This window comes from Abrus precatorius, unplaced genomic scaffold (assembly GCF_003935025.1).
Source record: "Abrus precatorius isolate BTA unplaced genomic scaffold, Abrus_2018 Scaffold8, whole genome shotgun sequence".
Taxonomy (NCBI): Eukaryota; Viridiplantae; Streptophyta; class Magnoliopsida; order Fabales; family Fabaceae; genus Abrus; species Abrus precatorius.
This window is the reverse complement of record NW_020874428.1, coordinates 23,231,649-23,372,510: the sequence shown is the minus strand read 5'-3', so window position 1 is coordinate 23,372,510 and position 140,862 is coordinate 23,231,649. Positions and strand designations below refer to the sequence as shown.

The 140,862-nt window shown below is 30.3% G+C and overlaps 15 protein-coding genes, 2 non-coding genes and 1 pseudogene across 36 annotated transcripts; 11 read left to right on the top strand and 7 right to left on the bottom strand.

The window, feature by feature from the left end:
• Nucleotides 1-3,712: 3,712 nt before the first annotated feature.
• Nucleotides 3,713-9,765, bottom strand: LOC113845992 (cucumisin-like). Its single transcript, XM_027473779.1, has 10 exons — nucleotides 9,644-9,765; nucleotides 9,075-9,163; nucleotides 8,200-8,294; nucleotides 7,874-8,108; nucleotides 7,113-7,632; nucleotides 5,657-5,754; nucleotides 5,330-5,551; nucleotides 5,129-5,240; nucleotides 4,836-5,049; nucleotides 3,713-4,356 (listed from the first exon to the last, which is right to left on the bottom strand). Exons 1-10 carry the CDS (start codon nucleotides 9,728-9,730, stop codon nucleotides 3,830-3,832), a joined length of 2,199 nt encoding a protein of 732 aa, XP_027329580.1. The 5' UTR covers nucleotides 9,731-9,765; the 3' UTR covers nucleotides 3,713-3,829.
• Nucleotides 9,766-20,011: 10,246 nt separating this feature from the next.
• Nucleotides 20,012-23,862, bottom strand: LOC113874476 (cucumisin-like). The gene is made up of 10 exons (XM_027512698.1): nucleotides 23,740-23,862; nucleotides 23,458-23,546; nucleotides 23,037-23,131; nucleotides 22,725-22,965; nucleotides 22,115-22,634; nucleotides 21,818-21,921; nucleotides 21,464-21,682; nucleotides 21,108-21,219; nucleotides 20,815-21,028; nucleotides 20,012-20,544 (listed from the first exon to the last, which is right to left on the bottom strand). Exons 1-10 carry the CDS (start codon nucleotides 23,830-23,832, stop codon nucleotides 20,012-20,014), a joined length of 2,220 nt encoding a protein of 739 aa, XP_027368499.1. The 5' UTR covers nucleotides 23,833-23,862.
• An 11,852-nt stretch (nucleotides 23,863-35,714) lies between these two features.
• LOC113845995 (ras-related protein Rab2BV-like) lies at nucleotides 35,715-37,958 on the top strand. Its single transcript, XM_027473786.1, has 2 exons — nucleotides 35,715-35,879; nucleotides 37,473-37,958. Exons 1-2 carry the CDS (start codon nucleotides 35,715-35,717, stop codon nucleotides 37,956-37,958), a joined length of 651 nt encoding a protein of 216 aa, XP_027329587.1.
• Nucleotides 37,959-42,649: 4,691 nt separating this feature from the next.
• Nucleotides 42,650-46,923, top strand: LOC113845994 (mitochondrial substrate carrier family protein B-like). Of its 5 annotated transcripts, none has more exons than XR_003501607.1 (9): nucleotides 42,874-43,300; nucleotides 43,505-43,681; nucleotides 43,814-43,966; nucleotides 44,269-44,370; nucleotides 44,453-44,523; nucleotides 44,643-44,710; nucleotides 45,054-45,122; nucleotides 45,276-45,366; nucleotides 46,338-46,465. XR_003501607.1 is itself a non-coding variant. In XM_027473785.1 (8 exons), exons 1-7 carry the CDS (start codon nucleotides 43,130-43,132, stop codon nucleotides 45,107-45,109), a joined length of 798 nt encoding a protein of 265 aa, XP_027329586.1. In that variant the 5' UTR covers nucleotides 42,874-43,129; the 3' UTR covers nucleotides 45,110-45,122; nucleotides 46,338-46,419. The 5 variants fall into 5 exon arrangements, 2 of the variants coding, with proteins under 2 accessions (XP_027329586.1, XP_027329585.1); XR_003501606.1 differs by having other exon boundaries at nucleotides 45,054-45,159; XR_003501605.1 differs by having other exon boundaries at nucleotides 42,650-43,300; nucleotides 45,054-45,366; nucleotides 46,338-46,923.
• Nucleotides 46,924-47,666: 743 nt separating this feature from the next.
• On the bottom strand, nucleotides 47,667-53,134 carry LOC113845993 (protein DA1-related 2). 3 transcript variants are annotated; one of them, XM_027473782.1, is made up of 12 exons: nucleotides 52,643-53,131; nucleotides 52,201-52,355; nucleotides 51,064-51,151; nucleotides 50,858-50,981; nucleotides 50,260-50,383; nucleotides 50,065-50,148; nucleotides 49,623-49,742; nucleotides 49,286-49,498; nucleotides 49,149-49,211; nucleotides 48,911-49,026; nucleotides 48,458-48,516; nucleotides 47,667-48,150 (listed from the first exon to the last, which is right to left on the bottom strand). In XM_027473782.1, exons 1-12 carry the CDS (start codon nucleotides 52,689-52,691, stop codon nucleotides 47,834-47,836), a joined length of 1,512 nt encoding a protein of 503 aa, XP_027329583.1. In that variant the 5' UTR covers nucleotides 52,692-53,131; the 3' UTR covers nucleotides 47,667-47,833. The 3 variants fall into 3 exon arrangements, with proteins under 3 accessions (XP_027329583.1, XP_027329581.1, XP_027329582.1); XM_027473780.1 differs by having other exon boundaries at nucleotides 47,724-48,150; nucleotides 48,458-48,543; nucleotides 52,643-53,134; XM_027473781.1 differs by having other exon boundaries at nucleotides 47,724-48,150; nucleotides 48,458-48,540; nucleotides 52,643-53,134.
• Nucleotides 53,135-62,106: 8,972 nt separating this feature from the next.
• On the top strand, nucleotides 62,107-62,180 carry TRNAV-CAC. Its single transcript has one exon. It is a non-coding gene; the product is annotated as a tRNA-Val (tRNA).
• A 3,455-nt stretch (nucleotides 62,181-65,635) lies between these two features.
• On the top strand, nucleotides 65,636-69,982 carry LOC113846116 (serine/threonine-protein phosphatase PP1 isozyme 4). Its single transcript, XM_027474035.1, has 4 exons — nucleotides 65,636-66,028; nucleotides 66,246-66,805; nucleotides 66,900-67,119; nucleotides 69,510-69,982. Exons 1-3 carry the CDS (start codon nucleotides 65,830-65,832, stop codon nucleotides 67,086-67,088), a joined length of 948 nt encoding a protein of 315 aa, XP_027329836.1. The 5' UTR covers nucleotides 65,636-65,829; the 3' UTR covers nucleotides 67,089-67,119; nucleotides 69,510-69,982.
• Nucleotides 69,983-74,092: 4,110 nt separating this feature from the next.
• Nucleotides 74,093-80,661, top strand: LOC113846836 (protein NEDD1). Of its 3 annotated transcripts, none has more exons than XM_027475519.1 (11): nucleotides 74,093-74,154; nucleotides 74,335-74,478; nucleotides 74,611-74,723; nucleotides 75,378-75,638; nucleotides 75,739-75,843; nucleotides 76,174-76,239; nucleotides 76,370-76,591; nucleotides 77,948-78,508; nucleotides 79,158-79,781; nucleotides 80,068-80,241; nucleotides 80,314-80,661. In XM_027475519.1, the coding sequence occupies exons 2-11, from the start codon at nucleotides 74,343-74,345 to the stop codon at nucleotides 80,419-80,421; spliced, it is 2,370 nt and encodes a 789-aa protein (XP_027331320.1). In that variant the 5' UTR covers nucleotides 74,093-74,154; nucleotides 74,335-74,342; the 3' UTR covers nucleotides 80,422-80,661. The 3 variants fall into 3 exon arrangements, with proteins under 3 accessions (XP_027331320.1, XP_027331321.1, XP_027331322.1); XM_027475520.1 differs by lacking the exon at nucleotides 74,093-74,154 and having other exon boundaries at nucleotides 74,195-74,478; nucleotides 80,314-80,435; nucleotides 80,550-80,626; XM_027475521.1 differs by lacking the exons at nucleotides 74,093-74,154; nucleotides 74,335-74,478 and having other exon boundaries at nucleotides 74,687-74,723; nucleotides 75,378-75,422; nucleotides 75,520-75,638; nucleotides 80,314-80,620.
• A 1,418-nt stretch (nucleotides 80,662-82,079) lies between these two features.
• Nucleotides 82,080-89,141, top strand: LOC113845835 (folylpolyglutamate synthase-like). 4 transcript variants are annotated; one of them, XM_027473470.1, is made up of 16 exons: nucleotides 82,080-82,168; nucleotides 82,335-82,480; nucleotides 82,561-82,626; nucleotides 82,854-82,963; nucleotides 83,415-83,475; nucleotides 84,157-84,240; nucleotides 84,348-84,404; nucleotides 84,553-84,613; nucleotides 84,795-84,841; nucleotides 84,935-85,012; nucleotides 85,380-85,544; nucleotides 85,629-85,925; nucleotides 86,754-86,832; nucleotides 87,086-87,238; nucleotides 88,141-88,292; nucleotides 88,666-89,141. In XM_027473470.1, exons 1-16 carry the CDS (start codon nucleotides 82,156-82,158, stop codon nucleotides 88,723-88,725), a joined length of 1,629 nt encoding a protein of 542 aa, XP_027329271.1. In that variant the 5' UTR covers nucleotides 82,080-82,155; the 3' UTR covers nucleotides 88,726-89,141. The 4 variants fall into 4 exon arrangements, with proteins under 4 accessions (XP_027329271.1, XP_027329270.1, XP_027329269.1 ...); XM_027473469.1 differs by having other exon boundaries at nucleotides 84,935-85,033; nucleotides 85,647-85,925; nucleotides 88,666-89,036; XM_027473468.1 differs by having other exon boundaries at nucleotides 84,935-85,033; nucleotides 88,666-89,036.
• Nucleotides 89,142-89,334: 193 nt separating this feature from the next.
• On the bottom strand, nucleotides 89,335-90,267 carry LOC113848535 (probable glycosyltransferase At5g03795). The gene has a single exon (XM_027478112.1). The coding sequence runs from the start codon at nucleotides 90,154-90,156 to the stop codon at nucleotides 89,335-89,337; it is 822 nt and encodes a 273-aa protein (XP_027333913.1). The 5' UTR covers nucleotides 90,157-90,267.
• A 226-nt stretch (nucleotides 90,268-90,493) lies between these two features.
• On the top strand, nucleotides 90,494-90,567 carry TRNAV-CAC. The gene has a single exon. It is a non-coding gene; the product is annotated as a tRNA-Val (tRNA).
• Nucleotides 90,568-90,840: 273 nt separating this feature from the next.
• Nucleotides 90,841-95,232, top strand: LOC113847493 (protein YIPF1 homolog). 4 transcript variants are annotated; one of them, XM_027476643.1, is made up of 7 exons: nucleotides 90,906-91,077; nucleotides 91,558-91,597; nucleotides 91,722-91,805; nucleotides 93,407-93,572; nucleotides 93,865-94,138; nucleotides 94,239-94,409; nucleotides 94,666-94,804. In XM_027476643.1, the coding sequence occupies exons 1-6, from the start codon at nucleotides 91,021-91,023 to the stop codon at nucleotides 94,362-94,364; spliced, it is 747 nt and encodes a 248-aa protein (XP_027332444.1). In that variant the 5' UTR covers nucleotides 90,906-91,020; the 3' UTR covers nucleotides 94,365-94,409; nucleotides 94,666-94,804. The 4 variants fall into 4 exon arrangements, with proteins under 4 accessions (XP_027332441.1, XP_027332444.1, XP_027332442.1 ...); XM_027476640.1 differs by lacking the exon at nucleotides 94,239-94,409 and having other exon boundaries at nucleotides 90,841-91,077; nucleotides 94,666-95,232; XM_027476641.1 differs by lacking the exon at nucleotides 94,239-94,409 and having other exon boundaries at nucleotides 91,704-91,805; nucleotides 94,666-95,186.
• On the top strand, nucleotides 94,938-99,786 carry LOC113874475 (annotated as a pseudogene).
• Nucleotides 99,787-100,114: 328 nt separating this feature from the next.
• Nucleotides 100,115-101,545, bottom strand: LOC113847838 (uncharacterized protein At2g39795, mitochondrial-like). Its single transcript, XM_027477135.1, has 3 exons — nucleotides 101,241-101,545; nucleotides 100,762-101,102; nucleotides 100,115-100,654 (listed from the first exon to the last, which is right to left on the bottom strand). Exons 1-3 carry the CDS (start codon nucleotides 101,496-101,498, stop codon nucleotides 100,495-100,497), a joined length of 759 nt encoding a protein of 252 aa, XP_027332936.1. The 5' UTR covers nucleotides 101,499-101,545; the 3' UTR covers nucleotides 100,115-100,494.
• A 160-nt stretch (nucleotides 101,546-101,705) lies between these two features.
• Nucleotides 101,706-105,981, top strand: LOC113846969 (histone acetyltransferase type B catalytic subunit). Its single transcript, XM_027475766.1, has 10 exons — nucleotides 101,706-101,835; nucleotides 101,932-101,973; nucleotides 102,739-102,848; nucleotides 102,952-103,020; nucleotides 103,167-103,205; nucleotides 103,289-103,365; nucleotides 103,507-103,609; nucleotides 104,471-104,552; nucleotides 104,656-104,816; nucleotides 104,951-105,981. The coding sequence occupies exons 1-10, from the start codon at nucleotides 101,757-101,759 to the stop codon at nucleotides 105,611-105,613; spliced, it is 1,425 nt and encodes a 474-aa protein (XP_027331567.1). The 5' UTR covers nucleotides 101,706-101,756; the 3' UTR covers nucleotides 105,614-105,981.
• Nucleotides 105,982-107,934: 1,953 nt separating this feature from the next.
• On the bottom strand, nucleotides 107,935-111,214 carry LOC113846993 (mannose-1-phosphate guanylyltransferase 1-like). 2 transcript variants are annotated; one of them, XM_027475802.1, is made up of 5 exons: nucleotides 111,057-111,214; nucleotides 109,700-109,832; nucleotides 109,422-109,484; nucleotides 109,077-109,316; nucleotides 107,940-108,975 (listed from the first exon to the last, which is right to left on the bottom strand). In XM_027475802.1, the coding sequence occupies exons 2-5, from the start codon at nucleotides 109,808-109,810 to the stop codon at nucleotides 108,304-108,306; spliced, it is 1,086 nt and encodes a 361-aa protein (XP_027331603.1). In that variant the 5' UTR covers nucleotides 109,811-109,832; nucleotides 111,057-111,214; the 3' UTR covers nucleotides 107,940-108,303. The 2 variants fall into 2 exon arrangements, with proteins under 2 accessions (XP_027331605.1, XP_027331603.1); XM_027475804.1 differs by lacking the exon at nucleotides 111,057-111,214 and having other exon boundaries at nucleotides 107,935-108,975; nucleotides 109,700-110,948.
• A 5,065-nt stretch (nucleotides 111,215-116,279) lies between these two features.
• LOC113846338 (ultraviolet-B receptor UVR8-like) lies at nucleotides 116,280-123,274 on the bottom strand. 5 transcript variants are annotated; one of them, XR_003501669.1, is made up of 12 exons: nucleotides 122,953-123,274; nucleotides 122,183-122,256; nucleotides 122,018-122,102; nucleotides 121,617-121,748; nucleotides 121,093-121,317; nucleotides 120,701-120,940; nucleotides 120,226-120,269; nucleotides 118,531-118,713; nucleotides 117,792-117,882; nucleotides 117,282-117,533; nucleotides 117,040-117,083; nucleotides 116,282-116,863 (listed from the first exon to the last, which is right to left on the bottom strand). XR_003501669.1 is itself a non-coding variant. In XM_027474469.1 (11 exons), exons 1-11 carry the CDS (start codon nucleotides 123,143-123,145, stop codon nucleotides 116,741-116,743), a joined length of 1,434 nt encoding a protein of 477 aa, XP_027330270.1. In that variant the 5' UTR covers nucleotides 123,146-123,274; the 3' UTR covers nucleotides 116,287-116,740. The 5 variants fall into 5 exon arrangements, 1 of the variants encoding a protein (XP_027330270.1); XR_003501668.1 differs by having other exon boundaries at nucleotides 116,280-116,863; nucleotides 117,040-117,533; XM_027474469.1 differs by lacking the exon at nucleotides 117,282-117,533 and having other exon boundaries at nucleotides 116,287-116,863.
• An 11,811-nt stretch (nucleotides 123,275-135,085) lies between these two features.
• LOC113846411 (probable methyltransferase PMT11) lies at nucleotides 135,086-139,793 on the top strand. Its single transcript, XM_027474644.1, has 9 exons — nucleotides 135,086-135,770; nucleotides 136,032-136,181; nucleotides 136,279-136,549; nucleotides 137,089-137,199; nucleotides 137,755-137,914; nucleotides 138,349-138,606; nucleotides 138,694-138,816; nucleotides 138,925-139,002; nucleotides 139,263-139,793. The coding sequence occupies exons 1-9, from the start codon at nucleotides 135,132-135,134 to the stop codon at nucleotides 139,465-139,467; spliced, it is 1,995 nt and encodes a 664-aa protein (XP_027330445.1). The 5' UTR covers nucleotides 135,086-135,131; the 3' UTR covers nucleotides 139,468-139,793.
• Nucleotides 139,794-140,862: the final 1,069 nt, after the last annotated feature.

Genomic DNA, 140,862 nt, shown 5'->3' with positions numbered 1-140,862 from the left:
AGCAACACAAAGACCTTTCAATCACTCGAAACAACGTGTGAAATCAAACTAAAGAGAAGACCAAGAGCATACACAAACAAAACTATGTGCGTAAATTTAATAAAAGTACGTTAAATAATATTTCAACAGTTGTAATTTATAAATGTTATAATTTATAGGATTAAAATCAATACACGTTGGAGTGAAATTAACATAAATTATTTAAATAGCCATAAACTGTTGGACAAACTTATATAGTGATAAACGGTCTAAATCTATAGTTGTTAAAGGTAATGAGCGGGTAGATTGAATATAATTGCGTAAAATGGTAATGAGTCCACACATGCATAGATGAGACTTGGCGTTGTTTTTAAGGGGATGTTCTGCATACAAATATTTTTTATTTCTAAGTGTCGACGAAAGAGTCTTGTGACAATGATTGTGTTTAATTAACAAATGTAACTAAAGAAACTTTACAGCAATAAAAATAAATAAATAAAATAATTTTTCATAAAATGTAAGATTAATCAATTTAATTGTTAGGTTATTTTATATCATAACAATTTTAATATAATTTAGACATTTGTATGCATATTATTTGATTATATTTATTTATATTTTAAAAATATATTTATGTTTAAGATTGTTCATGGGTTAGATTGGATATATTTTGATATAAAAAATGATATGATTCCATTAAAATTTTATAATTTAGATTGAGTTGGTTTTGATAATTTATTTTTCCTTCATTTGATCTGACTATGATGGGTTGGATTGAGTTAGATAGTTAGATTGACACTTATAACAATATATAAAAATAAAATAAAATTGTGTATAATTGATAATCTAATGGCAACATTTAAACTAACAAATTTATTAAAATAAAATAAAAATATTCATTAAAAAAATAATATAGTACTGATAGTTTAATATTCATAAAAATAAATAGTTAAGCAATACAAATTAAAAAAAAAACTTCAACAACATCTTATAAATTATAAAGTTTAATATTAATATTCATCTCACAATACACATAACATTGAAAAATTGAAAGATTAAATTATTTATCAATATTTAATTTTTCACTTTAACCAAACTAAAAAAAAATTAAAACAGTGTAAAATTAATATAAAAAAAAAACCCATGTGTAATGGGTTATTAGATTTATTATGTTAAGTTTTAACATTACAAAGTTGTATCTAATCTGTATTTCATTGAGTTCTAATATTTTTAGTTGAACTGACTTGTTTATCCAAATTAACCTACTAATTTTTAATTGAGTTGAGTTTAATTGATTGAATTCATTGATCAACAAAACTTGTAAACATCTTTTATTTATGTTGAAACAAAATAATTTAATAAAATATTTATACTATTATTTTAATAAAATTATACAAACTTAACTTATTTTATGAAAATCTTAAATTAATTTAAGAATTGATTAATTTTCTATTTTATGAAAAGTTGCAAAAAAAAGTGTAGGTCCAACTGAGAAGACTAAGTTAAAATTTTTATTATTTACTTACCTCCACCTTTTGCGTAAAAAGCAAATTGGGAGTGGGAATAATATTTTATAGGTATTTCATTAAAATTTAATTTTGACTACTTTCAATTTATTTTCCTTTTTGATTCATTTAATCATCCTGTTCTCCGTTCATAAACAACCAGATCTAATTAACCCAGTTCATAATCTGAATCATGAAATCTACCCGTCGTTAATTATAATTTTTTGTTATATTTACGTTTTTAACGTGTTTTGAAATATCGGACACCAAATCTTACTGTCAAATTTAACTGTACTCTCACTGTAAAACCAAGAAACGTGGTTCACGCCGTCCCATCATTGCTAGAGCAGAGGACAACGCTCCTTCACGGGTTGATTGCCCTCGCTCAAGATAAGGTGACATGACGACAAACATAAAAAGTAAGCTCCTGTTTAGTTTTAATTTATTTTTATTTTTGTTTTTAAATAAATTTTAAAAATAAAAAATAGAATAAAATAAAGTAATATTTTTATAATTAAAAAAAAAACAGTTTTAAGGAAAAGTTGATTGGAGTGAGAGTACACAAAAAAAAAAAAAACATTTGAGTTGTGAAGAGACAGGGTGGGAGTTGGGACCCAATAAAATTTGTCAATATTATTCTTGATTTTAAACTCTTTTGAAAAAAAGAAAAAAGATAGGTTGTGTTCATCGAACTTGGTTTCTTTAAAATTATTGTAAATTTCGCAATCGTATTTTAATAATATAAGTAATTCTTTTAAAAAGTAAACTATGTAATATTATGACAAAGTAGCTTAAGACATCTTTGTCACAATTTTATAAATTTTTAAAAGTGCATACTTTAAAATATGACAAAGAATTATATTGTTATCATTATCTATTTTCTTTACAAAAGTTATGATATAGAAATACATTATAAAATGAATATTCTTAATTACAATAATTTTATCTTTATTAATTAACACGGAAAGATTTTTAATGACATAAAATTTTCCTTCTTTTAATATATTATTAAATTTATGAGTAAAATCATGTATGAAATTGCTCTAAATAAAAGTTAATGAACTCTTAAAAGAATGACTATTTTCTTTTGTTCCACATTTATTGTACCAACTTCAACTTAAGTTTCTACGGACTACGGGCCAAGGGCACTTCAAAACGGTTGCCCAATCGGACCTATGTATTTTTCCACAAAAATTAAATAAAATGTATTTATTATTGTTATTGTTATTATTATTTAAATTTATTGATTTAATATTATTTTAATAATTTTTTATAAATTTTACGATTTTGTTCAGTTTTCCCTCCCATCTATATAAAAGGAGAAGGAATTTATGTATCCAGTAGACCAAAATAAATAAATCTTTGTGTTTGTATAACCCCGAGTTTTTTTTGTTTTTTTTCAAAAATTTTATGTTTATAAACTAAATTTAAACTAGAAGTAAGTATAGATTTGAGGTTTGCACAATCCTTATATTGTAAGGATATTATCACATAAGATACTGTGACGATGAGAAAAATTTGCAATTGACCAACTCGTTGAACCACCAACTATTTGTAACTTTTTTTTTTTAATCTTTAGTGGAGCTAGTTCGATAATTCATTCTTAAATGGACTTGTCTAATACTTCAAGCTCAATGGCAAAAAAGAAAAAAAAAGGGGATGGACCATTGCATTTTTTAACGGATTACAGATCAAATTCTTATCTAAAGAGAGTGATGTGTTAGGTAGGATAATTTTTATTCATATTTTAATATTTTATAAAAATCAATTCTTTAAAAAACAATTTCAGTATTTTTAATACAAATTATATGAATATTTTTAATATATAATTTTAAAAGATTATATTTTAAAAATATTTATAGAAAATATATTAATCATTTTATAAAATTTTAAACTAATCAGTTTTAATTATAAAAAAATTGAATAAATTTATTATAATTCAATATCAAATTTTAATATTATATGCACATAAAAATATTTTATATATATATATATATATATATATATATATTAAAAAGTAATAGTTTAAAGATATATTTTTTAAATTATATCAATTTTAATAAAAAGTATTAAATAATATTATCTATTTTAGTATCCTTACGAATATTAAACTTACCGATGATCGTCCACGTTGTGGAATTAGTCAAGAAGAATAATGAATGAAAAAATCTTTAGTTAAAAGTAAACTATTAGTAAACTTGATCATTATTTATCACATACAAAGCACCCAAAATATTTATTCAGTAAAAATTGATTAGGAAGGACAAAAAGAAAGCTAAGAAATAGCATAATCATTGCCAATCATGTGGCTTATTTATGCATTGGCAAAGTTAATAGTAGAGAACTTATGGGGGAACATAGACCACAACGGGACTCCTTACTTGATAAGTGTGGTCATCCCAAATCAAAGAAGAAGAAACAATATTTGTAGTAATGCTCCCTTCGATCTGAAGTTTGAATGACTTTTTCTCACCCAAAGATGAGAACTGCAAAACATCTGGTGTAACTGTGATTTTTAATGATGCTGGATATGCTGTTATTGTAGCTTTATATGTAGATGTTGCCGATCCAACATTTGTGACAGTTCTGTAGAAAACGACACTAGTACTCTTTGAGCGAACCACGGAATGAGCAAAAGAAGGAAGATTAAGCTCCCAAACAGTTCCATTATTTGCTTGCGTACAAGTGCTATTATCTCCGGTAACAAGTTGTAGCTTTCTTGTGTCATAACCTTGGCCACACAAAAACTTAACATAATCAATTTCAGTAGCATCATAGACTAATCCGGGACTTGTTGCCTTGATGAGATTGATTTGCCCCGCACCATAAGCAAACTCGGCATCTTCATTACGTGTAGAACTCATAGCGGTGGCTGTAAATAAGAGAACAAACAAAATTGGTTGTAGAACATATGCATCCTACTAAATTGAACCATGAAAAATTGAAATAACTATGTATATTTTTTGGACTTGAATCCAATCAAGTCAATGAATTAAGTTACTCTTTTATTTCTTTTTGCAACAAAAATTGTGCGAAGTGTTTATTATAGAAGTTTACTAGCTTCTTGATTAAAATTTTCCATTTATGTTTATAAGTAATGACAGTTGGAATAAAGTGTGAATAGTCTGTGATAGAACATGAGCAATTTAAGAATTTATATATAAAGAGAAGGACCATGTACCCACTGCTTTGAGGTTCTCACTTTATGTTTTTTTTTTTTTCTCAAATAATAAAAAAGAAAAAAAGAGAGAGTAAGCTACTTTTCAAGCATGTGTATCATTATTTTCAAGCGAAAGACAGGATATAGACATAGATAGTTACAATCTACATTGGTGCCAAGGAGACTATTACCAGTTGTCATTAGTGCGGATTTAATCATTGCAGGAGTCCAATCAGGATGAAAGGATTTGACATAGGCAGCTGCTCCAGTAACATGAGGGCATGCCATTGAAGTGCCAGACAAGAAGTTGTAATTTGCTACTCTACTATCTCCTGGAACACCAGAAACAGGAGCAATTGGAGGCCATGCAGCTAGAATGTTAACTCCTGGGGCAGCTATATCAGGCTACAAAATCATAAAACAATTTGGAATAAGCAAACAACTTTGAAAAGGATAATTAAGTATAATTGTACTTTGAAGTTACCTTAAGAATATCTGGAGTGACTTTATTTGGACCTCTAGATGAGAAGTAAGGTATGTATGGGGCCGATGAATCTTTGCCTTCGGTACTCTTAAATATAGAAGCTGTTGGATTTCTATAACAATCAATAACATATAAATCAATATCTTCAAAATATTAAAAAAATGTACATCATATATATGATTTTGTTGAAAATTTTTGTACCCCGTTGACTTTAGATAAGAATATACGAGTCTCCCATCGTTTAGGTCAAGGTGAACTGCTGGCACCGTAAATACATTTGCCACATCTTTTGGGCTGCTAGTTCCAAATATAAAACCAGCAGCCCCAGAAGCATGATCCACATTTTTAGGATTTCGATAGGTTTCACACAAAACGATTTTTCCCTTCACCAAAGCTTTGTTCAAAGAATTTTGCGAGCAAGACCTAAGTAATGATGATGTTAGAATCAGAAAAATATAATACAAAAAAAGACTAGAACTAATTAACATAATAATAAAAAGGATAGACTAACAAGTGTATAGTTGGTACCTGGATGTGGTGTTACTATATCCAACGTTGGGTGCATCTCCTCCGTATATTAATGGATATTTTGTATTTCCGACATCAAATGTATTTATTGAAACTCCCTGCATGTGGAGTGAATTCTTCCTTAATAATTTTTTTATATATATTTTTAACAAAATAGTTTTAATAGCCTAATTTTTGTTATTCAAGGAAAAAGCTTGCATAAGGCCTATTGGAAGGAAAAATTATTGCATAGTCTTGATCTCAATCAGTAACGACATGATACATATGTACTTTTTTAAAAGTTAAACATGTGACGTGAGATATGAGTGATCGATACCACGTGACGTGGAGTAGCCACCTAAAAATTTTTCCATCGGAAGAGAAAGGAAAACAAAATTGTGTCACTCGTACTTTACTCTTCTTAACTCTCTTTACATACTTTAGAAAATATTAAAACATACACACAGAAAAAAGTACTCTTTTCAATGGATATAAACGTGGACATTAAATAACGATGTGAAGTAATTAGAAAAATCAAATTAAATAAATTGCGTGATTAGTATTCATGCTCTGGCTGTATGTCCCAAAGCTCTACTGATGAGTTGTACTATGAGCTTAATATTCTTTGGTTGGGATAATGCTTGAATGATGCAAGAGAAAAATATTTGAATAGTTAGTGCGTAGAATAAATAATTAAAAATGTATTTATTATTGGTTTAATTTTGAGTTCATCGTATGCTCTGAAAAGGTGAATAAATTAATGTATCATATATTTTCTTATATGATTTAAATTATTATATCATATTTCAATAGAAGTTATATAATAATGTAAAAATCTTCATCTGTATACTGCAGACAATTAACAGACATTATATATGGTCTTACCTAAGTTATAATAAGTTTCACTAGCTGATATATTTTTTAATTAGTGTGTGTTAAATTGGTGATATAGATATATTTTTAGTTTGGTTTCTTCAAATTTTAGGAATTTTTTTGTTATAGTATTTTTTTTTATTTCTTGCATTTTTGTTATATTTTGTTTTTAGTCATTATGGTTGATGTGATCTAAAAAGTTGTTACATATCAAATTTTTATTGAACTATATAAACGAGAATAACTAAAAATAAAATTATCCAAAAATATAGAGACTAAAATAAAAATATATATAATTCAAAATAACTAAAATAAAAATTACTAAAATGTAAGGATAAAAAAATCAAGCTTCTATTTTTTAAGCACTCACATTAATATGTGAATAGTTAAAAAAAATTAAAAATGTTTATTTTAAAATGAGTGGATTATATACTTACTCAAAGAAGAAAAATAAGAAGAAAAGAAAAAAAATGTAATAAGTAATATAATTAAAAAAAGGATAAAATAAATGAAAATAGAACAGGAGAAAGAAGTAAAATAAAATAAAATAAAACAAATTATTATCTGGTTATCGTATATCCATGATTTTTCTAATGAATATTACCTCATAGATTGCGCCATTGCCTAACTGGACCTTGGTCAAAAACTTTCTATCAATAGTGCTGGCTCCTACAGAAATGAACCAGGGTGCAGTATTTGAGATTGTGTATGCATTTGGACCCAAATTGCCAGCAGTTTTAGACACTAATATGCCCTTCTTCATTGCATGGAAAGCTCCTATTGCAAATGTGTCCTCAAAATAGTTTGGGTATATCACACTTGAAGGTCCCAATGAAAGGGAAAGTATGTCAACACCATCTGCAATTGCTTCATCATATGCGGCAAGGATATCAGCATCTCTACAACCCACTTGCCAACATACTTTATATACAGCAATACGTGCTGACGGAACTCCTCCTCTTGCTGTTCCTGACCCTATTCCAAATAAACTTGCAGAGCTAACTGCGTTTCCAGCAGCAGTTGATGCGCAATGAGATCCATGCCCATTTGTATCCTTTGGAGATATAATATCATCGTTTCCAAAATATCCGTTTATGCGAAAATATTTTGCTCCAATTATTTTGCTGCAAACATATACGGAACCATAAAAACATTATTACATGTAATAATCTTTCTACTGATGCTTCTTAATACAAACTTCTCTATATTTATAAAAATATTTATAATTCATAAATTTATACTTCATCATGAAAATGCTTATTATATTAAATAGTCAAATGAATGTCTTATATATTAAAAAAAATTAAATAACCCCATTAGTTTCTTAATTTTTATTCAGTGTAAGACTTCTTTAGCATTACATACTTGTTGCAAGTAAAGTTCTTGCAAGTGCCCTTCCATTTTGATGGCAGGGGACCGAATCCTCCTCCACTAAAGCTATAAGAATCAGGCCAAATTCCAGAATCAATTACTCCAACGATTATGTCTCCTTCTGCATTTGTTCTATTAACTTGTAGGGGAAAGGCTAGGAAGTCCCAAGACCTTGTTGTTTCGAGCTTGTTGTTTCTGTTAGGTAAAACTGAGACTACACCATCCATTTCTGGCCAAATATTGAGATTGGTCACACAATGTGTACATTACATTATAAAGAAGTGCATACAGAATTAATGGCAAGCATATTCATATTTTACCTTTCATTCTCTCCGCTTCTTCTTTTGTTAGCCTCGCAACAAATCCATTAAAACTCTTTTTGTAGCTATAAAGAAGAGCATCTGGTGCAAAGTTGCTGGATGGATATATGTCATTTGAAGTGGTAAGTATATTTTGTATAAAGAATACTCTTCTTCTCCGGAAATAAACAAAAAATTATATATCCAAAACACCTTTTAATTAAAACATTTTCACAGGAATGCCTTTATTACAGTGCTTTCACTGTTCTGTTGTTCAAATCAAATTGTTAATTGACGTCTGACTTGACTACTTTTGCTAGCATTCTTATGATAGTTTTATGCAATTTTTTTTTAGGCTTATGAATTTTTCATATTTTTATTAAGATATTAAAAATAAATAATATTATTTTTTGAATAATTTGAACCAAACTAAATTAATTTCAATTAATTCATATTACTCTCCTCTAAAATTGAATCAAACTAATCTATTACACCTCTGCTTTTAAGATTAGTAGTTTCAAATATAAATCATTCATTTAATATTCACTTGTAACTAAAATTGATTCAACAAAGTTAGAATAATCTTAAAAAAATTATAAATGGTCATCTGAACATACATTAAATTAATTTACATCGTATGAGTATTATTATTAGTCATTCAATAAGTACGCATTTGATATTTTTTAATTTTAAATTAAAAAATTATATATTATTTATGATAATAAATATAAGATTAATATATTAAATTTATGTTAATATATCAATTTATATATTTTATTTAAAAAATAATTTAAATATATTTATTTAAGATAGAAAAATATCTTTTCCTTTTCTCTAAAAATTTTCTTCACCCCAAAGAAAATGTGTAGCTATTATTAGGTATTAGTATATAAGACCTGCCGAGGACGTCTTGAACCATACTAGTGTGAAGAGATTCTATAGATTCCACGTCCTTCGGCTTATCACCCATGTAGACGATGTAAGTCTGCATATAGAACATGATTAGAGTGAGCAAGTTATAATATAAAATAATAAAAAGGGCATTCAAACGCAAGTTATATTAATTAAAAGTTTGAGAAAATAAAATTCTTTTTAATGGTTAATTTTATATTCATTTTGAAAATAATCCAAACTCTTCTAAAACCTTAAAAAAATTTGAAAACAGTTCAAACTTTTAAACTTTAAAATTTAATGTATAAAACAGATTTAAAAATTTTAAAAAGATAAGTAATTAAGAGTAAAATTTTAAAAGATATTTACATAAGTTCTCAAGACGAAAAAGAATGATAAAATTAGGAAAGAGAAAAAATGAAACACAAAAGTGTGCATGGTTGTGTTTTTGTAATTTGATTTTTACAAATATTTTGTAAAACAATTGAAAAAAGGGGTGAAAGAAAGTAAGCGAAGGAAGAAGATGGTGCAACACAAAGAACTATAAAACAGTTTAAAGATAAATACAATTTACCTTTGGATCATTCTCAGCAAATGATGGAGTCAGAAGCAGAATGCATATAAGAATTTGGAGCAGATGCCACAACCCTAAAGAGATCATCTTTTGGTCAGAGAAATCTTGATAAATTGATCGCCTGAGCTCTGATGAATACCCTGTGAATACATAAATAAATAAAGTGAAATGCTAAAGAGATCATCGCGTTTGTACATTTTCATTGATGATAACACATTCACAATATAACATTCTTTGATATCCTTAATAACTTTATTTTTACTTTTTCATATTCCAACTGCAACTTAGAGTTCTATCTGAAGGCGAAGGCGTTCGTGCTTAAACCTTTTCTCAGTTAATATAAATTATATAACTGATATCAGTTCGAGTGTCATTCTCCTAAAAAGTTCACCTCAAATATTGTTATAGAATGATTGCTTCGAGTATATATATCAGTTATTCATATTAAATTTGTCAACACAATCGATTTTTCTTTCGTTTCATTTTCTTTTTCTTTCTCTCTACACATACACACGCATAAATGTCTACAAGTATGTATTAGTGTATAAAGAAATCTTAAATTAATATAAATCATATCAATTATTATTTACTTTTATAATTTTTTAAAACAATATTTTGTGACAAATTATATATATAGGACAGTAAATAATTTTGAATCAATATATAATTTTATAAACATAATTTATATGATATAAATTTTTAATTTCACAACAAATTTTGAAATAAAATTATTTAATAAAAATTAAATAACATAAAAGTAAATATAACAGTATAAGTTTATTTGTCGATGATTAATTGATGTTGATAAATAATTATACCATTTACAATAAGAATTAAAGCTGTTCGATAAATTTATTTATATCAATCATTTTTAATTATTGCAACAATATATATATATATATATATATATATATTATATCAATAATTCTATTATATGTGCATTTATCTCAATAACAAATAAAATCTTTAATATATGCCTTTATATATATATATATATATATACTAATCATTATCTGACGTTGATAGCAAATTGTTGTATTAATTGTAAATAACAATAAAAGTTATTAAGATAAGTCGATTCTTTTATCACTTGCTATTAAACAAAGAATTTATAATAATGACTTATAAATATTACTACAATTTAAATATCTATACTAAAAATTTATATGTTTTTTCTCTTAATTTTTGTCGTGAAAAAGTATTAAAATTCTTCTAATCATAAGAGTACTATGAATAAATACTAATTGACGATAAAGTTAATATGAATAAATGATATCTATTACTAAAATTAATAAGAGTAATGATGTGGTAACAATTTATAATTAATGTAAAATAATAAAATTAATTGGATAAAAATAATAATTTACAAATGAATAAAGTTAGAAAAACAGGAAAGGTAATTTATAAATTAAAAAATAGTAAATATATATTAAATAATAATTAATTACATACTCAAGATATTATAAAAATAAAAAATAAAATAAAATTTTCTATCACCTTTTTTTACAATTCTTCTTCACTTTCTTCTCTTCTTTGTTTCGTACGCACACTCAAATTCTCAGACCATTCGTATTACTCTCTCTCGACTCAGTCCATTTGGAGACCTGAAAGGACCTTTGATTCGTCCATTTTATAGCCAATAAATGAGATAGTGTCGTGCTGAATGTTTTGTACACGTGTTGCTTTTTTAAACCAAGAAGATAAATAAAATAAAAAAGTGAAAATTTATTTATTTTAATTTAGATTAAAATATTTTATAAATATTATTTATTTATTTATTTGCACATGTCCTTTTCAATCTATATTTATACTATATTATTTCATTATATATTAATTTGATGATAATTAGTGTCTAATTTTTTATACTGTCAGTATATATTAATTATTTTTTTTATCATAATGTTTAGCTCAAGTGCTTCAAACAAATATTATAAAAAAAATTAATTCATACAAATAAGATTAATATAATCAGTGCTATAGTAAAGATTTATGATTTGCCATGAGTAAATAAGATAAGTATAATGGAAGCTTATAACAAATATAAAATCGAAACAGCGAATCATCTTCAAAGAATTATTAACTTGTACAAATAAATAATTTAAATGGTGTATTTATATATTTTTTAATTTATTTATAATAAAAATATTTATATTATAATATATTAGAATTAAGGATTTAATTTAAATATATTGAGAATAAAAAATCATCTAATCATAAATTGTTATATTAATAAAATTCATTAATTTATATAATAATTAATTTAAAAATATTATTTATGATGTATTCTAATAAGTTGATATGCAGTATAAAAAATTGAATACTGATACAATAAAATTAAACTTCATAATAAAATTTTAATTATAAATAAACAAAGTTAAGAGAAATATAATCAAGGTAGCAACTTATAAACTAACTGGAAGATAAAAGTAAATGATAAATAATACCTTATCAGTTATTTAAAATATTTGAAAAAATTTAAAAATGATTTTTTTTCTTGTCTTTTTTGTTTTCTTTCTTTGGTATCTCATTCAATCTTTAAAACAAATTATGTGCACTTAATTATAAATAAATATTATTTTTTATCTTTAAAATTTTCATTTCAATCCCTAATTTTCTAAATTTATTTTAAATATATTTCATTACTATTTTTAAAAATAAAATAATTATACGAGACAATATTGATATTAATTTTTTTATATTTTTAAAAATTATTTTTTAAGTCTATGAACTATCTTATAAATTTTGGCTACGGCCCAATCATAATTGTTCTAAAACTAATGGGTAAAATTACTGTGTTAAAATAATAAAATATTTTAAAAATAGATAAAGTTATTGAAAATAAACAATAAATTATTTAGTTAAATTTATTAAAGGGATATCGCAATTAAAGGTCTTTATGCTTTACGAGGAACAACCATTCTTACGTTAAAATAAAATTCAATTAAGAAACACAAAGCATTACATGAAAACAAATTATATACATACAGTATAAAAGTATGTTAATATCTTACTAATGTAAGTAAATGGTCATATAATAAATATAATTCTTTAATATTATTACATGAATCAACTTGTAAGTATTATTCTAAATTAATTTATGGTTTAAAATTTAATTTTTAGTTAATTTAATTATAATATAATAAATAATAATACTAATACTAATAAAAATATTAATGACAATATTGAATTTCAATGTTTATTAACATTTATTTCCTTCTGTAACAAAGTAGAAAATGCCTAAATCAATTATTTATTCACATAAATTTAAAAGAGGGCAAAAATTTAAATAAATTTAACTAAAATTAAAATAACTAGTTTAAAAATATGTGAAATATAAAACTATTTTATTTTTTTTAATAACTATATATAATTTTATCAAAATAATAAATATTTAATAAAATTAAATAATTTTAAAATATACTTTATTTAAAATATTTCTTTTATATCATAATGTCTAAAAAATATTGAAATAAATATCAACAATCAACAATATTAATAACCATAAATTTAAGAGATGAGACAATTAAAAATAAATTCTAAACTTAAAAATATGTATTTTTAAAAATATTTTAAAATTATATAAATTAATATTAAAATTTTAAAATAAAATTAACAAAAGTGTGATAAAAAATTATTATAGTAAGAGAATATAAATTACTTATCATTTTCAATCAATTTTAATTGTAAGATATACATATTACAAATTATAAAGAAAAATAATTTTATTAATATTTTACTTCTTAAACAATAGACTTTTAAGTTGATTAAAAAATCATTATATTATTTTTTTCTTACTCTTAATTATTTATTTTTTACTTTAATGTTTTAAAGGAACTATATTTAGACACACTGATGCCAATTTGCGGGTTCCATTCCAGTTGTCATTTCGTGTTTGAACATGCAAAATGGGGCATCACAAGAAATAAAAACAATCCATCCTTTACATGAAAACACACCCAAACCGCAAGATAATGTTCTCACCATAGCTTTTCTATCATGTTAAAATCCCTCGGTCCAAAACCAGCGGAAACAAACAAAATTAAATTAAATTGAATTAAAATGACACTAAAGATAAGAGTTGTTTGAGAAAATTAATTACACTTTTAGTTTTCATATTTTAATTTTAAATTTTAATTTGTTATATTTAATTATTTTTAAAATTATTTAAATATTTTTTTATCTTAAAAAATTATTTATAATTAATAAAAACATAATAAATATATAATATATCATTAATTTATATAAACTTGTAAAGAAAAAAAGTATGTAAAATAATTATGTTTTACAATTTTTTTGAACTTTTTTATTTAACTTGTTTAAAATTTGAAAAAAGTATATTATTTTTAACTTGCAAAAGAAGTTTTACCTGATCTTCATATTATTTTTTTAAAGTATTGTCCTAGAACTTATCCAAATTAAGTCTTAATTTAATATATTAAAGTGAAAAGCATAATTAGCGTGATAAATTAGGAGTAAAGTATGACTTATTTAAAAACAAATAGAAAAGAGGGTGAAAAATTTTCAATAAGATAAAAAAAATAATTTCTTCTTACATTTAAAGGGCTATTTTAATAAACAATTCATTATCCATTGTCTTAGGATGCTTGTAGTTCGGGTTAAAGTGATTTTAAGTAAAAGGTAATAAAATATGTTTTGGTTTAAATATAATATTAACTTCCATCTCCATTAAAAGTAATTTAGATGGTATTAAATGATTCAACTTCAATATATAATACAATTTAACAAAAAATTTACATAAATCGTATTTATTATTTATTTTACACTTTTAAATTAAAAACTCATTTTATATAAACTACAAAATTTATATAAAAAATTGTAAATTTAATGACATTTTTAATTTTTTTTATCGATTATACAATCACAATTTTAACTTAAATCAAAACTAATATATATATATATATATATATATATATATATATGAAACATTTTAAGTGAAAAAAATTGTTATTATAAAAGGTGAGAGACATTAATAATGATTATTGGATAAAATAAAGAACTTATTACTATCTCATTATTCACTTTCTTCTTTTTTAACAATTATTAATATCTCTCACCTCTCATTTGAAATATAAATTATTTTAAAATTAAATATAAATTTGATTCAATTTAATAATAGAAATAAATTTTACTATTTTAATTTTTTGTTCGATTTAATTAATTAATCCATTTTCATATATTTTACAGCTATCATTAAATTTTTGAAATATTTAGTGAATATTTTAAAATTAATATTTATATAAATTTAAAATGAATAAAAGTTATAATTAGTTTTAATAAATATCTTATTATGTTAAAAAGATAAAATTTATAAATTAAAATAAATTTAAATTTTAAAATATAAATTAAAATGTAATTTTAAAATAGAAAAAAACTAAAATCTAACAATAATTTTGCTTAAAATTATTTGTAAAAATTATTTCTTTTAAAAATTAGAACTTACAAATAATATATACAAATGGATATTTTTTATTCGCATTCATCAACAGCCTGATCTAACCCAATCCATATCCTGACCAAAGAAACCTAAGCAGCTTGGAAAACCATACTCCACATAGTCAATTCCAATCTGTGACTCGTCTCCAATGTTGTCTCATGCGAACTGCTTGTGCCGTACATCACGAAAAAACAACGCCACTTCACGTGTTGAAGACTTGAAAACAGCCTATGCAACTAATCTCACTCTATTATAAGAACAAAAACGAAGCCTAACCACAGGTTGGGAGGAGGAGAGAGCTCAGAGGACAAAGAACATGTGAAGAAAGTTGTTGGGACCCCAAGAAATTTCTTCATCTGGTACTGTGTTCATTGTTCATTTTGGAAATCATTCGAAGAGGTCTATTTTGTATTGTCGTTTTGATTGGGTGGATGCTTAATCCATGGGCCACTGTGGGGAACATTTTTTTTTCTTTTCACTCTTGCAATTATAATAGCATTGAAGGAATTTGAAGACTTGAAGATCAATGTTTACAGTTTTATAATGGATATTCTTGATGTTCCGTGGTTTAAAATGAGAGGGTCTTTAGTTTTTGTTTTACTTTTAAATTAGCTTGTTTTGTTTTCATATCATGTTTGATAGTTTGTCATTGCCACCCTTCCTTCTTCTTTTACTGGAACCTCCATTGAAGGTACTACCAAAATCCGCATTAAAGGTTCTGAGAAGTTGAGCATGTTTGGAGATTTTATTTGACTATAGTTTTTGCATCAACGTGGAGGTCCTGGGAATTTAGGTCCTGAAACTTATACTTAAAATTTTAACTATACTTTTTGGATGAGGAGAGAAGTGAAAAAAATGAGAAAAGGTGATGTGAAAAGATATTGTGAAAGTTTAAGTTTAACGTTATTATATAGAATTGAATTTGAAGCAACGTGATCTTTAATTAATTTTGAGTAGAATGCATTTAAAGCAACATAATTTTTATTTAAATAGCATGTAAACGAACTCGGGTAAAAAATTGTTTTTTGGATATTTTACTTAAAATTACTTTTAAAGTGAGTAGCTCACTAATGCTTGACTATAAATCAATGATAGACGAATGTTTAAGAAATTAAAACACGAAACCAAACATAAAATTTTAGTGTTTAAAATTTATATTTAATCGGTAATGTATCTATATTTTTTTCAATATTATTAGTTATAAATTTTGTATTAAATTTATATTTATAAAAATTTTAACTCAAATTCAAACATATATTCAGTGTGTACGCACTTGCTGCCAATGCCTTAAGTTTTTGCTTAACAGTATAATACCATGTTTGATTCTAGGAGTTCAGAGATGGGTTCAAATTCAATAGGCTAAAAACACTATCTTCATTTTATTTTCCTTATTGATTAATGAACTTCCGATTCACTTGAATATGAGTGATTAGAATTTGAACGAATGAAATTGATATAGTTTAATAGTTTAGTTGAGTTAAAAGAAGGTGGGGAAATTGATTGATTTTAGAGGGTCCACAACTGTTGATTTCCTTACGATGTAAAGTGGGATAAGTAAATTGAGGATAAGTTTTATAATATAAAAAATAATAAAAAATTTACATAAATTAAAATTAAATTTTTTTTATTTTTTTAAAAGTTACTCTCATATAAATTTTCTAAAATTTGAAGAAATTATTATTTTTATTTTATAAGAGAATTTTTATTTATTTTTATATTATTTTTTATTCTTTTACAATGACTTATTCATAGGTTCACTCAAACTAAGGCTAAAATCATTATTGTTATTTCTATTTTACTCTTGTAAAAAAAACTTTAAATACAAATTTATAAGGATGTTATAGTTTTTTTAATTTTAAGTGCATTATTTTGTTTCATATTTCACTCTTTTTTTTTTATCAATTCAAACACATTTTATTCAACTTAAAATTCACTTTTGCTTTATTCTTTTTTATTTAATTTTTCTCTATTTCTTTCTTTTTTATTTTATTCTAGTTATCTAAACAAAGCATATTATTACAATCTGGTTTGAATCAATAATCACTGTGGAAAAGTCGAAGCGATTGCAGTGTGTAATAGGATTTTTAATGGCACAAAGTGAAAATATAATAATTATTATATTTTTATACATAATTTTGCACATTCATTTTTTTATTTTTTTAATATTTTTTTTTTCAATTTTATCACATCATTAACACATCTCTCTCTTTATCTATGGCTTCTCTCCAACTATTTCATGTGTGTCAAATAATATTCTTGCAAAAAATAAAAATAAAAATGGAAAGGGCTACAGGAAACAAGTTGTCTATGTGATTAAGCCCTGTATATACATATCCTCCTTTCAGCAATAGTTTTATGTCTATGTATTTTATATTGATAATTTAAATCTAATCTTAAAATAAGAAATGGCAACGATAATAACAACTAAATCTTATGTTTAAACATAGTCAATCAATCATACAAATTTACTAAACTCGGTCACTAATCTTAAAACAAGAAGGGGGAAAAAGCCATAAATAATAGAACTGCTTTTACTATTTGTCAGAAATGGACAAAAAATGGTTCTCTTTTTTATTTAATAAATAATAAGAATAAGAATGTGGTGTATCTAATTGGTATTTATTTACCTTCAGTGCATGTTCGTGGACTTATGTTTTTCATTTATTTCATTTAATTTTACATTCAAAGACAAGTTTTTTTCCCATAACTAAAAATTAATTTTCCTAGCAATAACTTTTGAAATTCTTGTGACAATGTTAATTGTATAGTTTTCTATCTTTAAACATTATATGCATTTTAAGGACTAATTATGTTATTTTTTTAATTTCAATTGATGTTAACTAATAAAATAATGTCAGCCTTTTCTTTTCTTAGTTAAATTTCGTTCTGGTTTCTTAATTTTTAATAGTCTTATTAAAAAAATCAAATCTTAAAATCTCGCACAAATAATTTGTATGAGTATCTATTTTTTCAAATGTTGTATATATATTATAAAGATCACTTACGATACAATTAAGTCTTTAGTTTTCTCTTCTCTGGTAGAAAACACTAGAATTTGTTTTACTTTAATTTCATAAAATGTGCTTTATAATCCTTACATAGCAAATCTGAACTCATAAACATATTTTCAGTCTGGGGTTGGGGATGACGTGGCAAGAGAATCGTCCAGACCAGGGACAACACATATGATGATGTGGCGAACTGTGAGAGTGTCGTCCCACCAGTAACCGACACTCATGATAGTGTCGTCCCATTATTAGACGATACTCATGAGATGTTAACACGTGTCGCTCAATGATGTCACGTTCTATCTTAATTATCTTTTTCTCTCTTTCAAAAATTATACCCTCATTTCCTTCATATATTCTACTATTTGAATATAATATAACAACAATTTCATTCATCCTGCATTACAAATAAGCCAAATTTATAATATAATAAAATTATATTTAAAAATTTATTTGTAATTACAAATATTTAAATTTTTTTTAATACTTAAAAAATTTATATTACAACATTAACACTTAAAATATTATCCAAATATAAAATAAATATTATTATTCGAAATATAAATTCTTAATAGCCAATAAACAAAATTATATATTTATAATGCTTAAAAAAATCTAACCTTATTATTGCTCTTCTTGCAATTTCTTCTCCAGCCTATCTAATTACAATTTCTTTTCCAGCAGCCTATTCGTTCTTTAGCTTTACGGTTAAAATGTGAAAGTTTCATATTTATACACATTTGAAGTTGGATAAAAGAATGTATCAAAATTTTTATCCACTAGTCACATTAAAATCGGGTATCGTGGGCCGGCACTGGAGTCGTCTTTGTTATAGACGCTACTAAAACCGTTCAAAAATAGACGACACAACTTCATTAAGCGACACATGTCAACATCTCATGAGTGTCGTCTAATAATGGGACGACACTGTCATGAGTGTCGGCTACTGGTGTGACGACACTCTCACAGTTTGCCACGTCATCATATGTGTCGTCCCTGTTATGGACGACTCTCATGCCACGTTATTCGCCTATCTAAGACTGGAAATATATTTATATGAAGCCCTATTTTAGTATTTTGTTTTAAAATTAACCTCAAAAAGGGGGAAAAAAAAACCCGATGCAAACAGGCACTTGGGCACCTCTGTTTTGATTTGACATGCTAATTTGACTGGTTCATTTCGATTTTGATAATTATGCAACATCGACCAATAATTCAAATTAAAATAAATATACATATTATAGAAATTTGACGCTGAATATTCAAAGTAAATAAGTAGTGTAAAAAATAGTAATATATTTTAATTCTATTCTTTTCTTTTATATATTTTTTTTAGTATAATTGATTCATTTCTTGAAAATTTTCTTAAATAACAAACATTTTTCAGAAGTTTAAATTCATCGTTGACCCAATGAAATTAAAGATGGCTTACTGGTCTTTATTAACTCATTACTCCAATACCCCAGAAGTGACTCTTAATGGTTGAGCATCTTTTTTTTAACCAATTATCGGAGTTTTAGCTGCGTCACCATCCAACTTGGGCTTTGGGCTCTATTATCAATTTGAAAGATTTGACACTTTTGACCCAAATATTCCATAGGCCTTTCGTTGGATGTACTGTGTGACAGGGTTTCTAAATCATTACTTTGGAGTGTCAATTATTCAAGTCAGATTGACTTATTTAGATGGTTAGCTACTAGTTGTGCCAAATGCAAAATAGCCAATAGGCAATAGTTGTCCAAGTATAATTCAGATTGACAAATTGTTAGCTTATTCCAAGCATAAGTAGGTTATACATTCATATGAATAAATTTATTTTGTCGTCAACAACACAATAGCTGCTGAGAAATAAGCAACTTTAATATGCCTTTTTCCAACAGAGATCACGGTAGATTCATCTACCCATTATGGTATTGGTAGATCAAACACAACAATGGGACTCCTCACTTGGAAATTACCATCATCCCAAACCAAAGAAGCTGACACAATAGATTTATCTATTGCTCCTTCAACAGTTAGCACAAAAGTTTGTTTTTGGCCAAGAGAAGTGAATGACAAAACACTCGGGTTCACTTGAATTTTTAGTCCTTGAGGAGCATTCACATTAGCTGTATATGTGGATGTTGGTGACCCAACATTTGTAACAGTCCTGTAGAAACTGCCACTCACATTGTGTGTGGAGTGTGAAGCCTCAAGAGCAAAGGAAGGGTAGTTCAATTCCCTTGCGGTTTTATAAGTTGTCTCAGGACAAGTGCTGTTATCTCCTGTGATGAGTTGGAAAATCTTTGAACCATAGCCTTGTCCACATAAAAATCTTATGTAGTCACTTTCACCAACATCATATACCAAACCAGGATCCACAGCTTTAGAAGGATTAATTTGGCCTACTCCATATGCGAATTCAGCATCACGGTTATTCATGGGACTTAGCTGTTTAGCTACAAGGATAAAATAAAATATTTGAATTAGGCTGCCTTTAGGGACAGTATTTAATTAAACGCTTATTTAATATGCTATTTTCAAATAATAGCATATATTATAAATTTAACAATAAGTTAAAAACATCTTGAGAAGAGCATAAGTTCTTAAAAAGGCAACAGTCAGGATCAAGTTCTATGCATGTCATAAGCAACATTTTATTTTAGACAATATTCACTTAGTTTAATTTCTTTTTGCATGTTCATACGTGTGACTCATTTTTCTATTACCTGTTGTCATTAGAGCTGAACGGATGGCAGCAGGAGACCACGTAGGATGAAATGATTTGACATACCCTGCAGCACCTGACACGTGTGGGCAAGCCATTGATGTTCCCGAGATCATATTGAACTGTAATTTTCTTTTGTCACCATCAATTCCTGAAGCAGGGGAAATTGGAGACCAACTAGCTATTATGTTAACTCCGGGAGCAATCAAATCCGGCTACAACATTAAAAAAAGAGAGTCATGAATGTAGTTACCTAATAGAGATATATTTAATTATTCATTCATAGAAATGTACCTTCAGAATTTCAGGTGTAACTATGTTAGGACCCCTTGATGAGAAAGAGGCCACCTCGGGGGCTAAAGTATCTTTTAATTCCTCGCTCTTAAATATGGTTGCAGTTGGATTCCTGCATGGTATTTCAAACAATCCACTTTAAACTTGATATTTTAAGAATGTAATTGAATAAATAATTTAATTAAATACATATTTAATAAGTTTTTATCATAAAAAAATTTATGCTATAAATTTGATCATAAAAGATTTTGTAACAAGTTAAAAAGAACATATTTTGATCAACTATATAAATTTATTAAAATAAATTTAAAAGGGTTTACACGAATTTTAATCTGAAAGTTACAGTTTATAGATACCTTGTAGAGTTTAAGTAGTCATATACACTTGCACCATCCTTTAAATCAAGGTAAGATCCAGGCAAAGGAAAAGAGAATGGAGAATCCCGAAAATTTTGACCTTGTGTGAGGAAACCAACAGCACCAGCTTCGAAGGGGCCTAATCCTTTAGTTTTGCCCTCACACAGAACAATTTTACCCTTCACCAATTTTGGATCCAACGTATTCATATAACAAAACCTGCAATGTGGAAATAACTCCATTAACCAATTATAAACTTTTGGAACGTTTGGTTTATATAATAAAGTCACTTTGGAGGACACATGATTATTTGTACTTTATTGTTCAAGCTGCAAGGACATCAAGGCTTGTTACCTGGATGAAGCTCCATCCATGCCTTCTTTAGTATTTGGTGCATCTCCAGCATAGATTATAGGATATAATTCTCCCTTAAGGTCAAATGTATTTATTGAGATTCCCTAAACATGGAACAAAGAGATTGATTCCTGATGTTACAATTCATATGAAAAGAAATTTTTTAATTAAAGTTTCATATCATGAATAACAAACCAAATTACCTTAGCTTGCATAAAGGAAATTAGGCCATGATGTGACCTTAAATTTTGAACTCACCAATTAGAAGATGAAATAGGATAGGGAAGGGTACTATACCTCAAAAGTTCTGTTGTCTCCTAATTCAACCTTTGTAACAAACTTTCTGTCTAAGGTGCTAGCAGCCACTGAAATTGACCAAGGTGATAAATTCCCTACAGTTGCAGATGTTGGACCTGAGTTTCCTGCTGAAAAAACTGTTAGTATTCCATTTTTCATAGCATGAAATGCTCCAATGGCACCTGGATCTCTAAAATAGTTTTGATCATTGGACCCTCCGAGCGAAACTGACAATATGTCAATCCCATCAGCAATTGCATCATCAAATGCAGCAAGAATATCTGCATCATCACATCCATCGGACCAACAGACTTTATAGACAGCAATGCGTGCTGATGTAACACCACCTCTTGTTGTTCCTTGTCCAAGGCCTAACATGCTTGCCGTGCTAACTGGGTTACCAGCTGCTGTTGATGCTGTATGAGTTCCATGACCTTCGGAGTCTCTTGGAGATTTGAGATCTTCATTCTCCAAGGATCCATCACCAGCAGCTCTATAATACTTAGCTCCAATTATTTTACTGCAAGGACATAGCATTAGCAACAAATGTTAAACGGGTACTTCTTTGCATGTTTTCTCCATGCAGCTTGTAAGAGTATTAGTATAATACTTGTTGCAAGTGAAATTAGAGGTTTGGCAAGTGCCCTTCCATTTGCTAGGTGGTGGACCAAATCCTTTATCATTGAAGCTCTCAGATTCTGGCCAGATTCCAGAGTCAATTACTCCAATGATGATATTACTTTCAGTGTTTGTTCTTTCCACTTGTTGTGGAAAACCAATAAAATCCCAAGACTTTGTTGTATGGAGTTGTTTCTTTTCACTAGGAAAGACAGACACCACTCCATCAAGTCCTGCATTATGAATTTTCTTAGTTAAGAAATCTTCAAGTCCAAATTTTCAAGAGGACATAATAACTTCTCACCAGCCATTCTTTCAGCTTCTTCTTCTGTTAGCTTCACAGAAAAGCCACCAAAACTACGTTTGTAGTGGTGTAGTACTGACTTAGGTGCAGCATTGCTGAAATTGTAAATACAAATTAATAAAAGAAGGTATGACAAACAATTTAAGTACACTTTTATAGTTCAGTTTTTACTTTTTTTAATTTTAGTATGCACGTAACTTCCAACTGCAACTTTAGTGACTCATAACATTACAATCATTTTCTGTTGTGACATTTCTCTGATCAATTTTTGTGGTAAGACTAGTCACATTCAACCCAGATTCTATCACAAGACCAATTTTTGTGGTAAGGCTACTGTCAACTGATTAATATTACTTACTACCTAAGAACAGGGCAACCAACTAGTTCAAAACTTCATTGTCAAATATGACTGAATAATAACCTGTCTGAAACTTCTTGTAGCATGTTTTTGTGAAGGGACAATAAAGAAACTTCATCTTTCATGCTGTTGCCAGTGTAGACTATGTATGTCTGCATTCAAAACACAAGTATCAGAAACAGGAAAAATGCACTTGTTAGCTAAATTGAACCAGAAAAAAAAAAAATAATTAAAAAAAAATATATATATATATATATATATGAACAAAGGCAATTTGAGGAGGTATCATAATAGTAAATGAAATTTATGTAGGTAATACATGAAGAGAGATGGAAGTATATTTGCCTTCAAGTCTTTTGAGGAAGTTGAGTGACATTTCAGCACAAGTGAAGTGAAGCTAAGGAGAAGCAAAAGAAGAGCAAAGGATCTATCATCCATTGTCAGATTAGTAGTAATGACATAGCAGACAAAATGGTTGATGGTGTTTATATACACTCATTGACTATGAAAATGTTACAATTTATGCATGCATATACCTTTGCATGATTCATATATTTTCTTCCTTTTTTATTTTTAATGTGGAAGAAACCCCACCATTCAATTGAAAAAAAATAGACGAGTCTACGAAATGGAAGTCTTGGCCAAGCTTGCCCCGCTACTTCTTGGAAGCTAGCAAACTACGTCAGAACTGACTGAGAATTATTCAGATCCACAATCATGCCATGATTTTTTACCTTGTTGGTTACTTCTTGACAATCTACACTCTTAATACTTCCACACTAAAATAAATTAAGGAGATGATTTCTTGTAAAATCTTAAATTATATCTTGAGATACCTTCAAACATTTTAGTTTTTAAGATTTTTTTAAAAGATATATCTTAATTCAAACTTTGCAAAAGGAACTACAAAGCACATAAATCTAAGAATTTATTAATCTTAACTTATAATTTCAAGTTCTCGTCTCAGTAAATATATTTTGTCTTATATACTCAAAAAAAGAACTTTAACATTTATAATCATAAAATTTTAAAATACTACAAAATTATCTTCACTAAAATTAATTTATTATCTTGAAAATATTAAGATATTATTTAGAAGTTAATTTTAAGAGAAAGAGAAAAAAGAGATACGAAAATTATTTATTTGATATTAACTCTTATTTGAATTAGCCTTCTGTTTTTCTCTTCTTTTTTTTTTTTCTTTTCTTTCTTACTCTTCAACTCTTTTTCTCTCTTTTTCTTTATAAACTCCTAAATAAAATCTAAAAATATTTAAAACTTTTTATTTAATGATTAAGAAAATTTATAAAAATAAAAATAGAAAATTTTAAATTATTCTTATAATAATATACTTTTAAGAGAATTTTTGTTAATATTAATCACATTAACTTTAGATCTACTTTTAAATAAATGTTAATTCTACAAGATTAAATTCTTTAAAACTCAAATTTATAAACATTAGTCCAAATGCATTCTTGATTTTTATTTTTTTGTGTAAAATGAAAGTTAAAATAAATCATGTTTTTATAAAATTAGAGATTAATGATATATTTTTAAAATTGAAAGACTAAAATGTTGAACTTTGAAGATTAATTTAAGAGTTTTGCTGGGAAGATTTCATTTGGATTGTAGCCACGTGACATGTTCAAGTCGTTGCCTAAGTGGGGTTCAGATCAATATGAGACGCACAAAGCCATGCAAATTAATGGATAGAAGAAATGTAAATCTTCCAATTGATCTCTCAAAGATAGGAGCAGTATATTAGGATTCACTCAATTATTCGGCAACTGTCACATTGGAACTTGTAGATTATTTATAGACCTAAAGTTGATGAATGGTGATGACAATGTAGCTATTCAAGATGAGTACTCGAAAATCTAATTTCGTAATTGCTACCCTGTTTGACCAATCATGATTGTAAGGCTCCATACGATATTTTTTTTCCCATTTTTTTCAACACTTTGAACTTTTTATTAATGTATGTTTGATAGAAGATAATAAATAACCGAGATGTTAATTAATATAGTATATAAAGAGTACGACCAAAAATTAAATAATATTTTTTATAAGATTTAGAATATTAATTTTATTTTCTTATACAAAAGCTTAAATATCCAAAAAGAAAACAATTGTTAAAGCAGAGATATTTAAGAATTGAAGTGTGAACATAAAATATGAGAAGTGTGACCATGATGATCTAGATAATAATAATAATAATTAAAGTGTGAGGTTAGATTAATGCAGGTGTGAATGAAGAATTCTTCCATTGAATGTGAATGGACAAAGTCAAGACTATAGAAATTATTAAAGTAGAAGAACATGTCAATTTAAAGTTCAATATTTCATGTTCTGTAATAAAAAATATATATTAACCTCAATTTTTAAAATTTAAATTTATGTAATAAATAATAATAAAAATTTTAACGAAAAATATTTATCATACTTTTATAATTTTAATATAATAAATATTTTAAACACAACATTAAAATTTGAGAGTTAAGAGAATGCGTGACTTATGTATGCAAAGGTACGAGTCATCACAAGTAATAATAACTCTCTCAAAGAAATTGAAATTAATATTGGTAATTGTTATGGTGCCTTTAAAATTAATAAGTTTGAATGCCCTTACGATTACGAAGAAGGCCAATAAGAAAGAAAGTGACCTGTCTAATTTTATCATTCTTGTTACTAAATAGCATATCCCTATCTTGTTTAAAATAATACTTTTTTAAAAGAGCTTATAATCATTTTAAAACCTCCAAAGTCAATTTTCATAAAATTAACTAATTTGGATAATAAATTTGTAATTATTTAACTCTTTTTTTTGTTAATTTTTCAAAGATTGAGAGATTAATCTTAATTTATGCCGAAACCTAATCCCTCACCCAATCATCATTATTCACAAATTTTTTTATGAATGAAGATGAATGACATGTTCATTTTGTTTAACTTTAATTTAGCTTTATTTATCAATAATGATGGTAAAAAATTGTAATAATTAATAAAAAAATAAATTAAAATTAAAATAGGAGACCATTATTTAAGGTTATCATTGAGAAAATACTTACTTTGAGTAAATATTATGAATTCAAACTGATGATGATCTTTGGTAACTTGTTGTGACTCAAGGGCTGTAGCCCATCTCTAGCTCCAAATTCATAGGTAATGGGTCAATTGGTAGAGAGGTTTCAATATTCAAAATTCACCTCACTATCCCTTACCAAATCTTGGATATATGCATAAACGCTGTCAGTAATTTCACAAGCACTAATTACGCTAAAATTAAATCAAGAAACAAATGTACACAATTAATTAATAATAATAAATTTAAGATATGTTGGAAAGAATTTATAAAAAATTATAAAAATAAATTATGACTTTCATAAATTCATTTTAATTAATTTCAAAATTAAATTATAATATAAATTTTGATATGATGATAAAAATATTAAATTATGTATCTACACCATTAATTATTTGTACATCAATCTTAAAGTCTTTGCCATAGTTTTACTTCCAAAAAGAAAAAGGAAAAACTTTTGTATTAGCTATCATCTATCTACTCTTCATAATTGGTGAAATATGTGTGGTCTGTAAAGTGAAAGCCTCCTTTTTATACCACTTTATTATGATTTATCTCTATCGGTTTCCACTACCTAATAATGATATGAATAAAGCTGATGAGGTTAAGGTTGAGCATCTAATTAATCTTATTCATAAGATTTTTTTATGAAATTATCAGTTAGTGGGTTCTAATATATATTCTCTGATATTTTTATTAAAAAAATTATATTAATATGACAATAAAAAAATTGACATATACCACAAAAAATCATTGCATACAAAATTATTAATTGATCATGTCATCACAATTAAAGATGTAATGGTGGACAAGGATAAATATGAAAATATATATTAAATGTTTATAAAATTTTATAACTTGTCATGTAAACAGAATCTGAAAAATAAAGCTTAAAAGAAACCAGAGGAGTGACCTGTTTTTTTTTTATTTCCACTAAAAACAGTGGTTTATTGAAAATAGACAAAGCCAGCTTAAAATAAAAAAGAATATTAAAAAATTACAAAGATATGTATACAACACATCAAATGCATATTTAGTCTAACTTATTCTAAAAATTATTTATTTATTTCACAAAATTTAAAATATTATACCCATTACTCACGCTATATAATATATATATATATATATATATGTATATATATATATAATTTTTAAATAAATAATTTTTTTAAAACTTTATGTATATTATATATTTTAATATAAAAAATTAAATATAAGAATATGAAAATTTTAAAAAATAATGAGAATAAAAAATTAAAATAAAAAATTATTATTAAATATTTTTTATAGTTTAAATTTTGTATTATTTTTTAAAAAACTATTGGAATTTTTTAATATATATACATATATTAAAAAAATTATCAACAATTTTTTATATTTTATAATTTTTAACCATTTCATCTCCAAATTTTTGTATGTATACTAAAACTAGATTTTAACAAATTTTGAGTTTTATATTTTTATAATTTTTAAAAAATCATATTTTAGTATATATTATTTTAAATGTCATATAAAAATTAAAAAATAACAATATACATATAAAAAGTTTAAATATTCAGTCAGTGGGAATAAAAACTAAAATTATTATTTAATAAATATAAAATAGTTATGAGTATTTTTAAAAAAATACGAGTATATGACAAATAATATAATACCCCAAGCATACCTACCCATTTTTTTTCCCCCTACAATCATATATTAAAAAAAAAAACATTATTGGAATTTGATTCTAACATAAAATAGTTGTTGGCGGCTTCGCACTGCACGTTTTGTACTTTTCTGCTCTCTAATTTTCCAAAAGGAAATGGAATCGTTCCCCTTTGCCCTTTTTTATCCTTCGTCGTGCTTTACGTACGGTGACATGATGATTAATACTTAACCATAAATTTGGAAAGAATGCTAAAATAGTTATTGCTGCTTTAAATGCTTTGATATAATGATAGCACGACACATGTTGATTTTGAAATATAATTTTTATACATTGCATAGTAGTTTTATCTTTTTATCACCTTTTTCTTAAATTTTTCTTCTTATTATTTTACATCAGACATGATTCATTAGAAATATTTTGTACATGTTCATCATCTTTTTCGTAGCTTTGACCATTAATGAACCACGTGATGAAAATTATATATTAATTGATAGTTGTGGAGGAAAGAAAAGCATTAATTTCCATTGCAAGAGTGATAAGGATTAAGGAAAAGGGAGATAACAAAGAGATGATAATTATATATGGAAAGAACAGGCTTGTTAGAGTAATGAGAAGAGTTCAATGTTTAAAACTTTATAAAAATAAAATAAAATAGATGGAAAATTAGTTTAATTATAGAATTTAAACTCAAAAGCTTATGTTTTAGTGAATTTATTCAAATTAAATTAGTCTATCTTTGCACCTCTATCAATCACAATCCCTAGCATGGCCTACAAACAAGTTAGAATCCGATTTCAAAAACCAAATGTGAACATAATATCATTTTGTATGATATCCTCTTTAAAGTTAAAGTTACAAAATGAATCAAAATAATATATCACTAATTTTACTATAATATTTAGCCTGCGTGGACTTGGTTATGCTTTCCATAAAGCAAAAGGTTGACGAAGACGAATATAAGAATCTCCCAGTTTATTTTGCAATTAAGTCTATTTTGTTTATTTCAAAGTGTGCCATCGCTTTATTACAAAGTGCTATAAAATCGGATGAAAACAAATGGTGCAATGTTCTTAGGATAAAACCGAGTCCTTCACACAGTCAATAGGGTGCAAAGTATAATAATAGCAATGATTTTATTTTTGACGTAGTGATATGTTCACTATGACTTCATGTCTTCACCTGTTTGTAACCTGAGGAGAGGAATCTTCCATAAAAAAAGATATAGATGATGACATTAGTTGCTAAAAAAATATCATTTTTGTTTCAAAAATTTAACATGGCAGAGGATAAAATGATTTGAAAAAGAATTGAAGTAATCATTTTTTATCTTTTAGGAACAAAAATAGTAATTTTAAAGAACAAAATGATCATTTATTCTACAATTTCTTTGCTCTCGATCTAGACATGACTTCTTTATTAAGTGGATTTTGACAGCAGCTTTACATCCTCGAAAGAAAGAAAGAAAGAAAAACACGATTTTACTTTTATTTTTTGGCTACCAGACAGGAATAGTGGGAAGAGAACAAGTCCAATTCATTATCGCTTGTCGTTCTGCACAGCGAATGAGCCTCATAGCTGTGTAGGAAAAACGATAACATGTTTAATTATGTTTTTAATCCTTTTAATTTTATTACATGTAAATTAAATTTCTTAAAGTTTTTAATAAGTCAAACTTCTTTATTTTTAAAATTAACTAAATTTAATTTTGTTGTCAAATTTATTTTATTAAAAAATCACAAATCATTATTTTATATCCAAACGTTTGAATGTTTATAATGAAATTGGAATATGAAATGGTTTACATAATTTAGACGTAAAAAGTGTAGTAAAAGTTAATAAATTTTAAATGATTTATAAGATGATATTATGATTTGAAAAGGAAAATTTTTTATTATTATTTTGAATAAAATTTGAAGCATGGATTTGTGTGTTCTAAAGAATTTTTTAAAATAATTTAATTGATGTGATTAATAAAAAATTAATTAAAAATTGAGAGAGATAAGACAAAATTGACAAAAATATTAAATTTGTTTGATTTTAATATTAACCAAAAAATTAAAAAATTAAATCAGATGTGATCCAAACTAAAGAAGAAACAAATATATACAGTCAAGTATTACTATTACGTTTTGTTAGTTATTTTATAACCGGTCTAACAATCAAATTACTTTTAAATTTCAAATAATATATATAAAGTAGAATAGCGGTAACACAATTTTTAACATATATTTTTATTTATTAACTAAAATTTATTAAAAATTATAAAAAAATAAGTAAAAATTATTAAAATAAATATTAAATTAAGAGTGTGATTCACATATTTATGTTATTTTTAATAAATTTTAGCTAAAAGTATATTTTTTTTGTAATTTTTAATAAATTTTAGTTAATAATTAAAAGTTTGTTAAAATATATGTTGTTAATAATTTTTTATATAAAGTATGATATTTTTATGTTATGAAAAATATAAGATTAATTAAAAATTAATAATCTTTTCAATTGTTGGCTCTTGAGTGCATATTATTTCTCTTATATAATAAAAAAATTCCTACTTTTAAAAATAGAATAATTAATTTATATTATATTTTTTTCATAACAAATGAATTCATCATTGTTTAGCATATTTTTTATTTTTAAGTTATTAATTCCTTTTAAATTTATTTTTGAAGCTAGCTTTTATCGTAATTTTTTTTTTTGCTATAACTTTTATCTTAAATTTTAGCCACTCATATTATTGGTATACGTATTTTAAAATTTCTTTATTTTTCTTCTCAAGTTAATTATTTTAAATTTATATTTTCATTACTAATCTCAGCTACTCTATTTTTATGGGTCCTTTAATCTTAAATTATTTAATATTTATTTATTTATTTCTAAACCTTAAATGAGTAAAATATTTTCAAAAATTTATTAATATTTATAACCAAAATTCAAAACAATTTTCACGAAATCTTAAAATTGCGTACTTGGCCAACTATGTGACACATACTTTCTCAATTTGATATCCCTTTTGCTACAAAAGCACATGATCTTATCTCTTTGTTAAATAAACAAGAGCTAGTTGTACCACAACAAACAGAATTTGGAGGTTAAAACACATTTTTACATTTTTTTTCCTTTATTTCAAAGCACGTATCACCACGTCAAAAGAAGATAATTATTTTGGATTTTCGCTATTAAACTTACTTGGACACTAATTGATTCTAGGAAGATGATCTTATGTGTGGGAATCGGGCAATGACTTCCCTGGAATTATGAGTACTTCTTTGTAGTTATTCTTAAAAGTATTCCTATGAGGAGCTTAATTGTACAAATATATATCTCCAAAAAGAATCTATGAAGCTGAATAACTAGTAGTAATTCCTAACCTGCAAATAGTACAAACAAAACCTACAGTTGCATTATTAACACAGTAGGCAAATCAATTAACCTGCAGCTACATCCAAACAGCTTAATTTCTAGATCATTTCAGCCCAGAGAATCATATTAGACGTGCAATCACATGCACTTGATATCTGAAGCCAGATATTATTCCAAACTTAATAGGTTAGGATAAATTTGAGGGTGCAGTTTATAGATTGATTGATTTTGATAAGGAAAACATTGTCACCCAAAATGTAGGCGTGGAAAACTCCCTTTAAAATTTGTTCAGAACATGTGCTACGTACGATAATTTCATCACTCTATGGAAACTCTCTTTTGCTGGCAAGTTGCATCAACAACTGTGCTATAGGGCTTCAAATTTATGGGAGCAATTTGTTTGTTCTCCTTAAAGGCTATAAATGACATAGAAAAACTATATAAAATATAATTTTATTAATCTTACCTGTTAATGTTAAGTTTAATTATTTAAAAGTAGTAATATTTTATTAAAGTTAAAATATTTATTATACTTTTGTATCTCTAATAAATAAAAACTAGATTGTTAACGTACTTTAACTTTATGATTAAGTTTAAATAAGTAATAATAGTAAAATTTTATTAAAAAAATATGAATACATTTTTATATTTTTAATCTGATAAATTTATTACTACTTTTAAAGAAAGAAATTCATTAAAGTGAAAGTGACAGCTGCCAAGGGTGAGCTGGGAAGCACTTTCTGGGCTTGATGATTGGGGTTGGGGGGGATTGTTTTTAGGGGTGTAGAAGATTGAAATTAAAATGAAGCAGCGTGATGCATATGTCTGGTCCATTTTGCACAACTTGGTTCCAATTGGGTGGTGTAGGTCGTGGAATAAAGAGAACTAGAATAATTCAATACAATTTATTGATAGATGTTTGGAATGTTCCCTCATGACTCCAAGGTACAGTCTATGGAAGACCTCCGTTTTCTATACTATAAATGCATGGCTATACAAATTCACATGGCTAGTTGGTTGGTGACATTTGCTGTTAAAGTGAAGGAGCATGAGAAGAAAATGTAGAAACAAAATGGGTAGCAGAACAAACAAATTTATTTTATTCATCTTAAGAAATCTATGCAAAAGACAGAAGGTATAGTTCCTGTAATCAAAAGCAAAACGTGATTGATTTAAGTTGCCAAAAGCTTACTCAAAAGCGTGAACCATTTGGCTGTGTACTTAGCCAGCAGTACCTAAATTGACATTACTCACAATTGCATAAAAAAGACAGAAGATAAGCTATGGGTTTCTTAGAAAAATATCTTAGTTGAACCTCACATTATTTAGCAGTATGCGCATAAATAAAGTTGATTCTAACCTCTTCTTTAAATTTAGATTTAGAAAGGTAAGATAAAAATAGTTTTTAAAAAATTTGCAAACATTCTAAATCGTTAATTAAGATCAAATAGTTAAAAATACAGGACAAGAAACATGTGATACAAATTAAATTTATCAAATGACATAATGATAATTTAATTAATGCTTATCTTCTTATTTCCCTTTCTTTTATTTTTTTATTTTTATCTTATTTATACTACATGAGTTTATTTACTCTACATAGCACTATCATTTTTTATTTCTTTCTGTGATTACAAATTATGATTCACAATATTAAAGATTTGCAAAATGCAGAATTCTTTACATAGAATAATATAAAAAAACATTAAAAAATTAGAAAATTTTAAAATTTTAGCAGAAGTGTCTGTCCATACTTATGTTTAGATTGGAAAGATCTCTAAAAATTATATGAAATAAACATATAATTTGTATAAATTTAAATTCTATTTTAAAAATTATATTCTTTCAAAATTTATGATATTAAAAATAATAAATTTAGGATTTTTCAGTATTAGAGAACTTATGAAAAAAGTGAGAACAACATCAACGGATTTGAATCTTACCCAACTAGTTTTAGAGTTCTCACTAAGATAGCGACAACAAATATGAATGGGAATGAAGGTTAAGAGAAAAAAAAAAGATGAAAGGAAAAGAGTTGCTAAAGATTGAGAAGAAAAAAGTGAATGAAGAGAAGAAATAATAATGTTTTTTTATTAATTTACTTTTCATTAACGTATTATTACTCAAAATATTTCTCTTTCAAAACTTGATAAAACCCAAAATAACATGGATTGTTAATGTTAATTTTATCCTTTTTGCACTAAGTCTATTAGTTCTTGTTATAGCAATTCTTAATTTTTTATTAATTAATCTTTGTTATTTATTTTACATATAAAATTATTAACAACTCACGGTTAATTATACTTTGTTAATTGAAAATCATTATTATTATTTTTCAAATTTCACTTAAAAAATAAAAGTATTTGGATAATCTTATTATTATTTTTTGTGTAAGAATCTGGGTATAATTTTAGTTGCACTGAGATTTGAGTGAGCGAAGTTTTTTTTATCCACAATACTTCCACATAAAATTTGAAATTTTCCTTAAGAAGAATGAAGCCTTGTTCCAAAAAGTGCTTATTATTGAGAATAACTCTCTCACTCAACAACGGATTCTAGCAAATACCAAAGCCTTCTCAGTTGCCCTTTTTTTAAAACTTTCATCCTGTTGATAGATTTAAAAATTGAAAAATAAAAAATTTATTAAAAATCTGATGGTAGCATCAACTCTTTGTCTGGTATGAGAAAAGAGAGTGTTAAAAGAAATAATATATAAAAAAGTAAACAAAATAATAAGTTGATTGGTATAAAAAGATAATGTGGAAGAAGGTAAAGAAAAATAATTAAGAGTTATATTTTCTGGAAAGAACATTTATGTAGCTAATTAGAAAATTACTCGTAAATAAAAATAATAATAAAAAGTTTTACAATGGCACGGGGAGGATGGGAATTGATCCCTTCTCTCCCATTTTCGTCTTGACTACCGTTGAAAGATAATTCAATGTAGTTTTCTCATCTATATCTTGAATATTCTAATGCATAAAAAAAAATATTTTCTATTTTTAAACTATTTTTTATCATCACAAATAAAATTAAAATAATATTTTTTTAAAAAAAACCTAAAATTTTATTACCTTTGTTTTATTAACTTTATATTCCTCTCTTTCTTGTTATTCTGAAAATGTGTTGTTCTAAATATCCCTGCTTATCATTGACATATTTTTGGGTCATGACAGGGGTTGACTATAGAAATCATTTTGGGCCTCTCTCTAGGAAGAATTTACCCCTTGGGCTCATATATATGACCATTCATCAATTGGTTGGGGCTCAGATCCCTATCCAACTTTGGAACAAAAATATAACTACGGGTGTTCATCGGTTGGTAAACCTTAACAATTCCACCAACTCGACTCGATCCAAACAAAAACTAATGGGTTAAGTAATCAGGTCTTAAATATGCAATTTTGATTAATTACGGATCAAATATTGAATCTGCCTTTCTGCAACATAACAAATCTCACTCAACCCAATTACATACACAAAAGTTAAAATATTTTATAACATTTATATTTCAATATTTTCATATGTGCTTTCCAATATAATTTGTAATAAATTTAAACATGAAATAATTTTTTTTATATAAATAGATAGATTATTTTAATTTAATAATTATTAAATTTTATACATTATAATTATTTTATTTTTATACATAGACTTAATTACTCAACTTAAACTAACTCGTTTGTGATCGACTTAAGTTGATTATGGTCACATAAAAAAAAATGTAAAATCAACCATCTCAACCCTTATAATATATATCTAATTGTTTTTTGTGTTTTATTTTTTGTGAAACTATCTATTTTCAACCAGCACGCTGTATAATGTAAATTTGTTTATTTAAAGTATTATAACATCATTCTTAAGTGTGGTGAGGTATTTGGAAAGAAAAACATAAGCCTTTAATGTAATAAGAAATGTGGCGGTATTGCACTGAATCAAGTAATTGTAAAAAGGAATATTAATATTAATAATAATAAAAACAAAAACGCAGTTCCGATTATCGCGGGCGTTCGATTCCCACATGAAAGTCCGTTCAAAGTGCCTTCTCGTCCGTTTATTCCGTTTCTGCTCACTCATTGTTGGCCTTGCAATATGCCCTTTCTTCTCTTTCTCTTTCGCTTTCTCTTTCTCTTTCCTTGTTCCTTCACTCCTCTGCAAACACTCATTTTCATTCTTCAATCCCTCTAACCATATTTCCTTCCCCGCCACCCCGTTCTATCATTTTGCATGGCGTACAAGGTAGACCATGAATACGACTATCTCTTCAAGGTCGTTTTGATTGGCGACTCTGGGGTTGGAAAATCCAATATTCTTTCCAGATTTACGCGTAATGAGTTTTGCTTAGAGTCCAAGTCTACCATTGGGGTTGAATTTGCCACCAGAACTTTGCAGGTTTGTTTATATTACTACTTTCATTTTCAGATATTATTATCAATGTAAATATTTCTGTAATGTCAATTAATTAAAAATTACAATAATTTTTATTTTTTAAAAAATATTATAAAAGTCAATAATTTTTAATTAGATGTGTTGCCATTGAAATTTTACACGATCTTTACTTTTATTTGAAATTTCGTGAAATCTCAGCCATGCTTCTGTTAATCTCTATATTGGGGTTGAAGGGTCTGTAATTTTTGTTTTCGATTGGTGGTAATTGCTCTTTTGGTTGGTTTGGACACTAGTTGATTGACTCCGGAAAACTTTTATGAAGGAATGGTTCCTATCTAGAATGGAAAATCATTATGTAATTTTATAGTGATGCACTTAATGGTTTATATTTTATTGAGTTTGTTATGCTTTAATTAGATTGATTCTCACTCTCACCAGAAAGAAAAAAATGGATTGGTATATTCCGAGAGCAGGGATGCTTTATCCGAGCAGAACTAAATACGCTAAAAAAATGGGGGAATTTAGTGTCAGAATGAATATTTTGAAAGTCTATTAGATGAGAAATTCTTATATATTTTCAAGTTACTGCACTAATCCAGTAAAATCATAATACAAAGCACAACATGTCATCAACAAAATCACAATAGACGGAATAATTACACGTCTTTCAAGATGTTAGGAGATCGATTAGTGTAAGTAATAATAGTATGTAAGATTTTCTCCCAAGGAATATGAAGCACCGGTTGAGTCGAGATAGCAAACGCTTCCGGTACAAAGTGCTTTGGGTGTTGATAACAGTGGTTCTTCGTCATGAGATGGCTCAAAAGGGAGGTGTTCTTTTTATGTAGGACGTTAGTGAATTTGTCGTTTAGTATACACGGTACCATATTTGCCAGGTGGAGGAGTTCGTCCCACATCCCACGAAGAGACACGACAAAACTTGATAAAGTTATCATCTGTAAAGAATGTCAGAACATGCTCGTGCATGTGTGACGATCAAATCATCTCAATTTGAGTCGGTGTAAATTGCAGTCCAAGTTGAAGTTTTATCCATAATGAACATGCAACTAGTCGTATGTTTAAAAGTATTCTTTTTGCGACAATAGAAATGAAATTATTCCTACTTGACAAGAGTAATATGCATGCACTTTGAGGGGAGAGAAAAGTTAGATCAGCACAATGTCAAGAGATGAAGCAAGCAACACCTCTTTTAATGATTTCTCTTGCATGTTTGATGATTTGCTAATTGGAAGAGAACGAAATAATTGAATTTTCATTGCTAAATACTACCTTCTTCAGATCAATGAATTTATTTTGTTAAAATTAATTTTTCAGCTTAAATTAATCTATACTTATAAACTTTTGTAGACTTTTAAATTATTCAAATAATATAAATGTTTATACGAATAAAATAATATTAATAGAAAAATAATAATAATTAATATTATCTTAAACTTCTACTTAGACAAATATTTAGGAACAAATTTATTTTTTTTCTTTTTAGAGAGATAAATAAAAACAATTTTGAGCTGGTAGACAAACTTGGTATCTAGTATTTGTATTGTTGTCACCTGAATGAAGGGTTAATTCCTGCAGGTGGAGGGGAAGACTGTGAAGGCACAAATATGGGACACGGCAGGGCAAGAGAGGTATAGAGCTATCACTAGTGCCTACTATAGAGGAGCTGTTGGTGCCTTGTTGGTCTATGACATAACCAAAAGGCAAACATTTGACAATGTGCAAAGGTGGCTGCGTGAACTAAGGGACCATGCAGACTCCAACATTGTTATTATGATGGCTGGAAACAAATCTGACCTTAATCATCTGAGAGCAGTCTCAACTGAAGATGCTCAAAGTTTGGCTGAAAAGGAAGGTCTTTCCTTTCTAGAGACTTCAGCATTGGAAGCATATAATGTTGAAAAGGCATTCCAAACCATTTTGTTTGATATATATCACATTATAAGTAAAAAGGCATTGGCAGCACAAGAAGCTACTTCCACTACTGGCCTTCCTCAAGGAACCACAATAAATGTCTCAAATATGTCAGGTAATGCGGACAATAGAACTTGTTGCTCAAACTAACAGGGTAACTATGTAGAAAAGGAGAGGAAAAAACATGGTTTCTCAGGAAATTTTCATACTTGACTACACATGAATGAGAGATAGTTGTTAGTTAATTGCTACCTTTTACCAGATTTATTTTTATTTTTTCTGTAACATGGCGGAGGCAGATCTCTAGTCTTCAACAATCTCAATTGAAAACGAATGTGATGTGTTAACAATATATGTCCTTCTAACATTAACTAATTCTTGAAATGTTTGTTAATTGAAGTTAATAGCGGTGTTCATGGATTGAATTTTTAAAAAAAATTCAATCTGCATCTATTTAAAATCTAATTATATAGATTAGATTATAAATCAATCCATTTTATTTTTTTTAAAATCGGTTTAAATTTGATTTTAAATTTTAGATTTAATTTAAAACTAATTTTAAACTATTTTTATATAGTAAAAATATACTATAACTTTTTTTTAATTATTATATTAAAAAATATTTAAATTTTATAATAAATAATATAACATTATATTTATTTATTTATTTATTTGTTAAGTATCAATAAATAAGATAAAATATGAATACAAGGAATACTCTAATCTACTACATTAACAATACATATGCAAAGAATATTTACATATATTTTAATTTATTAATAATATTTTTTATTTTTATATTTTATTAAAGTAATAAATATTTAGATATATTCTATTTTTTATCATTTATCCCTAATACAAATTAATTATATAAGTTAAATTTTAAATTATTTTATTTTATTTTTTTAATTGGTTCAAAAATAGTTTTAAAATTTAAATTTAGGTTAAAATTGATTTTAAAATTGATATTTTTTTTAAAATAGTTTTAAATTTAGTTTTATGTTGAATTAGTTTAAAATTTAATTTTTAATACAAAATTGATTTTTAATATATTTGTGAATTATATTTTTAAGGTAAAACTAATTTATTATACAAAATATTGCATTAAATTAATGCATTTCATAAAAATTTTAATAATATTTATTAATATATTATATTTTATAGAAGTATATAAAATATTTATTATTATTTTTAACTTATTTTTAATAAACAGAATTTATAATAAAAATTTAAATTAAAATATATAAAAGTAAAAATTAATAATATAACTAATAATAATTTTTTTGTTATAATATTTTAAAAATTAAAAAAAATAAATATAGAAATAACAATGGTAATTAATTTAAAAATATTTATTATATTTTAATATCTTTAATTATTTTAAATATTTAATTTTAATTATAAGAATTAATATTAATAAAAAATATTAGTGGTAAAATATAGTTACAATAAAATTTTGTAAATTAATATAATGTTGAAATTTAATAAATAAAGATAAAATTTATTTATACATATAGATTTAGATAATTAAAAAAAATAGATTTTAAAAAATAGATTTAGTCACTAAACTAGTTACACAAATATCATTAATAAAAAAATTAATTTATAGATCTAGATTTTTAAAACTAATTTAATATTAATTATAGATTGAGTTTATAAAATTAAATTTTTTAAACATCTCTAGGAGGGAGTCAGGATCTTGTGGGCTATGGCCTGTTTGGAAGGAGGTTCAGTCAAAGGAGAAAATTTTTCCTTCACACATAACTTGCGTTCAAAATCGTGTAATTTGAGTTTCGTTATCAAGTGTGTTTGGAAAACGTCATAAAACGTGTAAACATAAATTCAATATAAAAGTTACAATGTTAAAGTAAGTATGAGTTTATACCCATTTGAATGCTAAATCAAACATACTATGAATCAAATAAGCATGTAGTTGTCTAAATAATGTTTAGTTTTAAATATTGTAACTTTAGTACGTTAATCCGGCCATATTTAGGTGAATTTTTAGAGAAATTATTATAAAGATATTAATATAAATAATAAACAATTTTTTATATAAGTTAAAAATAATTTATTTTTTCACATTTTAGAAAAGCTAAATAAAAAAGCTTCTCAGAAAAGTTATTATTTTTTAAAACTAATTTTTTAAAAACTTTTTAAAAAGTTTATCCAAACAGTAATTTAAACTTTTTCAATTTCTTCCGGTACAATTTTCATTCATTGTAAAGTTTAAGTGTGTATTCTAATATATAATACCATTATGCTATGATAAATACTGTATTTAATATATTGGTTAAATAATTAAAAAAATAACAGATATTATTAGCATATTTTTACCATAACTTTAATAATGTTCTTTATTTATTAATTTCTTAGTATCGATACCTATAGTCTAGAGAATATTTGTTAACAAAACCCCTTCTGTTATAATTGATAAAATGAGACTTAGTATTGTTTATTTTGATTGCTTAGCGTTTATGTATAATTGTATCTAAAATACATGACGAGCGTCTAAATTATAAATTAGTGCTTCAATTACACTAATTTATTTCTTTAATCATGGAGGGAATACGGTAAGAAGACAAAGAATAGTTGTTAGTTAATTTCTCTTTATAGAGCCTTTTTTGACATAGAAAGTGTAGTGTTCTTCAAAATCTCACATTAAATAAAAGTTAAGACTAAAGGTAGTTTACAAATACACGTTTCCTTCAACTTATCCAAACGCATTTTAAAGATGAAACCATAAAGCTTACAAGTGTTAAAGTGGACAATACTTCAAATGTTGTGAGCTCAATAAAAATGTTACAAAACTATGAACTAATTATAATTTGATTTCTTTAAAATAAGAGATATGTTTTTTAATAGTAAAATATAAAATTATAATTATTAATTAATGAATTTAGAACATATTTTAATAATTTTATAATTTGTTAATTATATTTATATTAAATTATTAATTTTGAATGAACAATTATAATTTGACATTCTTCATTTTTCTTTTTGTGGTCAAGCGAGGCCTTTCATGGTTTAGTTTTATAATGTCCCAACACAACGCAGAAAAAACAAACCCTTAGTAATGGTGGACAGTCATTGATTGATCAATGCTAGAGTGAGAATCTAGAAGGCCATTATGGAAGAGATGCACATGTTGGGGAAAAGCATTCTCAACCATTAGAAGTGAACCACAAGGTGAGCAAGCCTACTGTACACCCATTTTCTTGATTATAAAGGCTTTTGGGAAAAAACCTACTCTAATATATAACAACAAATGTTGTTCTCACTCTTTTTAATTTTAAATTAATTTTTTTATATTATTTATTTTTAATAAATTATAGTTAATAATAAAGATTATGTTAAAAAGAATAAAATATTTTAAGGAAAAGCTGCTTGGTACTGAACGAAATACGGTATCAATGGGTGCAATTGCAAAGACAACAAGAGAGAGGGAATATTAAATATTAAAGAGCCACAAATCCTATGGTTTTTCCCACTGACTGCATTAATTAGTGCTTAAAAGCATATCATCACGCAGAATGAGTTAATGTCTCGATCAAGGAATCATCAACAGGGACATTTACCTTCTTTTTTATAAGATTAATTTTTTAAAAATAATAACACCTTCTTTTAAATTCACACTCTATCATTATATATTTTAATAAATTCGAATAAACAATAAAAAGTGTGTTAATATATATATATATATAAGAATATAGTACAACTTTTGTTATAATTAAGTTTTGTTATGTACTCATTAAAAAATTATAATTTTTATTAAGATTTATATAAATAAATATATTAATTCATTGTTGTAGTTTTTTAGAAAAAATATTTTATTTCTTAACTAATATTCTTAATAGTTTTCTTTTATACTTAATAAAAGCTTAAGTTCGATCGTCAAATACTAATTTTAAAAAAATTTAATCTGTTTGTATATTGTTATTATTATTACTATTATTATTATTAGAACTTTGTTAAATTTAATTATAAGATTGACTTTAAAAATGAAAAAATAATAAATTAAAAAATATAATTATTATATTAAAATTATAAAAATGTAATAAGTATTATTTTAACAAATTTATTTATTATTCAATACTTAAATTCGATTCAAAAGATTAAGGATTTAAGATTAACATTTTTTTATTATTATCACAAATCATTTTTTTCCTTAAAAATCAACCCATGTGTTTTTCAGCTTTCACGTGTTTAGCATTTTACGCGTAGTAGATACGTCTGAATTAAGCGCGAGATCACAATTCAATGGCACGTTTCCAAAAAATCAGATGAAAAGGAAAAAAAATGTTCATACTAAAAAATATAAACATTTTACTGATTAAAAATAATATTTTATTATTTTGTTTATTTTTTAAATTTTTATTGTAATCTAACATAAGTTTTGCTAGTTAATAAAATCCTTTAAAGGGTACGTAAATGTCATGTAAAGAGTTAATTTATTATGTATTGATGAACACATGACAGTATTAGTGTATTTTTAAATTTAGTAAATGATTTAAAATAACATTGAATACTTTTTATATTTGAAACATAATAAATGATTTTTTAAAATAATCTTTAACTTGTTATCACATCAATAAACTCACGATAAGAAATCCTAATTTAGAAGTGGCTTTTCTTATTTGGTTACAAATGCAAGGTCACAGGGAAATAGGTGCATGTTTCTTCTAGTAAAAACACAGTAATTAAAGAATGTTTTACAAAAATCCATAACACGTGTCTGCATTTGATAGGAGAATTAGCTTAACCGACGTAGCCCTAACTATGATATCTACAGCTGTCTAATGCGCCATCTCAACTTAATTCACAGGCAACGCATATTCCCCAGAAAAGAACCTCATATTCGCCAACAGAACCAATCCTCTGCACCCGCTTCGACAGTAACACACCTTTAACCCAAAACCACTTGCACACATCGTCGTTCCTCTTAAAATCACCGACGCGGAACACGAAAGGCCCCTGCAACCCACCACACCACATAAATACTGCGTTGCTTTAACTTTCCTCGTGAACCCACCCTCTTAATACGTCACCGTTTCGTTCGAGCCGGATCCCAAAAACGACGTCGCCGACCTTGGACCTGAGAAAAAAAAGTGAAGAACACTTGCTTGTTTGAAATTGCAAAGAGCGAAAACGAAGTGAAAAGAGAAGAGAGAGAGAGAGAGAGAGAGAGAGAGAATGGTGGTGAAGAAATGCGCGATTCTTTGTTGCGAATCTTTCTTCTTCTGATAGTGAAAGTTTGTTGGGGTTCAATTCGTTAGAGAAAGTGGTGAAAGAGAAGAGAGAAGAAAATCGGAAGTTTGAAGATGCAAACGGAGGCTAGGGTTGGTGTGGCCGTGGATGGTGGTGTACGGAAACTGGTGCAGCCGCCGCCGCAGCAGATTGGCACTATTTCGCAGCTTCTCGCTGGAGGAGTTGCTGGCGCTTTAAGCAAAACCTGTACGGCGCCGCTTGCGAGACTCACCATACTCTTTCAGGTTCCTATTTTTCATTATTTTTAATTTTGTCAATTTTATATATATAAAAAAATGTTTTTGTTGTTGGGTTTCTTCTTGTGACTGTTAACTGGCTAAATTGTGATGTTTATTATGTTATCATGAAAGGACTGGGATATGATTTTGGTTATAAAGGTTATGATTCTGTTAAACCTTACTATTGTGGAATTTTGGAAATGTTTTCAGGTTCAGGGAATGCATTCCAATGTTGCAACTTTGAGAAAAGCCAGTATATGGAATGAGGCTTCACGAATTATTCATGAAGAGGGATTTAGAGCTTTCTGGAAAGGGAATTTGGTCACCATTGCTCACCGCTTGCCTTATTCCTCTGTTAACTTTTATTCATATGAGCACTACAAGAAGGTAAGGTTATTGGTGCTGTGATGCAGCTAGTTGCTGTCGTTTGATTGTGTTGCAGAGAAATTTGCAATTATTATTGTGAATACTCTCTTGTTCTTTGATTGGTTTGTGTTTAATAGTGTTTTATATGTGCAGTTGCTAAAGATGGTTCCTGGACTGCAAAGTCATAGGGGGGATAATGTCAGTGCAGACCTTTGCGTACATTTTGTTGGTGGTGGCATGGCGGGAATAACTGCTGCTACATCTACTTATCCCTTGGATCTTGTAAGAACACGGCTTGCTGCACAGGTGAGATATAATGTGTTAGATTTTCGCTTTATGTGGCCCTTTCTTGCCTCTGGTCCCATGCATTTCACTTCCCCTCCCTGTCTGCTGTGCTATAAGTGTGGTCCATGACTCTATGTGGTCTTAGTCTCTTGATGCTTGGAACCTTGCATGACCCTGACCTTGAAATTGTCTTATTTTGAAATCAGATCATCCTTTAGATATATCTGCTTAAATTTAATGAATTGTTCATGCACAACTGGTGGTTAAAGATCCTTGCATTTGTATTATAATTCTTAACAACTAGCATTGTTAACATTTTGCAGACAAATTTTACCTACTATAGAGGTATCTGGCATGCTTTACACACGATTAGCAAGGAAGAGGGAATATTTGGCCTGTATAAGGGACTTGGAACTACACTTTTGGTATGCCGAGATTGTCAATATAAAATTACTCGAAGACTATATTCTTTCGTGTGGAATTAGCTAATCTCTGGTGCTAATGCAGACTGTAGGGCCCAGTATAGCTATCAGCTTCTCTGTGTATGAAACCCTGAGATCTTTTTGGCAGACAAATAGGTAATTAGTTCACAAATTAATACAGCAGTTCGATGTAACCCTTAATTTTCTCTCTATTTCATGTATATCGTAGTCAGTATTATACTAGTATAATAATATTAGTTGTATGTGTACATCAGATCCGATGATTCAACTGTCGTTGTTAGTCTGGCCTGCGGCAGTCTTTCAGGCATTGCATCATCAACAGGTGAGTAGTCAAAAGGCAAAATTATAACTTGCACTTTGGGCATTCCTTCTCGTATGAATAAAATGGATAACTAGAACTTTTGATGTTCATTGTCAATAAGTAGTATTGATAATTTGCTTTTTTGATGTCTTTGATTGGGGTTATGCCCATTCTTTTGGTATTTTATCTTTTTCCTATGTCTATAGGTGTGGCAGCAGAACACTCGACCTAGTGTTGTTGTATCAAATGTTTACTAGATATTCAATTGTAGTTAACAATCCTTTTGTCAAACTTTTGAATTTGCTCAAATCAAGAATATCAAAGAAGTTAATGTCTGTAGTGGTTTACTATGCTTTTGATGCAGAGAAAGAGAGTTTGGTGCAAGAACTGCACCAAGTTTCTAACCAGACTGACCCCTAGAACCAGAGACCAGGTTGGAGGTGTTATTTTATCTGGCATATGAGAATTTAGTAAGGAAGACAACAAAAAGACCCTTTTCTTGTCTTTCTGTAACTTTATTTTTGTCTAAAGATCTTGATCAAATAATCATTTTCCCTAGTCTTATTCTATGGCATGTCTCCCCAAGTTATGCAGTGGATTCCATCATGGGGTGGCATTACTTCGATGAACCTATATCATTCCCTCAGTTACCAAATGTGAGAGCTGTCCTCTTTGAGGTATGCGTCTCACTTAGGCTACCGTCACCAGTTCACCTGATGTTTGGATGGGTACCAGAATCCTTCATGCCTTGTTGATGTGTTTCTGAGGAATCTGTTCTTACTGTTTTAATAGTATTGCTTGTAGCATAATCTAAGAGCATGTTCGGTTCAACTTTAATATGAAGAATTTTTATTCTTTTCAAAAAGCTTTCATAAAGCTAGCAAAAGCAAGCAATTATTCTCCAAAATAAGTTGAACCAAACATGCATTAGATAATGGAAATTATGGTAACAAATTATAATATAATATAATTGCTTATGATAAAGGTAAGTGGATAAATGAAATTGTTAACAAAGAGCTACTAGTCTTTACATATAGAAAAACTATATCTTACTGATTGTGGGATGGATACTTTATGTGCCAAAACTGTATTATATAGACACTAACTACATGCATCCATAATATTCATTCATACAAAACTATAGTAGTGCACTTTTGTCAATAATTGTTCTCTGCTTCTCTGCTACAACAATTGTATGTACAGGTAAGGCTGGCTGTATTTTACTTGGCCTCTTTCCTCTTAATGTCAATTCCACGTGACTGCTTTTTTACATGTTTTGGATTCGTTAAATGCTGCAGCTGCCATGTTAATATAGACTTGCTCATCCTTAAATATCTTGCTGTCCATTGACAACAAATTCAGGAGAGCCGCATGGTTTCAATAATATGTTTTCTGCTGTTATTCTTAAGAATAGCTTCTAATGTTGCAACTTGCAACTTTGTCGTGACACAGGATCACTACAATAAGATACTTCTGTTTTGTCTACATTGCTTATTTCTTTTAAATATAATTGATTTTGATTTCATTTCTTATTTTTGAATTGGTATGCACTTCAGTTGATTTGTTGCTTTACCACCTTTATTGATGCATTGCTATGTAACAGATTAACGATCTGATGTATTTCACTTATCTGTTATTCTATATGCAGCAACGTTTCCCTTGGATCTTGTGAGGCGGCGGAAGCAACTTGAGGGCGCTGGTGGGCGAGCCCGTGTTTATACTACAGGCCTCTATGGTATGTTTGGGCACATAATCCGGACAGAAGGTGTACGTGGCCTATACAGAGGAATTTTGCCTGAATATTACAAGGTGGTGCCAGGTGTTGGTATTTGTTTTATGACTTATGAGACGTTGAAGATGCTTTTAGCAGATATTGCTACCGCATAATTACACCCATCAACTTTGGAGTCTGAAATACAAGAAGTAGATGGATATGAAGTTATTTATTTACCCATGCAAAAGGGTTAGAGTTATAGTTTCGATTTACCAATTGAAGTTCAATTTGTTCTCACGGTAGGCAATTTTGTAATGTTGCCGTGGGGATTGCATTTTTGCATGTACAGAGACTTGCATGACATTTAATATTAGGCTATTATCGATCTTGTATTCTCATGTGCTCTCTCTCTCTCTCTCTCTAAGAAATTAGGGAAGTGAAGTGAGCTATTGATTTGCAACTGGTTGTTGTTGGCCTGAATTATTTTTATCGTATACATTAAAAGTAATACTTTCAAAATTAAAGTTATATTTATTTCGTAATTTTGATGACTTTTTTTTTTTGTGAAAAAATACTTTTAAATTGTAGTGAGAAAGGGTGGCGAGAATGCGTGTTCAAGAAGAAACTGCTTTTGATTAGCTTGTATAGAAGTTTCCTTTATCATTAGAAAACACCCTGTTGTAGGGTTTTTCTAAAATCATCTTTGGTCTTCTCTTTTTAAGAGAAGGCAAAAAAAATTAGGTACAACGTCTCGTGTTATCTGTAAGTTGCAGTGTGTCATGCTGTAACGTTTTGCAATGGTATTATTATCTTTAAGTGACCTATTCTTCCAATAGTAACGGTGATTACATTAACACTTTGGAGCTTTTTTAAAATTTAAGATGATGAAATGGAGGCCATTGTATTATAACTTTTTCCGCGAAGCATACAACAGATTTATCATCAACGACTCTGGAATTGTTATAGGGTCATATTTTGAGTATTATTATTATTATATATATATATATATATATATATATATATATATATATATAGTTGTTTTCTGTAAATATTTCTTCATATAGTTATGTTGATATGAAAAGCCACTTCTGTTGGAATTATTGAAGAAACTCATTTGCTATTAATTTGAAATTTTGGTTAGTGACGGAGTGATGCTGTTCTTTAGAATATTTGTAAAAGCAGCGTTGCTCACCATTCTTAACTTCATCGACTAAAATAAAATATTAACCAAATGAATCAGGAAATAACAGTTCAAATTTTTGGGTCAAGGAAAATAACATTAGTTGAATACGAACTAGTCATGCATTTTTTTAGTAACATTAGACTTGGACATCCTCACAGGACCCAAATAGTTGAAGTTGTCCAAGTTTCTGACTTTACTTTGAACCGATCCAAGCACTTTATCCATTTTTATAGAACTTGCGTTCTTATTACAGTGGGAAAAATCCAGTCAAACGAATGTGCTCAAGGGTACTACGTAAACCATATCTATTAACAGCTTCATTAGCAGCTCTAAAGCCACCACCATAAGCTGGGGAAGAATCATTGGCAATCTGATTCTTGAAAAATTCACCCAATTTATTTTCAACGGGAGATTTTGCACCTTTCTTTGAGGAAAAGGAAGAAGCAGCAGCTGTGGATGTGGATGGCATGCTTTGAAAGCTTGGCATTACTTCTGACTCCAGCCACATATATGAAAGAACCTGACAGATGCCTTCCTCTACTTCAGGATTAAGGTTTCGGTAACCTGCTTGGTTCAACATGAATGAGATGAAAGTCATGAAAAGCTGAGTAAAATAAGAATAAAAATATGGAATAAATTAAGAAATTTACTAGAGACCCTTTGATTTCTTAAAAAATATATTTAATCCCTAAAATTATGAATATGGGACACTCCAGTACTTCCTTCTATTGAATGGAAGGACTATATTGTCCCACATATTTAATCTTAAGGGAATATTTAGTGACTTGTTTTCTTTCAAGAACTAAATTAGGCCAAATAATTTTTCATAAAGAAATTGGGTGCTTAGTTTACTCCAAAAATATACTACTACCTTTAAGGCGTAACCAGGCATGCATCAATTCATGGGCAAGTATAGCACCTGTGAGCAACCTGCATCCCATAAAAACTTGAGAACTCCTATCATGAAATTTACACATAATCAATAGCAAGAATGTAACATCTGCCATTGTTTTAGGGTTTAGGGTCCAAGGAAAAATATTTAAACTCAAAATTATATTCATCACTTCCATTATTTGAATATCATATAACCAACACCATATTTGGTATAGCATACAATTATGTATATCTTTCACTTCCTTTTTTTTTTATCTTTTTCGTATATACATAGTTCAAAATTACTCTCCCAAAATCAAAGAGAAAAATAAAAGTTGTCTCACTTTTGTCTTCTGTTGTAAAAAATACATTTTCCTATATTCAGAAGGGAATCAATCAGCTGTAATGAGAAAGGGGAGAACAGCAAGGTTTCCATTCTCCACTAGTTTACCTCGGAAGACCATATAGAACAAGAATTGCTGTAACTTCACATTTTCTAGACAGCTTTTGAGGTTGAGTTCTCATTCCTATTAGTCGATGGCCTCCAATTCTTGGCCTTCTATGTATCTGAAACAACATCTAATCAGAAAGTAGTGGACTTATCTGACAAACAATTTGTAACTTTGCTCATGAGAGCTTCCACATGCTAATCAAAGAAAACAAAAAAGTAAATAGTTTTAATATCATACACTGGTGACAGTTTGCTCCTCTGAAAGGCATAAGCCCCTTGTTTCTGGTAAGTGATGGAAACCCTGGCAGGAACCATAGAGTGTAAGAAGAAACGGACTAATTATTTAACTAAAACAAAGAATGAAATTTTCATTACATTCTTTTCTCCAACAATAGCTTCATTGAGCGCTTCTCTCTCAACAAGAAGCATGGGAATTTGTTGATCTATTCTCATCTGCATTCCTTCATAATAATCTCTTATAGAATGGTACAGTGGCTGGCAGTCACCAGTATCCATTATAGCAGATTCCATGCACTCTAAGCACAAACTCCTTCCATCTTCTAGTCTATAGTATTTTATGTTCCGAGGCTTCAAGGGAAATATAACAGTAACCAAAAACAAGATTTAGAAAAAAAAAAAAAAGTAAGAAAGAAGGTATTCTTTACCTGTTCTAAAATAAAGATTAAATAGTTTGGAGTGCTTAAATTAGTACCTCTAATCTTTCACAACTACAACAACGAGCTGTGTTATCATATTCATGAGATGGACAATATTTTTGGGACCAAAAGGGGTGGCACCTATACTCAATCAAACCAGCAGCATTTATAGGAATCTGAAATTAAAGTAAAATCTGTGTGTTAAAATAGTTCCTTATTAACTGTGAAGATGATAAGCTAATTGATATACCGGAGATGATCTTTTTTACTAGGTTAGTTTTGATAGCACCTATACTCTTACAATTTGTTTCAAATGTCCTATTATATAAGAAGACTAGAATAACATTTGGTTCCTCCATCATAAAATAACTAATGCCATGGTCCTATTTTAAAACCGTATGAAATGAACTGAAATTCTGGAAATAGGTTTATACAGAGGGAAAAAATATAATGAGAAGGATAGTTTGAATAGAATAAGCAAAAGCAGACTAATCTTACAAATTGGAAGCAAACTTCGCATTTTGGGTGGGTCAACTCTTTAAAACAGGACTTGTGATATGGATGCTTCCCTGACAAGGAAAACTTGGATCAACAGAGAAAAGAAAACAGTAAGAGATGGATATAAAAGAAAAATGTGTAAGACAGACAAATAATTTCAACATTCCCTGAAAGTTTCAAAGAGGATCAAACTACCTCACGCTCTGTGATAGGGTAACCACAAGAGTGGCAGCGAAAGCAGTTTGGATGAAAATAAGTATCCATGCATCCCAAACAGTTTCCATAGATTATCTCTTGGTTGCAGCCACCACATATTCTTCTGTTCAATGGCAAACCACACATTTATCAGCTGTGAATGGTACCAAAATACCCTACCTTTTCCTTTTGCTTAGATATTTACATAGAACTCTACCCCCTCAACCTACATATCTGCACATGCTGCATGTTTCTTTTTCACTTGTTAAATTGTTTTGAAGGAACAGATTCTGATTCCCTTTGCAACTTGATCCATTGAAACAAATAAGAAATGATGCAGCAAAAGGACCATCATTTATTCATATTTTGATGTCAAGACTTTATCTTCATAGAATTGTCGGTAAATGGTAAACATTGAAAGTATTTAGTCAATAACAATAAAACAGTAATTATTTACATAATGTAGAGAGACATCCATCCATACATAATGTCAAAAAACCAATTTCCACTAGCACTGGCCAAAATAACATGCCTCAACAACCTTGCTTTTGACCATATTGGAAACACGTGATGTTTATCATTAGGAGCAAGACTTTACCTATATTCTCTGGGATAAAATGGTGCAGGGGCATATGGAGGGTGTGCAGATGAGTTCAGGGTATCTTCAAGTGCCTTTGAGTAATCATCACCAATGTCTTCCCCCCAACTATATCCTCGATGGGCTAATGGAATAGAAGTTTAATCATTGATCAGGAAGATCACAATTGCTAAAGAACAAGCATCCTTTGAAAATTAAGTATCTACCATTTGGTCTCTTTAAATCTTCGGCTGAAGAAAGTGCCATTGCCTGGCCTAGGTCCTCTTTCTCCTTCTGAGCTCTAGCGCGATCATCCTAATTACATCAGAAGTATTATCAATAATCTTATCCTCAATTATACTTACGTTGTGAAAGTAAATAAATCCAAAATAACTGTTGAATATGCAGTTACAATTTTATTTCCTAGCCATCTTAGTTCAGAAGAATTTATGGGAAAAAGATTGTATAAAACATTGGATGTAAATAAAAATTTTCTGCTTTTACAAGCTACAGAAGCATAATGATGTAGTGTATGCTTCAGAAAATTAGTCAAAAAGCTGCTGTTTGACTTATTAAAGTATACTGCAGCACAATTCTTATGGTGTAATTTGCTGGTGCACAACCAAGATACGAGGTTCTATGACATGAGCAATAAAGTACGATCATATTAAAATTTGCCTGTCCAAGATTTATGTATTTGATTTCCCTTCTCTAGGTATTTCAAATCATTATTTAATTAAAATCATGAAATTAGTGAAAATCTTCTGTTGTTAAACTTGCAACCTCATTGCAATAACCAATAAGAACTTGGATAAACAAAACTTACAGAATACTTATGTATTCAAATTAGCAGAAAGAGAAGTCACTAAATACCAAAGGAATGCAAAATGTGAAATTAAGATGCGAACTTACGATTGTGGAACCAAATATTAAGAAAAAACAAGAAAATATGTAAAATTCAAAAAGTGGTTTGAGATGTAGTCCAAATACAGAGTTTCACTTCACTTGATGAGATCAAGGGGCCATCTAATCAAAACAAGAAAAAAGTAGTAAACTTTCAAATGCTTATGACTAAGTTATGGTTGATGACACATAGGAGCATGTGTTCGGTCCAGAAGAAATATACTGCCCTCACTAACTATTTGCATTTTATAATTCCATTTTTTTTACTTGAAAAAAATTACACGTCATAAGAACATATATATAAAATTTTAGTTATTGAAATTATAGCATTCAATGCAATTTAATGCATTAGAAAATTTGTTTATAAATTATAATTTAAGCAAGGCAATAATGATATATAATATAACAAGGCCAAAAATAGACGTCATTGAAGAACACTAAAAGCCAGTGTTGAACTTTACCAACGCTTTAGATGGAGCACCCCAAACCATGCTTTCCTCTGCTGGCTCATGCAGATGACGACCACCCCTTCCTCTAGTGGACCCACCTCTGAAAAGCTTACTAAGCCATTTCATAAAACCAGACTTTCTCTCTGACCGTGAAGAAACATAATCCCCTGCTAGCCACCATAAAGTTTCATGATGCAATAAGTTAAATTATAACCCCCAGAGCTCTCAAGTTCTGGTACCAAACCAGAAACAACGTGATCTAGAAGTAAATTTAGAAACTTTGAGAATACCCATTTAATAAAATCAACAAAAAAAATTAAAAAGTTCAAATAACAGCTTCATGGGGTCGTTAAAATCAAAATTTTCTTCCAGAACCTGGAGTAAAAATCTATAAAGGGAATTGCTTAGAATAGGCATGTAGGTCAAATTTTGGAAGAGAAAATAGTAATAATACCATATATACAGGGATGAGAAAGATGATTGATATCTGAAGAAGGAGCCATATGTTAAGAGAGAGAGAGAGAGAGAGAGAGAGAAGAAGAATGAAAATGACAGAGAAGGGAGCATTGGGGATGGGGTTAATAGCGGTTGAAAGAGAGAGAGAGGGGGGAATCAGAGAGATTCTTGGCTTGGAAAGCAATGAAGAGAAAGGGAGAAAGAAGGGGTTGTGGGGTGGGCGAGGAGGGAATCTGCTGAAGAGGAGAATATTAAGTAAGGGTGGATTGTTCAGAGAGAATCAAAAGCGATTTAGAGAGAGAAAACAATAGAAAACAAGTGCTGTGTTTGCACGCATGGAGTTCAAGTTCAAGTGTGTTGTTGTGTGTGTTTTTGCAAAATTTTCTCTTTGTTGCCTTTCTTGTTTGAATTCAGAAGGAATTTGCCGGGTAAAAGGACAGACACAGTTTCAAACTTTCCGTTCTTGCAACTGTCAACTGCTACTATTTTCGACGCTATTTTTTCCTTTGTTACTGTCCGTGTTTTTAATTTTTCACTCAACAATTTCTGTCGGTTTAATTAAATTTTAATATATTGCTTGATATTACTTAATTCAATTAATACTATCATAAACCCTGTAAATCTGTTAGCAAGAGACACGAGTTATAACTTCAACAAATCTAAATTCAACTCGTAAAAAGTGTAATTGTTAGATTAATTTTTTTATTATTTCATTTAACACTATTTTTTTATATTATCTTTAAATGAAAAAATTTATGTCATTGTTTGTATATTAAAAAATTACAAATTAGTCCATAAGGTTATTGATATTATAATAGTGTGAAAAAAATATATATATATATATATTGTTAAGCATAGAAATCAAAATATATATAAAAAATTGTCCAACTAAAAATAAAGTATAAGTCCATTTTACAAAAAATTATTATCAAATATAGAGTAAAACTAAAATTAAAAAAAACATAAAAATATAAGAATAAAAGTATATTTAAACTTTTATAATATTATACTTTTCATTTTTATTAAATAAAGTAATCATTCTTCGTGGTTATGAAAGTGATCATAAAAATTAATGCCTTTGCATCCTATTAAGGATGCTTAAAATCTTTCATTAGGTAATAAGAGATCAAAATCTCACCATCATCTAAAATAAGCTAACTCAACTCCTTATAATTAATTATTTTCATATATTTAAATAGTATAAGAACAAACTAACAACTAAAGTAACTAATTCTTTGAAGAAAATATGGAAAACAATTAAATAAGGGAAAATACAAAGATAAAATTTTACAGTTTAAAGAGTGTGTTTACATGTTAAAATAATATTTTCAATGACATTCGTAAAATAAATATACAACAAACAAGAAAAAAAAAAGTTAAACCATCTAATTCAGTCTAAATTATTCTTAATTAAAATTAGATTAAATTAACCCAATTAAATTATATTTGTTTTTATAATTGGATGAAATTATTAGTCTAAAAAACGATGCAACCAAACCACCAACGCTACATGCAATCAAGTTATCCGCTAATGGTTCTTGACAGTTCACTGAAATCGCAACTTCAAATTCCATTCATACGCTGCGAATATAAATCGTTATCCTTTTATTCCTTCTACCAAAAGCAAATACTTTGGTTCTGTTTGTCTTCTATTTGACATGACATGCAATAAGCCAAAAATAAAAAATAAATATAGTTCCCTCATCATACGCACTTCACACTGAGGAATCATCATATTCAGTTACTTGCAAGGCATACATCTCTAAGTTTAACTTGACCCTCGTTCAGAAATTCATTAACAAGGAAAATTTTGTAAAGATAGTAAAAAGGATGTGTAAATTGAGTTTGCTGTGTATTGTCTTATTTTGACGTGTCAATGAGCTGAAGATGTATTAGCATAGTTGTTTTGAGACTTAAAATGCATTTGTGAGTGCATACCACGAATTTACAAAAATAAGTTAAGATCCTCGTAAGTTTCTTTTAGCTTATTATTAATTTTTCATATGATTTATTAAAATAAACTCTTTTTAGCTTAACCAACAAATTTCATGATCAAACTTATAATATAAAACACTAGTGAAATTCAATAAGTACTTAAATTGTTATCCAAACACTTTCAAGCATGAGAAGGAAATTAATTGAGCAATTAATACCAAGGAAAATGCCCACGTAGACCAACCAAAAATCATATTATTCCAAAGTTTGGACGGCCAAGAAATGCACGAGTGATGGAATTCTTGATGCTGTAACTGACTTTTTAGCTTTTAACTTTAAGTACATTACATCTAAGCAAATAATACTACGTGGATAGGAAAAATAATCATAATACTGAGACGTAGTTTTATTTATTCCAAAACAAATTTTAGTTTTTCAGCAAAGACCATGCTATCTATAATCATTTGCCTAAAAATCAAACTTATATGCTAGCTTCATCTGTTTATAGTAACTGCACCACATAAAAAGAAGACAAAAGTAGAAAAGAAAAGGGCCTTCTCAGGTTCCCCCATTAGAAGTGTGATCATCATTGTAAATTTGTAGAAGGGGCACTGAAAATTAGGAACTTCAAAAGCCAAGAGTAAAGAAAAAGCATTTTACAACCACGCCACCTTCCTTTTCAGGTTGTATGTATCATATATGAACTTTGCTTTTATGTAATAATAAACTATAATTGGACAATGGTAACCAACAGTCCTGTGACATTTCTCTTAGCCAGCAATATTGCCATAAAGTTGGAACCAATTATATTGTGCCCATACAATACAGATGATCACTATAATTGAGCTTCAAGAACGTTGGCAATTTTCTCTTTTGAACCTCTGGTTTCAATAGAATAAAGTGGATATTTGTTTTTTATCTCAAAAGTGGATATGTCACTGTTCTTTAATTGGCTCATAAAAATGGTCTATGACCTGAAGTTTTGAAGAATATAAACAGAAACTTATTGGCTTATAATATAGGTACATGACCTAAAGTTTTGAAGCATATAAACAGAAACAACTTATTTGGCAGCCTTAAGCTTTCTTCTATACCTAACCAGAAAAGTGCAGATTAATACTAAAATGAAAGCAAAGGAGAAGAAAAGCCATTTCATTCTCAAATCTCATCTTCAGATTTTCTGTACTAGAAAGACTTAATATCCGACTCAGATCACATGTTGGAGAGCACCTTGAGATACCCCTTTTCCCTTTTTCTACTTAAAATTGTAGCAGCATCTTGAAACTTCAAGGGGAGGTACATAGTTGATAATCAAGGACAAGAAAGTTGATCAAACTATATGCTTCCCAGTCTTTCTCTACTTTTTTTTATTTGCTATGTCAAATCCATCAAAAGTAAAAAATCTCAAAACATTGTTTTCACAAAACATTTTTAATTTTGGCAAGGTTTGTGCCCAAGTAACTAATACTAACTAATTTTCAAATTAGCACCAAGCAATTGGCATATAGTTCCTCTTTCCACAGAATTGTCTACTGTTATGGCGTTAAACAAATCAACATAGAATGAAATTTGGTTGTTAGTTTTTTACAAGTTTTCACTTCTACTCGCAGCATATGTACTATTTCACAGACTATATATAAAAGCTGATACTTATTATTTTTTTTAATTGTAAGTGTAGATTGTTTATACTAAATTTTTGTAATTTTTAAATTTTATTGGACTGTACATAGGAGATTTTCATGACTACCTGACTTTTCCAGAAACAGTCATTAGGAAATTTTGAATAAAACATAATCAATTTTGTAGTAATACTGGAAATCATAAAAAGATATTAAATATAGCATAAACTAAAGTATCACTACAACATAAGAAAAAAAAAATGTGCTCATATTCTTGCAGTTTGACAGGGCAGAAGGGGGAGGGAAGGAGAAAACTTTCATGTGCATGCAACCAGAGTTTAGATTGACAACAACGATGATCTTTTGATCTTCCCGAAGAAAATTTTCATTGATTTATATTATAATCAGTAGTTTGCCTTAACTTTTAGGAACATAACATAGTGAGCTTGTTGAGGATGCAAGCACAATAAAAGCAAATATAAATGATATATTCTTTTTTTAAAAATATTATCCATCTTATGACATCTTTGTTAATTTCTTATTTTATATATCTGCCAGAATTACCTAAGTCAGACGTTGACTTCACTTATCCCTGAGCAGTTACTATGTTGGTTCAGTCAATCTTAGAACCGGGAACGGTTAGAGTAAGTCTCCATATTATGTTTCGAGATTGTGTAGATCATCAATTTTAGTTTCTTAAATTTTATAAACCCTTTTATTAATTATTGAATTTGCAAAATGATATTCACTTTAGTTTTTTTTTTTTTTAAACATAAAAGGACAATAAAAAGAATTGAAATGAATGACTTCTTATAAGTTAGGTATCTAGCAGTTGGAAAGAAACAAACTAAATCTCTATCCTTTATTTTATATTAAAAATTTAACAAAATTAATAAAAGAAAAAAAAAGTTGAGTCATTAGATGGTAAATGCAGGAATGGTTACATGAATTCTGACCATAAACATGCAAGAACTAGCTTGAAAGTTTAGACGTAAAATTTCAATCACCTCTAAAGAAGAAATGGGTAGCTGTATTTGTGCATGATGCAAGTGCAACATACAAATATTTATACTGCGTTGCAAAAACGAATTCAAAGTTAAAATCAATGAAAATGTATCTATAAAGCAAAAGCATCCGAGATAGGATAATTACTGATTAGTGATTAGTTATATTTTGAATTTGACTAGGAAGATAAGCATGTTATGCTCAGTACTACTCATGATGCTAAGTTGAAAGACACATTAGGACACGAATATAATCACTCGTGACATCAATTGTGACATATAAATCATTTAAGTACAGACTAGTAAATCTTGATTTTTGCACTTGAATCATGAACTCCTTGCATGGGCCATTCAACTAAAGCACATAAACAGAAATTAAAAAAACAATCGTTTAAAAAAACCATGCTTGACAATTTAGAAGTGCCAATCAAATACAAATTCACTCTTCAACTTCTTTGCATGAGAAAATAAACTACATACGATTCTGACGTGCCACATACCATTTTATTTTTTCCTGATTCACTTACGACCGACACAAACAGACATCAAAGAATTGAAGTCAAAGCTATATGCCCATGTTAACAGAATTTTGCTTTGTCAATGGAACACACAACTGAAAAGGAACAGATTATAAATTCATTAGAACAACAACAGGGAAAGGGAATAAAAAAGAATGAAAGACGGAAAGCAGCGCATATGGTCCATAGTTGCTGAGCTGGTTTCCTTTGAAGAATCTCAAGGGTTGCAAATTTAAATTTGTTAAAGCAAATCCATTTTGGCAGAATCCCCTTTACAAGTGAGCCTATATATGCCTCCTTTTAGAACCACCTAGTTCAATATCATAATCCAACACTTTTTCTCTTTAGTATTAATTAAAATTCATGATGTTGCCACCTCTAAAGTAAAATATATATATATATATATATATATATATATATATATATACATGAAAAGTAAAAAGATAAAACCTATTCACCACTGGTTTAAAGTTAATTATATTTATAAAAATATTTAAATTCAAATAAGTGGTAAACAATATCTTACTTTAGAAAAACTAAAATCTTAAATAAAGTAAATTTCATTCTATATTTGATTAGTATTATTCCAAATTCATTACACATAAATTTCAATTAATAATACAAAAAATATATACATTTTGTTTATGGAGAATATCTTTTGACATGCTTACATGTCTATTGTCACTCCAATTAATATATATATATATATATATATATATATATATATATATATATTTGATATAGTTATAAGGAGAAAAATAATAGTATTTTAGACAAAAGTCGTTTAAAATATATAATCATTGTTTGTGAGATAAAATACTTTCCATTAATGAAACTTTGGGTTGTGAACGATCCCCTTGAGCTCTCCCATATGTGTTTCATGTTATAGATGAGGAAATATACTAGATGCTGAAAATCATAGTCCTCTGGCTAATACATTGTGAAACTATATATCATCAGGCCCCCACCAAGATACACATGCAGATGTGAGAAGTGCCAAAAGTATACAGATGATAAAGTCGAGCTATGGCATCACTCTTTCAGAACTTTTAGTCCAATGGTTGTGGTTCCATTTCATCCTAACAATATTTTATATTTACTCTCTGTTTATCATATATATTTAATTCACTCAAAATTAAAGTTGGATATACAGGCTTTATTTCGCGGGTTAGTTTATATTTTGAATAGATGTCCACAATATTATAAGCCTAAATCTTAAAATAAGTATTCTGTTTAATTCTGAATCAATGCGAGTTGGCTCATGTAAATCTGCAGATTAAATGAGATAAGCGTATGCATGAATTTGCTAGTCAATTCATTGACTCGCATAAATATATTTTTATATTAAAATGAATTAATAAACATTATTTATTTTAATATGTTTGTAGATGTGAGTGTTGGAACTTTTCTTTCTATTTTTTTTCATTTATAAAGTGTCTCAAATTTTCAAAAAATAAAATAAAATAAATTAGAGGCTGAAAGATATATAGCCTTTAAAATATGGGCTGAAACGGGTTATCCATCTATTCACGGGGCCACGCGGGACAGGACAGGATGAAGTTACTAGTGTAGCCCCCTTTACTCGAGATATACTCAAAACAATTTTTATTTTAAAACATTTAAATAATCTTAATATCTTTTTATTTTCATCTACCTCTCTTCTCATTATATCTCATTATTTGTTATATTTTTTGTTTCTTTTTTTTTTTTCATTTTAAGTGAAGACATCTTTCAGTTTTGTTCTAACATTTAAAACACTTTTTTTTTATCAATCACATCATCTCTTCTATCTAATACGTTTATCTCTCATCTTTCTTTCTTTTTTATTATAAAAAAATGTTATAAAAATAACATGACTCAAATAAAAATACTTAGTAAAGCGTAAGGTCTTTTACAAGGTTGATCTTTCTCAACAGTGTCCACTACAGAATGACCAGTAAAAATAATTCTTAATTACTATTCATGAAGTTAATGGGAAACTAGTTTCTAATGTCACATTGATATCCTACAAGTGGTCTTAGCAAAACTAAGCTAACAACTGGGATCTGCCTAAGAAAGAATGTCCAAACCTTAACAATCGTGGTTCTCTATTTGAGAGAGAGAGATGAGACAGAGAAAAGAGGAATGTTAGGAAATGATGCAACGTGTTGATGTCCAAATATCTCTTACCATTTTTCATCAAGTGTTTGATGACAAGAGTGAAAAAGTTCGTGTATTATTAATGGAATAATAATCATCCGATGATTATGTCGGTTATAGAGATGTTTGGGCTATGATGATAAAGTTGGCAAAAAATGAGGAACCCGTTAAGATTACACAAAACAAACTTTTATTATTTGTAGTGCTTATATGATCTAATTGATGTGGTAGAGACACATGGGATTATTCGGTTTAGATTTTGTTTTGTAGCAAAGTGGTGTCCCAATAGTTGAAGCTTGTGGGGATAATTTAGGGAGTACGTGATGATGGAGGATTGAAAGAGCAGTATCAGCCACTAACTCAAAAGTTAGAATTACAATAAAAACAACAACATTGCCCCACCTATAGAGCTAGAAGATTAAAGCCCCTATCAACCAATATGCTAATTTTATGATAGAATCTTAGACTACAAGATTAGTGATATCCTTGTACTTATAGAAAGTAAGGATTTGTGGTTTACAATCTCTCAAAGTCGTGTAAAGCATTACGCCACCTTCAAGATTTTAAAAACTGACAAGTAGATTAAGGAAGTCAAATATAAGGTTTTTTTTTCTGAATTATATTTTTATCATTATAAATATTGATTGTTTTATGATAAATTCTTATAATTTTTTTTTTTTGTTAGAATCTAGTCTCTAAAAAGTTGAAACTTTAAAATTTAATTTTTATCGTTAATTACCTTTCTGTTAAGTGCTGAGTTGGCTGATAAAGAGCTAATTTAAAACTCTACCTGACGTGGCATATTACGTCATTTATTTATTTTTATTTAAAATTTACAAATAAATTCTTAAACCTATTTTATATAATTATATAAAAATTCTCTAAATTTTTTCTTTTTTTTCTGGCAACCCTTGTCTCCCCCTTCTTTTCCCTTTTCCACATCCCTTTTTTGGCACCCTTCCTCTACCCCCACTCCTACTCATTTGTAAATATCAAAAATATATTTAGGAGTTTGTTTGCAATTATGTAATTTTAATTAATAAAATATTTTAAAAAAATGACATAGCATGTTATGTTGTGTCATGTAGAATATTAAGCTGACTCTCCATCAGTTAACTCAGCACTTAATAGTGAGGAGATTAACGAAAAAGACTAAATCTTCAATTTCTAACTTTTCAAAAATTAGATCTTAACAAAAAATTTTATAAAAATTTATCACAAAATGACTTACATTTATAGAGATAAAAATATATTTAAGTCTTTTTCTTTTAAGTAAGAAATCTTTAATTTTTTTTGTTAAATTGACATATTTTATACGTATAAATACCACTGCATCAACTCTTTGAATTTAAGTATAAGATATGTTTGATAAAGTAATTATAAATTAATCAATTAAAAATTGATAAATTAGTTGAAAGGTTAATAGATTAATTGGTTGAATAATGAATATAAGTTTAATTTGAATATAACATTAATTTTAAAATTATACTATTTATCAATTAAAATATATTATAAATATAACTTTTAAAATCAATTAATACAAATAATAATAATTTTTACTTATATGATAATTTATTATTAGATGATAATATGAAAACTATTTATTTTAGTGGATTTTAATTAGATGCTAAAAACATTTAGTAAAACTAGTTAATGAACTAACTAATAAAAGTAAAATAACATATAAAGATATATTTTATTACTTTATCTTAACTTAAAATTTGATAAATTATTTATTTATAAATAAATATCACCTTTCTTATTTTATTTTATTGTAAATAATTGATTACTTTCAATTTGTTACTATGATTATTTTTTATTTTTAAATATTTTATTAAAAATACAAATACATTATATTATAATTTTGATAATTTTATATTATATAAAATAAAAAAAGAATGTGATACGGAGAATATGTGATTTTGGATTTGTAAAATTAAAAAAAGGAAAGGGATGACTTATAAAAATAAAAAAAATAGCCAGGGCAAAAATAAATAAAATAAAATAAGTTAAAAATTTATAAGTTAAAACTGCATGAAGTAATATTGGAAAAAAAAACTATAATGAAATAAAATAAACTTTTACTAAAAAAATAAGTTAATCAAATAAGTAAAATACAAATATTTATCTTGTCAAATGTACTCTAAACTGTTAGTTTTGATATATCGCAAGTAAGTGTATTATACATAATAGAAATAATTTTAAAACAATATTTTATTATTATTAAAAATAAAATTGCATAAACTCGTCTGGGTGGTGTAGTTGGTTATCACGCTAGTCTCACACACTAGAGGTCCCCGGTTCGAACCGGGGCTCAAACATTAATTTTTATTGTTATTTTACATTAAACAATTATTAACAAGCCCATTAAACTTTTCTTTTATAAACAAAGCTTCATAATATATATTTTTTTTAATCTTATCTTCAACTGAGATTAAAAAAAATTATTTGCAGAAAAATAAAATTTTCATTTTATACATGTCAATGCTTCTCACTTGCAAAATACGAAAATATTTTTCAATATTTTATTTAAAAGAATAAGAAAGTGACTTTTATATATATATATATATATATATATATATAGATGAAATGTGAAATAGGAATAAATGAAATAAAAAAATGAAATGGGAAAGATGTAAATAAATTTTACAAAAAATGAAAATGATATATTATTTAGATGGATAGAAATAGAAAGGAAGGAAGTGAAAAAAAAAATTTCCTTGCATGTTTGAACGAGTGTAAAAGAGAATAAAAAAATGACATAAAAACCTTTTTATAATACTTTAAAAAATAGATTTGATTTGAAAAATTTTGAATTGTTTATTATATATTTTTATCTTAATATAAAATTATTAATTTTTTTATTTTTTGCTATAAAATATTAAATTAAAAAATTAAAAATTAGATTGCAGTTGCATTTCACAGTTGAAATGAGAATAAATGGTAAAGGTGAGGCTCAAGGAAATAGTAGCAATTTCATCCCTTAATTTCAGTTCATCCAAAGCAAGGAAATGTGCTAAAATTGTTCATTTGGGTCCATGCTCGTTTCCATCCAATGTCTTTAACTTGTGAATTATGGGCCTTCACTTGTCTTGTGATTCCAATGTTGGCTTCCTATTTCTATTGCTATTGGTTGTCCTCAAAATCACTCTTCATCTCTCTTTCGTGGCACTCATCAACTTATGCACACATCATGCCAAATACAACTACTCTTAAAAAATATCATTTTATTTTATTTTTTATATGATAATCTTATACTGTCTTGAATTTGGATCTCTTCAGCCAAATTCCACGTCACAAGTATTATTTGTAAGAAATAATTTTAGTCGATAATGTTTATAGTTTGATAGAACCAGCTCTTTTAATAAATTTTCAAAGTGCTTTTATTTAAATAAAAAACCAAATCTTTATTTAACAACCTTTGTCTATTTAATAAATAAATAAAACATAGCGTGAAAGAAATTTTTAAAAAGAAAAGGTGATAATTTATGTTTAACTATTAAAATAATAATGAGAAAGATATCATAGTTTGTGTTGAGATTATTATTATTATTATTATCCTAATTTTTTTTAGTCATATTTATCGATATTGTGCTGTTGCGAAAAATGTTCATGATTAAAAGCATTTACATTCTTATTATTTTATTCTTCATTTATTGGTATCTTCATCCAAATAAATATTTAAAATTCAATATTTAAGGTTGTTTGTGGGGACTTTATAAGAGATTCTTCCTTTATTGGTTTCATCTGAGTATAGCGCGCTTTTTGGTGATTAATGCGGTTTGAATATATTTTGTTATTTGAATAAATTATATTAATAATTAATTAGTTTTAATACTTTATAGAGTAAATTCTGTGTAAACATTTAAAGTAAAATACCTTTATTGTTTATTGACCTAATATAGTCATCATTTATAAAATAACTATATAACAAGCAGAATAGCGCTAGAAGCCAATTTTATACTGTTGTTGTGTCTGTGTCAATCAAAATTCACAACACATCACCAAAACATAATTTTGAGAATATTTAAGTAGTGTTCGGTTTAATTTATTTTATATTTTTCTTTTCTGTGAAAGAAGTTAGGCCAAACATAAATGTTTAATGAAGAAAATATTAGAAAATTAACTTTTAAGAAGTTAGTATTAGGAATTTAAATATCCTGTAAATTTAATATTTAAAAAAAATACATTATCCATAAAATTTCAACTTCAAAGATCAAATAAATTTATTTTTAAATTAAATTTTCTTAATTTCATTTCAATTTTAAAGTGAATAATCAAACATACTCTAAACCTACTATTTTGACACAAGCGTGTACGGCAACAAAATTTAAAGTAAAGGGAATAGTTTCATTCTCACCTAAATTTGTCCTCAAAAGTATCCGATATATTGACCAATTACTGATACTACCTTTATTAAAGTAACCAATTTCAATTTAGAAATTGAAAGATAACTAGAAAGAAATGGAGCCAAATATATAATAAGCACTATATTTGATTGGGAAAGGCAAATGAAATGAATTCCTACAAAAAATCAATAACTTGGGTTAGTTAGCTGTGGCATGGAATTCATTATAAGCTTGTATATATTGTACTCATATATTTGTGACTTGGTCAATGTATTATATATTTTATGTTAATTGGATGAGAAAACTTATATCATTGTTTCATAATAAATTATATATTTTTAATTATTTGGATGAGAAAACTTAGTCAAATATTGACATTAATCTTTTAGAACAATTTTTATTTTGTATTCATTGTAAAATTAAAATGATCAATTGCTCGTTTCAATAGAAAGAAAAATTGGAAAAAAAAAGTAAAAAAGAATGCAATTTAACTTAAGCTTAAGGAGGACATATAACTCATCTGTTAGAAACAAATAAAGATAAAATTATAAAATGAAATTATTAAAATATAATTTTTTAACACGTGTTTAATAATACATAAAATAATAAATAATATTTTTTATGTAGATCACAGCTTCAAGCAATCTCTTTCATGTAAGACATGTATCGGAGTATATTAATTAATTTTTTTAATAAAATATTAATTTATTGTCTAATTGACTAATTCTACTTTAAAAATATTAATTAGCATTTATCATAAAACTATTTCAACTTTCTGGTTATATTTTTGGTCGAGATTTCAACTTTCATATGGTTTCAAAATTGTCCTTGCAATGTCCTAGAGTTAGAGGACTCGGAGCACAAGAGGAACACCACACCTCAAGCCTTTTTCCCCTTTATTATCTTCAACACTGTCAATTTCCAAGAACAAAAAACTAAAATCAATAATTAAACACGATTACAGCCACAATGAAGCCAAGTTAACAATTCAATACGAAAAATCCACATAAAATTAAACACCAAAACTAGGAGTAACTTCTGAAAAGTGTCAGTGATCTTTGCCCTTTAAGATAAAGGTTTAAATACGCGTATAATTTTATAGTATATTATTTATAGATTATTTTTTATGTGAGTATTTTATTATATTTTAGTCTCAAATATTATAATATTATTAATAAAAATTATTAATTATTAAATTGTACATAATTAAAAGATTTATTAGCCTTTTTTAAATAAAAAATTAATTCATAAATAGGTGTAAGACTCCTTTTTTATAATTTGAATAAGTTTTATAATTAAATTTATAATATGAATTATTCATTTAAAAAATTAAATTAAGTTAAATTAAAATTTATATTCAAACGTAAATTCAGTCACGAACCAAATATATTTTGACTATAAATAAATAATACGTACATACAGCCTACATGTACATTGATACAGATGGAGAAAGAAAAGGAATAGTGAAGCGCAAACACAGACAGTAACGCAAAGACAGAGAGAGAACCAAACCAAGTAAAGAGAAGAGGCCCTCTTGGTTGATTCACCCCTTTTGCTTCGTTGTTGCTGAGAAGAGAAACGAAGAAGAAGAAGAAGAAAAAGAAGGGTTTGATCGGATTCGATGAGCACACAAGGGCAAGTGATTGAAGAAGCGGTTCTAGATGACATTATCCGCCGCTTAACGGAGGTCCGATTGGCCCGACCTGGCAAACAAGTTCAGCTCTCTGAGTCTGAGATCAAGCAGCTTTGTCTCGCTTCCAGAGATATCTTCCTTCACCAACCCAATTTGCTTGAACTCGAAGCCCCCATTAAGATTTGCGGTACCCCATTAGCCATTTTACTCTCCTTTTTCTCTTTAGGGTTTTAAAGTTACTTTTTTAATCAATGCATGTTTCTGGGTATCCTTCATTTGTTGCGAGTTCCAAACTTTTAGTTTTAGGGTATCCTTGCTAGTGATGAAACAAAATGTGTGTTACCCTTTTGGTTTTTAGGGCTTGTAAATTGTTATGTGGTTGAAATTTTTGTTTGCTTTTTCAGGTGACATTCATGGGCAGTACAGTGATTTGTTGAGGCTATTTGAGTATGGGGGTTTGCCTCCTAATGCTAATTATCTCTTTTTAGGGGACTATGTTGACAGAGGGAAGCAGAGCTTAGAAACCATTTGTCTTTTGCTTGCTTATAAAATCAAATATCCTGAAAACTTTTTCCTGTTGAGGGGGAATCATGAGTGTGCTTCCATTAATAGGATTTATGGATTTTATGATGAATGTAAGAGGAGGTTTAATGTGAGGCTTTGGAAAGCCTTCACAGACTGTTTTAACTGCCTTCCTGTGGCAGCACTTATAGATGATAAAATATTGTGCATGCATGGTGGTCTTTCCCCTGAACTCACAAACTTGGATCAAATCAGGAATCTGCCTCGTCCAACTGCGGTTCCTGACACTGGATTGCTTTGTGATTTGCTGTGGTCTGATCCAGGCAGAGATGTGAAGGGCTGGGGTATGAATGACAGAGGAGTCTCCTACACCTTTGGCCCTGATAAGGTGGCTGAGTTTTTGACAAAGCATGACTTGGACCTAGTTTGTCGTGCTCATCAGGTTGCTTGATGTATTTTTTACAATTATTGGTTATTTACCTTCTAAGTAAACTTAAGGTGCTTTGCTGGAAACTGACATTATTATTTTTTAATAGGTTGTAGAGGATGGATATGAGTTCTTTGCCGACAGGCAACTTGTTACAATATTTTCAGCTCCGAATTACTGCGGTGAATTTGACAATGCTGGTGCAATGATGAGTGTGGACGATAACTTGATGTGCTCTTTCCAGATCCTCAAGCCTGCAGAGAAAAAATCAAAATTCCCGATGACAAACAAGATGTGATGGTTGGCACGTCACTATATACGTAACTCAGGTATGGTTATTATTTACTTTTGTTTCTTATAGAATGGTATTATAAGTGCACTGACTAAACATACATTTCAAAATGTACAATATTGTTTGCGGGATTTCTGGTTTCGGTATTGGTAGTTATTTTCTTTCTTGAAGGAGATTGAAAAGATACAAAAAAAGAGGATATTTTGATTATTTTTTTATAATGGGACTGCATTGATTTATTTATAGTGACTATACCTGTTAAAAACCATATTTTTTTATACAAGTATTGAGCAAACATCAAACTATAAGGAAGCTCTTCTTAATTATATTTTATAATCTTGTTTTTTTTTTAATCAAATAACAAATACAATAAAAGGAAATCCTGTTACTGTTGCACGAAGTTTTTTGTATTATGATTTTAGTAGCTAATTTCTATGATGAAAATCTAGTTAAATGACTGAATTCTTTGCTTCTAGGCTCATTATCATAGGACATTTGTGGAATATATATTATTTGATGATGGTATTTTGAGACTCCATAGATTTTGATAGTGACCAAAAATCGTGTATTCTATTGAATTTTCTTAGTTTTTTTTTATGGGTGGTGTTGAAAATGGACAATTCAATGGTAAATGATTTTTTAGGTCTCAAGGTTCATAATTAATGCTGTTGGAGCTCTGAAAGTTGTTAATTCAAATCTAATAGAGAGATCACCGCAAGATTTGACAGCCTGCCAAAAGAACATACTATTGTACCTTCAAGCCAGTCAAAATTTGATTATACATTTAAATCAGCCTAGCCACCCATAGCCAAGTTAATCTTCTAGCCAGAAGGATCCTCAGAGAGAATATAGAGTTAAAACATCACTATCCTCCTCTGAATAGATAGCAGTATATAAGAATAGCATCATTAACAGAGTGAAAAAAACCATGATTTCATTTGAGCCAACTATGATACTGTTTTGTGATCCATATTCACCGTGCTTGATGTCTTCTGAATTAAAACACCAGTCACAAAGTTTTCAATCATCACTAAGCGAAAAAAAGGGGACAAGGGTCTCTTTGCCAAAATCATTACTAAAATCACACAACTAGTTTGCCAAAATAACAGTCACTAAAAGAGTAAGTATATTACATATGTGGCCAGTTTTGTGGCCTGTTTGTTTAAGTTTAATAAAAGTGATTGTGTGATATAGGTTTTTTAAGAGCTTGTGCCTTGTTCTCAGAAGCTTTGTTAGATATCCCCAAATATCAATAGTTAGTTACAATTTAACTATAGTAGAGTATCAATAGTTAGTTAGAAACTTAGAACAATCAGTTATTTAGAGAGGTTGAAAGGATAGGGAGTTTAACTTAAATAGGAGGAGAGGATGGAAGAGTGGGGATTCAGTCATGTATCAGTTTAGAGAACTGAGCATTAGCTCTGTTAGACAAGGAGAAATCCTACGTGAACTTGTGAAGGGGGAACCCTTGGAGGAGAGTTCTCTTTCCTTTGTTCACAATTTCATTATTTTTTTTTGGTTTTGTAGACAAAATATTTTTTGGTAATTATAGTTTTAGATTATTTAGTTAATTTTGAACTAATCATTTTTTATTTTAAAATAAAATATTTTATTAAAATTAAATAGAATAATTTTTTGTAAAAATATCAAGGTTAAAGGTGGGAAAAAAGTAATAAAATATAAACTTAGATTGTATTTCAAGTAGTGTATGAAGTAAACAGTAAGCTAGTAAGATAAACTCACCTGTCAGCTATCTTATTTATAGCTAATCAAATTAAAGATTTTATGGTCTACTTTGAAAAACCTCTCCCTCACCCGAATAAACGAAAAACCAATATTCATGAAAAAAAATGTGCTTGAGATTTATGAGTTTTCATATTGAAATAAAAACTCAATATTGTCATTTTTTGCCTATCCATCAAACTGCCGTTAGTGACCACAAATAAATGGGTTTTCTTCCAAGCATTGCATGGAAATATATAACACTGCCATTGACCTTGACAGTTTGTAAGGCATGCCAAAATCCCTTCTATACAAACCCAGTGATAGTTAGCAGCAGCTTTGTTCTGTTCTTTTTCAGATATGCCTTGCGAATGTTCTTTTGTTCCATTCTTTTCTGTATGTGATAGTTTTAGTTTTGTTTATAATTTTCTGTGGCCTGTATAACAACTAGGTCAAACTGAACTGAAGCATGTTTATTACTAACTTTGTCTGTAAATTTCTATATGCTTTTAATGTATATGGCATTAATTTTCTTTCTTAAAATATCTGGACTCTGGGAATAATAAATCCCCGCATTTGGCCCCCGCTGTTGAATGCTAAGAGAAGCTCCTTTCATTTTTCATGTTAGCATCCAAGCGCTCAATTCAGCTGTTGTGTGTTAACCATTAAATCAGTCATTTTCATTTTTTATTTACTCTGATGCAGATGCATTCGGCGAGTTAAATTATATCCTAAAGAAGTAGATTGCATGGCTTTTAGTTCTTCTATCTATTCCAAGGTGATGACGAGCGAGTTTAATGCTATAACCCGTCCAGTGAGGCAGTGAGCATAAGGTAGTGGTCATAGGATATTAAGCACTGCTGGATGGCCATAAAAGCAAAGGTTTTTTTTTATCCTTCTTTTCATTTTTCATAATTATTCTACCACACAATATGTACATATGTGTGTTGTAGATGCCATGGAAATGATCTCCTTTGCTCTAAAAGGTGGTCTTAGATTGTCAATTTACACTGACGGTAGAGCAGCTTGTGGTGATGATTCTGGCCAATTTTATTCAGTTAGTAAAGATGCAATTGCTGGATTTTATGGTTTCATACTGGTCTGTGTTTTTTTCTGTTGGATCAAGATATCATTCGGAGAATGTTTACTTTTACCATTCACTTACCTATGGTTTTAAGTATAGACTAAAGAATATAGATATAAGTGTCTCTTTATATTGGCTTTAGTTATGAATGTTACGTTTACTTTTAGTTATAGATATAGGCCCAAACTGAATTGTGGCTATGGTTATAGATGTATTTATAGAAGTCTTGATGTCGACAAAATACATGTTCTTATGTTATAAAAGCTATTTTTTAAAAATTGTCTTATACATATTAACAATATATGTTAATTAATCCGTTCAAACAATCTGAGAATGTTTCCTTTCTATTTCTGACTTTGTTTTTCATTGATTTTTCTCATATTTTTAATTAATAAAAAAACATTTTTTTGGATTATAAATAAGTTTATCTCTATATTGTCTATAATCATAAATTATATATTTGCCTTTAGTTAAAAATATATATAGGCCCAAAATAAATTTTAGCTACAGTAATGCGTATAATTCTTATTAAAAATTATCTATATTTTAAGAAAAAGCACATATGATTTTATTGATATTAATAATTAATAATACATGTTTGGTAGTCCGTGTATTTCAATACTATTTCTGATACCTTATTGGGGAACATCTATTTTGCTTTGATTGCTTGGATTCGAAGGAATTTTCACTCACATAAATAGACACAAGTCATTTTCTTTGCTCAACTTATGAGGCATTTAGATGGTATTAGTGAGTATATTGTGAAAAATATCGTCGATTTAACCCTTCATGTGGCTTTTATTTCTGTTTCTATTTTGAAAAAAAAAAACCCATTAAATTTTGGTTTATCAAGTGAAATTTTGTAGAATTAGAAAAATAATTGAAATAGAAATGAAATGTGAATTATTAGTTTATTATTTGTGCTTACTCAATGATTTTATGCCACTTTATTTATTCTATTTGGTTACATGAAAAACATATGTTATGAATGGTTTTTTCATTTTAATAATAAGAAGGTATATTACTTTTATTATAAAATTAATTTTGGCTGAAAAGGTGAAAGAGTATTTCTACCCAAAAACTATAAAGATTAATTTGTTCTAGATTAGTAATTCATGCCGTTTAACTAGGAAGGTTTGGTATTGTTGATAGATAATTTAGTTGTTTAAGTATGCTGATTAGGGCTTTATTTCTAATCGTGTGGATATAAAAGCTTTGTTTGAAGGGGTATGTTTTGGTGATCTCTCCTTTTCGACACAGATTAGTTATTTAATTTCTTTCTTTAGATTCGGTCTTAGCCGTTATAAATAAGGAAACTTGCTTTTGTTGCCTAATAAACAAATCTAATTCTCATAGATTTCCTATTCAATCCGTCTAGATTGCACATTGTAGATTTCTTTGTTTTTGTGCCAAATTTTGAAATGAAACTACATGAAAATTGATGTATTTGTAGGTTTCTTGCAACTTCTTGCAAAGTTGTTACTATAACCATTTTACGTTCTTATACGTGACGAACGAGTAGCATCGACAAGAATACAATATGTAGTTCTACGTTCGTTTATAATCAATTTAACAATTCCACACACCACTTTGAGACTAAGCATTATGTACATTGAAAATTCTGTATAAGCAAAATACTAAAAAAGCTCACTGTTAATAGCTTATTTACATCTACCATGTATGTAGATATCAAATTTTAAACATTTATACTATTTAATAATTTTTTTATATAATACAAAATTGATTCATCTAACTGTTAGATATAAGATATATATAATTAAGATATTTTAAGACATGTTATTTAAAATTTAATATTTATTTATATTTTAAAAAATAATACTTATTAAAATAAAATAATTTGATAAAATATTAATTATTTTTTTTTATAATTTTAGAAATTTAATATATTAAATAAAAATTTTCAAACTAATAATTAGATTAATCAATTTTATACTTTGCAAAGTTATTAAATGATTTAAATGCTTAACATATAATATCAAACGAATTCTGACTCCTTATACATTATCGTGTCTTTATATTTTTAATTCCATGATGAATATTGTTTACTTTGTTAGAATTTGTTCATACAAATCAATACCTTTTTTAACTTAAAGGATTCTTTGAAACAAATGTTCATTTTTAATAACAAAGTTTGTAAAGAAAGGTTACCATATTTCATGTATTATTAAGAGCAAGTTTGACAAATTTTTAGTAAGTTTATAGTCTATTTGATTACCTTGTAAGCTTGTTTAATTGGAAGTGTTTTGGTAAATGAATTTAATTTATTAAATTATAGTATTTTTGCCCAGATGTTATTAAAAATTAAAAGTAGAATCTGAGGTTATAATTTATCATTTTTCTATTTTTAACAAATATTTTGATAAAATTCATCATTTCCCCTTTCATTCACATTATATTATTTATTTTTATAATTTTTTCTGTTATATTGTATTATTTATTTTAATTATTTTATTTTTATAAAATATTTTATTTTGGAACAAAAAATAATATGATTTCAAAATCAATTAAAAAAATTTAAATCATAACTACATAAAATAATTGTTTGTATATTAAATAAAAAAATTATATAAAATATTTGTAAACATGTCTTTATGTTTTTCAATTAGTGAATAGATAATTTTAGTGAATGAAAAACATTTGTTAATTATTTTTTCCAAGCGTCTGAAGTTGACTTTTTATGCGTTTTGCGTGAATGTGTGATATTAGATATATTTTTAATCGCAATATTCTCTGAAGTATGGTTAGGAAACTAACTTCTCTGTCACATGTATGAAAAAAACTTCGTTGAACATCAAATTTAGAATCAATATATTGTAATATGTGAGTAAAAAAAAAAAAAAAACTTTAAGAGCTTAATCGAATACGATAAAATAAGATTTTACATTTAATCGAAATCTGTTTCAAGTATTGAGGTAAATATAAGTTCTGATAAATATTTTATAGGTTTAGAACATTTGTTTACTTTGAACTACAAATTTATTAAAAATCTTCTCTGCCAAAGTTTATAATTAAAAGCACTTATTTTATGGGCGTGTTTAATGTTACATCTATGAGTTTATTATTATTTTCTGTTAAATATTTTTGTCAATGTAATATTTTCTCTTATAACTAGGTTAATAATAAACATAAATTTAAACACAATACTGTAATGATATTCTTCAAAACAGTTAGAGTTTAACTTTAATAATAATATGTATTAATTTTTAATGCAGAATTTTATTATATATATTACTATGCAAAAGTTTAAATATAATTAAATAATAATAATAATAGTATTTATAATATTGTATATATATATATATATATATATATAATTAAAATGACAATTTTAATAAAAGGCATTTTTCATTAACAACTTTGAATGTCAAATTTAAAATCAATATACTATAACTGGACAAATTTCATTAACAATGTGAATTACCTCTACAGAAGTAGTTTTGTGTCTTTTTAGAAGCTGAATTACGCTGCAGCTAGTAATTCAGAAACAAATTTAAATAATTTGAATTAAATCAGAATCTAAAGATGTTGTGCAACTGGTGCTGAATATTCCTAATTGTAATCATCTATTTTTCAATTTGATTATTGTTACTAAAAATATTTTAAAATATATTCCTTTCATTAAAATCAACTATATTGTTAGGGAAGATAATAAATGTACTGATGTGTTAGCTAAATTAAGTCTTAAGGTTACTATAGATACTATTTATGTTGATAAAAATTCTCTCTCCTTAGCTATTTTTCTGAGCTTGAATTCTTAAGATATTGGTGATCTTAGAATAAGAAATTAATTGTATTTTATTGGGTTGTGTAACCTTCTTAATAAAAAATGATAATGTGAATGTTAAATTTAAAATTAATATTGTAATATACGTGGAAGTAAAAATTTTTAAGATTAATCGAATATAATAAAATAGGATTTTACATTTGATATATGACAAATTTAAATATTTTTCAAGCATAAAGATAAATGTAAATTTTGATACATATTTTATAAGTTGAGAAGTTTTCTTTATTTTAAATTATAAGTTTATTAAAAACATCATCTCCTCTTGCCAAAGTACATCATTAAAAAATATTTTAAAAAAATGATTTATTAAAAAATTAATTGTAAAAAAATTTAATTACCATCATAATTAGTAGTTATATTACTTATTATTAATAAAATAACAAAAAAGTAAAAGGTAAATTAGCAGTGATTGAGAGCTGGGTTCCCACCCAGCGAAGACGATGGAGAGGCATATAAAGGTAAGGCGCCCACTTTGTACTTTTCGTTCGTTCAAAATTATCACACTCTCTTTGTTGTAGTTATTGTAGATTTATAGGGTTTCCGATTCCCATTTTCAAATTCAAATCGGAAATGTTGTGGGAACAACATTTCTCCTCTTAGATTCCTCAAATCCATTTCACACCACTCTCTGTTTCCAGATCCCTCAATGGCGTTGTTGGCGGCAAGTGGTGGCGACACCGTCAAACTCTTCGACGCCTCCGTCAAGCCCGGCGATCCCTGTACTCTCAGCTTCACTCCTTCTCCCGGTTCGCAAGTCAATTCAGTCAAGTGGAACCATACCAGTGAGTTTACCTATCACTGACTTTTTTTTTTTTTTTGCTTTATAGGGTTTAGATTTCGCCAAAGTGTGGTGGATTTGAAAATTTAGCGGTTGATGGTTCTGTTTGATTTCGCTGAATTTGGTTTCTTCGCAGATTTGGTTGTGGCCAGTGCCGGAGATGATAAGAAGATCTCGTTGTGGCGTAAGAATGGGCACAGCATGGGGACCATTCCCGTCGCCGGGACTGATAGTGGAGACAACATTGAGGTAGCTTTTGCCGAATACTTACTTTTTTAACGTTTTGTTTACGAAATGTTGTGTTGTGGAGAAATTTTAATGTCTCTTCTTGGCTTTACTGTTGCTGAAATGTTGTATTTTGCACTCGTTTCCAGTGGTTATGTTAGGAATTTAAGACACAGTAGGTGCCGTGTAATTTGTAAGACTAATTTGTATATGAAATTATCGGCGTAAGTTTTAGTGTTATTAAGATGTTAAAGGAGAAACAAGATTTCAGTTAATGTCCTTCCACATTTGATTCACTAAACAGTGTATTGAACGTTGATTATGCATAGAGGAACACTGTCCTCTTAAAGTTGACTGTTTTTGGCATTTTCAGAAGAAACAACAAAGGCTGGGAGGCCCCTTTGTGTATCACTTATGTTTCTTCTTTGGTGTAGACATTTCAACATTTTTAAGACTCCAGCATGGCCTTGCATTCCAATTAGAGTTAATTCCCTGCACAAGAAACTTTTATCTATTCGTTTATTTGCTGGAATTATATGTGCACTCCCTGGTATTAGTACTCCTGACTCCTTATAGGTCATAATTTCAGCAAATCATTTGCTTTGTTTTTTTGTTTTTCTGGGCTATTTCATGGCTTCTTATACTATTTTCTCCCTCCTTAACTTCTTTTCTTGGCAGGAGTCTATATTGGCTATCAGCTTCAGCAACAAGGCTTCCAGATATGTATGTTCTGGAGGAACTGGTCAAGTTGTAAGGATATGGGATTTACAAAGGAAACGCTGTATTAAGTGGCTAAAGGGTCATACTAATACTGTCACAGGTGTAATGTACAATTGTAAAGATGAACATTTGGCTTCTATCAGCCTCAGTGGAGACCTTATGCTTCATAATCTTGCTTCTGGGCAAAAGGCTGCTGAACTCAAAGATCCCAATCAACAGGTTTTTCTGTTTTGTTGAACTTGAACCTTCTGCTTCTTGGTGCTTGGCCTTGCATGAGTGTGTATGGACTAATCTCCCATCTTTGAAATTGTAAGACCAGATGTTGAGAGTACTGGATTATTCTCGGGTTAGTCGTCACCTTCTTGTGACTGCTGGTGATGATGGGACAGTACATTTGTGGGATACAACTGGTCGCAGTCCTAAGGTATGCAATACGCTCACTTTATAATTATGTGACATATGCTGCAAGATTCTACAAAATGAACTTGGCTGATAGTTGAAGCCATTAATTGGTCTGCTCCACCCAAAATAGTAATAAAGAATAAGTTGTGACATCTTTCTCTTCTGCAACCTTCATATTCATATGTCTTAGAAATTAGTTTGGTATTATTATAGTTTAATGAATTATCTTTTCTGTAGGAAGTTTCTCCTTTCTTGCCTTTTAGTTATTTTTATTATTGTTATTATTATAGGCACGTTTGAGTTGAAGTATATATTTTGTTTCTTTTTCCTTTGTTTTTGAAAAAAAAAAAAGGTTTCATGGATGAAGCAGCACTCTGCACCAACTGCTGGTATTAGCTTCTCTCCATCCAATGACAAGGTTTCAGTTTTCATTGCCAGTAAATTTTATAATATACACAATGAGACTGTTTCATGATTCATCCTGCTTGGACTTGTGACCCTTTGTGTTACAATGTTTTTGCTTTCTGATATTTTTCTTCAATTGACAGATCATTGCTAGTGTTGGCCTTGATAAAAAATTATACACTTATGATTCTGGATCTAGAAGACCATCATCTTGCATTTCTTATGAGGCGCCTTTCTCTTCATTGGCCTTTAGAGATGATGGTTGGATGCTGGCTGCTGGAACTAGCAATGGCCGTGTGGCATTCTACGATGTTCGTGGAAAACCACAACCTTTTGTTGTTCTTCACGCTTATGGTAGTTCAGAGGTAATTTGTTGCCACATATACTACAATGTTTTGTCTTGACCTGCATAGCTTAATGTAATTAAGACTGTCACTTGGTTACCGTTTTATATTTGTCTCACCTGCATAGCTTAATGCAATTATGTAGTTCTCTCCCATTATTTGTTGAACACTAGATTTATATATTTGTAATGCACAAATATATTGGGAAAGGGTATTGGAGTTTCATATTTATTAGTAACATATATAGATTGGGTCTATCATGAACTACAACTTATACTTGCTTCCTTCCTTTTCTTGTTCTTCTTGAACACTACACCAGTGTTTTCTCTTTCAGAAAAGTCTTTGAGTACTTCCTCCGATTCTTTTTTATAAAACTCCTTTTAGAAGGTTTTAGTGTTTTAAAAAACACTTTATAGTTTTTATAAAGTATTTATTATGTTTTTCTCATTTGTCTTTAATAAATGGAGTTGATAGAAACCTAAAATAAAATCAATGAAGGTAAATATTCATAGTGAGATTAGGTACATTGCTACATGTTTTAATATTTTAAAAATACATAAAAAATTAACTAACTTTAACTACTTTTATTGGTTTGTATAATTTAGCTGAAGGTGCCTTATAAAAAGGACTAAAGGGAGTAATTTTTTTCCTTTTTCTTAAAACAATCTTATGGTTTTACAATTTAAGGGAGGTCACCAATTTCTTCCTTAAATTCACCATACAAACTTATCTTATATTGTATTTATTTGTTTATTTAGGAAGCATATTTTGGTAGATTGTTAGTGATATATGAGGGAGAGAAGTGTTTGTTTATTATTTGATCTTGCATAAAGTTCACGTGACAATCAAAAGAAATTGTAGACTAGTTCCTTTTATTTGACCAACCATGCTAGATCATATGAACATATTTTACTTTATTTTCACTCATGATAAACCAATTTTTCACTTGATACATATGTAATTATGTATATTTGATCCGGGACAAAAAGTGTTCTATTCTCATATTTCAATTAAAAAACTGCTTGAAGGTGCTGATGCTTGATGACTTGTGTATATTTATCTTATATAGTACTTTGAGTTGTGATATATTCCAAATTGGAAGAGAGTGAGGTTTTCACGACTATTATATCATATATTAATGAAATGGAAGAAAAATTTATCAGTGCAAATGTGAAAATTAAACCTCAATAGTCTTTCTAAGTGGTAAATGGTAATATGTGCTCTTAAAGTCTTTAATGATAAAGAACTCTACCTTTAGCACAATATAAAATGACAGTGTTTTAATATGAAGAATTAATCTCCCAATGTTTGGTCATTGATTAATGTTTGTAAGATTAGTGCCCTCGTTTTAGTCTAAATTATTATAGCATGCAACAGGCTGTTACAAGCTTGTGCTGGCAAAGGTCAAAGCCAGTTATTGTTGATGAAAGAAATTGCACTGCTGAGATTGCTCTTGTGGGAGATACAGTTGAAGATTCTATCCTTATGCCTGATCCTTTACCTTCTGCAACTTCATCAAGCATTTCACTATCTACATCTGTGCCTAGTACTAGGAATTCTAGTCGGCTGGGAGCAACCATTGAAGCATCTTCAATTACTGCATCCAGCAGTGGTTATATGTCAAGCATACTAAATGCATCTACTGCAGAGGAAACTCCGCAACGAAACCATTTGTGGCCTGGTGGAACCCTGTCAAGGTTGCATGCTCCACGTGGTAGTTATAATTTCAAGGATGACATGGAGGTATTCTCCCCTCTTGTGGATGTTCAACCATTAACACCTTCACTATGGGATGAAAATGGACCAAAGAAGGATAATTTATTTGCAGATAGGAAACCTTTGTTGTTTCCATCATCCAGTCGAAGATTTCCAAATTCAGAGGATGGAATCAGTGATCATCCAATTTCTGATTGGAAATCTGGCTCAACTTCCAAGCAGGTTATTCTCTCCCATGGCCCTCATGTTGAGTTTAATTGTTCTGTGAAATACTGATCTATAAACCTTCCATTCAAAGTGCAATAAACCTTTATATCCTGCAATCTACACCACTTAGTTGAACATTGTTAATGTGTAGCAGTAGCGTGGTAGCACCTGAACATTGTTGAGCTGTATTCTTTTTTTCTTTTTTTTTAATTAGTAAGGTCTCTCTTTCTCTTTTAGCCCCCTTTCTTTTAACCAAGAATGTCCTTTCTTTCAAATATTATGTTTGGGACTTGTTGAAAAAGTGGGACGTGAATTGATTTGGAGTCTATTCATATGTTTGGAACTTTTTAAAAATGGGATTGATTTGATTTTTAGTAGTTTACATTTTTAGTCTTGTGGTAAAATGAAAAAGCTAGTGAGGGTAAAATAGTTTATTTATTAATCAAATCAAATGCTAACAAATTTTATCATATTTCGTAATTTATAAGAAGTGAAATCCATGGGATTTTAAAATCAAGTCATTTCCTACATTTCAAACATAATGTTTGAATAACAAAACAAATCAAATCCCTTTTTTTTACATTCTGAACGCACTTGATATTTACTTTTAACCAGGCAGATTATCCTATTTTGACTGATTATATTGCAATCTAATTTGATGTAGGATATTACTCAGTCTTCCTTTCCTCTTGTGGGGTCAACTCCTCCATCTTCAAAGAGTGAAGATTCTTCCATCACTCCTCCAGAAGCTTGGGGTGGTGAGAGGTTAACTGATAAATATGCTTTTCCACGTCAGCCTGTCAATGTACCATCTCGTTTTGGGATGTTGGCTTCTGGTGGTCAGACAGCAGGATCAACGTTTTCTGGATTGCAGGATACATCCTCATCTGTGGCTATTAGTTCCTATACCAGTTCAAGCCTAAGTTTTGCAAATTTACGTGCTAAGGATGCATCTACAAGCCAGGAGACTTCCTTGGGGTTTACTGATCACATGTTCTCTACTTCTTTGCCTTTGTCCATCAGTACAAAAACCAGCCTTGGACAAGCAAATGTTGATTCCCCAAGAATCGTTGCTTCCCCAAGAATGTCATCTTTTCCTCGAAGATTTTCTACTTACGCGGAAAGAATAAGCACTACATCTACCTTCAGTGATGGAGTATCCCTTACGGTTGGTTCGCCTAAGATTAAGAAATCAGGAGCTGAAACCAGAGAAGAACTTCTGAATAGCTTGCTGTTGAAGTCTGATGTATCTGCTCCAACAGAATCAGGCTCTTTACCGCTGACAAGTGTATGTTAATATATACAAATTAATTAGATCTGATTATTGCGTTGCATATATTGGTGTTTAAGTTAGAAGAGAGTAAATCTTTTTTCTCTTCAACTTTGAATCTTCTATTGCTGTGCTTTGAGACTTAAAGTACCCCCATGTATGGATTTTGTTGATATAGATAATATTACTTTCGGTGTTATTCAGAATGCGTATTAACAGAATCCATTATGATAGTCTGTTAAATACATTTTTATTTTAGTTGCTCTAGTGTTCTTATCTTACACATTTGTCAAATTTAATGTAGGGAATCATCTCACAACAGAAAGCGTCTCAGTCAGATGCACAACAAGGATCTACGTTTACACTTCAACTTTTTCAACGGACACTGGAAGAAACTCTAGATTCCTTTCAGAAATCCATACACGAGGATATGAGAAACCTTCATATTGAAATTTTAAGACAGTTTCATATGCAAGAGGTGTGCATCTGGAATTAGTGATGGTGATTTTCATTTGTTATTTCCTCTCTAATTAATTGTCTCATTCAACAGACGGAAATGTCAACTGTGATGAACTCCATTCTGGAAAACCAAGCCGAGCTGATGAAAGAAGTGAAGTCTCTTCGTAAAGAAAACCAGCAGCTCAGACAAATGCTTTGATGGGTGTGAATAAGGTTGCAACATTTTTCTTTGGCAGAGTGTCGTTGTGTCCTATCTTGTGATATCTTTTCTTTTGCAAACTAGCAATTGATGTACGACCTGCTATGGTCATCTTTATTGCGTCTTAGGTTTTAGAAGGTGGTGGTTGAAGAACATCTTGAGAAAATTGCTTTGTACTGGAAAAGGGCTTTGAAAATGTACAGGGATGTTGATTTTTTCAATTACTGGAGCTTTGTTGGGTTATCCATTGTGTTGTGTTTGGATCGAAATTATTAAAATTTTAGAAAATATGAAAGCAACAATGAAAAATGCTTAGAGTGTAAGTCAAATATGAAGGAAGTTATAAATGATAAATATAAAAAATTAAGTATAATAGAGGGATTTTTAAATTCTCCTGAAAAGTAAGTCATTTTAATTTTTTCACTTGACATAAAAATTATTTAATTAAAATTTTATAGCATTTTAAAAGTATTCTTTTTTACTATTTAAATACATAAATTGTGGTAATTTCCTTATCCAAACACAACTTTAGACAACCTAGTGTGTTTAGAAGTCGTAAAATTTCGATACTTATTGAAATGCACTAAACTGATGTTAAATGTTAATGGAAAAAATATATATGCAAAAGAATAATTTAAGACATTACTATGCGGATTAATATTATGCGACAGAACAACGTAAAATTTAATAAATGAAATACTCAAATGATTTAAAGATACAAAGTTATTTAATATAATTTATATTTACTAGATTTTTTAATGGTTTTATACGATAATATTGTATAGAATTTAATTGAGATATATATTTTTATATTATTGTCTAATTATGAATCATTATATTAATAAACATTAATTTTATATTAATTATTTTAAAAGTTATTTTTTTATATATTTTAATTAATTGATGATGTAATTTATTTTTTTACTTTATCAGTATTCAAATTAAACTCAATTCAATAAATGATTCGTAGATATCTTTGTTAACAATCTTTATGTCTTGATGCATGTTCTGTTCTTGATAAGTCTCTAAATTCTAACTCAAATAAACTTTTTATTAAAAAAAATATTTTATAACTGAAGTTATTTAACAATTTATTGACGTAAAAGTGTGCCATAAATAATATATTAATGACACCATGATACTTGTATCTTGATTTGATTTTCAAACAGCTTCCAGGAATGATGGAATCGAGATGGTGAAAGACTATAATAGGATTTGAGACTTCTATGTTAACTTTGGTGTAAAGGGAAGGAATGCCATTCAATGTTTTAACTTTGAAATCGATTAATTTCTACGATCATTTTCTAGAAAAACCAAATGTCATTGTTATTCTAATATTTTCAATAAATTCACGAAATATTAATATTTAACACGTAGGGTATGATTGACATTTTACAATTTTGAAGGAGTAAATCGAGGACTGTTCAGAAAAAAGGAAAAAAGGGGTGAGTAGGAGGATCCAAATCCTTGACATGCAACTGCAACTGTGACACTACACCATGCCATGCATGAAGGGAGTGAGACCCTATATATACTTGAAGCGATCCTTCTCTTGCAATTGTTCGACCACAATTGGCCAAAACAAAAGAAAACAAACAAATAAATACAATAAAAGTAAAACGCATACCACAAAAAGACAATTGTTTCTATCCCTTTTCAATCCTTCAAGGCTTCAATCTCAACCCCACCCTTCACACACTTTCTGTTTCATTCAGAATTCAAACCTCACTCGCCATGGCTGAACAAGGTTTTCCCTATCCCTCTCTATCTACACTATCAAACTTCATATTTCACTCCTTTCAATCTCATGTTCATTCTCCTTCCTTCTGAAGTGCTTCAACTCAAAGTTAAAATTTTTATTTTAATTATTTATTTTTCCCACTTTTTTCGTGGTGGGGTCTTTTCTTTTACAGAAGGTGGCAATGGGTCACAGAAATCCTCATCTTTGAGTCCCTATGAAGAAGCATTGGAGGCCTTGTCGTCTTTGATCACTAGACGCACTCGTGCTGATGGTAGCAATATGGGGAATCACTTTGACCTGTTATTTGAGTACTTAAAGGTAAAAAGTTTCTGAGTGTGATCGCTTTGTTGGGATTGTTGATGAGGTTGAGGTGTTAACAATGATGTGAAATTGCATAGATGCTAGATTTGGAGGACCAGATAGCAAATATGAAGATTATCCATGTGGCTGGTACTAAAGGGAAGGTACTTTCGCTTTATTTTGGTTGTTGCTTGCAAATGAAGGCATCATAAGAAGTTCAATTTGTATCTTGCATTGATTGATATGTTGTAGTTGTTTGTTGTTGTGGCCTCTTATAGTTAAAGAGAAGCCGGACTTTGGATTTCTAATTCTATGCTCATGTCAGTCACAATTAGTGATTCTTTGCCTATTGTAATGATGGAAAATTTTCTTTTGAACTGTGATTCTGTAGGGATCTACGTGCACCTTCTCAGAATCTATATTACGTAACTGTGGTTTTCACACTGGACTCTTTACATCCCCTCACCTCATTGATGTCCGAGAAAGATTTCGTTTAGATGGGTGAGTGATTCATACCATGTTAATTTTTTGGCCTTCACTTTTGCGTTCATCCACTTGTGTCATTTCTCATTTTGTGTTAATTTGATATTTTTAACGGGGATTTGAATTCTTTGATCTTCACGATGTGTCTGTCATCTGCTTGGTGGAGGGTGCATACTAGTTTGGCTTATGAATTCATCATTATTTTGAATGGGCAATTTGAATTATCTGATCTCCATTTAGTGTCTGTTGTGTGCTTCATCAAGGTTGCATTGCATACTAATTAAGCCTCTGAATTCTTATTATTTTGTTGATACCAGACTTGTTTTATTACAAAATTATTCTTTAGTATTGGCACTTTTGTTATTTCACTAAATTTTGCAGACCAAGGAAAATACATTATATTATGCCTTTAGTTGCAACATAATTACAGTTCTTTGATTCATTAGTGTTAACCTTGTTGATTATGCAGTATGGAAATCTGTGAACAGAAATTTTTAGCATATTTCTGGTGGTGTTATGATAGACTAAAGGTATGCTTTCGATGCATAAATATTTCATTTGAATTTGTTTGGGCACAAGTTTTGATAGTGTGGAAAACCAGGTTATCCTTTTATCAATTTGTACTCTGAACCATAGCCAAAAAGAATATTTTCTGCTAATTATTTTGGGAGTTTTGAAGCTATTCCATTGCTCTCTTTTGAGTTGTTGCATTGATTTCAGAAGAAAAATAGAAATGAAAGAGCAAATAATTGGTCCTGTTTGGTGCCCTAGACAAAACTTTAGTGAGCTGGTAAAGCATACAGCAGAAAGGAGTCTTAATAGTTAACTCTCAAGTGTTGTTTAATTGAGGAAATGAACAAAAGGTTGTGGGTGTTGACGTCGAGGTGGTTGGTAGGTATAAGGGTGGTCTATCAATCTGAATATCATTTGGAACAAAATTAAATGGAAAAGAAGAGAAGAAAAACTGGTTTTATTTTACAAAATGGTGAATCTATAAGAATCACCTTCTATTCTGTAAACTAACATTTTTATGCAATAATCACAATTAATTCTAGTTTAGTTTAACACTACTATCATGTTGTTAAGTTTTTTGCTTGCTTAACCATCAAATTGATCACTTAGAAGTGATGTTACATTCTCTTTTACAACGTAACTTGATGTGTTTGCTCATAGCATTAATGCAACTGATTTCTCATGTTGGTGATGCAAAGGGAAAAACTGATGACAATATTCCAATGCCTACCTATTTTCGTTTCCTTGCTTTACTTGCCTTCAAGATATTTGCTGCAGAGCAGGTTTGATCCCTGTGCTTTAAATTTCTTCAAATAACTATTTGGTGTATATAAATATTTTTTGTATATGTGGTTATTAATGATTTTTTTTTTCTGAATTTTTTATGTAGGTAGATGTTGCTATAATGGAGGTTGGATTAGGTGGCAAATATGATGCAACAAATGTGGTATGTTTAATTTTATTTCATCAGAAATCTGTTGGTATCTAACATTACAAAAGTGTCTGATTAATGAATATTGAATCCCTGTATTTGTTATATTTTCTATGAAGTTAATATCTAGGAACAAGCTCATGTGCTTGTATTGATATTTCAGGTTCAGGCACCAATTGTGTGTGGAATAACTTCCCTTGGGTATGACCACATGGAGATTCTTGGTTAGTTTTCTATTTTTGAATTCTAGGTAATCACTTAATGCATGGCTATTGTTTATGAAATTTTATGTTTTTAAAATTTATATAATATACAAGATGATTCCGGATATGGTTGAACAAAATGTTGCTTTGCCAATAATTTGTTCAGCGGTTTTATTTTACTTATTCTGGATTTTATTAACAGGGAATACTCTTCGAGAAATTGCTGGTGAGAAGGCTGGTATCTTCAAGGTATGTTTTGAAAATTGTTTTTTATTTCTGTCTACAATGTGCACTTTCTTCCTAATAAATTCCTTTTATTTATTTGTTTGTTTGTGTTTCTAGAATCGGATTCCAGCTTTTACAGTGCCTCAACCTGATGAAGCAATGCATGTGCTTGAAGAGAAGGCTTCTCAATTAAATGTACGTGAGTTCTTTCATGAGGTTTTTTTTTTCTGAAATAAATCTGAATGACTTATCACATGGCGCAACTGTAGACTATTGGCATGTTAATACCAAGTAAAAGGGTGCAAGTTGGCACTGTGTTTAGGATTAAAAATGCAAATTCATTATACTGTATGATGTGTTCCATAGCAATGTAACATATTGGCCTGTAAATGTAATTTAACATGTCATATTCATATCGCATTTTATTTATTTGTGCCTTCATACTTACTGTACTTTTCTATTTGTTAATGATCATCTGAAAGCTAGGGTATATAACACATATATTAAATCTAAATAACTTTTCTAGCTGCCCTCGATCAGCTAAGCAAATCACCAATTCCAGGTACCTCTTCAAGTGGTAACCCCATTAGATGCCAAATTGCTAAATGGTTTAAGACTTGGTCTTGAAGGTGAGCACCAATATTTTAATGCTGGTCTTGCCATTGCACTGTGCTCGACATGGCTGAAAAGGACTGGGCATCTTGGAGATATTTATTTGGAACAAACCGTAAGTTTTAAAATAGTTATTTTTACACCCTTTTCTTCTTTTCTGACACCTTGTTGCTGAAGAGATTCATCTACCTGCATAAAGGACACTTTGCCAGAGAAGTTCATAAAAGGGTTAACAAGTGCAAGTTTGCAAGGAAGGGCTCAGATTGTTCCTGACCAACACATCGAGAATGAAAGATCAAATGAACTTGTTTTCTTTTTAGATGGGGCTCATAGCCCTGAAAGCATGGAAGTGTGTGCAAGGTGGTTTTCTCTTGCCATTAAAGAATACAACCCGGACCAAATCTTGTTCCATCAGCAACCTGATAATTCTAAACTCCCACATGAAGTAGTGAAGATGCACCATGGGGAAAGGGGATCCCAAAGAAAATCCACTCCGGTAGAGTATAGATTTAAAATCATACTTTAAGTAGCTTCATTGAGATATATGCACATATAAGCTGAGAAACTAGCAGTCAAACTTGGATGTTTATGTCTCTGTAAAATAAAAGTATGCCACGTCTGTTCTGTTGAGCGAGTTGCACCACAGATGTTTTATCCAAGAATTACCTATGTATAGTAATATCTGATGCCCTTAGTTAGAAAATCATCATTTATGGAGCCTGACATGTTTAACCTTATCTTAAAGGCAGATATATTACTCTTAATAGGAACCATAAAAATACAGATTATTGATTTCTTTAGGCTTCATAGACACCATCTTTTTGAAGTATATAACTTGAGATACGTTAATGACCTTCTTGGTAAGTTACCATAATCTTCTATTTTGAATATCAGTTTAAAGCTAACATTGTATTCTAATTCAACCATGGGAGGTCATATATCCAAACGCTTTGGCTTTTTACAAGAGTTATAGTTGTACCTTTGTCATCCATGTTCTTTGTGAATTTTAAGAAGTTTGTACACTGTTCTTGACTGATATTTGACTTCCATATTTGGGAGGTGGGAGCCCATTAATGATTAAAATAAGTTGCATTCTCCATTAATGTGTCAATCTTTGATATGAAACCGCCAGTTTTTATGTTTTTGCTTGACATCTCAATTGGACTTTGCTCATCAGATATCAGGATAATCATAAGCCATCGGCTGTCTTTTCTCTTAAAATTAAAGCTCATGAGATAAGAGTGGAATTGCTACTACTAATTTAAAAAAAAACTGATTTTTCATTTTCATGGAATTTGAGTTGAAGTCGTTGAATTATTTGCAGATATTGCTGTTCAATTGTTTAACTGTGCGAGATCCTCAGTTGCTTCTTCCTTGCCTAATGAAAACATGTGCTGATCATGGTCAGTTGTTTCTGGATTATGCTAAAATACAATATACCCAAATAATGGTTTAGAAAGGAGATGATTAGAAAACTTCTTAAAATTAATAATATTTGGAAGTTAAGTGGCTTTCTTCTCCATTGGATCCATGATTTATTGTGTTTATTAGGAGAAAAAGTAATGCAAAACATGTTTTCCAGTGGCAATTTCTTTTTTTCGTGAAGAAAGCATTCTTCGTCCATGACATAAAGAAACAATCAAATTGAAATTGTAGGTGTCTACTTCAAGAAGGCGCTCTTTGTACCAAGTTTATCTGTGTATAACAAAGTGGGATCCCAAGCTTTAACCCTGACTGAGTCTAAAGTTGATCTGTCATGGCAGTTCACTCTTCAAAGAGTGTGGGAAAATCTCATGCAAGGCAACAAAGGTATTGATTAATGACATAGTTATATGTCTAAAATACAGACTGATGAATTTGATAATTTGAGATCGTTTGAAGTTACGCAATAGAGTGAACCATAACTGTTGATGGCAGCTAGCAGGTGCAGATACTAGTCTGTGTCGAACTGTAGATTTAGGATGTTCTAGCTTCTTGCCTAGTTTATTTTGTTAAAATCTGAACTACGTAGGTTGAACTAATGGGCCAAATGACTTGAGAAAATAGCAAGGGAAACTTTCTTGTGTGGAGAGCTCCTTTGGCTGTGTGGGATTAGTTTTTGTAACATTCATCATCATGGTAGTTTCTATTACTAGGCCCTGCTCTGGCCTTGAGTTGATGCCTAAATTTGTCTCACTTGGCATGTAACACTAGTAGCCTAAGTTGGGTAAATTTATTTTGGCTTTCTCTATCTCTATTGGCTATGTGGCCTATGCCCTATGGCTAAGTCTACAACGGCAAAATTTGACTAGATGAGGTTGGCTAAATGATCATTTGATGTCACTGGGTTTTATCGAAAACCAAGATTTCAATGAAACCATTTAGAGTCTGGTCATTTCCACGTCTTTAAATTGTTGTCGTGGCAATATGACTGCATCAGGTGACCTTTTAAATCTTGATGAATTTAACGATTCTCCTTGAGTTTTCCTTTGATATTTTTCTACCCCTTTTAATAAGATTTGCCTTCCTCTCACATATGAGACCATTTCAGCAGAGTTTCTATCATATTCACTCCTTGATAGCTGTTACTCTAACTTTCTCCTAAATAGGCTTTACTGCATGATGAGACAATAGCAATGTCTTCTCTACAGATATTTTTACTTTTTTTTTCTCTCAAGTTAGAGCTTTATAATATTTTCTGACTTTAATTTGTTCGTGGACACTTGGAACAGGGAAAAGTATTGACATTGTTTCTGAAGAACTAAAAAAAGATATGGAAATGAGTGCCAGTAATTGTGAACATAGTGCAGTGTTTCCCTCATTGCCAATGGCAATCAAATGGCTCAGGGATAGAGTGCAACAAAATCAGTCAGTTCGCTTTCAGGTAACACAATCACACTTGATAATTGCAAATATCTAATATATCGTGCACTTCAATTCATAGCTCACATAGCTCTCGTATTTTACTCTTAACAAATTTTTATTGTAGTTGAAAAACATGATACAAGGTTGTGTATTCTGAACATTTTGCTTACCATATTCACTATTTTCTACTCTACTTGTAAGATTTGAACTATCCCTTCTTTATGCCCCAACGTATTGTGTGGATTCAGAGTAGAGAATACGGGTGGATATCTAAAATTTCTCGAACTATATACATCTTTGTTAAAAATTACTGCTCTTTGTCTATGTGAATTATATTATATATATATGTTTAGTATCGATTTCTGACTGAATTTGTGTGGCTGATGCATCAGGTCCTTGTAACTGGCTCTTTACATCTTGTTGGTGACGTCTTGAAATTAGTGAAGAAGTGATTCATTGTTCAAATTTGAAGTTTTCATTCAAGATAGGCTTCCATTTCAATTTTGAAACACATGATGTGCCAGTGTATTCATGACGATATTCCTGGCGAGTTTTCTCTAGCATTAACACAATTCATTGCAGAGTTAGTACCATACTTTTGTTCTGAAAATTCAACAGAATCTCATCAACCCAACACCCTTGGAAATTCCTTTGATACATCCATTCCATTGGTTCATTCTTAAGGGTAGACCTTTTCTTCTAAAGAAATGTACATTCGAAATTCCTTTCACAATATTATCTTTGTTTCTTAAGGAACAGTTTCACAATATTCAAGGTTTTGTAATATTTCCAAACTTTGAAAAATCAGTGAAATCCTTTGTAAATTGCCTCATTTGAGCAGGAGCCTATACTAATTCAGAATTTCAAGAATAGCAAGTACGATTGATTAATTCCAACACACCCTTTTCAAAGTAATAAATTCAGTAGTCCATAATTCCACTCTCAATATACGATGAAGTACAAAATTAATTCTAAATTGATACAAAATATTACAATCAATTCCATTAAAGCATTATTCAATTGCTTATACAGCAAATATGTATTAATGTATATGGACAAGTTCATTGCATGGTTGCGTATCGGACGGTATGGCGTCTGAGCCACAACTGATACATGATAGTGTTAAACGCATCGAACGGCAAAGGAGGGTGGTTCCACTGAAAGTGCTTACTCGCCACCACACCCAATCCTTTTATACGCTCGTGACGTACCCTCCACGTGTCACCCAACACACGCGTCACTCCTTCCCCGCTTCTCACAAACACTGCTATGTCCCCCCACCTCAGCACATCCATAAACGGCATGTCGTTGACCGGTCCCTCCGTAACCACCACAGGGACGCAACCTAAACGCAACGCTTCCCCTATCCACGACGCGTCGTTGCCGGATTCCCCCACGCAAAACTCGCCTCCCCCATCCAATCTCCCCGCATGTGCTTCAGTGTCGTTGACCAAAGTGGTTGCACGTACTCGCCTCATCCGTGAGTGGGGTTCGGGGAGCGGGGGTAGCGTGACGTCCTTGTGTGGAACGAACTTGTCGTGTCGCGTGGGGAAACACGAGATTTGAATGGCGTTTTTCTTCAGCTCGACGAGGTTTCTGTCGGATTCAGGGGGGATTCCGGCGCAGGAGAGGTAGAAGTGGTCGGAGCCGAGGGCGCGGTTCCAGTAGGGAAATTCGGTGCGGACGCGTGCGATGAAACGCGCGAGGGCGCGCCTGGAGATATTAGGGGAAAAAGGGACGAAAAAAAGGTGTGCTTCCTCGGGATCCTGGGTGATGTAGGTGCTGTTCTGGAGTAATGAATAGAACAGTGACTCCACCTTGGTCGCCAACTTGAATTCAGCCTCTTCTGGTTTGTACATGAATACTTTCAAACTCTTAACCATTTTCTGATAATTGAGGACCACTGTGGTGGGTGAGGAATTGTATTGTGCTTGTGATACCACAACCGAGGAGGAGCGTAACAATAGTAATAGTAAAACTACGTAAACGTTGCTCTTCAATGGGAACATGGTACAGTGTTATCAAACTGAACCTTTACTTCGTGAAGTTTAAGGCAAATTGTGTTGCTTTGGAAATTTGGGAGGTTGAAGACGATCTACAAGGAAAGAAGGTCAAACGTCACCTTCCCATGCATATTCTTCGTTGAGTTGACGGTGACACTTTGGCAATAATTTATGAAAGCGTTTATAAAGATTTAATAGTAACCCCTAGCGTCAACATGTCTGGGTGGTGTAGTTGGTTATCACGCTAGTCTCACACACTAGAGGTCCCCGGTTCGAACCCGGGCTCAGACATTAATTTTAATTTTGTTAAATACACGAGCTCACGAAGTGCTCCCGATTGAGCCCAATTACTTTTAATCTCTGAAACTACATGTGCAAAAGCGATCCATTGCCAATAGACTTGGCCGCTTCTTATAGCCCAATCACCTGAGCCTCGTTGGAAAGAGAGGCCCGTGTAAAAGAAAACTCGAAAATAATAATTATTAATTATTAAATTAAAAAAGAGGATTAGAGGACGTGTCTGACCCGGTTGATAGACATTGAAGGTGGGGTCGGATCCTGTGAATGCGAGAGCAGGGTATTTTGTTTGCAGTGGTCTGCACGCACGTTCCTTCCAAACGACGAAAAGAAACGGTTCCTTGAGCTATCTAGGGCTCCATTCCCACTCTGAACTCCCCAATGATTTGTTGAACTAACCAGATTCTGTTCGAGTTCTTTGTTTTCTCTGCATTGTATTGTAATTCCATGGAGGAGTCTTCTTACACCGGTCTTCCCACTAGCCACTTGCTCGGTTCAGTTCCTGTCAGCATCGTTCCTTTTTCCTCTTTCATTTCTTCCATTCACATGCCATTATTCCTTCTACTCACTTACTGCATGTTTGATCGTGTTCATTTAGTTGATCTCCTAAATTTTCTTTAGGAATTAAGTTCATTGTTGTCAAAATTATACGGAAGCGAAAAAGTGAAGTGAAATTATTGATTATAATAGCAAGAGCAGCAAACTCATTTCTAAAATAAGACTTCGGTTAATTATGCTTGTAATTTTATATGTTTTAGATTAATTTGATCTATTTGACTTGTGGCTTTATATTTCAATGTCTTTCAAATCCTTTTGATTTCGAATTTTATGATTTTTGTAGTGCAGAGTAAAAGTTATTTTGTTGATGATCGTTTCCGATCTGAATTACTGTAATGTTTCCTTTTAGTTAGTAAAGAGTTCTTTTGTTATATTCTAATTTATCTCTGCATTTCTGGTTCTCTACTCTACCTGGTTGGTGCTCAGGCTGTGATAACTGAAGATAATAATACAACGAAACATGTGGGTATGGAGTTATAGCATTGAACTTTTGTTTCTTATCTTGAGATGTTTATTTTTACCTACTTTTAAAGTTTCATTCCCACTAAAGCAAATTGCATACGACTTACGAGAGTACATGATACATGTAGTCACTGATGAGAGTATGCAAATATTCCCTCCCAACAATGGTGGAGACAGAGGACGGGGATATCAAACACTTGGCAGTCCTACTGGTATGCTGTCGAAGTTTTTGTGAGTGAATTTTGAGATTGTTGTTTCTTTGTTCACTCGCTCTCTCTGTATATAAAATGATTTAATGATATGTTTGTAGTCAATGGCTGTTTCCTGATGGAATGGTAAACACCAATCGGTGTATACTTTGTAATGAATTCATGACTGGTGTGGAGAAGATTTTTTTACCTTGTTTAATTTTAGCTATCTTAGAACTGACTAATTTAATTAGAGCTTTGAAGCAGTTTTTTCTTCATCTTCGCATGATATTGTCTGCAAATTTATGTGCAATATTTTCTAAATTAGTTCCTGTCATTTTGTGCTTAATTATTTTGAAATTGTAAAATTAAAAAACAATTATAGTGAGTATAGTCCCAACTTCTGAGGCCTTTACTCAGCTCTTCTTTGGGTGAAGAGTTAGCATTTTCTGTAATTTCTTTAATATGTTTCTGTTGTAATCACACGTGTTTAAAGTTGTTTTCATACTCCCAAGCATGATTGCTGAAAGTTTGTTCTGTTTTTTGCCTTTGTTCTTTCTAGGCTTTGGAGCCAATTTGAACTGCTTGACCATGGTTGTCTAAGAAATCAAACTTAGTAGTTATTTTATTACCATTGTCATCCTAACATTCCACTGAGTTAATTTATATTGTGACCCCTTTTGCCTTATGTGACTTGATGAGAAAGTTTTGATGCTGTCTCTTAACCAAATACAATTTAATTTTCTCTTTACACTTGCATCGTAGTTGCCTCTTCTGGATAAAAGGAATTATTACTGTCTAATTAAATTATATATTTTAGATGCTTGTTATCGTGTCCATAAACTTGAAAGGACATCTTATACCTTTTTTAAATCGACGGTTATAATTGTTTCTAATATCTTAAAAATTAAAGAACATTTGTGCCTTTGTAAGATAGACCACTAACTCCCACTATCTATTATACATATTTAATATATCATTAATGGCGATGATTATTTCATGTATGAACAGCATAAAATGCTCTCTTAATCTTCAAGACACCATAAAATTTACCTATATATTAATTTGTTTTTATTTATTTGATATTTTCATATGTTAACACAAATTAACATCTCAATCAAATGCTCTCTTATCACATCTCAATCAACAATTGCCTCTTGTTAACACAAATTAACATTTACAAAGTTTTTAGCTATTTGATACAATTTTTTTGTATTTCATACAGTCATTAGTGAGAACAATCCTTGAAACCAATATAGCACACATGCATAATATCTTCTGAACCAACACACACACATATCGACCATACTTCATGAATTACATTTACACACTGCTATTATCTGTACAAATCAAAAGAAACCCATCTCTAAACATCAAAAGTATTTCTAATTATGACTTTATGCAACTAATAATTGCATATCATAAGTGTTATGGTTCCAAAAGTTAACCCAATTGTTTTTCTGAAATTTGAATGGTCTATTGATTTTAGTTTCATCTTTGATGAAGATTTATTTCTGTGATTGATTCTATAATGAGATTTGTGAACAGCTGCCGTTTATATTTTCGTCGTCACTTGCTGATATAATATTGTCATTTATTAATCTCTGGTTTGTTCATCCATGTAGAAGCTTTTGAACAACAGCCAGCAAGCAACTGGAGGGGAGTCTTTAGTGTTTCATCTTACTCACAGTATTTCAATGTAGATACCGATGTTGTCCTAACCAGATTGATAAGTTCCTTGAATCCAGTTGGTGGAGACTTTTTCAGCAAGATAGATGCTAACCCTGATTTGTGCGTAGTTTTTTTTTTACCCTTGTGCTTCTGTACTTGCCTTAATCAAAACAGAGTTACAACTTTGGATTATATATCAAAATATGGTACTTGGGGAATTTTACCATGACATTTTGGGGGAAATGCCTGTCATTTTGCTTCACATCCTGTTTCTTCTTTTCCATAGATATTTGTGCTGAAGGAGACATTTGCTGAATGTAACTAGATTTTCAGTGCCCTTCCCCCAAAAGCATAAATTGTTCATATTAATGAGTATCTAATACTAATGGTGCAATTCTTTTTTGTGTTCCAGATATGGGCTTATATGGATCTCAACTACATTGGTTTTTGTGCTTGCCTCAATTGGAAATTTGGCTACATTCCTTATTCAAAAACATGCAGATAACAGTACCTCTTGGAGCTTTGATGTCAGCTATGTGAATATGGCTGCTTGCTCTATCTATGGCTATGTGATAGTGGTCCCATTGGCATACTACTTCTTCCTTCAATATATGGGTTCAAATGCTAGCCTTATAAGGTTTTGGTGCATGTGGGGATATTCCCTCACCATTTTCATCATCTCCTCTGTAAGTTTCTGTTTTCTCCAATGTGGCTGATCAAGCTATTATTTATCCTACAAATAATATTGCACAAATCTATTTTTTATGTTCTAGTACACATGTTCAGTGTGGGGAATGTGGGCCTGAAAGGGAAAATTGGCACGGACATTGCCTCAACATATTGAGGCACTCCTCGACAGGTCGAAGGACCTTTGGGCTCAATCTCATCCCTGATCACACAAGTACCATTTAGAAACTTAGGCTTGGGTGGTAATAAGATGGCAACGAATTGTTAGAGGTCCGGTGATTTATTTTTTTCCTTTTGTGTTCAGAATAACAATAACATATCCTTTATCCTGATTGGATAACTTTACTTCTTTTCACATGATTGTTGTCATAAAATATGATTTATTTTCTAAGTTCAAAGTTCAAACTGATTTTTTATCAGTCATGATAGGAAATTACGATTTACATCACCAGCTTGCTAATTATGCTTCAATTTTGTGGAGTCTTTCACATTGCTATCTAATTCATATTTCTTGGGATTCTTTCAGTTTCTGTTGATAATTCCAGTTGAGATTCTACGGTGGTTTATAATAATCATTACTGGTGTTGCCTCTGCAAGCTTTGTTGCCTTAAACCTGAGGTCTTACATAGAGGGCAATGAACTTTCATTGGCAATTTTTGCGGCATTTTTCTTGCAAATAGGTTTGGCTGTCTTCATCAAGGTTTGGTTCTTTGCGTAGCTAAAATGCGTTGCAGTAGTGAAGAATAAGACCCAAACACTACCATTGTTAGCTCACTCCAATCGCTAACACCGTTCAAAATGCGAGTGGAGTTGTTCCGCAGCAGAATTGGTTTGTCTATTCTGGATTTACTAGAATGGGAGGGAGAAGAATTGCAGAGAGTTGTGCAATTTCTGTATCAGGTCGGTCTTAGTGTCCGTATCAATTTGGCCTAGAGTCTTGGGAAAGGGATGAACAATCATTGATTGTGGTATTTGCGCATGTTTGAGCTTCTGCATATATTTGTGTAAATACACTGAGTCAAGTAAATCTTTTTTGGTTTTTTTAAAGAAGGTAGATGTTTTGCGTGAAGCCAAGGGTTTTTCCTGTATTTGTGAAATCAATCTTGCTCATTTCATCCTCTCCCCCCCCCCCCCCCCCTTTTTGTCAACCACTAAGTGACTTTTTAATATCCCTTCCCTGACAACACGTTGGCAAGTTTTTGTTGTTTTTTTTTTGGCTAATGGCAAGTTGTTATTTTCAGTTGAGTGATAGGGTAAATTGTTATTCTTTTTTGTCTTACAATATCACAATTTTACCTTTTGCTCTCTCGCTTTTTAAAAGTTGTAATTTTGTCTTTATAAAAAATTCATTTTTAATATCCCTAGTTAAATGAATGACGTCACCAGCGATGTGGTCAAAGCAAAATATTCCGCTTCAAGATACAGTTTTTGTTCTTCTTTCCAGATTTTCATGACATCAAATAATTGCTAAGGAATACACAAAATCTTTGAACTCCACGCTACAGCTACTTTAATGAGCGTCGACAAAGGTTATTATGATTCATGGTGACACCTAAGGAAAAGAAATCCTTCACTAGGCGAGACTTTCCAAGTGTTGAAGTACTTGATGGATAGCTCATATCAGAGGTGGAGAGTATTGGACTTGAATGTGGATAACTTGATTCATAACAGATTTAATAAATTGCCTGAAAATAACGAGACACGTAAGTCTCCCAAACAATCTTCTATACATAGAGATGTCGTCCAATGGTTCACCACGAGGATTCAATCACATTTATGTTAAGATTCATGGCTAGTGCTAATTTAACAATTGAATCTTGTATTTATGTTGAGATAATTTAATCCTTTTAGCTAATTTTATAATTTTCAAGTCTAAGAAAGACTTTAAGCTGCTAGCAGGGATGTACATGAAACAAGTTGAGGCCGATTTATTTTTTCCCTTGAAAATTTTTAGGATTATTTTTTTAGACTTGAACCCAACATAAGCAGAACTTGATAACATTAGTATAAGAGCAGGTCAATCCGATTTATAAACAAATATAGCTAAATTGTAGAACTAAATAAATATATAATTAAAATTAAAGTATATTTTATGGTAAATAATTTAAAACGAATAATATAAATATAATAATATACAAAATATTATTTTTTTAGTGTTGAAGTTCATTTTTAATACATGATTACTTTAAATAGTATAAATTTTAAAATAAAAACAACATTGAGCTGAGCTAGGATAACTAAAACCGATTTTAAAATACACGAGGTTCAATTTTAAAAATCCAAACCACCCATTAAAATTAGTAGCGAGACAAGATGAGTTAGCAACTATTATTATGTCTTACACACTTTTAGTTGCCAATAACTTTAAGCTTATAAATTGTTTATAATATAATATAATTTTATTATATTATTTCAATATATCATACTAAAGATAGGTTTTACCAACTTCATAAATATTCTCTTGGATAAAAAGAGCAAATATTTCGAATCACCTAATGGTAATCACGTGTTTAGACTTTCAAAATTGGTTAACTAATTCTCTTTTTTCCCTCCAACTTAACGATTTTCTAGACGAAAGTCAAATTTGATTTTTCTCAGAAGTGAAGTTTTATTATAGTCGTCCAACTGAAGTTGTTTCAACCTTTCCAATTAGACATCCAAATAGACTGTCAGTCCTTGACCATTCTAAGTATGAAACTAGCCTTCCTAAAGTAGATTTCTCACGTTCCCTATCATTTGGTACGAGTTTCTCCACAAAGTCCTTTGTGGTCATTTATAGTCTTTAATACTTTGATCTTTGATTAACCCAATCAATCCAATAACATATTTTCAACCATTTAAACTGTGAAATTGACCTCTAACTTCATTTTAACAAATGCTTTTTTATTATTAATTAAAAATTATGTTAGTTATTCTAAATGAAAAATGAGACTAAATTTTAATAAATTCTACTAGAATTTAATCAGTCTGAAAAATACTATATTATTAAAGTTTAATTATATTTTTTATTCCTATAAATATTTGACATTTTTAATAAGTCTTTCTAAATTTTTTTTGTTAGAATTTAATTTTTAAAAGTTAAAAAATTAAAATTTAACCTTAGTCATCAACTTTCTCTTGGTTAGTCTGCTAAACTGGACATGGCAAGGTGCGTTCTACTGGACGCAAAAATAGATTATTCAGCAGGCTGCAATGCCATGGTAAACTAAATGTATTCAATGACTGCAAGATTGGTAATGTCAGATATTTTTCTTTACTTATTAATCACTGCTGTGCATAACTTCTTTTCTGTTTTCAAATTTCAACTTTTAGGAAACGCTTCCTGTTCACAAGGACTTGGCAGAGAAAGGTTGGCTCAATGATATTATTGTTGACCTACAAACCAAAGGCATGACTTCTGGCAATCAGTTGTAGACTGTTTTTGAACTACATTGACTGGATAACACATGACAAAACTGATTTTTGTAAAATGAACAAATCAACTTGTTCTTTATTTTTTATTTATTTATTTAAATCTGCTTAGAAGACAAATATCAATAAATCCTGTTCTGTTATATGCCTTAAATGTGTACAGTTTAATGGTTAGGAGTTTGTTTACTTGTGAATATTTCTAAAATGAGCATTTCCTGTTTGAGCTGAGACTTTCATTTTTCAAAAAGATCCTAGTGATATTGAATTGTACATGTTGATTGAGACTTAAAATCTTAATAATGTTCATTATTTTTATTTTTGTTGATTCATATATAGCCGAGCAATTTAAATTAATTCTCTAGGTAATTTTAGAAAAGAAAGGCACATCCATTGTTTAGATTTCAGTCTGTCCTTGTGCTGACCTTAGTTTACATCCATACTAGACTAGTGGGTTTCTAATTGACATCTTTTTTAAGACTGAAAAAGTTATGTAATTGGGATTTGAATGAACCGTTGTACTGAATGTTAAGGTGTTATCTTGTAAGGTTTCTAGAATGGCTTACTTATGTAAAACTTATGCAGGTGTTCCATTATATGGAGGACCAAGGGCAAGTTGTGTGTTAAATATTCCACAGGCACGTTCCTTTCATATGAGTACATTTCGCTGACTTGCACTTTTGAAGTTGTGGTTGATGTAAATTCAGCTATTGATCATATAAATCTTTATGGAAGGCATGTCACAGTTTTCTTCTTTATAGGAGAGCAGTGAGCCTAGATGGAAAAGTGTCACATCTTTTTTTTCCCTCTTACGGCAGTCCACACACTGATTCCATCATTGCAGAAGATAATTTCATAGCTGATGTGTTTCTACGCCAAGTAGACAGGTGATATTTGAAATGCCATGCTTCTTTTTATTACTATCCTAATGATAAAATATAAATCCAGGGAAATAAAATAAAATATATTTTTCTCAATTCACTATTATGCAACGTCTTATTATTGTGGGTAATTTAGTTGGCAGTCTTTTGACCAAATTGCTTATTAGGAAACAACACTAAACAAACATAGAACTGTTAAGATTTCAGCAAATAGTGCAATGGAATTTATGTAAATATTGTTTCTCTTGTATTGGCAGTGCTGCCGTTTTTCACAATGCAAGCACAAGATTCTGTGATGGGGCTCGATTTGGACTCGGTGCAGAGGTATAATTTTTTTTTTTTGCAGTTCCATTTTCTAGTCATTCTATTGCATTAAGGTTGTTGATTTGTAATTCCATTGTGGTTGAAAAGGTTGGAATAAGTACGAGCAGGATCCATGCTCGAGGTCCAGTAGGAGTTGATGGATTGTTAACAAGAAGATGGTATGAGCTGATGGTCATTCTAATTCTTGAAAAACAATAGAAATCTTTTAGTTTTCTGTACAACTGACCATTCCATTCAGTCTCTTAGGTAACATGATGGAATTGAATGTCGCTAAACACTATTGCACGAGGGCCGCCCGATTTATGTAAAATTGATCTATGAATAGGAACCTCTCAAATAGGCCTAAAAAAGGATAACAATTAAGTCCCTTCATGTGTCACTGATGGTCTACACTGCACATATTTTTTTTTTCGTTTGTGATTAACCCAGCACTGTACATCTTAAATATAAATAAACTCCAATGCAATTCGAACGTATGATTTATATCTTGAATTTCTTCTTACCAAGATGACATGATAGTAGTAGTACTGTCACTTTATGATAAATCCAGTAAGTTATATGTGGTATTACCTATGTGTGTTACTTCTTATCGTCTTGCCTTCTACATTCGCAGGATTTTTAAAGGAAGTGGACAAGTAGCAGATGGTGATAAAGGTGTTCTCTACACCCCCAGAGATCTCTCCAATCCCAGCCCCACTTCCCCAATGCCCATGCCCAACTACCTCACCCCTACCTCCTCCCCAACTTCAACTCCCCTCTTCCTCCCATATCCAACCAACTCTCCAAACCTCCCCCCTCTCCCTCTCCCTCTCCCTCCCCCGTGTTCCTCATGTTCAACTTTCCCAAACCCCTCCCCATTAATCCCCTTCTACCCCATACTCACCCGCTCTCAGCCCCCAACCCCCTTTCCCCCATCTCCACGTCATCCAACCCCCCTTCCCATGACTCCCCCACCCCCTTGCTGTTCCAGTTCAGCCCCCTTCCCTCCCGCAGCCCCTAGCTTCCATTTACTCCCTTCCTTCCTGGGTACATAAAAGTCAGTAATTACACAAAACTTGTCTAAGCAAATTTAAGATTCGTTTTAAGTCCAAAAAATATGGAATGGATTTTTTTTATATAAACAATAATTGAGATGTTTAATTGTCTGTACCATATGTTCTAAACTGTATGAAAACCCTTATTTTTTTAATATAGAAATGAAATCCATAATGCTAACAGGTGAAGAAAATCCAAAGGAATTCAATAATATGTATAATTGCCAAAAAAAAAAAAGGGGGGGCTCAATTAGTTACTTAACCGATTCCAGCATGTCACGTTTCTAAGTGACGAAAAACAATTCACTCCAAATGAAGAGGAAAATAAAAAGGTAAAATTTATTATACCTTTTATAATCTCTCTTACACATGTAAGTATGTTAATAGATAGTAAATTTGGTAGTTTACTGCTCCCACAACAAGAATCAAATAAAAATGCATTCGAGGAATTTTGGCATCACTTAGCCAAATGTCAAGCACGTAAGCCATCGAAAAGTTTTTCAATCAAACAACCCCGGGGATAGATAAATAAATTAACCAAGCATTTTCATATATAATCTACCTTCGATAGGAACTACTACTAAACCACAATGATAAAATATCTTATTATCTTTCCCTTCGCACGGGTACGCAAGTGATCAGACCAAAACTCGGTATCGCGTCCACTCTTTCTTCAATTGACGGCTATAAGCACATAGACACGAAAGCTCATGCTTGAATGAAGCTCTTGAGCTTTTTCAGCCACACGATGTACTCCCTGCTGTCCTTGTTGATCATGTACTCATGCAAGAAATTGGTTGTGCTGGGTTTGATCCCTCTAATTTCTAAATACCTGTGGAAAGACTTCTGTAGGTTCTCATCCAAATCCCTGTAAAAAAACATTAAAATGGAAGAAATTCAATCAAACAAGACCTAACTTAAAAACTAATTAAAATGTAAATAAAATAAGAAAAAGACACAGAAAGAAGTTCATACTGGAAGTCTGGTCCCTCGTATGCAATTTGATCCTCAGCAAGCTCAGGATTCTTAACAGACAAACTGTCAATAACAATCTCATCAGGGTAAGCCACACAACTGAACTCTAGAAAGGGTCCACCCTTCTTAGAAACACTCACTGAAAGTGGAATGCTTGACTGAGATGCACTCTCACCCTCATCACTGTTTTTATCCTCATCATTCTCTTCCCCAGTGACCAAATCAGGCATGTGAACCTCTACCTTAATTTCTTCACCTTGGTACGTTCTTTCAAGTGCTATAGTCTGTTGCCCTGGACTATCAATTATCTTGAATGGAAAATTAGTCGGAACCTCTTCAACCTATCATACAATCAAGCTTCGACATTACACAAGATAAATAAAAACCAACGTCGTAACAGTAAATAAATATTAATTATATTATAAACACAAAACAACCGTCATCATCATCATATGAATTGAGAAAAGGAAGTAACTTACTGCGTCTTGATCGTCGGTCTGCTGAGCGCATTCAATCTCGGATTCGATGACTCGGAGGAGGTTCTCATCGGAGGTGGGTTTCTTCTTATAAGCCACAGAAGAAAAGTGAAACCTCGGAACCAACGAATCCTTGTGCTGGTTGATGGCGCTGAACAGCGCGGTACGATGACCGGGGTGGTTCTTTCTCACCAATTGACCCGCGACAGGAAGAGCCCTCACAAAAGAGCCCGACTTGCGAAGAATTGAGTTGAACGCCATTTCCAAATTCACAAGGTTTTACTAGGGTTTTACGATGTAAGATGATTGGGAGTTTTCTAACACTGAACTTTATATAACATAACCTACTAAGGCCCAAATGCGACTTTCGGCCCAATGTTATTGGGCCAGCCGAATAAGTTGTGCCGGGAATTTGTCCTATTTAAAAGCCCTGATTTCTCGTAGCGTATTTGATTTCCCGCTCTGTAAACCCTAACAACTACTGAGACTGAGTTGGGCTAAGAGGAAAAGCAAAAGCAAATGGGGCAGAAGCAGAAATCGAATTCCGATTCCAACAACGACGTGAAAAAACGACGCCGTGTTGGCTTCTCAGGCGTGGGTAAGTTTAATTTATTTTGCAGTGAAATTTGTGTGGGCTGATTTCTTCAATTCATGGTGCTGTGTCTTACATAAATATGTTGTTCGCACTTTGTAGATGTTGGAGTTGAAGCCAAAGACTGCATCACAATCTATTTAGGTATGCTTTAAATATGCAATATTTTTGCCATGCGACTGTGTAGTATTTTATTTGTATGGTTACAGTGTAACTCGATTGTGGGATATGGTACAGGTGATTCATGGAAATGGGTTGATGACCTTGTTTTTTGCTAATTCGTACTGGATTAACTATTCTCTGTCCTTTTTTTTCCCTTTCTTCTGGGCTTTCGTGTCTCTTTACTTGTGGTTTATGTGATGAGAGTAGTGTTGTGTGCATTGTAGGCAACCAGAATGATTTCAGTGTTTTTTTTTCTCTTTTTAATCTGAGCCATGTATTTGTAAACGTACTTGTTTAGCTTGAATGTTTGGTTTCAAAATATATTATGTTTTTTTTTTAATTAAAAAAACTGTTACCTTGTCTTTATTTTGTTTTCAAACAGAAAGTGCTTCCTAAAATCAAACAGCTCCTTATTTCTTGCTTGATCTCGGCCTATGGAAATAGAAGTTACTTGATTTGTGGTTCCTGTAGACTCTTTTCTAACTCCAGTAGATTGGACTGTGAGTGAGCTAGATTTCTTCCGCAACAGCTATTATGTGCTGCCTCTTATACTGGCAATAAGTTTCCCTGAGCTTAATTTGCTAAGGATATGATATTGCTAGTCTGTTTCAGGTCAAGATCATTATAATGGTCTTTACTCTTTACTACTATTTGGCTTTCTTGTTCATTTCTTTTACTTGCTTGTCAGTATACTGTAATTTGGCAATTGGTATGCATATTTGTGTAATGTTTGCTCATATTTTACAGTTTCAAGTGAAGAAGAATTCAACTTTCCAGAGAGTTCTGTCATTCATCCTGTGGATTTGAATAGCTTTTTTGATGATGATGGGAAAATTTATGGTTACGAGGGTCTTAAGGTCAGATTCAATTTAACAAAAATTGGATATTCATTTAGTGAAAAATAACCATTTTTGAATGTTTTATGGTGGACGATGTCTTATATTTCAGTTTGTTTTGCAGATTACCATCTGGGTTAGCAGTATATCATTCTATGCTTATGCTGATATTACATTCCAAAGCTCATCTGATGTAAGTGCTGAATTGATTGAGAGTTAAGACTAATGGGGAAAGTAATATATCCATTCTTTTACATTGTTGATTAGCTCAGAATTTTTCTTGTTTTGCCCCGGGCATTATGGTTTGACATCTTTGAATGTGTTGTTTACTTGTTAAAGCGAGGAAAAGGCATAACAGATCTAAAATCTGCTCTTCAGGTATTCATCAACATCTGCTGTGTGACAACTATGTTGATAACTTTTTCTCATGACAATGCAACTTGGCTTATTATTTTGTGCAGACAATTTTTGCTGAGACTCTTGTTGATAGCAAAGATGAATTCCTGAAAAAGTTTTTGGTAGATAATGACTTTGTTAGGTATTAAGTCTTTATTATTCCTTTCATTCTAAATAAAAGCAACATACTTGCCATGCCCAGTTTCTTTTCATTTTAATATGTTACTTGAAATTTGATTTATAAAATTGTAAAGACTGGGTGGCTATATCAATTGATTTGCAGAACAACCATTTCAAATGGAGAGGTTTTGAAACACAAAGCTTTCCAGGGGCACATCCATGATGATTCTAATCAGCATAAAGATTTAAATTCTTCTAATGTTGAGGTTGTAATTTACATTTAGGGTCAATGTTTTGCACTATAGGTTAAAGTTTGTATGCTTGACTGTGAATGCCCAGTTTGAATGTTTTTCTATGAAAAACTACATGAATGCATGCTACGCCCATATTTCTCTATGTTTTGGCAATTATCTACTTAAATTACTGTTTTTGAGATGTGGAAAGAGAGTAAGTGCCAGAATAACTGTTGTATACTACAATTTTCATTTTAGCTTTTGTCACTTAATGATCAGAAATCCACTCTGCAAGTTGGATGGTTTGCCAAATTTCTTGTGCAATTTTGAGTTTTCCAGATAATTTTGTTTGCCTGTGCATTGGAGAGGAATTTGCCAATTGACTTACTTTTTCTACATACATGTTTATGTTATGTGATTCTGATGTTGTGTAATACTGCTATTTTTCTGGAAAGTCTGCCAGTCATGGAAGGTTACTCCCCTCCTGACATTAATAGATTAGGCTAGAATATTTTGGTTAAGTTATTTACAAACAAGTAGGTTGATATTCACTTTTATGTGATTAGTTACCCTTATTGATCGTTTGTTCTAAATCTTTAGCTGTACAAGTGTTTTCATCAGAGAAATTATGCTAGTTTCTCATACCTACATATGTTGTATGTTCTGGTCTGCCAGTGACCTGATGCTCTTTATGAAAATGTGATACTTGTTTGAACAGCCTTTTACCTTAAAAAAATCAGCCTTGGGAATTTTTTGTTCAAAAATGTCTCTGCAACATTTTCTTTTTTGTTTTCATTCTCCTTTTCATCATAAACATATATTGTGTCTTCATATGCATATTTTCGTGGCATATTGTGAGGCTGGATGCCATTTAATGTATGCCTTCTGGACCAGGTTGTTCGTATGGTGGCAGGCAACATGGCTACCGGACAACTTTACAGTCATCTAATACCCATTACACTTCTTCTTGTTGACGGTAGTTTTCACCTATTTTACTACTGCATATGTCCTTATTGTATGCAGTGTTTAGAATGCGTGCAGCTTTAGCTGATTATTTTTTAACCTCTCTTGTCATCTAGGTAGCAGCCCTATTGATGTTACTGACTCACATTGGGAGTTGTATCTTGTGATTCAGAAGAAAACTGATCAGCAGGAAGAGATCCAATGTAGGTTGATAGGTTTCACAGCAGTTTATCGATTTTACCACTATCCTGATGATTCCAGATTGCGACTAAGTCAGGTTTGTTATACTCTGGACCTTCAGTAAATGCTGCTATAATCTCAAAATCAATTTTAACTTTTAACACGCTCTTCTAAAGTTCTCTCAAGTGCTTCATTTTGTTACCTTTTGTTGTGACCTTCTGTTGATGGCAGATACTGGTATTGCCACCTTATCAACGCAAAGGTTATGGTCGGCTCCTTCTAGAGGTGCTATATGATGTAGCCATATCTGAAAATGTTTTTGACTTGACTGTAGAAGAGCCATTAGATCAATTCCAACATGTCCGCACATGTGTTGACACACTCCGCCTGCTTCGTTTTGACCCAATCCAGCATTTCATTACCAAGGCTGTTTCATTTCTAAAGCAAGGAAAGTTATCAAAGAAAACACATTGTCCACGTCTCATGCCACCTTCTAGCGCTGTTGAGGATGTAAGGAAAAGTCTGAAAATTAACAAGCAGCAGTTTCTCCAGTGCTGGGAGGTTTTGATCTACATTGGCCTTAATCCTGTAGACAAGGACATGGAGAACTTTGTTAGTATTGTTTCCAACCGTGTGAAGTATGAAATTTTAGGGAAAGATTCTGGGACGTCTGGAAAGCAACTTGTTGAAGTGCCAAGTGATGTTGATCCGGAGATGTCATTTGTCATGTTTAGATCTGAGGCTAATGAAGCTAATACTGTGCAGATGGATGACAATCAGACAAATCAAGAAGAGCAACTCCAGAAGTTAGTTCAGGATCGGGTGAAAGAAATACAGTTGATTGCAGAAAAGGTGACCCTACATCTCGGGAGCTCAGACGTGGCCATTAATTAAATTTGACTTCTTAAGATGGCATGATACGACAAGGTTATGCATCTATGATATTGTGATTGTTTTCTTGTTAAACCAATTGGGGTTTGTATTTCTGGCGGTCACATTATTATCTTGGTAGATATTTCTGGCTTTGACAATATCAAGCAAAGAGGACTCCTTGGAGGCACAATCAGTACTGTACTGTGGTTCTTTTTACTAGGTTGTGAAGGAACCATGCAATGTATTAGGCTGTAATTACTGAGATTAACCACAGCAAAGTTGATTAAGTGACATTTGGAGGATATTGTTCACTTCTAATTTGTCTTGCTCGTTATTTTTTGCTGTGCACTACAATCGTTGTCAGGATCATTTCAGTGGGTTTGGGACAATAAAACACGTTCTATGATTTTACGTGTCTATATATATATATATATATTCTATTTTTATTTATTAAATAAATTTTATAGGCAATTAAAGCTTATTATTCAGCTTTTCAAGGCTCTGAACTAGTTTCCACTTGAATATTTGTTGGAGAACTTTGTCAAAAGCTATCTTCCAGGAACTTTTTACTGTTTTGCATAAAAAAGAATTATATTGGACTATATTAAAATTTTAATTATAAATTATTTGACTACAAAATAAATCAATAAAAAAATACGCCAAGTATTACATGAGTGTATACACGGTATAGATGCCAAAATAATTTCGAAAGTCATGATAATCCTTGTGGGAAGTCTTTCATAGGAGTCATAATCAAATCACGGTGGATCTGGATTTGGTAATGTCCATAATCCACCCATTAAATGCCATTATTGAGTAGATGTTTAGAAAGAAAAAAATATTCACCAGTTTTACTAATTTGCTGTTTTTGTCGTGGAGCTGTTATTTGCCCACAACTAAAAGCTTACTTGTATTCACATGAGTTAAATCTCTACCCACTTTTTTTTTTCTCTTTCTGTCACTTTCTTGTTTCTTTTGGTCCAGGTCACTTTCTTGTTACATAAAGCACTGCCTCGTATTCTTTTTTGAGAGTCACTGGAAAATGTATGCTCAACATTTTCGTTTGTCGTAAGGTCCAAAGATTGCTGCACTAAGGAAATCCCGCTCCATCCCTACTCATCGTACTGAAAAATTTATAAATTCTAATGAAGACAAGGCCATACAACCAAAATTTTCTGTTCTTGTAATGTGATACAACTGCAGAGGCAATTGGACATGAATTTCGAGCCATGCATAAGCTTGTGTGCGCAAATGTATCACTATCACATAAGGGAAAAAATCATTGCAAATTATTTCCTTTACATCTTGTGCTGCACCAGTTAATGTATTGCACTATACTTGTTTGGTTAATAAGAAAGAAATAATGAAAATGGCTAGATGAATTGTGCCATATCATTTTCCCCCTATGAAAATGTGAAGTCAACAACGATTTAGCATTTTCACTAATAGCTAGTTTATGAGTATCTTTATCCATGCAACTGAGAACCCTTTTCCCCACTAATCTACTATGCTTCAGTGAGGGAACCGTTTCTTATAATCAAATCTTCTTTTGCATTACTTTAAAGGTGTGAATGTAGGTATATTGCTTTTGTTGAAGTACTAAGATAAAGTTGCTCTTACAGTGATATAAAGATTATACAGAAAGGAGGAAATTATAAATTATTTTTCAAAAACTATATATATATATATATATATATATATATATATATATATATATAAATTCTTATACTCAATTTAAGACTTTCATTTAATTTAAATCTAACAAGTTATAATTTATTTTATTACTTCTGTAAAATTTAGGTTAAATAAAACACTTAAATTGAATTTAAGTCTTTTTAAACTTACAGTAGCCTTGTCAATACTTTTCTTTAACGGGTCTATCTTAAAACTAACAAGATCATGGGCAAGTATCATTACTATATTAATATACCATACAAGCCATTTTTTCCAACGAGTTCTTTGGGGTTGTTGGAAAATATCCGATTTTGTTGTGTAATGGCCCCTCCGTCACATGGTGCAGCCACTAGAAATAGAAAGATCATAACAGACCAATGTCCACACTCGTTCGGTCCCATAATGTAGGACTTTTTTATTAACCCATAATATGGAAATCTACCTGTTAAATATGTGCTTGGGTTTCGTGACAATGGCCCGCCACCTAATCCATTTGTCAAATTCTTGGCATAATACGTCACAACTCAAGCTTTGGTCGATCGATAAACAAAGTGGGTGTAACTCATAGGAACCATACATCATCCAACATAGGATTCAAATCTGGAATGGAGATGGAATCACTGAAAAACTACTACCCCAAACTCCACTTGTCACAAATTTTCAGAGAGACATGATGTGATGTGTTAACCAACCTTTCATATTGGATTGCCCCAATAAGATGTAGATTGACATACGTCCTTCCTTTCTTGCTAGTGAGTTACAGTGGCTGGAGAGAAAAAAACTAATAATTTATTTCTATACACACCCCGAAAATTACACAACTTTGGCACAGAAGACCAAATTTGCGCCCATTACAAGAGATTCTCACCTTTCAACATTGTAATGGCGTCACTCATTCTAATCGAAAAGCTGACTTGTACAAAGAAAAGGAATAGAATGAAGTAAAAAGGAAAACATTAGAAACAGACAAACATATTTCAAGACCCAATAATTTACTACGTCCTCTCCCCATGCTATCAATTTGAACGACATTGACCTCACATGACAATTTCTGGCTTCAGAATACTTGACTTGATCTCCTTGTGGGGCAAAACCACACCACCATTGCTGTAAATTTCGTCACATACATGAACATCTTCTCCAAGGATAGTCATATTCTCCACTCGAGCCCATTGCCCAACGGTAGAATGCCACCCAATAATACTGCTGGATATGCACGCGTGCTTCTTAATCCTTACTCCTCGCATTACTGTGCAGCGTGATAGCCGAACACCTGGCTCAATTATGCAGCCAGGACCAATAGCAACATCAGGCCCAATTAGACATCCCTCACCAATTTTGGCTGTCTCATCGACAATGACATTCCCTACAATGGAAGAGCCACTGGCCAACTTAGAAGAAGACTTCTTCCTCAATGAGTCCAGGTAAAGTCTCAGGCCAGTAATATAGTCCCTCGGTTGTCCAATGTCCATCCAGAATCCTGGCAGGACCATTGCATATAGCTTTTTCTCAGCAGCAATCTTTGGAAACACCTCTTTCTCGATAGAAGTGGGCCTCAGTTCAATTCTATCCAAAACAGACGGGTTCAACAGGTAAATTCCGGCATTGATCTTGTTTCCAACAAACAACTTCGGTTTTTCAACAAACTTATCAACCTGCCCTGTGGTCTCTTCCATCACAACCACACCATATTTTGATGGCTCATCAACCTACACAAAGTAGATGAAATTTGTATTGGATTCTCTAACTTGAATGTATAGTCACAAACGCATGTAATGGAGAATTCTATTTTTGTTGCAAATTTTGTTACCTTTGTTACCATTATGGAAGCCTCCCCTCCATGGGCTTTATGGAATTCAATCATTTCTTTAAGTGGGTACTCACTGATAACATCGCTGTTGAGAACAAAAAATGGCTCTCTAGAGCTATCTATAAGCTTATCCCTGGCAAGAGCCAAAGGGCCTGCAGTTCCCAGTGGTTCAGTTTCTTGAGAGCATGTGATCTTGATGCCAAGCTTTGCTTCAAAATCCTTCAAAAAATTCAACATAACCTGCAGTAGGAAGTATTAACAGAAGTTGAAGTGAAGAAATTTTAGCCACATAAATAATTTAAGCATTGACTAAAACAATGTTGTAAGGAGAGGCATGATCTTTACCTCCGGTTGGTAATTGATGGCTAGCACCACTTCAGTAACTCCAATGGCCTTAAGGGCCTCTATCTGAAAAACAAACCAAATTAAAAGGTAAATCAGTAGGATAGTCAATTATATCATCATACTAAAGAATAGATATGCAAGATGCAAATCAGATCCCCCCCCCCCCCCGCGGAAGAGAAGGCATCAGATGGTTGCATTGAAAAGGTATTAAAGAAGACAGCTTACACCTTATTATAGCAGGGACAAAATTTCCATTAATAAGGCTTAAATAGCTTTACCTGATGCAGAATCATGGGTTTGTTAGCAAAATCAACAAGAGGCTTAGGGACACTGAGTGTCAGTGGCCTCAACCTTGTTCCAAACCCTCCAACCAGAATAAGTGCCTTCATTTTGATGTGCGCTCTGCTTTTCCTGTAAATATATAAATTAGAAGCAGATCAAGATAAGCAAACAGAGCATAGACCTGAAATATGAGTAGATCGATTACACCATGCCCTCTAAATATCAATGCAAAGAAGGAGAGAAGAACTTCCACGAAACACCTAAGTAAACAACTGGCAAAAAAGTTGAAACTAAGGTGATGATTATTCCGCTGAGTGTGACACGGATTCATTTACGTGTCACTACATGAACAATATGCAAGAATGGAAAGTATTGCACACAAAAGTTTTAACTACATATAAAAAACAATGACAAAATCCAGCTATATACAGGATCAAGTTTTTAATGAGAACGACAAAAACGGTTGAAGCCTGATGCAGGCTGCTCCATATATGGTGTCAAATATGTACTGGAATCAAGGTACATGGTATAACATTTGGTATTCTTTGAGAACTTAAAGCATGCACATGTTTCCTTCTTTCAATGGGAGAAATTTTCATATATAGCTTCTATTTAAAAAAAAAAATTGCTTGAGAATCCTTCGAAGTGAAGCACGTTGCATTAACAGCATAGGATAACCAAATAGATATTAGGTTCGATAGCTAGCTACAATCCACATTACCTACTCTCTCAACAGCATTTTAAAACCAAACACAAATGAAACAAAAGATTTGAAAGTTAATATTCATGATATAAATGAAACACAAGATGCAGTGACGTCATTAATTTGACGGAACAAGTAGTGTCAAATGACATCATGATGGAGGGAAATACCGGTACTTTAAATTATTTTCCGGAACAAATTGCTCAGACAGATATATCGTGGGGAAGAGTTAATCCAACATTTTTACAAATGAAAATCTCTTGATCCTCCACATTAGTCTGTTATTTATTTTATTTTATTTTTCATTACAAATCATATACAGAAATTCCTAATTGTAGCAACTTGAGTATGAAATTTCCCAAATCCATGAAAATATAAGTGAAATTACTGAACACAACATTCAATCAACACAAAGCGGGAAAAAAACAGACAAAAAGGAACTTCAAAAACACATAGTACCAGATCTGAATAGCACGCTGAAGCATCTATTTACAAATCGAAATCAGATCACAATTTAAAAAGAAAAAAAAAAAAAAAACTCATCAACAGGAACATTGCAATTTAACAATTGGGATTCGTAAACAAAATGCATTGATTGATTACAACAGAGCAGAGCGAAACTGCAATGGCATTGTCAGAATCAGAATTACCTTCGGATCCGCGAGATTTGAAAAACCGAACTGAGTCGACCCCAACCCGGACCGAGTCAACGCGGCGAGTCGGAATCTAGAACTAGAAAAGGAAAACACGATGAATCCCCAACTGCGTCTCATCCATCTTCCTCTTTATATATATCGCACGCGCCAACCATGTTTTTAACATACACTTTCTCATTTATTATTCATTTAATAATTTCATTTGTTATTTGTTAATATGTTATTAGGGGATCCTGAAATAAATTTTAAAAAATAAATTCAATTTATTCCGTGGGCGTGTGGGGTTCCCTTTCTATGTGTCGGTGGCTTCCTCCGTTATTTCGAATTTTGGCCATTTCTTCTCTTTTGCCTCAGTTTTTATCTTCTTCTGTTTTTGTTATTTGCACCTCTCACTTTCTTATTATTACAATTGTACCACACGTGCCACCAAATTTTCTGCCTTCTTCAACCCCCTCTTTTCTAATATGATCGCGGTGTACCATTTTGATCGAAATTTCCTTTCCCTTATTGTTTAATTTCTTTGTTTTTCATTTATTTCTAGGTGAATATATAGTATTAAATTAAATTTTTATATTATCGTAATAACAAAATAATTTGGTAATAAATTATATCACAATTTAATGATGCGATAATGTGTATTCAGATAACGATTTGCTGAAGTTTTATGTTAATGTCCCCTTAAGATAGATTGGACATGAGAGTAAGCCGCAATATTATATTATTAATCACTTATGGCATAATTTTAACAATTAAATGAATTTATGGCTCCAATTAAAATAAAATAACCATTTCAATAATTTTAAATTTTCTGCCCATTTCTTTGGAAAAAAAAAACTTTGCCCTTTTAAATTAAATATTACTCGTTGATAATCTTTGACGTTGATTTTCACAATTAACATTTCCCGATCGTGACGGGAGGTTCAGTTGTGGCCAAACTAGCATATTCCTGTCTTAGATACTCTACAATTATTTATTTATTCTTTCTCAAGTCTTCTCATGTTTTGATAAATTCAAAGTCTTTCTTTTTTATTATTTTTGTTTTGAAAAATACGTTTTAAATGGCCACAAAATCTTCCATGAAGTAGAATTTGTATCTTTGTTTCAGCATATAAGACCAGGGGCGACGCCTAGTACACAAAGAGGCTTCCTCTTTCAAAACTTTTTTTATTTTTTTCAATTTACATGTAAATTTTATTATTAATTTTCCTTCAACTTAGCCTGCACTATTATTATGAGTTTTTTGGGGTCTAGTTTGGTCACTGTATAAAAAGTTTTAAATTTAAAGGTTATAATTTTTTTTATGTTGATTTGCGTTGTTTCCGATTTTTTATGGTCGAATAAGTAAACAAGAAAATATTTGTTCAATTAATCAACAACTTTTTTTTTGTTGGCAGAATCCACCAGAGTTTGCTTCAACTGATTCCTGCGAAGTAGCTTCCATGCATCAAACATAGAATTGTGATATTGAAAAATGTTTTATATATATAGTTTTTGTTGGAATTTAGAGAAAAAAAAAAGATAATAAAATAAATAATATACTAAAAAAATTGTTGTAAAAATATCATAATCGTTGTCATATTTAACACAGAGTGATATACATGCTATTACTAATATGCAACATATAAAAAAAATCAATCAATAAATATTCATGATTAGTTTTTTATTTTTCTTATACAATTCAAATTTTGATCATCTTAATGCATGATTCCAAAACTTATATTATTCATTCAACGTATCAAGATTTAATTTAATTATAGTAAAATAAAATTATTAAATTTAAATACTAAGGTTATAATTAATAAAAAAAATCCAAAATCTAAAATATTGTTTTTGGGAATAACATTGCATGAAGTTGGTTTGGATACAGAAAGAAAGAAAAATGCATTTATGAACATTATGTTTATATTTCTTGTAAATAATTTATTGGAGAATAAAAAGTGTTAAATTTTGTATCAACCTCGAAACTCTTACTTAACTAACAAATATTACGTTGGGTGCATGTTAAATAGTTATTATTAAAAAATAAAGATTACTCAAATTTTCTTAATTTAGAAAGAAAGAAGACAAAGTTAAAATAAGAAAGAAAATGAAGTTCTTATAATTTACATAATTTTGATTTAAATGAAAATTACTTTCTTTCTTATTTTATTTAACTAAAGTAAAATTTATTTAAATAAATTTAGACTACATAATCATATTCGTACTAAAACTACAAAAAATTATGATATGATCAAAATCTACCTTCAAATTTGAGAGTGCATTAAAATTATGAAGAAAGTTTATTTATAATTTAAAACCTATTTTATGTCTATAAATTTACTTAATTACTAAATAAAGAAACTATTAAATATTTTATAAATAATAAATATGTATTCTTTTTATTTTTATTTATTTTATAAAATAAAAACATATTTAAAAAATATATAAAAGAACATAGTAAAGCTCTTTTATTTTTCTCTACATTCGAGTCAAATCTTCGAAAGAGATTATTTTCATGCAAACTACCTATATACGTGTTGACTTTTGGAATTTGGATTGCCTTTGACAAAATAGTAAGTCTTAAATATGGTCTTGTTGCTCTTTTGGGACATTGAGCGGCTTAGTCTTTTACTTGGATCAGATCAATTAGTGTGAGATGATGCACGAGAAAATATGAAAAATAATATGATGAATAACACACTTTAAACAAATATACATTACTAAAGATATAGAAAATTATAAAGTATTAAGATATTTTTTTATTAATATAGTTTTTTACTAAATATTAAATTATTAATTAATAAAGAATTTAAAAGTTTTTACTAACAATGTGTGTCGAGAGGGCAGTGTTTACAGAGACATTTTTAAAGAACAAGACAGCTAATGTAAATTCTGCTGCATATTTTTAACCCAATGTCATTACAGCCTCTATAACTAACACACTCCCATTCATGTTTTGATTGTTTTTATTCCAATTAATTAGTTAAGTAACTTGACGCATATGCCAGCAATTAATTCAGCTTCCAAAAATGGACAATCCAATTGCTTGATGCTATATGATTCCTACGTTATGAATAAAATAATGTTACTTCTCCTAACCCTTCTAATCCAGAGAAAAGTAAATATGGCATATCATGGTTTTAGAAGATGATTTGGTGTCAACTGTGAAGGATACAAATAGCTTATGTTGTAAAGATATTGATTAAATAATAATTAATAAATATTCTTATTAAAATATTACAATAAATATATTAATATCATGATTTTCTTTTCATAAAAAAAAATTCTTTAACTTTGTAATCAATGTTTAATGATGTTTAGTACCATTCACTTATATACAAAAGAATTGACAAACACACTCCAACAAAAGCCATTTTGATATTAGCTACTCACCACCTCCTTGATTTTGATAAAGAGGCCATCACTAAAACTAGCGTGCAACAATATTAAGATCCAGCTACTGTGATGTCAACCATAACTTATGTACAAATACACAATATTGATTCAATGACTCCAGTATGATATACCTGTTGAGGTTTATCAAGTATCAACCTCAAATGGAAAGTATGGAGCAAAAATATTCAGGACAATTTATTTGGGTACCGAAATTTTTATGTCTCCACAAATTGATAGTTCCACCTTTTCAAATATTATATATTTGTATGTGTGCCCGGATCGTTGCTGATCAATGATCAGTTGCAAATTGGAACCACAATTTTGTTTTTGGTCATTAACTCAATTTTGTTGTAAGCTACGTCACATCACTCTCGATGATAAGGAAAGGCCAATTGATGGTCTAAGACAACTTTATAGAAGCAATTGACTGTGAAATTGGAAAAGTACCAGAAATATGGATCCGAGAGCATCTTCTCTGAGAGTTAATTGACTGTTAGGCCCAGCTTCGCTTTCATGGAATGATTCCTACTTGTTATGTTTTGGTTTCCACTGAAAAAGAAAAAGAAAAACCACATTTACAATTCGCGTATGGCAATTTGAAAGTATATAAGAAAAGTTAACCATACTACCCTAATTTTTGTGCTTTATTCCACTTTTCAAGAAAATCCTTCATATAGTATCTGGTTTTGTATTTTGTTTTTTCACAAAAGATGTTCGACAAATATTAGCCCAAAATACTTGAAAGAGTCCAACGCAAAAGGGAAAATAAAAACTTCTGACTTTGTCACATGGAATATTTGAATTTGATCCAAAACATTGTTAAATTAATTTATCTTTGGTTAATGATTCTGAAAGTTGATTCAGGTTATTGTGAATGGGAACAAAAGTTTCCTTGTTCATTGTTTATCATCTATGGTCAATCGAACTGTGAGAAAGGAGACAATATACTAAAAAATTAATAAAAAGGAGTTGACCTAGATTGAGATACAGGTCCTATCCTAATATCGAATAAGTTAAGACAAACAATGTGAAAAAACGCAAGTCCAATATGAAAAATACTCATTGGACCCTTAAGAAACTCGAATCAAACCTCTGAATATTGTTTAGGGCATATTTAAAAAACTTTTGAACCTCACGATCAAAACACAAAAAAGAAAAGAAAAATTTTTAACCACTTAAAACAAAATTTATAAAAAAATATAAGCTATTTTTAACTTTTTTTTTATTACTTATCAAAATAAATTATTTTTAACTTATTTCTATAAATTTCATTGTCAACTTATAACATAAATAATTGTTTGATAAAAAAATTTATTGATTAAAATTTAAATAATTTATGTACACCTAAATACATCTCTGGAGGAAAAATGATATGCTTAGATATTATTAGTGTTGTTCTCAAGTAAAATTGAAGTTACATTTTAGTAATATGTATTATGTGCTGATTTTAATATTAGTGTATATATTTTTAATGTCAACTTTAAATTTATTATGTATATTATTGAAGTAAAACTCTAATTCCAATAGGAGAATAATACTAAAAGTGTATCCCACCTATATTTTCTCCTAGTGTCAAACATGCCGCTAAGTGATTCTTATTCGGGATACTGTACGTAGCCGTTCGTGTCTGCAGTTCCCTAACATAGAAGTTATATATGAATAGAGATTATGAAGGACTTCAGCAAACCTTGTGGTTTATTTTGACTGTTCATTATGCTTGTTCGGACTCTTCAAAAGTGAGTTGGTCTGTGGGAGTGTATTTTTCCCTTAAAATAAACCATTATTTTTATTCAAAATTCAAACTGGAAGCGTGAGATTGTGCTTGTGGTCAATCCAACCTCCATTTATATAAACGATCTTTATTATTTCTGGTTAACTACAGTAAAAGATTGTTGTAGCGTTTACTACAGTCGTATATTCCAAGATTACATTTACAAACAAAAAGCAAGTTCATATTACATGCTAGTCATGGTTACATTCCAAGATTACATTTACACCTACTCAACAACCAACTTACAGTGCATATAATTACACTGAACTGTTTTTTATACACTAAAATAAAATGTACACAGTGGTGAAGAATGTTAGATAGGTGGAAAGGACCCAATAGTCCCTTCCAAGCCAGATATCGCTCTTTAGTGTAATACCGGAGCTAGTCATGGTTGATCACACCATGAAACAATACAAGCATGTATGCATATGTATACCACTACCATATGTACATATACAAGACTTACGATTTACCTTCCAAAAGAACCGCTAACTAACAAAATTGGGTCAAGTGGCTCTAATAAACCATGACATCAAGTGGGTGACTCAGCCAGAAGAAGAGTATGCCACCAACCGCAAGCAACATTTTTAGGGACACAACCTTCAATTGTGACTTCGGAAGGAACGTTACGGTCAATCACATCACCAAGACCCAGCTGCCACATCCAGAAATCACAACTTAGAAAAGTATGATTCCATAACAAGAATGCTACTCATACCCTACCCAATTATAAACTTACTACGTGGTCAGATAGAAATCGCTATAATGCTCATTGTTTAAAATGTGAAATAAAAAGAAGATATATATGAAAATGTAGTGTGACATAAGCACCTGTCCATATTTGTTCCAACCCCAGCAGAAAACTTTTCCACCCTCTTCAAGAACAGAAACAAAAGAGAACTAATGAGAATCTATTAATAATAGACATGTGAATTACATGTGTTTTTAATAGCCAATTAAATAAAAAATAACATCACTATGCACAAGTCCCAGATGACTATTGCAAAAGTAAGAATAAGAACAGTAATGTAATATATGAATTTCAAGTTTTGCTAGCAATCTTATTCAGTTACACTGATAGTTTTGCATCAGATGGGCTTTGGCTAAAACAGAGATGTTATTTAACCCATTCATGTCCAACCCTCTCCAATGACTGTTTAGTTTGACTAGCACCATTGTCATTGTGGAAGAATCTTTTCACCAAACAGCTAACATCATTTCACGGTAGCTCCAGAATCCCATATTTTTGACAAAATAAATAAATAAAAGCCTTTTTTCCCAAAATTTTCTCTCCAGTTGTCCTGACAACAGGTTATTCATCCATACTACAGGAAAAGAAAATGCAAAATAATGATTAGAAAACAAGCTGGAAAAATTTAAGTGCACACTGCTCAGTACTTGATGTAAGCACCTTACAGATTCTATTATTAGAAACGGGATGGATTTCAGAGAGACGTCAAACAGATGTTCAATTCTATTGTGTTTAGAGAGATATGTTAAATAACTTAAATACTGGAAGCATAACTCTGACTAGGAAGGCAGCTATGAAAATGTCATAAGCAAGTTCTTATACCACGGCATACCTGTTATTAAAGCAGTGTGACGAGCACCACAAGATATGTTCTTTACATGCGTATTTTCCAAACTTGGAGAATCCACTAGACTTGGTAGAGTCTGCTTCAAAATTGAAATAAACAGTTAAAATAGAATTGTAAATATCACATGCTTAATGGGTCTTTAGGAGACAGAAATTATGATCAACAAACAATTGTAGTACATTGGTGATTGACATAATCTTATAATTACATTTCGTTTTAGTGACAAACTGAGTATGGAATCTAAAGGATGGCACTAATTATTATTAGAATTTTCTATAGAATTCTTTATGTACTATATAATCAAATGCAGTTTTTTTTATTTTGTCAAAAAGTGGACTAATATTGTAATATATTTAAAGTTATTAGCTTTGAACACTTAATACTGATCTATGTTGGATAGTGTGGGCCTAACCTTTAATAAAAATGAAAGGTGCTTAGGGTTAATAAATATTAAAGCTAAGTCTTTTTTGCTGTCACGAAAACATATTCCATTTATCTCTATATTTACCTCGTTGAAAACCTAGTATTAAGAGAGTGTGATTAGACAAAAGAAGATCTTAACTTTTTACTAGGATTCACAGCTTAACTAAATTATTTACTTATTGTACAATTTACAATGTTTAAGAGTAAGTGATTTCATCATTGTTATTTTAAATTCGTATATTAGTATTCTAAATTTATATAATTAGATTTAACTCAATTTATTTCTATAATTATGGCATACCTCAGCTTGATCAGCCCCGGTTCCCAGCTGCCCAAACTGATTCCCACCAAATGCATAGACATCCCCATCAGCAGTTGTACATACTGTGTGCCACAGTCCTGCAGCAACTCCTTCAATTTGGATACCCAATAAAGAAGATACACAGGTTGGGCTTAGTTCATCATCCGTAGTTCCTTGCCCACACTTGACCAAAAAAGGTAACATTAATTCAGTATAACAAGCATAAACATGCATTGATCAACAGGGTGACAAGAAAGATAAAATATTGCAATGGAATAGAATAGATAATCCCTTGTTAGAGTGAACCACATCTTCAACATCTAGATTGCTTTTGTCCACCATATTCTACTTTACCTACAGATTGATCCTTCAGAATGGTTAAGGGGTGATAATATCCAAGCAGCATTGTAGTGAACATATTTCAACATTCTAATATGAAAAAAATTCATGCACATGATGAATACTCCCACAATCTCAGGCAAATCAGAGCACAGTTTTAATCTGGTGCGTGCTGTACTTCACATTTTTCACAGTACCACTGTACCAGGTAAGCATTAGATTGCAAAATGAAAAAAGGATGCTGGTGACGTGACATGCAAAGTGAAGTGATTCTGAGTATGGTCCTCACTATCAAAGGTCACCCTATTGGCTAATAAGATCTGAATGATAAAATGGCTGAAAAAGAAGCAAAACTAATTTCACATGAAAATAAATTGAACACCAGAGGAGCTAGATCACACAGGGTGTAAGTTCAGTGGCTGATTTCTAATCAAGAAAACATATGCAGTATTTGCAAAAAATGAATTTTCCATCAAGTAAAATCCTTTCCCAGAAAAGAAAAGGGCTAAGTAAATCAGAGCAGAAAACATCAATATACCAGACAAAAAACCCAAATTCTTTGACAAATTAGCATTTTTCCAAATTTAAAAAGGTTCTTCCTATGTTTTTGCTTTCTGTTATTTTATGATTAAATGTATTTTATAAATATTTATTTAACCTTATATTACGCTGCCTTTTTATATTGATTTCTCTATGAAAGTTAGGCTAAGATGTTCACTGCATCACTCACAAATATACTTCCTATGCATCCATTACCCAGCACCTGAGATAATCAGTTACAACTAACATCCAAGTCATCTTTCCAAGTGCAAATCTCCCCCCCCTGTGGAAGAATAAACCCTCCTCCCAAAGGAATTAACATAATGATCCAGCACAGGAAAGAAAGCAATCTTAAAAATTAAAGAGACCAAAGGACTACTTTTTTTAATTTAAAAATCCTTCCAGTTTTAGATATCCAGCAGATAAAGTTTCTTTTTATCCTTGTTTCTTTTTTAGCATCCATGAGGTTCACTTCATGGTCTGCTCCTAGAGGGACTGAGACATTTAGCACCAGATTATGATTTTCTAATATTAGGATTTAGGAGTATGTGAGCAAACTACAGGCTTGCACACATCAAAGATTTTATTTAGAATAGATACTGACAAAATTCCTGGAAAGGAAAAGCTCTGCGTGTTTGATCCATTATAACATACCCACTACAACAATAGCCTTTCCTAGGGAGAAGAGAGCCATAAAGGTAATGTTAAGAATATGCTGGTGAAGTATATATATAATTCTGCAAGTTTCACTCCCAAATAAAACGTGTACATGTAGTACAAAATCTCTCAAAATATCCCAGTTCACCTTAATTTTACCTGTCCATAGAGTCCCCAACCAAAAGTAAGCAAAGCTCCAGCATCTGTCAGTTCAACGGATAGATATTCCAATGTATGAAATTAACCAAAGATAAAATAGAAGAGATTTTGAAAACAAAATAAGCTTACTAAGCAAGTTATTCAGTTCAATTTCATATATAGTAACAATTCAATTCCTAGCCTAATACCCAAAAAGACAACATTAGTTATAGATAAATATTTTCACAAATTTATGGATGTTTTTGTTAAGATATTATTTCTCCTCATCAAATCATACAATTCCTATCCAGACCATTCCATCCATTCAGACACTACTTTTCTCCTTATAAACACCTTTAAGCTCCATCCTTGACACCAGGTAGGTAAATTGCAACATTATTAACAAAGTACATGGATATTCTTATTTTAGGTTTTTCAAAGTAACTAAAATGAAAGTTGTCCAGTGGAGTTGTTGACTATACCAACATATATGTACCTGTAATTACTGTACTATGTCGACCTCCACAAGCAATTTTCTTGACATAACTTCCAGGAATTCTAAAATTCTGACCATCTGACCCTATGCTTCCTCGAGCCAATGTTGTAGACCAATCTTTACCATAGTAAGAGGAATCAATACAAGGAACAAGATGAGGAGAGGAAACCATACGTATTCTGGAACCCAAACCAAGCTGCCCTTCACCTCCATAGCCCCAACCCCACACTAGTCCTGTATCTGAAACTCTCAGAAAATTAGAATCAGTGATAAGTGTTAGACAAAAAAATAATGCTTCAACCAAAGCATGACCCCATTACACAATTGGGAGAAAATAACATACATAAAATCTTAGACCTAGGTTTCAAAATAGTCCAAAATAAAGTCTCTACCTGACAATGCTAGGGTGTGACGTCCACCAGCAGCAACAGTAGCTATCCTTATCCCTGGGTTTAGTGTGACAAGACAAGGAAATGCTGTCAGAGTATCATCACTGGATGATGAGCTTTCAGCTGTTTGCTTTGCTGAAGATACTCTCCTTCGCTTTGTACTTTCTTCTCCGCTGTTACTGGAAGCAGTACCTCCAGTAGATCTTGAGCCTTGAGAACGAGGGCTCGCTATTGCAAAACAACTCTACATCAGTTACCTAGAAGAGAACAACAGCTCACAGTCCCTCCCAAGGAGGGATGATCACTAGAGGCAGTACATCAAGGTGGTGAATGGGGGTTCATCATAGAGGGGTAAACCATAAAGCTTCTTCCTTCTTTCTTTTGAGGTTGCGAAGATTCTATCCTATATTGTTGCAATTCTCCTCCTTCCCCACTCCTTTTTGGGTGCACCTTCGCTTGCATAGACCGCTCCTTGGGAGGGACAGCTAGCTATATATAAATGGTCACTGTAAAAAGGTCAGACATACCTTGCTCTGTGGACAATGGACTTTGCCTTCCTGGCACATCTTTCTCGAGACTTACCCCAGTTGATGGTTCCCCAAATACCCTCCCAGAGGGAATGCATTCTTTCCATCCCCATGTATATACTTCTCCATGTTCTGCCAAGGAAACAAAACATACTTGAAGGGTGACACCAAAAAGAAAAACTTTGCTTAATGGACAAGACAAACTCTTTCCCAATTAGATGATATTGTCAAATCCATTTTGGATACTTATGAGTTGTGGAAGCAATTAAATACACGATAAAGCCTTTTAAAGACAAAACGATGGGTTCTGTTTTAGTTTTGGCCTTCTCTTTTCAGTCTCATCGTCTCATTTCTTCTTCTGTTTTCCTCTTCGGCGAGCAAGGTATGGAAATCCACCTTACCTGTTACAGCAACACAATGAGCCCATCCAGCTGCTGCTTTTACAATAGAGGCTTCAGTTGGAAGAGGAAAAGGCTCTGGTGTTTCCTTTACAAATAAACTAAAAATGTTAGTTTGTTGACAAATAAACAAATAATAGGAAGCGAGAGACATCTGTTGTGCATTACCCCATGCTTGCCTGAAGTCACATAACTTTGGCCTAGATCATCTGTTGAGCCCCATGTGATGAGCTTCCCCGGTTCTGATTAAGGAAGAAGAACACGTCAATAATGATGAATTCTTCATGCAAATAAAATGGTGATGGAAGAAAAGGAGCCAATAGAGAGATAGAGGGATACAAAGACATACATACATACGAGTAGAAAAAAAACATAAAAAAGATAAATAAAGAAAAAGCTTGGCCATAAACCCCAATTACGCATAACAATATCAACACACGCGCGCGCAAAAAAGGTAGTGTGAAAGTGAAACAATAGTGAAAGCCTCACAAAATTGCAAATAACCGCTTAAATTCATCTACTTAGATTTGAGTAATTGACCAACCAAACAAAGTAAGACCCGGGTTGAAGCCAGCAATGCTAAAAAACAATACTTTATTTAATAATAAAAAAAAAAAAAACTGTTTCGTCACACGCAAAGAGGCTGTTTAGCTCAAGGAAAAAAAAAAACTTCGGGGCCATAAAATCCCAAAATTAAAAATAAAATAAAATAAACTCCAATGCGAATAAAATCAGAGTATGGAGCTGAAGCTGGTGAAATGAGTCAAGCTTCTGCTTCGCCCTACCATCAACACAACTCAACAATTTTCCCCGAACCAGCTTGATTTTGAAACCCAAACCAAATTTTGGAAGAAACAAAAGGGACCAGAGAGGGAAAAACGAAGCCTCCAATTCTCAAATTAAAAAGAGAGAGAGAGAAAAGTGAAAAGGTAAGACACCAGAGATAGCCATAGCGAATCCACAGCCACCACCACAAACATCTTTCCAAGAGTACCCAGACGGCGGAAACCTAACAGGAACGGGCGTCAATAACGGCGTCCTCTGCGGCAAAGCTCCGGGAAGGTAACCCCACATGTAAAGAAGCCTTTGCAATGTTCCTCCTTCACTTCCCTCGCCATTATTGATGGCCATTCCCACACACAACAAAGAAACTCTCAAGTCAACAACAACACAACGCTCTTTCTCCCTTTTCTGGCGGTTTCTTCTGGTTGGAAAGAAGGAAAGAGAAAGAGAGTGTTTGTTTGTGTGTTTGGAGTGGCCAAGAATTTTACGGAAAGTGCCCTACATAAAAAGAGCGTATCATTTTCAGCTGAACCCCGATGCCACGTCGGATGCTCACGTGGTCTTTGTCCACGTGGCCTCCTTCTCACCGCTAGATCCCTCCGCCATTTCTCGCCACCAGTTTTGCCGAAGTTTCTCGAAGTTCATGTGCGTTCTGTGTCACCGTGTTCGCTCCATTCTTCGCCACGTGTTAGCACATTGCACAAAGTCCAATCATTGTGTCGCCACGTGTCGTTTTGTAGCCCGTAATAGGAAGACACATCAATGTTCAACTTAATCACAGAGAAATGTTCCTATAACCTCAATAAAATTTTGACTTCCTCTCATTTACCGTATATATAATTTTAGTTTTTTTAAAAAATTAAGTATATTGATATCTTTTAATATTGTTCTTCTATTTTTATAAATTAAATTGATACGTAGTTTTTATTTGAAAAACTAAACAAATATTATGCACTTAAAATAAAAAATATAACTTTTCTCTCTTCAAAATTTAATCATGTATCTTCAATATTTTACTTCTATTTTAATTTAATTCTCTTACTTTTAAGCTTTTAGAATTATTTTATATCCTAGATCTATCATAAATTCTTAAATAATTATATTAAAATATAAATTAAAGTATTTCAGGTAAAAATAATAATAAGAGATATAATTAATTTAATTTTAAAATAAAAATTTAGCTAACTCAAATTATATACGATCCAAAATAGATAGATACCAAATATAATTAAACAAAATTTTGATTTGACGGAAGAGTATGTTGAAAGTTGTACTTGAATGCGTTTATTTTTAATGAAATTAGACAAGTAATCTTGACTACATTTGTAAATTATGTGTGTCAGACGAATTATCATATACAAAAATAAATTAATATACAAAAAATTCATACTATTTTTAAATAAATTACTTAATATGTTTTTTACTAAAAAAGTTGACATATAAACTCATAGCAAAAAAATTAACGATTTTTTAGATTATAAAAAATATAATAAAAACCTGTAAATAATATTTTTATTAAAATTATAAAATTTAATATATTAATATTATTAAAGGTTATATTTTTAATAAAAAAACAATATTTATTAATCTATTACATAATACACTTTTGCATAAATTAAAAACAATAGTAAATAATGCTCATGAAAATTTTCCTTTCTTCTTTGAAAGTGGGAGGGACATCTCAAAATTACTTTTCTTATTTGAAAAATTGTTTACTAACTAATGAGTAAAATTTTAAAAGAAAGATGATTGTTTCTCCTTTATGTCATAGGTGTAATCTTGAAAGAAAATTTGTTATACATGTTTTGAGATATTTTTATTTTTTATTTTTTTTGCTAAAGTTGTTTGGAGCCATTTTATTTTTGTTGATTGGTGTCAAGTTTTTTAATGTTGGATTGTCAAGTTGGTTATTAAATAATCTTTCCTCTTTATGTCTTAACAGATTTTAGAATTAGAAGTTATTTTTGATATTGTTAAAGGCTATGTATGATGCTGATTATTTTTTATTATTTTACAAAAAAAATTCTACCTCTCACCATTATGCTGTTAGATAGATTTTTCCTCTTACCGATCACTTAAAGTTAAATATTGATGGAACTATCTCTATTGGTGTTGGAGTTGTTACCTGTGAAAGGCTGATAAGAAATGCTTATAAATAATGTATAGCTAGTTTCTATAGTCAAATTAATTTCTGTTTTCAAGTAGCTATTGAGCTATAAAGCTTATTATTTGGTATCCAATTAGTGATACAACTTAACTTTACTTTTATTTAGATGGAGTTTGATTCAAATAAAGCATTCTCCCTCATCTTGAAGTTATAGTTAATTTCTCATTCTTTATTTCATATAATCTGTAAAAGTCATTAAATTTCTCATTTTTTTTTCCCTCACTGACTTTGGATTTTTGTAACTCTATCTTACCTACACCGATTGTGTAATTTTTGTTTGGTGGATGCTCAGTCCCTTTTAATAGAAAAAATAATAACAGTAAATAAATAATTTTCTCTTGTATCTTTTTTCTTCCACCAATATGAAATTTGAATGAACTACATGGTTGGTTTATTTTATTTGAGCTTTATTTTCAAGAAAATTAATTTTTTTTCGTTGAAAAATATGTTTTAACTTTGAAAGGTAAACACAAGGGTGTAAGACTTCCTTAGATTTATACCTGTGTGATCGATTTATTTAATAAAAAAATATTCGTTCAAAATTTACCGTATTAAAAAAAGTTTCAAATCAACAACCACCACGACGCTCAAGACATCAACCCAAATCCTCTGCAATTGGAATTCATTAGGTTATCATTTAATGGCTCAATTTTTGTTTATATGTTTAATTAATTTTGTTAAATTTTAAAAATAAAATATAAAGTAAAAATTTATCATATTCTCGCTGTCTGACTGTAGAGATTAGCATCTGGTGGAATCTCTTGACTGAAAAGTTCTCAAAAGCTTCATCTTAATAATAAAATATTTTGTCTTCAATCATCATAATATGATTATATGAACAAGTATTTTTTATTCATGTGATGAACACCCTCGTGTATTTAACATTAAATTGAATTTAAACAAACAATCTTGGATCTCTATATTAGAGAACATGTATACATTATTTCACTTAATTTAAAGTAAGTGATGGTGTTTAACAATTATTTGAATACGTAGGAGGGGGAAAAAGGGGAAGAGCTAAAACAAAAGTAAATTATATAAAAGGATGAATGACAGGAACTAAACAATAGGAAGTGAAAGTGGAAGCATACACCGAAAGTGAAATTAGGTAAGTCGTGTAGTCTAAGGTCAACATCATCAAATATGCCCCATAGAAATCAATTACCCTTAATTGTGGAACCAACAAGGACAACACAGCGCCACACCGTGAACTCAACCACTCAACACTAAAATGAGGTTTTTAAGTTACATTTATTTATTAAATATGTTTAATTGTTTTTACATTTTATTTAATTTAAAATTATAAGATATACCTTTTAAATTTATTAAATTGAAATTTAAATAAACGTAAATAATACAATATTATCACATCATTATCATTACTATTATTATTACTATGAAAATAATCTACTTACTTATTGGAAAAAAAATGTACTTTTAATCAATTAAATATTAGTCTTTATCGAATAAAAATAATTTTAAAAAATTCTCTTAAATGAGAGTCATTTTAAAAGACAGTTTTTATTACGTTTTGTAACTTACCCTGTATTTAGTATTTAATTAATCTATTTTATAATTTTAAAAAATATTTTTTAAGTTAATTGTGTTTATTATTATAAAAATATTTGGTATAGTGAAATAATAATAGTCACGTCATGTTATGTCTATGTTAACGTTAAACAAGTATATTTGTTTGACACTACATAAACTTTCATATTTTTAAGCAATTAAAAATATAAAAAAAAATTATAGTGAAAATATATTCAAATTTTCGTGATTAGTTATATTAAAATATGGACCATGAATCGTGATTAGTTATATTAAAATTCATAAAATTTTCGTATGAAAAATCGCTTGTACTGTATGGCATGACTGTTAAAAAGTTGTCATATTTTTGTACAGAAATCATGTCCTATTTGTGTTGTATATTATACTTGTAATTTACATCAAAGTTTATCTACCTTTGAACAGCAAAAGAATTTACCATGTCTTGTAAATTAATCAAAATTATTATCTCGTTTTTACCATGAAATATAAAGAAAAAACAGAGAACATGCACTTTCTATAAACCCAGATTTCTATTTGTTCTTGTCCTTTTCTCCCCTTAGCACATTGAACCACTTTGAGCGTGTGCCCTCACGAACTTTCTCTTCACTCCCCCATCTTTCCACTGTGCACACATCTCTGTGTACAGTTGCATTGGTGACCACAAATCAGAATCTGTTGCAAAAGGCAACAATCAACAAGTGGGCATCAAAAATATATCTCTGATTTACTTTCAATAGTTTTTCCTCCAAAACTTTCTATTCAGAAGATTTTGTGACAGATACGTTAGGATTTTTATGAGCACAACAACAGTTTCGTTAACTTCACTTCAAGAATAAGGTTCAACTTTATTGTTAAGAATTATTGATGAAGCTGCTATATGTGAGTGCACACGAATACAAACATATGCATTAATTCTACGTAACAATTTTGCGCTTCCTTGTCCATTCTCACTCCAGCCACAAATAAGATTCAGTTACATTAAACATTTGACCGTTTGTGTCGTTGTTACATGTTTTAATCATCAACCACAACCACAAATAAGATTTTGTTACTTGACCATGAACCTACCGCTTTGTTTGGCTTCTTGCCATTTCTAATTTCTCGATGAATAGTTTACCAGTGTGAAGTAATACTATTATAGTTAATACCACTGTTAGAAACACTCAGATTGTAGATAAATTTTTCCAATATTTAAACACATGGTAAATAAAAAATGATTTTTTTAATTTTTTGAAAAAATTCATTTGTAATACAAACATTAAAAAATTTGTTTGTAAACAGCCAATTATTTGGTGCATAACACTACAGATATAAATTATAAATATATTTTTCTATTTGTAATTCAAAACTAAGACAAAATTATAAAAGAAAAAATTCATCTATATTTTTAACATATTTTTGTCCTTTTATATAGTTTATCATAGACAAAATTTTTTTTTATCTATAATTGCATTTAATAAAGTCACCAAAAAAAAATCTATTTATAACAGAAGTTTTAAAATGTTGCGTTTCGTTAAAACATTTACAAACAAAAAATTTGTCTTAAACCTGTGAGACAAATTGAAATTGCGCCTTTTCCTTCTTCTTCTTTCTCACTTTTTATTTTTTTTTGTCTCTCTATCATTTTCAATTCTTTGCTCATTGTTAGTGGTTGAAGTGTTCATTTAAAAAACAAATTGCATCATTGTGTTCCTAATACAATAATTTAACTTTTAAATTTAATTTATTAATTTTTTATATAAAATAGAGACTTATGATAATAGAGATTTATGATTTTTAAGATAGAGTTATAAGACTAAAGATTGTATGATTGTGAATGTGTGTATAGGTCCTTTTCCGAATCTAATTATTGTTTATTGTGAAATTATTTATACTTGCAGAGATTATAGAACAGACATGTTGTGAAGGTACAAGAGGTGCTCTAGAATATTTTTGAGTTTATGATATGTATATTTATGATTTAATTATTAATATATTTTTATAAAATATATAGATTATGTATGAAGAAAATGCTTATTTTTGTATTAGGTGTTAACATATGTAAGGAAATATTTATACATTAGGAGAAATTCTACCAAAATTTATATTAGAAATTCATGTAATGTAAAATAAGATATGTTCATACAATATTGTGTACTTGTATTAGGTTTATATAATAGTTCTTGATTGAGATGTTCCTTGGAAACTGTTCATGAATGTATGATAGGTTGCACTTAAGCTGAAGGGGAATAAAACTTGATTTTTATGATCATGTTGAAAAATTCATACATGTTTGTTGTAATTTATAACAATTCATTATTGACCACAAAATTAGGTCTCCATGTTCTAAGTGCAAGTGTAGAAAGTTTTTATGTATCTATTCAATTAGATATGACATGTACAAGTTTGGATTCAAACCTGATTATTAGATATGAATTGAACATGAAAAAATAATTAATGTGAAAAATCAATTTGGAATAAGTTATGTTGGAGGAAGTTCAAGTACATTACAATTAGGTGAGAATGTATATAATAAAAAGAAAGCAATAGTTGTTACCAAGAAATGATTTATAATGTTGTTAGTCTCGAATTTAGAACTTTTTGTAATTTTAAAACTGAACAAAAACTTAATGAAGAGACTACAAGGTTTTATAGTTTTTTATAAGCAGTAAACAAGCCTTTATGACTTTATAACTTTGGTTGACACTAGGGACAACTTGGCTAGTAATTTTTAAATTTATTTTTAAATTTATGTTATTCAATTTATCAATTGATATTTGAGAGGTTTATTAATTGAAATTAAAGGAAAAGTGGCTAAAGAGACTGCCTATATATGGAAAGGTATTCAAAGAGACACACACTCGCAAAAGAGACAAAACTCTATGAGTAAATATAGTTACTAACATTATATTTTTTATTCAATATTTAAAAATGTTTCTCAAGACTAATATATAATTATCTATACTAAATGATAGGATGATTATGTTTAAAGACTCGAGATTGTATCTTTTTTAAGACCTAAAGTCTATCTATGAGGGTGTTATGTAGTCAAAGATAATGAGTAACTTTTATAAAGGTCGCATATATGGTATGAGGGCCACTTTGCGGACTCAATATCCCCTGTATCTGTCACTAGAGATGTCTCTTCTCTTGCGTGGAGGACATGATCCATACTCAAGTCCATGCCCTAAATGACGAGCTCTAGAAACAAAATGAGGAGATGTAGAAGACAAACGAGCGTGCATGAAAAATGAAGTGAGCCAAGAAAAATATAGAAAATGGTGACATTGAAGATGTAGCAACAACATATTTAGCAGATACATGTATACTTTGAACTCATGAAAGCAAGTTCCACAACTCTTCTTCCTCTTCCACTAGCTCCAACACCACCAATATTTAACTCAATGTGACATTCCTTCTTCTCTTATTCCTCTATTGATAATGATGCTACTTTTGACAATGACCATGCCAACTACTCGTGATTGACATTGTTATTTTATTTTTAAAATTATTACTTTAAATGTTTACTTTTTTAATTATAATGATATTTTAATTTTAATTTTTTTAAATAATTTTAAAATTTTAAAATTTGATAAAGACTTTTTTTCATGTTTATAAATTGTGATAATTAAAAATAACGAAGAATAATTATGATAATTAGGAACATTACAAATGAATTTTTTTTATTTTTAAATTACAGATAGAAAATTTTTCTAATATTATAGATGAGAAATTTTATCTCTAAATTACGAATAAAAATATTTATCTATATTTATTTACTAATGAAAAAATTATAAACAACTCTATTTCAATGTGTAAATTCAATTATAATAATAAATTTATTAATAATATCTCTAAAATTTATCTGTAATTTACATTTTTTCAGTAATATAATTTATGTTTGATATACAAAAATATAATTCAACGACCTAAACTTAATTAATTACCAAGGTAATTTATTTATTTATTTCATTAAAAGCTAATATTTTGACAGAAGCTTAATTTATTGAAGAATATAAATATCAAACTAAGACTTGTTAATAACCAAGGTGTGACTTTTAGGATAAAAATTTATAAAATCACGATTCTTGCAAATAAGTAAATCGGTATGTATAACCTACCCTCTCATTCTTTTGTAAGAAATAAATAATTTATGAGATAAATGATGAAGATGGTATAATATTTAAAAATAATATTTATCTCTCGTTTAAAATATAATTTATAAAATTTTAAATTAAATAAATAATTGATATGATATAATAATGAGTAAAAGTATAATTTTAAGTATCTTAAATAGATATAAGCTTTAAATGCTGTTTAAATACAAATTTTGATAGAATATAAAATTGACGCTTAAACTATTCATATCAACCTCTACACGAATGTTATTCTTCATTTGCTCGTCTAGTGTTGTCACTTTCTGAAAATCTGTTTTGCTATTAATATGTATCTTTCATTAGTTTCAATCATTTATTTCTCAAATAACTATTGATCTCTTCACATAAATTATTTATAACTTTCGGTCTATTCTTTCATGTACTTCAAACTCGGTCTGCTCAACCAAATCACCTCACTACTTCATTAAACCTAACAAGGACCTAACAGCACTCCCTTACTTTCCAGCTCAGCCCAGAGGCCCAGCCCAAACAAATTCAGGTAGACAGGAAGCCTCCCAATACTTACAACTTCCACTCTAATCGCCACTAAATTTGCGCCATAATTCCAAACTTTCAATAATATTTGGGCCTTAAGTAAGCCACGTCTACTAGAAAACACAGTGACCCAAAACAGTCAACTGGGCCCTCATACACACGCGTGTCGAATTCATGAATGGGCTAACATTATCGTGTGTCTAGAAAAGCTTCACCAATAATAGAACGGGCCGGGCCCTACGATTTAGATAACAAAGCCTGTGGTTGAAAATGGTTTGGTAATAATTGCCTGTGGTCGGACCCATGACAAAGCGATGGGTAACTGCTTCAACGTCGTTTATCAAAAACAGTTTTGGTGAAGTTGCACTCAATCGTGGACCCTTTTCACGTGATTTCATGTTTGAATTTTGCGCCTCTACACAACAACGACATATTTATTTGGTTTTATTTTTTTATTAAAATATATTAATCATTTCTAAAAATTAAATTATGAAAAGAAGAATAGTATTAAAAGCGACCACCTATTTATTTTGTACCATTAGAATTAGAAAAAGCATGGTAACAGTGAAGTATCAGATTCGGGCCCATTTAGTTTGAACCGTTGGATATTTCCCTCTTCAATCATTGGACAGTGGTCAATGTGGTGTATGGATAAGTGATGAGATGAGGAATGAAAATTTATTTGTTTAATATTTGGAAAACTGTTTCACCAAAGTGATACCAAATATACGTGATAACGATAAAACAAAATGAAAATCACAGTAGATAAAAAGTGAACATCCCCATCTTTAGAAAAAGGTCCATAAGTGTAAAATTCACACTTTTTTTTTTCACAATATTTAGCATTTTATTTGTTTAACAAATTGGGCAATGTCATTAAAAAAAAAGGACACGGTGAGAGGAAGATCTTTATGGGCACGCTCAAGTTTTTCATTTTTTATTTTTAGCTGAAAACTGTAATTTTAGGAAATGAGATTTACATCAGAATAACTAGCCACATGAAAAGGTAAATGTCCCCACCATAGAAGTTGTGGAAATTTACTAGTTTTAGCTAACGTTCAAAGCAAAGAAGCTATTATTGTACATTAGCGTGCACGTCAATTTATTTAGGTGCAGATGGATTTTGATTTATATTTCCACTTCTAATAAGACCATGACACACAAGTGTGATAAAGTAAAAAGGTTTCGTTAAATTACACAGAGTTTTCATCATTGCATTGAATTTTTTTTATGGGACTCTAAAATTCATTGCATTGATTGAAAAAACAAATTCCTATTCAATATTATCACTTAGGATTTGGTCCCTGCTATGCATTCATGGATAATGTAGCCGACATAAGATTATCCTCAATTTCTGGGGACAATGACAAAGTAACTTGTAATTTGAAAGCATAAAAATTGTGCATAAAGTTTAGAGCTCCACTGTAGGTCAAGCGATCACGTGCTCCCTCGTGGAATTCCCTACCAAATCTGAGTGCCCATGCGTGGATGGACCAACACCCTTAACGAATATATTAAATAAAAACAAAGTTTCAATAATTAACTTTGTTATTAAAGAAGTAATAATGATCAATTTTATCTTTCTCCACATTTACATGATTTATGTACAGATAATAATATTATTATACACCAATGCTCCAGCAGAAAAAATTAATGAATATAATCTTTATATAATTTTATATACATAAATCATAATTATTTTAACTATTAAATGTACTTTTCATGGCATAAAATTACCTTTTTAACGTGTCTATTAATACATGATAAAAAATAATAAATATTTTTTATTAAAACTTATAATATTTAATATTCTAAATCCATTAAACTTAATAATATCTTATAATTTTTAATAAAAATTTACTGTGTATTAATTTTTATGCAATCCGCATGCTAGATTGCTAGTCGCATTGCATGTTTCTTTTGAGGAATAGAAAATAAACAGTGTGAGTCTCTAGGACTTGCTGCAACTGATGGATACTCCGAAGACCCTAAACACGTGTCATGAAGCATTGAACTCTAAAGCCACTAACTTGATGCGTGAGAGAAGGTACGCCAACCCATACATGTGATACCCTTCATGCCAATAGAGCCTGTCATCAACTTAATTAACTCTCAAATATATATTATCTCTTCCTCAACGAAATAAATACAGAAAAAAAAAGTTGCATGACACAGAAGTAGCAACTTCAAACTCTAATATTGAGAAAAGAGATAGAGAGATGGAAAGCCCCTCAAAAAGTAGTGTTAACTTCTTTCAGATGCCTCTACACTATCCAAGATATACACAAAAAGACTACCAAGACATGCCTGAATGGAAGCTAGATCGGCTCCTCGAGGAATATGGGTTGCCTACACATGGTGATTTGGCCTACAAAAGAGAGTTTGCAATGGGTGCTTTTCTTTGGCCTAAGTTCTCCTTCGGCTCAAAGTCTTGACCCTTACTACATATATAGTGCAATAATGTGTTTGAATGCTCATATAGAAACAGGAAATTAATGTAGTTTATAAATGCTACTTGTTGTATAATGCTACTTAGTTGGGAGTTCTAAATAGGAAGAAGTTTAATAAATTAATGCAATGCTATTTTATCGCTACACTCTAAGAAATGGAAGAAATTAGAGTTGAAAGAAACCCACTACTACATCTAATCACATTACATTAAACAGCAAGCCTTCACATAACACTGTACCTCAGAAAGTTTTCACATTTCCCAAACCCAGCGGTGCAGTGCATGAAAAGGGAAATTCATCTTTCAGAAACTCTGAAGTTTCCAGTTGCATTCTTCTGAAAAAGCGCATGTATATCATTGAAAGGTGAATTGAAGGAAACGTCAAGATCAGTGAAGAGTAAACATAATGCACTAATAACACTTTCTAATAAAAAAAATTAATTTTTATTCCTTAATTAGTGTTTTAAGAAGAATAAGAGTTAACATTTGCCTTTTAAATTTTGATTAATTTGACTTGAGAATATATATATATATATATATATATATTTTTACAATTTTAACTATTAAATTTTTAACCATTGGTTAAAATTATGTTTTCTTTTTTTGAATATATTTTCTTGCTTTGTCCTTTAATTATTTAAAATTAATGGTTAAATAGAAAAGTTTCTAATTATTTATTTTCAAAATATTTTTATTTAATGAAATGACGATGTTAGAGCTTTTAGGAGATGATACTAGTGTAGTGGTTGGTGCCGGGAAGTGACGATAATATCAAGACAAATATTAACTATGTTTTAAAGTATTAGTTAAAAAAAAAATTAAAGAACTATTTTTTATTATAAAATATAATAAAAATATCTATTCCTGTAATTTATGATTCAATTTAACATATTTTTTAATAAAAATTTATTATTTTAAAAATTTTAAAGAGTATTGATTACTAAAATGTAAATATTAATAGTGAAAATCCAATAATAATAATAAAGAATTTAAAAAGATGAGAAGAGAATGAATATATTATTTTTTATTAAGAATTCTTAAAATGAAAATTTATCCTAAGTTAATAAGTTTAAAAAAGTTGATAGAATATATTTATATTATTTTTTATCTCATTTAAATTAAAATAAAATATTGCTAAATACCTAAATCAATTAGTAAAATTATTTCAGTTTTAGCTTTACTTAAAAAAATTAAAATAAAACACGGTAATATATCCTACAGAGTTGGGCTTGTCATATGTTCATATTTATCAGACCAGCACTAAACATGAATCCATCTTTGATTCGTAGTTGAACAATAATAATAATAATAACATTTACATTAGCCAAGTATGAATAAATAATTAAATAAGAACTGGATTTACTCCTGCCAGTGGAGTGTGGACTGTGGAGTGTGTCGGCATAACAGTAAAACAAATATAGCCGCTATGGCATTGTAGCGGCGCAGTTCACGTCATTCTCCAATCCTCATATCACTGAATCACACACTCTCTGTTGTTATTATTCACTCTTCTTCTTCATTGCATTCAATTCCTAAACAATGAAACCCTCCAATTTCAATCCCCATTTCCTCCTTAAGATCGCCGCTTTCTTCCTCCTCGCCGCCACTTTCTTCTACATAGGCAAACACTTCTCCGACGGATACCACCAACTCATCTTCTTCACCGCCACCGCCGCAACCCCCGAAGTCACAATTTCCCACAATTTCAACAAATCCATCAATACTTCTGCCCTAATCCTCAACCTCACCCAGATCGTACAACCAACCTCATCCCCGCCTCCTCCTCCTCCTCCTCCGCCGCCTCCTCCGCCGCCGCCGCCGCCGGAGGATTCGATTCGGAAATTCGGTATCCTCAATGAAGACGGCATTATGACCGACGAGTTCGAGGTTGGGCTTTTCGACCCTGAGGCAGTGGACCAGTGGGTCAACGATACCGAACTTGATGATTCCGTTTCTGCCCCCAAATTCACCATTACGAAGTTTGAGCTGTGCCAGCGCTCCATGAGCGAACATATACCCTGTTTGGATAACGCAGAAGTGATTCGGATGCTTCAATCAACGCAAAGAGGGGAAAAGTTCGAGAGGCATTGTCCGGAAGAAGCTAAACGATTCAATTGCTTGATTCCACCCTCTAAAGGTTATCGTTCCCCCATTCCCTGGCCCAGGAGCCGCGATGAGGTAACATGCTCTTTTCACCTCTTCTCAAATCCAGTGCATGAGTTTAGCTTAAATTAAAACCAAATTTAATAACTAATTATTATAAAAAGGTTCCCTAACATGCAATTATATAGATAGGAATTATCAGGGAAAGGAGTAATATAAGTAAAAGTTTTAAGACTAAATTTTGTTATTTATTACTCAATTTTCTTCTTTGGTAGGTGGTGGTGTTTGTACATTGGAATCGGTTTTCTAAAAGCAATATTTTTTTTTCCCTTGTAGGTATGGTACAATAATGTTCCTCACACTCATCTTGTAGAAGATAAAGGAGGTCAAAACTGGATTTCCAAGGACAGGGATAAGATTAAGTTTCCCGGGGGTGGTACCCAATTTATACATGGAGCAGATCAATACTTGGACCATATTTCTAAGGTTATTAATGTTATGTATAGATGTTTTGGTTTGGCTTTTAAGGAATGTTTAGGTGCATCTTCTATGATTCTGATGTTTTTTATTCATTGTTTTGTAGATGGTTCCTGATATTAGATTTGGACAGAATATACGAGTTGCTCTTGATATTGGCTGCGGGGTTGCTAGTTTTGGTGCATACTTATTGTCGCGAAATGTCATAACCATGTCTGTTGCTCCCAAGGATGTTCATGAGAATCAGATCCAGTTTGCTCTTGAGCGTGGTGTGCCGGCAATGGTGGCTGCATTTGCAACTAGACGTTTATTATATCCAAGTCAAGCTTTTGACTTGATACATTGTTCACGTTGTAGAATTAATTGGACTCGTGATGGTATGTCTCTAACAGTTAATTGGCCAGTAGGAGTGCATGTTGTAGTTAGTTATCAGTTTTCAATATGCTGTCTTGTTAATGTCATTAAAATGCACTATGAATATGATTCTTAAAACCTCTTGCTCCCTTTCATTTTCCCTAGTCGTTTCCAAACTTCCTATTTTTGTGTGAAATGAGTGCTGTATTTATATCTTAATATGTGCACTTTAGTCTATTATTGGAATCTCTCTTGATGGATCCTGATTTTATCCCCGTGAGATTCTTTTTATTGAGAAAGCTAATAGCTAATTAGTAATTACTGTAGCTGCAGATTTGGCATCAATCTTAACCTGATATCATGCTTGGCTTATTAGTAGGAAAGGGAATTGGAAAGGGGGGTACAAGGGGAGCAGGGCTCTTTTCTGAACACTTGAAATCTTATCAACAAATTCTGTTGGTGAAAATAAAATGGATATAGCTATTTCAATGTGCTCCTCCTATCTATGTGTCAATTTCTCACTTTGAATTTCTTCTAACTCACCTTTTTATTTCTGATGAAGATGGTATTCTACTGCTTGAAGTTAATAGGATGCTAAGAGCAGGAGGGTTCTTTGTCTGGGCTGCTCAGCCAGTTTATAAACATGAGGAAGTTTTAGAAGAACAATGGGAAGGTACCATTCAACTTGGTTTCCATTTAAATTGAATTTTTGGAAGCTTTTCAGCCATAGAGTCATTGTATTGTATTCATGGACTGCTCAGTTTGGTACATTTGTATTAATACTAGCATTTTCTGACATGATGTATCCACCAAATTATATGTTAACTGTAATCATGTTTCTTTCAGTGTGTCAAGATGACCGACTGAATCAACCTGTAATCTTTAATATGGACAAACCTTTGAGCTAGAGCCTCTCTCAAATCTCAGATTTATCGAAAACTCCAAGCAAAAGTTTAGAACTTTTGCACATTCCTATCTTATGTTTCTATATAATTCTTTATTTTTCTCTTTCTTGTGTGCTATGATTCTATGGCTTAATAGATGAATAAGGAAAAGTATCTTATCATGTGGTGTTATCAAATACCTGCTCTTTTCTCCCGTTTGCTTTTTTCTATATGTATTGTATTTACTTGAATATTTAGTAATTTGCTTGGTTTGGTCTAACTCCATTTCCCAAAATGTGGTCTGCATTTATGGTGAGTGTAACATTGGGTTTTATTATCTTCAGAGATGCTTAATCTTACTACTCGTCTATGCTGGAAGTTTTTGAAGAAAGACGGTTATGTTGCAATATGGCAGAAACCTTCTGACAATACCTGCTATAGGAACCGTGAGGCAGGAACCCAACCTCCACTTTGTGACCAAAGTGATGACCCAGACAATGTTTGGTATTGTGTTCTTGCCTTTCTGATCTACTGATGATTATAAGACATTCTCATCCAATTGTAAGTTTAATGATGCAACAAAATGTAAATGTACCATTATCACCTTATGCGATAGAGCTTTCCAGAATAGGAACTAGTTCTTTTTTTTCTTTTGGGTCAAAGAAAAAAGTGAAACCTTTATATAATTTATTTAAGGATGCAGAGTATGTTATCTAACATGATTACACTGTTTGTATAGGTTACCTGAAATCCCACTATGTAAACACCCTTAACCCTATGCCAACCATGGGAAAGAAACCTGATGACAAATTATATTTAAAATTTTAACAATTTGGGTCAAGCTTCATGATATCTTTTCATCTGTCCAAATGATTTATTTAAAAAAAAAAATTATAGGCCTAATACTGGTGACTTCATTATTTGCTTCATTAATTTAGGTATGTTAATCTAAAAGCATGCATCTCTCAATTGCCTGCAAATGGATATGGAGCAACTGTTGCCAAATGGCCTGAGCGTTTGCACACTACACCTGATAGGCTTCAAAGCATAAAATTTGATGCTTTCATGTCCAGAAAAGAGCTTTTTAGGGCAGAATCAAAATATTGGAATGAGATAATAGCAAGCTATGTACGAGCTTTACGTTGGAAGAGGATGAAACTAAGAAATGTTATGGACATGAGAGCTGGTTTTGGAGGGTATTGCCTCTATCCTGTTTCCTTTCTTGTTTAATATGACTTTAGGATTTTCTGATTAGTATTTTCAATAATTTGAGTACTTTGCAGGTTTGCAGCTGCAATGATTGATCAGAATCTTGACAGCTGGGTTATGAATGTTGTTCCTGTTAGTGGTCCAAACACCTTGCCTGTTATATATGACCGCGGACTGATTGGAGTCGTGCATGACTGGTATGTAATTGACCTTATTTTCTATTTTATTAAACTCATACTAAATAACTTCTACCTAGATCTTGCGAACTTGTCAGTATGCAGTAATATTTCTCTTTAATAATTTAGGTGCGAACCATTTGACACCTACCCAAGAACGTATGATTTACTGCATGCTGCAAACCTGCTTTCTGTTGAGAAGAAAAGGTACTTGTTCTCCGATTGTCAGCTCTTATATCATTTTCGTGGTTAATTACTTTTTCATTTGTGTTAATTAAAACAAAAAAAGAGTATTATATGGAAAATATGCTAGGTTGACCTGGAAGATGTGGCTTGACAGAATTTTACCTGTAAATATTACCCTAAGATTAGGAAGCATACTTCACTACTATACATTTTATTTCTCCCAAGCAAAGTGAAATGGTTTGGATATCCGTTCTGTTACTCATCCTTGTCTCTCCTATCAGATGCAATCTCTCATCAATTATGCTTGAGATGGATCGGATACTAAGACCCGGTGGACGGGCATACATCCGCGATTCTCTTGCCATCATGGATGAGCTTGTACAGATTGGCAAGGCTATTGGCTGGCAAATGAAAGTGCGAGATACAGCTGAGGGTCCTCATGCAAGTTATAGGATCTTGGTTTGTGATAAGCGCCTACGCGGTTGATGTAAACTCACGTTCTTGTTTCTGATCCCTGCAATGGGAATGTCAACAAAATAGGTTCACACTCACTCTTTTTAGAAGAATAGGACTACGCAAGGTGTAAATATTACGTTTGGAGGCAGCGAGGTATTTGTCAATTGATTCTTGACATTAGATCATCGGAAGTGCTGGTTAGGTCTAGTCTGCATCATTTAACTTGTTTATATAATTCAATTTATTTGTATATTACAATGTTTTTAGGCCGATCATCTGTTATATTTTTAATTAATGTTTAGTCCAAACATTAGGAACTTTGTATCTCACTTCTAAAATATTCCCCATGTTTGATTTATGCGTTTCTTAAATGGGTTTTCTTTGGATTTGATATCATTCTTTCATTTCTTGTATATCTTTTTCCCTTTTTTTTCTCCTGTTTTATTATATATATATATATATATATATATGCGCGCGCGGGGTGACGGAATAGCCCACGCATTCTTAAATTCACAATCTTTCACTCGTCATCTCTAGCGACTTAGTGATTTCTCCATCAGTATCATCTTTCTGAATATGGTCGACTTTACAAGCCCCCAACCCCAAATTCAATAGTAAAGGATGAACTCTATATTCTAATATTATTTATTTTAATTGGGGAAAATGTGTAATATTATTTAAGTCTTTTGCATCAAATTATTTCTTGATTTTAAGAAGGTAAATTCCGTGGTACTTTTAAAAACTTTTAAGGTATTGCACATTAAAATTTTTTAACTAATGATAAATTTATTTAATAATAAATTATTATATTTATTATATTTAAATAAGTTAAAAAGTTGTTAAAGTAATTAAAATTAAATAAATTAAAATTTATAAATAAAATAATAATATTATATTAATATATTTTTTATATTTTTAATTCTGTTATTATTAATATTTAATTATTATATTAATATATTATATTATAAAAATTATATTTTATTTGAAATTAAAAATATTTATAAATGTATTTAAATAATAAATTTATTTAATAATAAATTATTATATTTACTAAATTTAAACAAGTTGAAGATAGTTAAATCTTTAAATAAAAATAGGATATAATTAAAACTAAACAAATTAAAATTTAAAAATAAAATAATAATATTATATTAATATATTTTTTATATTCTTAATTTTATTATTTTTAATATTTAATTATTATATTAATATATTTGATTATAATTTTTTATTTATAATAAATATAAATTATATTTTATTTGAAACTAAAAATTTATAAAAAAATAATAAATAAATAAAATTTAATATATAATATTAATAATAATAATAGAATAAATAAACAATATAGTAAATAATATAATTTTAAATAAATTATATATAATAATATATATTTTTTATAATTTACTACATGTTTCTTTTTTATTA

Excerpts from the sequence above, each read along its gene's own strand:
- LOC113846338 (XM_027474469.1), bottom strand. The coding sequence starts at position 123,145 with ATGGCCATCAATAATGGCGAGGGAAGTGAAGGAGGAACATTGCAAAGG. Across the intron at positions 120,270-120,700 it reads ACATAGTACAGTAATTACAG|ATGCTGGAGCTTTGCTTACT; the intron begins GTACATATATGT and ends TTGAACTGACAG. Across the intron at positions 117,883-118,530 it reads CCGGGGCTGATCAAGCTGAG|ACTCTACCAAGTCTAGTGGA; the intron begins GTATGCCATAAT and ends ATTTTGAAGCAG.
- LOC113846993 (XM_027475802.1), bottom strand. The coding sequence starts at position 109,810 with ATGAAGGCACTTATTCTGGTTGGAGGGTTTGGAACAAGGTTGAGGCCA. Across the intron at positions 109,485-109,699 it reads AACCCATGATTCTGCATCAG|ATAGAGGCCCTTAAGGCCAT; the intron begins GTAAAGCTATTT and ends TTTGTTTTTCAG. Across the intron at positions 109,317-109,421 it reads CCATCAATTACCAACCGGAG|GTTATGTTGAATTTTTTGAA; the intron begins GTAAAGATCATG and ends TTCCTACTGCAG.
- LOC113846411 (XM_027474644.1), top strand. The coding sequence starts at position 135,132 with ATGAAACCCTCCAATTTCAATCCCCATTTCCTCCTTAAGATCGCCGCT. Across the intron at positions 137,915-138,348 it reads GATGACCCAGACAATGTTTG|GTATGTTAATCTAAAAGCAT; the intron begins GTATTGTGTTCT and ends TCATTAATTTAG. Across the intron at positions 138,607-138,693 it reads ATGAGAGCTGGTTTTGGAGG|GTTTGCAGCTGCAATGATTG; the intron begins GTATTGCCTCTA and ends AGTACTTTGCAG.
- LOC113845993 (XM_027473780.1), bottom strand. The coding sequence starts at position 52,691 with ATGGCTCCTTCTTCAGATATCAATCATCTTTCTCATCCCTGTATATAT. Across the intron at positions 52,356-52,642 it reads TTCTCATCCCTGTATATATG|GGGATTATGTTTCTTCACGG; the intron begins GTATTATTACTA and ends GGTGGCTAGCAG. Across the intron at positions 49,743-50,064 it reads GCGAAGTTTGCTTCCAATTT|ATTCCTATAAATGCTGCTGG; the intron begins GTAAGATTAGTC and ends CTTTAATTTCAG.
- LOC113848535 (XM_027478112.1), bottom strand. The coding sequence starts at position 90,156 with ATGGTTAAGAGTTTGAAAGTATTCATGTACAAACCAGAAGAGGCTGAA.
- LOC113845995 (XM_027473786.1), top strand. The coding sequence starts at position 35,715 with ATGGCGTACAAGGTAGACCATGAATACGACTATCTCTTCAAGGTCGTT. Across the intron at positions 35,880-37,472 it reads TTGCCACCAGAACTTTGCAG|GTGGAGGGGAAGACTGTGAA; the intron begins GTTTGTTTATAT and ends TAATTCCTGCAG.
- LOC113845835 (XM_027473468.1), top strand. Across the intron at positions 84,241-84,347 it reads AGATATTTGCTGCAGAGCAG|GTAGATGTTGCTATAATGGA; the intron begins GTTTGATCCCTG and ends TTTTTTATGTAG. Across the intron at positions 84,614-84,794 it reads TGACCACATGGAGATTCTTG|GGAATACTCTTCGAGAAATT; the intron begins GTTAGTTTTCTA and ends TTTTATTAACAG.
- LOC113846836 (XM_027475519.1), top strand. The coding sequence starts at position 74,343 with ATGGCGTTGTTGGCGGCAAGTGGTGGCGACACCGTCAAACTCTTCGAC. Across the intron at positions 76,240-76,369 it reads TCTCTCCATCCAATGACAAG|ATCATTGCTAGTGTTGGCCT; the intron begins GTTTCAGTTTTC and ends TTCAATTGACAG. Across the intron at positions 79,782-80,067 it reads GCTCTTTACCGCTGACAAGT|GGAATCATCTCACAACAGAA; the intron begins GTATGTTAATAT and ends AATTTAATGTAG.
- LOC113845992 (XM_027473779.1), bottom strand. The coding sequence starts at position 9,730 with ATGATCTCTTTAGGGTTGTGGCATCTGCTCCAAATTCTTATATGCATT. Across the intron at positions 8,109-8,199 it reads AGAAGCGGAGAGAATGAAAG|AAATGGATGGTGTAGTCTCA; the intron begins GTAAAATATGAA and ends ATATTTGGCCAG. Across the intron at positions 5,241-5,329 it reads TCTTATCTAAAGTCAACGGG|AAATCCAACAGCTTCTATAT; the intron begins GTACAAAAATTT and ends TGATTGTTATAG.
- LOC113874476 (XM_027512698.1), bottom strand. The coding sequence starts at position 23,832 with ATGGATGATAGATCCTTTGCTCTTCTTTTGCTTCTCCTTAGCTTCACT. Across the intron at positions 22,966-23,036 it reads AGAAGCTGAAAGAATGGCTG|GACTTGATGGAGTGGTGTCT; the intron begins GTGAGAAGTTAT and ends TTCATAATGCAG. Across the intron at positions 21,220-21,463 it reads GACTACTTAAACTCTACAAG|GAATCCAACTGCAACCATAT; the intron begins GTATCTATAAAC and ends AATACCATGCAG.
- LOC113846116 (XM_027474035.1), top strand. The coding sequence starts at position 65,830 with ATGAGCACACAAGGGCAAGTGATTGAAGAAGCGGTTCTAGATGACATT. Across the intron at positions 66,029-66,245 it reads AGCCCCCATTAAGATTTGCG|GTGACATTCATGGGCAGTAC; the intron begins GTACCCCATTAG and ends TTGCTTTTTCAG. Across the intron at positions 66,806-66,899 it reads TAGTTTGTCGTGCTCATCAG|GTTGTAGAGGATGGATATGA; the intron begins GTTGCTTGATGT and ends ATTTTTTAATAG.
- LOC113846969 (XM_027475766.1), top strand. The coding sequence starts at position 101,757 with ATGGGGCAGAAGCAGAAATCGAATTCCGATTCCAACAACGACGTGAAA. Across the intron at positions 101,836-101,931 it reads TGTTGGCTTCTCAGGCGTGG|ATGTTGGAGTTGAAGCCAAA; the intron begins GTAAGTTTAATT and ends CGCACTTTGTAG. Across the intron at positions 104,553-104,655 it reads TACACTTCTTCTTGTTGACG|GTAGCAGCCCTATTGATGTT; the intron begins GTAGTTTTCACC and ends CTTGTCATCTAG.
- LOC113845994 (XM_027473784.1), top strand. The coding sequence starts at position 43,130 with ATGCAAACGGAGGCTAGGGTTGGTGTGGCCGTGGATGGTGGTGTACGG. Across the intron at positions 43,301-43,504 it reads GACTCACCATACTCTTTCAG|GTTCAGGGAATGCATTCCAA; the intron begins GTTCCTATTTTT and ends AAATGTTTTCAG. Across the intron at positions 43,967-44,268 it reads GAACACGGCTTGCTGCACAG|ACAAATTTTACCTACTATAG; the intron begins GTGAGATATAAT and ends AACATTTTGCAG.
- LOC113847493 (XM_027476641.1), top strand. The coding sequence starts at position 91,021 with ATGGAGGAGTCTTCTTACACCGGTCTTCCCACTAGCCACTTGCTCGGT. Across the intron at positions 91,078-91,557 it reads ACTTGCTCGGTTCAGTTCCT|GCTGTGATAACTGAAGATAA; the intron begins GTCAGCATCGTT and ends GTTGGTGCTCAG. Across the intron at positions 91,806-93,406 it reads AACACTTGGCAGTCCTACTG|AAGCTTTTGAACAACAGCCA; the intron begins GTATGCTGTCGA and ends TCATCCATGTAG.
- LOC113847838 (XM_027477135.1), bottom strand. The coding sequence starts at position 101,498 with ATGGCGTTCAACTCAATTCTTCGCAAGTCGGGCTCTTTTGTGAGGGCT. Across the intron at positions 101,103-101,240 it reads AGACCGACGATCAAGACGCA|GTTGAAGAGGTTCCGACTAA; the intron begins GTAAGTTACTTC and ends ATTGTATGATAG. Across the intron at positions 100,655-100,761 it reads TACGAGGGACCAGACTTCCA|GGATTTGGATGAGAACCTAC; the intron begins GTATGAACTTCT and ends GTTTTTTTACAG.